Source organism: Pelobates fuscus, chromosome 4, assembly GCF_036172605.1.
Source record: "Pelobates fuscus isolate aPelFus1 chromosome 4, aPelFus1.pri, whole genome shotgun sequence".
NCBI lineage: Eukaryota > Metazoa > Chordata > Amphibia > Anura > Pelobatidae > Pelobates > Pelobates fuscus.
The window spans coordinates 79,577,131-79,721,309 of record NC_086320.1 but is presented as its reverse complement, the minus strand read 5'-3'; the positions used below and the strand labels follow the sequence as shown (position 1 = coordinate 79,721,309).

At 40.3% G+C, this 144,179-nt stretch overlaps 1 protein-coding gene across 4 annotated transcripts; it reads right to left on the bottom strand.

The window, feature by feature from the left end:
- Nucleotides 1-34,111: 34,111 nt before the first annotated feature.
- TRPA1 (transient receptor potential cation channel subfamily A member 1) lies at nt 34,112-128,397 on the bottom strand. Of its 4 annotated transcripts, none has more exons than XM_063451330.1 (28): nt 128,311-128,397; nt 117,821-117,990; nt 108,487-108,649; nt 106,892-107,067; nt 99,864-99,971; nt 97,630-97,738; nt 97,375-97,523; nt 95,183-95,319; nt 92,922-92,970; nt 87,811-87,910; nt 85,472-85,572; nt 83,840-84,009; nt 75,832-75,996; nt 75,014-75,128; nt 73,916-74,082; nt 71,824-71,914; nt 66,225-66,284; nt 64,365-64,463; nt 62,576-62,646; nt 61,342-61,486; nt 57,939-58,028; nt 55,563-55,738; nt 51,253-51,382; nt 50,346-50,528; nt 44,377-44,445; nt 39,937-40,056; nt 36,301-36,398; nt 34,112-34,651 (listed from the first exon to the last, which is right to left on the bottom strand). In XM_063451330.1, exons 2-28 carry the CDS (start codon nt 117,944-117,946, stop codon nt 34,450-34,452), a joined length of 3,369 nt encoding a protein of 1,122 aa, XP_063307400.1. In that variant the 5' UTR covers nt 117,947-117,990; nt 128,311-128,397; the 3' UTR covers nt 34,112-34,449. The 4 variants fall into 4 exon arrangements, with proteins under 4 accessions (XP_063307400.1, XP_063307401.1, XP_063307399.1 ...); XM_063451331.1 differs by lacking the exon at nt 128,311-128,397 and adding an exon at nt 118,203-118,232; XM_063451329.1 differs by lacking the exon at nt 128,311-128,397 and having other exon boundaries at nt 117,821-118,049.
- Between the last annotated feature and the right edge of the window lie 15,782 nt (nt 128,398-144,179).

Below are 144,179 nucleotides of genomic sequence, written 5' to 3'. Positions count from 1 at the left end.
CACTCTCAATCATATGGTTCCTTTAAAACAATTAGTCTATTTACAATCAAGGGGACTCCAAGGCATCTCTGGCATGATAACCATTGCAGCATGCTGTAGTGGTTATGGTGCTTCAATTGTTCCATTTAATTGTACCTATGGTCAATACTCATTCTGCATCAATACTAATAATTGTAGATTATACTAGCTTTAGTGGAACTATAATCTTAATTATATTAATGACAGGAGGCAAATTTTTGCTTAAGTCTCTCTTTACTAGAACTCCACAGCAGCACATTAACAGAGAGATAAACACCAAAGACAAAAACATAAGGTATCTATATAAGGCTCCTCCTAAGTCACCATTTCCTCTTTCACGCTGCGACAACGTAAGGTACACAACAATGACAAAAACTAAATAAAGAAAAATTTACAACATAACAACGAATGTCATCTGGAAAAACTTCGGATAATGGATGAACTTGATCTTCATCCTGCCAAACAGCCGATTCTATGAACTGAAGTCGAACCATTAAACTGAAACGAAATAAACAGAATCGAAAACACTGATTAGTGAACGAAATGTACTGATCAAACATAAATCCCACGATCCAGTACTGATAGAATAAAGACATGAAATCCATCACCAATGACCGTCAATACAATATAACATGCACTTCCCACAACATCACCCCAGACTACCAAACCTAGCCCAGATAATCAGACAAATCAACAGAAATACAATCAATGCAATCCATCCAAAACAAAGGGGGGAGAAACCAAACTGGGTAGGAAATATTCGCCTCCTGTCATTAATAAAATTAAGATTATAGTTACACTAAAGCTAGTATAATCTACAATTTTCTAGCATGACAGGAGGCTTCATATTTGCTGTTTTAACGCTCCGACAGCAAAGCAAAAGAAACATAGTCCTACGGTCCAAAATAAACTGGCGCAAGCTCCTCACGGGACCGGACCGCCACATACAAAAAACGTCCCGAGGAGAAACGCCCATCAAGGAAAAACTCGGAAGCAGTAGCGCCGCTAACCAAATGTACTCCAAGAGTCGCATTCACCCCTGCCAGTGTCAATAACCATTCCATCCATCGAGATTGGACAGGGGCGAAGGATCGGACATCAGAAACACGTCTGAACAAAACCCGACACAACAAGAGGGCAAACACAGTAGAAAGCTGGCGAAGGGAAAAAAACAAGAAACTCCGGCCGAATCCCGAAGAAAAATGCTAAAACCCTACTTACCTCCCAGAGGGAAGGGTATTTAGGCGCCGGAGGACGTGCCAGCCTCATCCCACGTAGAAATCTGCAGACCAGCGGGTCCTGACCGATGGGAAAAACCTCCAAACGGAACACGCGCCACCTAAATAAATGACTAATCACAAGAACCAGATGGCACAACCGTCCCAAAACATCGAGGAGGGACAAGACACTCAGCAACTAGGTCACGGGCTGGAAAAAGGGTTCAGCATCCTGTCCTAAGCACCAATGACACTATGAAATCCATGCTGAGAGGTAAACATCTCCTCATCCCGGGAGCTCAGGAATCCCAGAGAAGGTCCCTGGCCGATAGTGACGACGCCTCGACCTACCAGGCACTCCCAAAAGAGTCCAAGAGGAGTCTTCGAGAGGACGTAAGAGAAGAGGATCCCGACAGGAAAAAAACAGAAGCTCCGTGAACCCGACCGATCTCGCCATAGCGGAGTCAACAACACTAAGGACACACATCGACCACAAACTAGAAGTAACACCCGGGGAATAGAGGCGAACGGAAGAAACACCTATGCTTCCTGAGAAAACAAGCGCACCTGTCGAAGCGCGACCACCACCGCGCACGCTGGATCAGAGAGCCAACCGAAGCACGTCCGAATCCGATGGTCGTCCCGGAGGCGAATAGACCCACCATGAACAAAAACCTAGCGATGTACGAGTACGATGAAGATGGGTCGAGAGAGCATCCAGTCGCTGGCATCCTTCCAATGTCTGGAGAACCAATCCGTCGTCAGGTTTGACTCCCACGGCAGATAAAAGAAAATGTGATTGACTGGGAAAGAGTGTGATGTGGGAGTCTAAGAGGCTTGCAGTCGATTCCAGCATGAAATCCGGGGTTGGCCCGAATAACGCCTTGCCGTTCCATGCGGCCATGTGCAGAAGCCACCAACGCAGTCCGGCCGTCACGTCCGGGAACGGAGAAAACCATCCGGTCTGAGGAAGGTCACATGCGTAGAACAGGGGTCTTCAGCCGTTGCATGGTCCTGTAATGTAGTGGGCCTGGGTATATTGCCTGTATCGAGGCTGAGAGGAGGCCCACCACGCGAGCAAACAGTTGAAGGGGAAACCGAACTTGCCTCAATATCCTTCTCATCACCTCCTGGGCGGATGCCACCGGTGCCAAAGGCAGACAGAGAACGCATGCTGTCGCATTGACCACGACACCAAAGAACTCCACCGTCTGGGAAGGTCCCAAAGCTGATTTCTTCAGACGAGCTACGAATCCCAGGAGCTCCAAGAAGGAGATCGCCGAACGTGTGTGACCTCTGAGCCTGGAGGGATCTTCGCAGAGGACCAGCAAATCATGCAGAAACAACAGGAAATGGACGCCCACCGACCAGAAACGGGCGATCACAGGCGTCAGCAGCTCGGCGAAACATCAAGGGGTCGAGCTGAGACCGAACGGTAGGCATGTGAATTGGCGAGGGGTGCCATTCCAGGGGAAGCGAAGCAACCCGCGACCACTCTTGTCCCCCAGGACGGAGAGGTAAGCATCCTTCAGGTCCAGTCACACGAACAAGTCCCCCGGCTGGGGAAGGTCCCGAAGGAGATGAATGCCCTCCAACTTGAAGTGGTCGCAGACAACGAAGGTGTTCAATTCCCGAAAATCGATCACCGGGCGGAGCTCCCCGACTTCATCTTCACTAGAAAAAACGAGCTGAGGAAACCCCCCAAATCCGGGGCTCGCTGGGTAGCGCCAAAGGCGAGCAGAGTCCGAACCTCCGAAGCTATCAAGGAACGTTGAACTCTCGCGATGAAGGAGACACTCGGAGGTCCAACCTGCGTCGGTGGGGAGGCGAAGTCCATGACATAACCTCGTACCGACTGATGGACCCATGCATTCGAAGACACTTCCTGCCACCTGTCTCTGCAGTGAAACAATCTATCTGTATGTAATAGAGGGGGATTGAAAGTGGCAGGAGATGTACACCCCGTAGGAAGTCTCGCTCGTCCTCCGGCACTGTCTCCACGACCTCTACCCGTCCTTCGGGTGCAGGGAGGTCTGGACTGGTATGGTGGAAAAGAGGATGGGCCACGAGATCAGTGGGGACCGAAGACCAGCCGGGATAACAGTGAGCGAAACACCTTCTGTGTAGAGGACTGTGCTTTATCCCGGGAAGCAAAAAAATGGATGCGTTTCTGTAGTTCCTTAAAGAAAGGTTCCCGGAACAGTAGGACTTATTGCCAGGGGGCCCAATTCTTTGGATCCTAGTTCCGATAGCTTGGTGTCCATACGGAACAGAGCCGTGTACCTGCGGTTGGTGCAGATGCCATGAAGGCAACTGGGGCGTAGTGTCCAATCCCGCATGATGGCCGGGTCCAGGCTCGTACTATCTGTGCAGGTCACGTCCGTCAGGGCCAACATCCTGCACAAAGGACCCAGCCTATCTGGCTGTTCATCTTGCGCCGGGCGGAGGTGACGCTCAACCCCGTACGTGGGGTCCCGAGCCGTACGATTCAAGCACAAGGTCACCAGGGGGTCAAAATCCGGGTCCCCCGCCACCTTGTCTGGCAGGACGGCCAGGGGCATTCTGCCCGAAGTTATTCGCGGGCATCCCTTTCCAGGGGTCTACGGACCCAGTAGCGAACGAATTGTGCTAAGTGGTCGGCCGCGACCATAATGAGGACCTGGGGTGCCAGATAGAGCGAGGGTCAGACAGAGGTTCACCTTTAGCATCTAGAAAGGTGTTGTCTCCCGGCACCACCGTGGGGGCCCCTGTTTCCGGCGCATCTTCATCCTCCTAGCGCCAACCTGGGCCAAACCTACGGTCCTAGTCCCAATCATCAGCTACCATTGAAGGGAGTTGGTCTGCCCGTCACTCGTCCAGTACAGCCTATGATAGGGGGGAGACAGGAGGCCTCCACCCCTGCGCCCGATAGACGGCGGCGCGAGGCCGGCGAGGTTAAGAACTTCGAACCATGACGCTTCGCCGGAGCCTTGCCCTACCGGGAGCGTGGTTTAGGGACTTCGCCCTTCCAATAGCGCATTTGCGCACTTGCCTGCTCTCTCCCATGAGAGTTTGACTCAGCCGAGTCGTCTGCCAAGCGGGGGGTTCCACTCGCGCCTCTGTCCGGTTGTGATAGAGGGAGGGCCCTAGCCAGGGCTGTCTCCACAGAGGCGGACCCCGTCGCATCAAACAATGCCTGCAAACTCTGCTCCTGTGCAGAGGCCTCCATAATGTCCGAGATGATGGTATGTGACACCTAAGGAGATAGAGAACAGGTATCACTAGCAGGCAGCAGGGAGCAACTGCGTAGAGCAACGGCGTAGAGAGCAACTGCAATCAGCAGAGATCTAAGCAAACACGCATTGCACTGCCACATGCAGTGAGACAGGGAAAACACATGCACCCAGCAAAGCTCAAACACACTTGACAGATATATAGTTAACATGTGGAAGTTGTTATCAATGAAACCTTCCGATTGTGAGAGCTGAAAAGGGTGAGATAACCCTGCAGGGAACTGAACCTGCAACTCTGAGGATTGAGAAGAATTTACAGATCATACGTTAATGAACTGAGCTATCCTCTGACTAGCTTTAGTAAGAAGTGTATCACAGACTGTAATCTCAAGAAGATATTAACACAGAAAAGAAAGTAAATTCAAATAAAGTATGTCAGGATCGGGACAGGGATCCAACACGCAGAGTACAAACAGTAGCCAGATACGTATACCGGACCTTAGAATGGCCGGACTAACGTAAGTAGTACCGTATAGAATGGTCAAAGACAAGCCGAGGTCGAGGGTAACAGAAGACAGGTAAGCGAGAGACAAGCCGAATCAAGGGTAACAGAGATAAGCAGAGTAAGGTAAACAAGCCGGGTCAAAACCAAAAGGGATAATAGAATACACAAGCACTGAGTGACTAGAACAAGCTAGAACCACGACAGGGCAATGAGCTAATGAAGGAAGTTCTGTTAAATACCCTGTTCAGAGCAGTAACCACACCTTCGAGACGTCCTGATTGGTCCTGCAGCAATTGACTGACAGGTCGATCCGGGGGAGTGTCCTGATGATGACTTCCTGCCTAGATGGTGTAAAAGGCAGTCACTCCCTCGCGGCCGGCCTTGCATGACCGGATATACCGCGGGGAAGGGAGTCATCAGACCGTCTGAATGGTGGAACAGCTAAGTCTCTACCTCTTTTGGAGGTAGAGACCACAGGTACCCTGACAAAGTACATACGAGTATAATGGGTTTTACATGTAAACAGCTTTCCTCAAAGACAAGTATGATAATAAAGGTTTACAAAATATGTGCATAGTCGATACACTACTTAACACAGAAAGAAAAGGTGGTGCCCTGCGCCCTTAAAAGAAGGGCGCACACGTGGCCGGCATGGCAGAAAACCCGGCCACGCGGTCATGGGGAAGAGGGTGCACTTAAGCCGCAACCCGCGGCAACAGAGAGGCTCCCTGTACCCTCCCCACGCCGCTTGTGTATAGCCGATGCGAGCGAGGCGAGGGAGGGACAGGGAAGCAGGTAGGGGTTTCCCGCTCTGCGGACGAAACCGGCGGGCGGGAATCAATACCACGGCGCACGAGGGACCGCCGGAGTCTTTCTCCGCGGTCCCGACGGTTGTCAGGGAGGCGGTCAGAAGACCGCTTCCCGGCGACCGTAAAGCAAACCAAGCAGGAAAACAAAAGGGGAAAAAACCCAGAGTAGAAAAGAAATGCAGAAAGTATGAAAAACAAGGGACTAAGAAAAGAAACAAGGTTCAAATACCTCACAGAAAAACGGAGGAGCAGATTAGACATAGGAATAAAATACACATATGAATAAATTGCATTTCAAAATGACACATATGAAAAACCCACAGCCACCCAGAAAATGGTGGCTTAGGAGGAGCCTTATATAGATACCTTATGTTTTTGTCTTTGGTGTTTATCTCTCTGTTAATGTGCTGCTGTGGAGTTCTAGTAAAGAGAGACTTAAGCAAATATGAAGCCTCCTGTCATGCTATAAAATTCCTTGCATGTAAATTATTTTAAATCATAGGGCATACCATGAATTATATAAGTACATTTTGAGTTTCAAGAATTACAAGTCACAAGTGGGTCTCTGCCATCCAGCTGTTGTTGGATTAAAACTCCCATTTCCCACCGCCTGTGGTGACCTCATTGAAGCTGCACTGAGAAAGCTTTCTAATAATGCTAGGATTATCAATAAGTCAGTGCATGACACTCCAGACATATTTTACAAATATACATGTAACAAAACTCATGGAAAACGTTTTCCCAGGCAGCATTTAGACATTGTTAGTGAATGGTTCAGTGTATTCTTTAAAATATGCTGGTGCCTTTCTAATGTGTTTATTTGCAAACGATACAATTTAAAAAAATATATACGAAGTTGAAATCATTTAATTACATCTAGGGCAGGCATAGACAACCTTCGGCACTGCAGATGTTTTGGACTACACCTCCCATGATGCATTGCCAGCATTATGGGTGTAAGAGCATTATGGGGGATGTAGTCCACAACATCTGGAGTGCCAAAGGTTGCCTACCCCTGATCTAGTGGTAAGTTTAGTATTAGCAATCTTCTAAAGAAAAACAAAACAGGTAATCACACATTATCCAGGGGATTGCTCCTTAATGACCATAAGGAGTTTGAGTCTTACAAAATATCTGCAATGCATTATTTTACCTAAATTATCTAAAAGAGAGTTTCTTACCATCTGGGTCCTGAAACAAAACATGATTCCCAAGAAATTGTTGTGTGTCCCCATTAGTTAAAAAGTTTATTGATATTTATTATTTAACATGACCAAAGAAGGCAGTGAAAAAAATGTCTTAATTATTAACTTTTTTATCTTTTGTTCCAAAAATGCACAAACAATTTGCTCTCATGGATATTAAACAATTGCAAACACCACACAGGAAAAAAAAAAAAAATTGTTAAATATGTGTGGCACAACAATTGGTGCCCCTGAGAATTCATATGAGAAAAATATATTTGAAGTATATTCCCATAGATATTTAATATTTTTAGTACACCTGGGTGACTAGGAATATTAAATCGTTCAACAATGACTTCCTGTTTCACATGGGTATAAATATGAGGTAACACATAGCCCAAATTCCTTTAGTCTTTCATTACAATGGGTAGGACCAAGGAATATAGCTGTGATGTGCAGCAAAAGTGCAAATAAAAAAAAAAGTAAAAGCATTGAAAATGCCCATTTCCACCATCATGTCAGTAATTAAGATATTCCAGTCAACTGGGAATGTTATGAAGATGATGTGTGTCTATTCTGTTTCAATGCACTGTGAAGAGGATGATTCGAGTGGGCAAAAATATTCAAGGGTCCCAGCTGGAGTATTGCAAATGTTAGTTGCGCCATGGGGTCCGAAAATCTCCAAAATTACAATCTGGCGTCACCTACATCACTCTGAGTTGTTTGGAAGGGTTTCACGAATAAAGCCTCTGTCATCCAAAAACAAGCATATTCACTTTGCTTGAAAGTACTGGAACTTTACTAGAATCAAGTTTCATGGTCAGATGAAATGAAAAGCTTTTTGTATATAAACATCAGAGATAGGTTTGGCGCACACAGAGAAGTAGCCATATGGAAAAGTACATAATTCCCATGTTATATATTGTAGTAGCTCTTTAATATTTTGGGGATGTTTTTCTGCCAGAGGACAGGGCCTTTTGTTAGGATACATGGCATCACGGACAGATATTAAAAAAAATCACCTGACTGCCTCTGCCAGAAAGCTTAAAATGGGCCGTGTTTGGATCTTCCAGCAGAACAAGGATCCAAAACATACAGCAAAATCAGCACAAAAATGGTTTACAGACCACAAAATCAAGGTCCTACAAATACCATCTCAGTCCCCTGACTTGAATCCCATGGAAATCGTGTGGTAGATTTCAGTAGCATCGACCTCGAAATTTGAAGGATCTGGAGAGATTCTGCACGGAGAAATGGTCTCAGATCCCTTGCTGCGTATTCTCCAACCTCAACAGGCATTAAAGGAAAAGACTCAGAGCTGTTTTCTTGGCAAAGGAAGGTAGCATGAAGTATTGACTGAAAGGGTGACAATAATTGTGTCACACATATATTTAAAAAATGTTTTTTTTTATAAACCTATGTTGTGTTTGCAATTGTTTGATATCCATAAGGGCAGAGTATTTTTGTATATTTTTAGAAAAAAAAAAATAGATTAAACAATAAAGCCATATTCTCACACCGTGACCTCCAGACTGCAAGACAGGGTCGCCCCTTTATTGCCCGAAGAGGGATTTGAACCTATGTACTCTGCAATTCTGGACCTGCTCTCTTACCTCTGAGCCACCTTATAAGCTCAAGAGATAGCCAGATCTTGCCTTATTCCCAGCACTGGGGGCTGGACATTATTCTGTGGCTGCTTCAACGATCCTAGCACACCTGCGGCTGATCACCAATTAGCCAGGTATAAGACACTGCCTCTCCCTAAGGGCAGTGTCAGTTCATTGACTCTGGTTAGAGTATTGCTATTCCATGTTCCAGTATTCTCCTGACCTTGGATTGCTATTCGTTTGTAACCTGACCTAAGGCATCCCCTGACCTCGGCTCGCTACTCGTATCTCCTGATTTCTGGCATCCTCTGACCACTGGCTTACCCACGACTATTCTCCTGGATATTCCTTTTCTGTACTGCGACTTCGAGCATTTACCTACACAGCCCCCGTGCACAGACTCACAGGCCAGGTGAGTTCTTCCTTGACCACCTTGGCCTGTGTTTAATTGCAAGGGTGAGCATATCTCTGCATATTGGACTCCCAACAAGGTAAGCCCTGACACTCCTTTGTTCACATTTACCAAGTGTGCCAATACTAGTGAAGTACACTCTATTTATTGTAGAATTTATTGCAATATATTAAAGAATATAAAGCTAATTTTATGATTGAAGAATAAGTCTAATGCTATCTACATTAATTTGGCACCCGAGGTTTTAAATCTCGCAGCATGGGATCATCAACTTGATGATTGTTAACGATCATTTGTCATTAATTTCCAAATACTGTTCTACTAGTGATTAAAATTATAATGTTTGCAAGAAGATTGAAAGGTGACTTTGTGCACTGTGCAAATACTATTGCTGCTTCTATCTCTCTTACAATCCTACCTCCTCCTGCAGACTCTTTCTTCAGTACTGGAGGCAGGGAGTGGCACCCAGCGGAAGCCAAGTAACAAGTCAACCCATTCTAAAATGGTGTGACTACTAATAGTGTTCTGTATTGGCTGTGGTACTTTTAATGTTCCTTTAATATCAATACATGTTATCAGTTGAACAAGAGTTTCTATTTTACCAATCAAAACATACTATCTGACCTCTTTTGTATTTTCACACAATCTAACATAGTAGGAAAAAAGAGGAGCAAGGTGCATGTAGTAATATGTGTACTAACATGTATCTCTGAACCTGAGAGCAGCTCTCACCAACTCTGTGGAAACCAAGTCTGGTTGGAGGACTGCACAGGGGACATTTGCGTTATGGGTAGCAGAGTTCATTCACTGCTTTTCATTTTCCTCTCTCCTTATGCCTTTAGGTGTTGGAAAACGGATTATTTTTCCTCTTCCACTTCACTTGTTCCTCCTTCATCAGATCTTTTATGTACTTCCCTTAAATTGTATCATTTTATAACCAAGGTTTTATTCTTCTATAAAAGTATTAACTACATTGGAACTACATGGAATGTAATATAACTTTCTCATTTATTAATACCCTATTTTTTATTAAGTAAATCATGATAAAGCATTGGCAATTTACTGATTACAGTATCAGTATATAACCACAAATACTTCCCTACTTTAATTAAAACACCATTCCAACAATTCAAGGTGGTTGGTCTCATATCAGAAGCCATCCCGATCCCTCCAGATCAAACCAATTTATTAACCAATTATTAATGGCTAAAAATCACAATGAGACATAAATATAATGGTACATTTATTAATATAATTTGATTTAACAGTAGTAGTACAATTTTTCCAGTAAATTGAGGACTTAGGGGCCAATATATATATATATATAGGAATCTTGGATATATATACAAATATATCCAGATAAAAAGCCAAAATGTTGGAAACTAGACATTTGCAATTCACAGGCTGCTCAATGCGGTACAGCGAGTAGGGGCAAAATTTACTAATACTAAGTAATTTTTACTTAGTATTAGTAAATTTGGCTGAAAGACCAATTTAGGTCTTTCAGCCTTTTGATAGATAACTCCCTAATACCGTGGGAATTAGGGAGTTATCTACCAAGCGGCTGCAAGAGAGGTGCCGAAGTCCCGAGGTGCCGAAGTCCCGAGGTGCCGAAGTGCCGAAGTCCCGAGGTGCCGAAGTCCCGTTGAAGTCCCGAATTTCCGAAGTCTAGAATTTTGAAAATCACGAATTTCGGAATGCCGAACCGAACCGAAAATTTTCCCCATGCACATGCCTATTGGAAACCTCTAAACTCACAAAGAGCCATCCTTCAGCACTGAGAAAAGGAAAAACCTCCTGTGGAGGAAACCTTTGGGGATCCATGGCTTAAAGGACTGCCCTTCCCTCTGTGCATTAGGAGGCATATAGAAAGAATTTCATAGATGCATGGCTTACTATGTTACAATCTATTTAACTTGGCAGAGAGACAGACAGACTGACATAGACAGATGCTGACATACATATAGAGACAGAAAGATAGATATATAGATAGATTACTAAAACAGAATACACATTGATTGATAGATGACACTGATACCTTGAGCAAAGCGACCTGTACATCTGGGAATTCCGTTCCTTCCCTATTTGCAATTTACCCAAACACAGTGTGCACAATGAGGCAAAAAACAAAGTACCGTATATACACTAAAGTAATACACGTATACTGTGATAGCTCCAGGTGAACTTCACAACCACCTGTGGAAATATATAGCAAACAGACAAAAGTGGAAACCACCCAGAATACGTATAATAGGTAAAATACAAAAGGACAACCTGATATAGGTCAAATTTCCTTAATTGGAATCTGTGAAAATGGAAATAACTTCCATAGCGTAAAAAAGTAAATATGAGTAGTGATTAAAGTGAGATTAGAAATGCACTCTCAAACAAACGATAATTCAGGCCTTTCACCCTCTCAGGGGTAGTATGATGAGTAAAGATATCCTCCAACACGATATATGTAAATGTAAAAAAAGGCAATATAGTGAAGTATGTTTAGAAATATACAAATTCACATTTATTCATTGCACTTACAAAATAGCAGCATAAAAAGGCATCTCTCCATAAACATATGGAACTCCTGGTGATGACAATCGAGTATCCACAGTCCAGAATCAGGAAGAAGATACAGCATTCAAATAAATAAAAATAAATAAAAACAATATAAGTACATAGAAAGTTCGATTATATCCAACGCGTTTCGTCCTATTGGGTATCGGACTTCTTCAGGGATAACCATGGGTCCATTTCTGGAAGTTTTTATACCATTGTACATCATCTTCATAATCCGGTACACATGTAATCAAACATGCGTTTCACTTGTGAACCGCAGAAATCCGGCGCGAAATACATGGAGCTCCTCAAACAGTTCCGGGTAATAGTGCGCATGCGCGTAATGAACGCGCATGCGTCAGCTGGGGAGACCGCTGCCTGCAGGGAACAGAAAGCACAGAAAGGCGAAAAATACGCCTGAGAAGATACCGTACACATTCTACCGATAAAAATCCTATATAGTGGCAAAATTGCCTATGCTATTTACTCATCATACTACCCCTGAGAGGGTGAAAGGCCTGAATTATCGTTTGTTTGTGAGTGCATTTCTAATCTCACTTTAATCACTACTCATATTTACTTTTTTACGCTATGGAAGTTATTTCCATTTTCACAGATTCCAATTAAGGAAATTTGACCTATATCAGGTTGTCCTTTTGTATTTTACCTATTATACGTATTCTGGGTGGTTTCCACTTTTGTCTGTTTGCTACAGTGTGCACAATGCCTAAAATCCCCATTGAAGAAGCACCAATCTTTGATAATGGGTATATGAGTAGCAATGTGACATATAACGTCTACAGTTAGAACCTCCATTGTTGACATCATATTGAGTGTAGTCAAGCTCCAAGTCTTCAGACACGTCCAAGTTTGGCATAGATCTCCATGCTATTGAAATGGTGTGAGAACCACAAATATAGGTGACTCTCTATCAGAGCCTCTGTTATAACTGAGAGTAAATAAACTGTTCAAACAGTTACAGCAGCAATCGTGTTTGTGACATCACAGCATGACATCACCCATTATGAATTAACTGCTAATGATCACACTTACTTATCTTTATTAACATAAAAGGGGACTGTGTTAAACATGTAAAAGCCGTCTCTACAACCCATATAATATTCAAATAAATATAAAAGTAGAGTTGTAACCTGCTAGTCTCACCAACTCTGTAGAAGCCAGGCCTGGTTGGAGGAGCTGCACAGGGGACATTTGCGTTATGGGCAGCACAGTTCATTCATTGCTTTTCATTTTCCTCTCTCCTTAGGCCTATAGGTGCTGAAAAACGGGTTTAGGTCACTTTCTGTTGTAGCATGTTTCTGTGAGCACTAGACACTTTTTTATTTATCTAAACACTGGTAAAGACCTTAATCTTCCAGGAAAACTTAATCTATTTCTTTTAGAATTTTTTTTTTTTCTTTTCCACTTCACTTGTTCCTCCTTCATCGGATCTATTATGTACTTCCCTTAAGCTGTATCCTTTTTAAACCAATGTTTTATTCTTCTATAAAAAAGTATTAACTAAATTGGAACTACATGAAATGTAATATAATTTTCTCATTTATTAATAATGTGACGGATCACTGGCACTCCGAACGAGTACCTCCGCCAATCGATGCTCCTAGTGCTTGCCAAGGACTCCGAGCACTCCACCAGACACCATAATCACTGCAGACCCAGTTCCAGCGATGCAGCTGTGCCGCCATCTTTCACCCACCCTGGACCCAAGACCAGGGTCCAGCTTCCAGTGGGCAGACCTCTTCTAATCCAGAGAGCATATCAGGAACAAGTTCTTACAGGAGCTTATACTCAGGGAAGTATTTTATTATAGCAATCCCCAAGAGTGTAGTTATCCCATCCCCCAAGCATGAGCCGAGGCTTAATGCTGAGTAGAGATCTGTTTACTGCAGAGACGTATTAGCCGCGAGGCAAACAAGGCATTTGCCTTGGTTGGCAATTTCCAGGGGGCGGCAAAAAATGCCCAAATGCCTGGGCAAATGCCTTGTTAGCCTGGCGGCTAACAGTCCAGGCAGGCGGTTGTCTGGCTAGAAATCCGGTATACTGCATGAATACTGTATCTTTGTGTGTATATGAGTGTGTGTGTCAATGAGTGTATGCATCTGTCAGTGAGTGTGCGTCTGTCAGTGAGTGAGTGTCTGTCAAAGTGCGGCCTTGACAGGAAGGAGTGGGGGAAATGTAAATTGTGGGGGTGCCCGAGCACCGTCCTGCCTAGGGAAGCCCAAATCCTAAATACACCACTGGTTTAATGGCACACAAAGATACAGTATTCATGCAGTAAAACCACTCCTCCTCTGAGGAAAACAGAAAATGACAGTTATAAGGTCAGACAGTGTTTGAAAATATGACAGTTATTAGGTCAGACGGTGTTTGAATGTAACAAGGTATTAAGGGTTTAACTGGTGTTCTATGAGGGGGGTTAATAAAACAGTCGAACCAAGTCCATAAAACAGGGGTTTTCTTCATACACCCCAAGGGCCATAGTCACAGGGCAAGAGGCCTCTCCAAAACCCAGTGGCGATGTTATTTTCGCAACAAATGCCCTATTTTATATAAGTAAATCATGATAAAGCATTGACAATTTACTGATTACAGTATCAGTATATAACCACAAATACTTCCCTACTTTAATTAAAACACCATTCCAATAATTTGAGGTGGTTGGTCTCATTTCAGAAGCCATCCCAATCCCTCCAGATCAAACCAATTTATTTACCAATTATTAATGGCTAAAAATCACCATGAGACATAAATATAAATTAATAGTACATTTATTAATTTAATTTGATTTAACAGTAGTAGTACAATTTTGCCATCTCTAACAACAAATTGAGGACTTAGGGGCCAATATATATCTAGAAACCTTGGATATATACACAAATATATCCAGAAAAAAAGCCAAGATGTGGGGTACCTCTGAACTCACAAAGAGTCATCCTTCAGCAATGAGGAAAGGAAAAACCCCATGTGGAGGAAACCTCTGGGGAACCATGGCTTGAAGAACTGCCCTACCCTCTGGGCATTCAGAGGCAATTAGAAAGAATTGCATAGATGCATGGCTTACTATGTTACAATCTATTTAACTTGGCAGAGAGACAGACAGACTGACATAGACAGAGACCGACATACACATAGAGACAGAAAGATATATATATATATATATATATATATATATATAAACAGAATACACATTGATTGATAGATGACACTGATACCTTGAGCAAAGCGACCTGTACATCTGGGAATTCCGTTCTTCCCTATTTGCAATTTACCCAAATACAGTGCGCACATTGCCTAAAATCCCCATTGAAGATGCACCAATCTTTGATAATGTGTATATGAGTAGCAATGTGACATATAACGCCTACTGTTAGAACCTCCAATGTTGACATCATTTTGAGGGTAGTCTTCAGACACGTCCAAGTGAGGCATAGATCTCTATGCTATTGAAATGGGGTGAGAACCACAAATCTAAGTGAATCGCTATCAGAGCCTCAGTTATAACTGAGAGTGAATAAACTGTTCAAACAGTTACAGCAGCAATCGTGTTTGTGACATCACAGCATGACATCACCCATTAAGATTTAACTGCTAATGATCACACTTATTTATCTTTATTAACATAAAAGGGGACTGTGTTAAACATGTAAAAGCAGTCTGTACAATACATATAACATTCAAATAAATATAAAAGTAGCGTTGTAATCTCCTTTCCTTTCTCACCTGTTGGCCCTCTTAGAGATACCATTTTTTCTTATTACTTACTTTCATCTCTCTATTTCCAACAAGCATTGGCTCTATTCAAATGTCATTCCACACCCAAGCAGTCATTCTCAATTGCCTTACGATTCCCCCTGTTACTATTCCTAACTGTACATTTAGACATTTGTAGTGATAAAGGAACACTACAGTGTTAGGAATACAAATACAAACTCTGTGAAACAGCAGGAAGCACCTCTAGTGGATGTCTGTTAGACTGCCATTAGGGGCTCTCTTATCACTGCAATGTACATTGCAGCGCTGAGTGCGATAGCGGCACTGCACCAAGACCACTTTAATGAGATTAAGTGATCAGCGTGCCTATAGTGTCCCTTTAATTAATTAGCAAAAGTTAAAGAGAGCTATTTTGAGAGTACAGTTGTTAGATAAAAGGGCACTATATTCACCAGAACATCTACACTTTAATGCAGTTATTTTGATGTCTGTCCCTGCAGGCTTTTGAATGTAAACACTGCCTTTTGACATTAGTACCTAGCAACACCTCAAGTGACCGTTACTGAGATGGCCACTAGATGTGCTTCCTGGGTCATTTCTGCACAGTGTGCAGCACTGACATTCAGCACGACCCTGAACTTTCCCCATAGAGATGCTGACTGGTGCAGTACGTTATTTTGCCACACATGTGCTAAAACCTCCCTGTGCATTCTTGTGGTCAAATTTGATGATCTCAGCCACGGATACAGGAGTGACGCTAGAAAAAAGGTAAGTTACTCACTTTTGTTGCCAACCTTTTAGACATTAACGGATGTGTGAGTTATTTTGAGGGGACAGTATATTTACACTGTTATACAGGCTGTACACTTACTGCTTTACATTGTAGCAGAGTGTCATTTCTTGAGTGCTGTCACATAAAAAGATCTAATAAAATATTTACAAAAATGTGAGGGGTGTACTCACTTTTGTGAGATACTGTACACCTTCACCAGGGTTAAAAAAATTTAAATGGTTAAATTCCCAGGTAAAAATGATCATTAGTGCCTCCTCTGGACTCTCTTTACCAATCATAAGTTCGGTAGTAATACCTCAATGTTTCGACAATCCTCCCATTAAGGTGAAGAATTCTGTCTTCTGTGTACTCCTCCTAAAATAATCCTTGAAATGCAGTCAGTTAAAGTCAACTTGTTGTAGGTTATTTTCACAAATAATTCATTTTATTTTTATGCCCATATTGTGCTGTGGGATACATATAGCAGTATTAATCTGAATATATTTAAAAGCCGTTATTTAAATATACACAATTTCTCCAAATGGTCCAAAAAGAATATATTTAAGGGTAAAGTCATTTTGGTTTAGAAACATGTTCATCTGTGGTGCTTACTGGTATTTCTAATGGAATGCATTCTGTTTATCGCTTCATTTGCAAATATGCAGCAATGATTGATTATCAACACTTTTGAGTCCTTATTTCTCAGTATAAGTAAAGTTACTTGAGAAACATGTGTCCTTTATTTTAGGCAATCTCCATGAACAAAGCACATCGATTCTTCATTTTTCACAGACAATGGAATTTGCTGGGTTTTATTTACAAATCACAGATGTGCAGTTTATAGGGAAGCAACCCTGCAGTTACTCATTTAAAAAGCTAATTTTAACAAAACATTACATATCATGTCCTTGCTTCACACTCCCAAAAGGAATACATTGTAATTCTCTAAAATGCCATCTCATTCATCCATGTTCCATAATTTCATCTGTAATATTAATAACATTTAAATTCAATAACTATCATACTGTTGATTATTTCCCCCGAGAAACCTAGTAGATGCACAAGAATGCTGCTTCCGTCTTAGCCTTTGTAATATAAATGATTAGTAGTTGTACTCGTGATATATCTAGGGATATGAATGAATTAGTATAGAACATGATGACTTTATATAATTAGTAGAGTTTACATTCAGTTTCAGATTTCCAATTCCATGGATTTGTCTTAATTGTGATTATTACTAATTTAGAGAACTGAACAGTCATTACATGTAATGTAATATTTAATATTAATCCAATGATTGCTGCTTGACCCTTTTTACAGTAATTAATTCTCAACCTTATATTCTAATTTTTTTTTTTTAAATTAAAGTTCCTCTTAAAGATTTTTTAACAAAAAACTTTTTTAAACTGTTTATATTTTCATTGTAGTATTTAATGACGAACTGGTTAAGTGAACTTTCGATGCAAATTTATCTGCAGTTTTATTTCTGTCAGCCAATCCATTTATTGAGTACAGCACTTGAATTTCAGCTAACATTAAATAAATCCCAAATTTGATAAAGATAGAATAGATAGAATTAAACGGAGGTAGTATTGTTAAAGGTACAATGTAGGCACTGCATCTGCTTTATTTAACTGAACTGGTTATAGTGTCTGGAGTCCCCTGGAGTCGCCATTTCATTCAGAGCTTAAACAGTTTTTAAAGTTTTGATGTTTTAATGCTAAATGAGACTGCCTATTCCCTCTGTGCTGCTTGGGCTAATGAAGAAATATTATCCTGAGCAGCAATGGGCAGCTGTGATTGGCTGAGGGTGTCAGCTGACAGCTTTTAGCTTATCAGAACTCCAACAGATGGTATGAATGGGTATGACTACAGGGAAGTGTGTAATCTCTGCCCTAGCTGTAACCCCAGTATGACCAGGCTTTGGGTGGCCAAAGACCCTTATTTAGTATTAAACTGCTCACACATGTTTAACACTGACTGGAGGGACAGTGCCAGGGGACTCAACGAAATATAACCAATTCAAAGAGATGAAAAGGTTATAGTGCCTACAGTGTCCATTTAACAATCTACATATCATTGCGCTGCTCCATTGTAATCAGCCATAAACAGTGCTAAGTGTAAAATTCAATCATCAAAGAGATCTATACGATTCACACTGCTTTATAGAATTAATGTTTTCACCTGTACATTTAACAAAACTTTAAAATGTTATACTCTGTTATTTAATAATACATCACTCGCAGTCCAAATATAAATGTGTTATTAGGTAACAGAGCATAACATTTTATAAAAACATATAATATTATTAAGTAAAGTAGAATTTTCAAATGTAAAGGTGACATGTCAAGCACTAATGCTATTATGGAGGTAAGGAGGCTGTGGATGCAGTCAAACCACTACCCACCCCCCTTCCCATCTCTTTCTCCTCCTTGAAATTAACTTAATTCGCTTATTCAAACCCACATCTGCAAAACATTGCAGTTATTCATCGTCCCCCAGGTTCTCCTCGTCTCTTCCTTGACCATTTTGCTGCGTGGATTCCTTACTTCCTTTCAAGCAATATCCCATCCCTAATTCTCATGGATTTCAACATTCCCATTAACCCACCCTTGTCCTAGGTAGCCTCAAAACTTATTTCAATCACCTCTGGTCTATTGCAATGGGCTAATTCTCCCACACATGTAGCTGGCAATACCCTAGATCTTATTTTTGCAAATGCATGCTCAGTCTCCAATCTCTGTAATACTCCATTTCCTCCACCAGACCACCACCTCCTATCATTTGTTCTTGAGTGCCCCCACAACCAATATCCTCAACCTAATCCACCCCTGAGCAGCGGGTGGGGGCCCTAAAAAAAAGTCCCCCATTCCCAGGTGACTAGGGGTCCCCAAACACCTAGTCACCCCCCCAAAAAAAGAATTATCGCCCTACCTAACCCCCTCACCCTAAAAATAATGAGGGGGACCAGGCTGCTCACTGTTTAATAGACATGCCCCTACTCGCGTTATAGCGAGTAGGGGCATAATTTACTAATACTAAGTAATCTTTACTTAGTATTAGTAAATTTAGCTGAAAGACCAATTCAGTTCTTTCAGCCTTTTAGTAGATAGTAGATAGCTCTCTAATACCATGGGCATTAGAGAGTTATCTACTTATTCATCCCTGTCATTACACTGACTGGCCAAGTAACTTACATTTTATATGAATGTATGTTACTTGATTGTTGTAAGTGTTGCAAATGCTTACAGGTGAATCCTGGCTATGTTTGTATACTTTTTATTTAAAATTGTATACAATGTAACATTCTTCTTCTTTCACTGGGCAAGTATATTAGTACTTAGGCAATACTGTGCTTCGGAATTGCGGCACTTCGACACTTTGGAAATTCGGTAATTTCGGAACTTCGGGACCTCGGCAATTCAGCACTTCGGCAAATCGGCACTTTGGCAATTCGGACATTCGGAAGTACCCGAATTTCCGAATTGCCTGAAATTCGTCCGAATTCATATTCGGACCGAAACAAATTGCACATGTCTAATGTCTGTATTTGTTTGTGTATCAGTGTTTGTATCTGTATGTTTGTTTATATCTATGTATCTATGTGTGAGTGTGTGCTTGTGTATTTGCATGTGTACCTGTGTGTCTGTTTGTATGTGTACATATGTTTGTACTTGTGTATTTGTGTCAGTGTGTGTAGCTGTGTATCTGTCTGTCAGTGTGCATCTGTATGTCTATATATCTGCAAATTCATGCCTGCAAGACTTCTCACAGGCTGCTCCTTTCCTTTGGAACAGCCTGCCTACCCTTGTCAGATTCTCCCCTAGTCTTCAATCCTTTAAGAAGTCACTCAAAACCCATCTTTTCAGGATTGCTTATGGCCTCCAAGAGTAACTTCTATCTCTCAAACCTTCCTCCTGCTCTCTCCTAAAGGGCCACACTCCACTCTCACCTCCAGTTCTGCTACTATCCCACCATGTCTATGTGCTGTCTCCCTCAATACCCTTCCTATTGTTTTTTATACCCCAGATCCTCTAGACTGTAAGCTCGTTTGAACAGGGTCCTCAACTACCTATTGTTCCTGTTACATTTTGTTATTATCTCAATTGGTAAATTCCCCTCTTATTGTAAAGCGCTGCACAATACGTTGGCGCTATATAAATACCAATAATAATAATAATAATAATAATAATAACAATTTGGGTTTCATAGGTACCCAACGCTCATCCACATGTTTGGGATCACATAATGAGAAACTTTTATTTCCTCATTAATTGTCCAAAATATTTATAGGAGGTATCCAAGATTTTGTAAAGACTTTTCTGCACATTACACAGTGTAAAAAGATACCCTCCACATCTCCCCCGTATCACTCTCTGACCTCATCCTGTATATCTACCCCACGTGACGCTTAGGAACTTGCAGCTCTGCTGTCAGACCCCAGTTCAGAAGTGGAAACCATTCAAAAATAGTTTGTCTATTTACAACAGGAAGGGGGCTACAGTGGTTATGGTGCTTGAAATATTTCTGTAATGGCAATATCTTCCTGATTGCAACATCAGAAAATGTCCTCATGATGTACAATTATATTAAAAGCTGGGGTTACTTTGAGGTCACCCAACAATTATGCTGCATATAAAGCAAATAAACATATATACTCAGCTGTGCTGTGCCTTGAGAAAGAAGACATATAAGATAAAGTAATCCCCAAATTTTGATTTTGCTTAAAACCAAAAAAATTATTTACATTTTCAACATATAAGAATCAAGTATGTGAAATGAATTTACTTAAACAAAGTTAATAACATACAGCAAAATACGAAATGTAGCATAAATATGATACTATTAATATTAGACCCTTTTCTCTAAAACACTAACTAAATCTAGATAAGAAAAACAATAATCGCTTTTGAGAATTTACATAATATCTACAGTGCTATTCTGTCAGTTGTTTTTAATAGCTGAAATACTATAACAGTTGAGTTAAAGTGCAGGTGCAAAATTGATATTCTACACTCCCTGGAGAGCTAAATTGTGCCTACTGTGAAATATCAATTAAGGTTTATAGTTGCCTGTGCTCGGTCAATGACTTTTCCATGGGAATTTCTCATTCCCCTATTTAACACTGGATTTTGCTTTAGAATGTATTGTGCAGACATTGTAAGTTCCTCGGGTAGACCGTACATGTATTTTACAAGCACGCTGAAAGAATTCTTTGCTGTTTTTATGAGGTCATCGACATGACTTTAAATGGGGCACTAGGCCAAAATCTGGTTCACACATCAGTTCATTAATTCACACAGCTGTCCCGAAATTCAGAATAATAACATGTGCTTCAAGTAATGGAGATGGGGGGGGTGGGGTGAAACTTTTAAGACAATATTTCAATCAGTGGCTCTGGTGCTGACATCAGAAACTTAGGGCAGAAAACTTTAAAGTTCATGAGAACAGCAGCAAAATGTAGGCCTGAAATACAGCTTAGTACATTCAATAAAATCGTGCAAGGCTCCTATAAGCTATTATATATATAATAAAAAAGATAATGTCTATTTACTGTAGCCTATTTGTGCCCCGGCCAAGCCATAATTCCACCCATCATATCTGGCAAGTAGGAATGCTCAATAAACTGTCAGTATATTCACATTCACAATTCAAATGACATCCATCTCCCAATGCAGATTAAGGCTTTGAATTAATGATGGCACATTGGTTGGCTCTGAAATCGTGATAAGTGCTAGGGGGGAAGAATCAGTCACCAAAGTTCATTAAGTATTCCAGTTATGACATCAGGTATCCATCTCACAGTGACATAATATCAAATGAATCAGGAAAAGGCAGATTTAACACTGAAAAGTTGGACCCCCATAGCATCACAATACTGATTCAAACAGGTTCAAGACACAGGTGCACATATCTGCTTTTTGAGCCACAATAGCCAGGAAGCAGCCTTCAGCATACTGATAGACACGGCAGGGTTTAGAATACAGGAGTTTATTGCTTTACAACACCAGTCTCAAAATTCAGGGCAAGTCACATGGAGTATAAAATCAAGAGGACAAACAAAAGCAAAACAAAAATGAATATCAGAAGTTACAGAAATAACGCAAAATGCCCTACTAGATTTATTGTTTAAATTTAAAAGGCCATCAGGTATTGTGTGGGAACATTACATGACTCACTTAAAGGGACACTCTGATCACCATAACCACTTAATCTAATTGACTCCCAGTCAGCTGCAACGTGGCAGCTTTCTGTTTGGGCTGATACAAATTAGTCTGAGCAGCAATGGGCTTTAGTGATAGGCTGAGAATATTAGCCAAGCACTCATTGGCACCCATTGCTGGCATCGATTGGTATGTCTAATGTGGAGTTATACTATGCTTTAGCCATATCCTCAGTTGGGGCAGAGCCATGGGTATCCAAGATCCCTCATTCAAAAACAGTTTAAAACTGAGTCATGGGATGGTGCCAGTGGACTCCAGGCACCATAACCCCTTCAATAAAATTGAGTGGTTATGGTTCCTGGAGTGTCCCATTAAGCAGAGAGGTTATAATGCACAGAAATAGTTATTTTACAAATTCATACACACAGATGATATTTTCTTAAGTTTTACCATCTATATGCGGCATAATAGTGCTGACCGTATACAACATTTTCCCAAGTAAATAATACATCTAAATGTGCCCACTTACTTAAAACTAGATTTCAGCGCGCATAGCATAGTCTTATGAAGGAGACACAACCATCCCAGTGTACGTAGGGCTTCACAGTGAGGAAAACTAAAAGAAATAGAGGAAATGTTTGTACACACTATAAAACATTGCCACGCTGTGAGTCTTGTATACTTTGTGTGTTAGTATGTGCATGTTAATATCCAGTAAAGTACTCTATGTATTGTCCAAACAGGGCCTTTCCCTCTGCTTGTTTCTCAACTTACACTGGTGATAATGCATTTTGCATGAAAGACACAAGCTACTTGAATGTACCACAGTTTCCTCCTGCTAACTCCCGTGCTGCTATCCTTGTGGAAACCATTTCAGTACAGTTAACACTATTATGCTGTATAAGTAATTCTCGTTTTACATGTTGACACCTGTGGATGCTGGCTAGTGAAAGAACAATACATCTGGGCATACAAAGATATCCTGTACACGGAATTCGTATTAGAAGTATTTCTAGAGCGATCTACTTTGTTTGCAATTGGCTTATTTTGTAACTATCACAGACGTGTGGAAAAATGAAAACATATGGAAAAAAAACATGGAAGAGTTTTTAGGTAACCTGTGAAACCTCAATAATGGAAACATACAGAAACAGTTTCATGCTGACATAAAAACTAAATATAACAAATTATAAACAAATATGTGAATACTGAATGAACGTTTTCGGTGCTCTGCTCTAGTGTGGAGCTTGTGTATGAGTGAGAAATAATACATCCAATTACATCATTTGGACAGGTCACTTTATTACACCATATTTATACAGCACAGATGGGATATTGCTGTGGGGGCAGAAGGAGAGAGTTGAGTGGTTGGTAGGAGGGAGCACGGTGCGCTTCATCCTGCCGGTCACTCCAATTTAGCTCCCCCTGGGCCGGTGCGCCCTAAGGCGGCTGCCTGTGACAGTAGGCCATAAATAAAACATTATAGAACACTCCTTAGTGGACGCATTTGGTATATATCTATATTCCACATGTTTCAAATGTAGTAAGTTTAGGAATCCAATAGTTCAGGTTTTAAAGGATGCTGTAAATCCCTTACATAGGCTTACCAGTCATCATGTAACAGTACTTCTTTTCTGTAGTGACTAAAAGGACTACATTACTGATGCTGTTGAGATTGGGTATCTCTTGAGAAAAACTGCACACTAAGCTCTATGAAAAAATAGTAATACTAATAGCGGTGCGCTCCCTAAGTCTAAACTATCAGTAAGACCATAATCCTGCTGAATTGGTCCAGAACTAGTGTAGGGACATACATTGTTATACTGGAAAATGGCCCTACAAATGAGAACCCAAGATGTCCACTTCTTTAATGGGATACTTTAAATTTGTGAGCCGCTAAAAAGCCCCAAAATGTTACATAAACCTCACACACGATGAAGATATGCATTGGGAGAGTGCTTTGTTTAGGAGATTGTATTTGAGCACAATTTCTTTTTAACATATTAGCATACATCAAGTTTATAAAACAAACAGGAAAAATGCAATGTGTGTGTAAAACATATCAGAATATATACGGGACTATTTATGAGGAAATGTACATGGTTGTACGCAGCACATTACATCAGGGTTGTATACAGTCTTTCCAACTGTCCTGAATTTGGTGAGGCAGTACTGATTTCAGAATCCTGTGTTGTCATGCCAACTGTCCCCAGAATGGTAGAGTGAGAGCATTAGGCTTATGTACTCTACTCTACATGCTAGATCCATTAACAGAATATTATAACAGTGCTTTGTCCATGTTCTGTCCTTAAAGGACAACTGTCACTTGCAAAAATGCAGGAATACCACCGAGACTATATGTTGATTTTCAAACACTGTCTGACCCAAGGTGACCCAAGGCCAAAGGATCTTGTTATATTAAAGGTAGGGATGAGTTTTTTTTCATTTTTAACATGCACTTCAATTTAAAAAAAATCTCTTTCCTTTTAAAATTTCATGAAAGTATTATTATATTATATAAAAGTAGTTTTAGGGGACAGTTGTCATTTAATGTGGCTAGCTAGTGTGATTGGCAGTTAGCCTGGCGTGCATTGATGCCAAGCAGACATGTCTGTTTTTCTGGTGGAGCCTGCAATGTTAATAGATGTGTATACCTGCAGACAATTGGCATCTAAACTTTACTTTAAAAAAATATTGTGACGGACCGCCTGGCACCCCGACCGGGTGCCTCTGTCAGTTGATGCTCCTAGTGCTCACCAAGGACTCCAAGCACTCCACCAGACATCATCAGCACTGTAGACTCCCACAAACCGCCGCAGCTTGGTTGCTCATCGTCCTCCAGCCACCCTGGACCAAAATCCAGCTTCCAGTGGGTGAGCCTCTCCTACTCCAGAGAGTATAGCAGGAAAAGCTCTTATACGAGCTAGTGATTATCCCTAGGGGAGTATTGTGATATGGCAATCCCCAAGGTGAATATAGCAGTCCCATCCACACATGAGACGAGGCTCTATGTTGAGGGTGAAGAGGAACTGATTTTTTAATGGTGCAACACTTAGCCTTTTATGACAATCCCCATGCAAGGGGCACTCCCACATGGACCTTGTTGGGAACTCTGTTACAAAGTCACAGACCAATAATAACAGTGTCACAGCCAAGATGGCTGGTCGCACGTTCTAAAAGCTTCTGCAAGAACGAGCAAAAGAACGCTAGCACCGAGCAAACCACAAGCGTCAGCAGCAAACGGAGTACAGGAACGAACACAAGAAGGCAAGAGCAATAAAATTATACCAGCCCGACACCAAAGCGCCGTGGAAAAGCCTGCACCGTCCATGCGGCCTAAAATAGAGCGAAGCCTGGGGCCCGGGGGAGGCGGACGATCTCCCGGCATGGGACGAGTCCACAAACGAGGACACATTACAGCCCTACAACCCCCCCCCCCCATGGACCGGTGGGGGACGTCCCGGTCCTCGCTGGGGACGAATACCCCTGCATTAATGCCTGCTCAAGCACCAAAAACATCAACCAAACGGGACTGCCAGGGCCCAGCCAAAATGGGCCCAGGACTAAGTATAGCCTCACTCAGCCACCCAAACACACGCTAGAGTCTACCTCTGGAAGAAGCTTAATCCCCGGTCCTACAAACTGACTGTGAGAAGAGTGGCGGCATGGATCCGCGCGGCTACCCGACGCAGCCTACAGGAGATTCCCCCTCGTGGCCTCAGAGCCGCCTTCCAGCGTACAGAGGCGTACACACAACCCATGGGGCCCCGGTGCGAAAACTGATCCATGGGCCTCCTCCCCCGCACGCTTACTCTGCACGGGCTGGGGCCACAACACATGGCGGCGGGAACCTGGTCGCAGGGCTGCGACCCCTGCGACTGTGGTAGGTACGCCAGTGCATGCAGATACACATACACTTAAAGGACCACTACAGAAACCCAGATCACATCAGCTCAATGAAGTGGTCTGGGTGCCAGGTCCCTCTAGTTTTAACCCTGCAGCTGAAAACATAGCAGTTTCAGAGAAACTGCTATGGTTCACTGAGGGTTAATCCAGCCTCTAGTGGCTGTCTCATTGACAGCCGCTGGGGGAGCTTCTGCGATTCTCACTGTGAAAATCTCAGTGAGAAGACGCTGAAAATCCATAGGAATATTATTAAATGCTGGGTCACAAATATATGACAAACCTAGGAGAGATGCCTATATACCTCCACAACTACTACAAAGCGTAGCCACACTAGCCTGACTTCTTACCTAGCATTGAATACCTGCACTACACAAGTTGATACTAGACCACCACACGCACACCCAAGCTTGCGTACAAAGCAACTTACACTAAAGTTGAGGTTCTAACGTTAACAATTTTGAGTTATATTATAACAATACCTAAGCAACGTAAATCCACGCTGTTTATAGCCTCCCAAAAACATGCTTGTTTTCCCATGTACCTCTATGCATATTTGTTTTAATACGCTGGAGGACTGCCTTTGGGGTACCTCACATGCGAATGTTATAATCTTACGAAAAACAAAAATAAATAATTAAAAAAAAAAATTAGCCAAGCTAGTGCAAACATGTCCATAGAGAGCTAAATAGGGGACACTGATGACAAATTGGTCCTAAATAGAGTTTACCTGGGCATAACCTTTGCATGACTTTTGCAACCCTACAGAAATACATGAGAATTTCAAAACTGCTCTGCTCCTTAAATATCACATTTGCCATAGGCTTGGCCATTAAGGTGTTAACAAATCTGCACCCTAACTGTTTATTGTAATGAATGCTAAGCATCAGCTTTGATAGCATGACTGTTTATTTGATTGTCAATAGGCATTGTTGTATATAATAAAATGATTTGCAATATAAGAACGGCAAAGGTTGTTGTGAGTACTGTACTACCGAGATTTATCTTGCACTGAAATATAGAAAGCCTTCAACAATGAAAGGGGAAAAAGAAGTCAAGCAATCTCCAATGCATTACTTGATGTCAAACTCAGCAAAGCTAAAGGGATTCTGCTACACACTGTAATCCGACAGCTGTTAGTACAAATCAATTAGTCAACTGAGTGTTTTCAAAGAAGAGAATGTAGAGGAACATAGGAAGTTAGGGTAGATAAAACTTAAGCATATTCTGTGCTGAAAGACGGTCATTATTATGTGGCTCGGTAATGAAGTTGCTAGACAGCATGTTGTTTTTGTTCAGATTATTATTTTTATTTGGCCTAGTAGCCACGTTATTTGGCAACCTGTTAGTTTTATTTGAATTATTATTATTTTATTTCACTATTATTCTGACATGTCTTCCAAATACCTATAAAGTCCAAATTGTTTGTTAAAACTTTTGAAATGTGGTGTGATGATAGAGACTTACCTTGCTCTTTGGTAAGCATGGATATTAAAAAAAAATAAAAATTTTCTCCCTAATTGCTTATGCTACAGATGTGCTACTTAGTCTGTGATGCTATTATTGGACTTATATTCAGCTTTTTTTTTTTTACAAGAGAAGTCAATCAGTTTGAAACCAGTTATCTCATATATGTGAAACTAGAGCTTATATCCATGTTTGTCACCATCATCCATGGACATGTTTGTAGTCACTATATTGGCGGTCGCTAATGTTAGCATTTAAAAAAATGGTTTTATCTCACTGGGCACATAATGAAGATATAAAAAAGTATAAACCATTTGCTCACTGCATAAGGACATATCGGAACTTGACTCCATAATAAGGACACCAGAATCCACACTATAAGTAGATTGATAGTGCAAAGAGACAAATTGGTAGATTTAATGAAGAAATTAAAATTAAAAGGTCCTTCCTATTAGCAGTTACTTGTGCCATGAACACAGTAATAAGTGTGACAGGCTTTTAGCTACAATGATCCAGCAATGCAAGCAACAATTTATTGTCAGATAAAACAGTAACCATGCTCTACCATCTGGTGAAATAGAAGACATTCTGTGAATACTATACTACTCTTCATAGCCTTCAAGGTGTAGAAGCAGGCTTTAACCTAAGACTTGAGTGGATTCTGAGATACCTAGACCAGTCCATTTTTGATACATTTCCAGAGAGAGTGTGGATATCGTTAGGATACTTACATGGGTTCTGAAGGCATCACCAATTTGGAAGTCCTCTGATGCACACAACCTCTACCTCAATTATGGCACGACTTTCTCACATACTGTAAAGCCTAAATTAGTCAGAGCTCTTAACGCCCAGATTGATGGGCATTTATTTTCTGCCCAATTTATTCAGGGATATTACCTAGCATTCTAATTACAGACCATATTGGGTGTAGATCTGAAACTGGGTACAAAAATTCTAGCTCAATTTCTCTTGAAATGTATCCACTCTGTTCAGGGAGGATTTATCCTGGATTAAGAGGTCTGGAATTACAAGATTCAAACTCTAAATATTATTCATTGGTTTGCAATGCCAGGGTTTCCCTACTCCTGCTGTTAATTGATACAGAAAATGCATTTGGAAGGACGGATTGGAACTTCTGTTAATGAGTTAAAATGCATCCATGGTGGGTCTGAATTAGGGATTTCTATGGAAGCCTGCTGGTGAGGTACAATATATATATGATGCATTATCAAAACCATTTCATAATAAAAATGGCAAATGAATGAAACAGATGTCCATTGTACCCATTGTTTTTCACTGTCACTCTAGATACATTTTTAAACAGTGAGTTATTTGTGATATTATATGGCTTGAACACATCACAAAGTAATTGCATATGCAAATGGTCTTCTTGTTGTATTTTTCCATCCTCTATCATCTGTTCCACATATTCTCCATGAAATCAAGATTTATGGCTAACTGTGTCCAATTTGATGATCGATTTTCATACATTGAAAATTTTGATTATTTCCATTTCAAATTGCAAAATTTCCCCAGTTTTGAAATACATTAGTCTTCAAGTGGAGTGCATGCCAGCTCAAATACCTTGGTATTTATAATATCAGTTTTGAACCTCTAACTACCAAGCTCCTGGAAGATATAAGTGGTAGGGCTAATCTCACTTGTCTTTGATAGCATTAATGCAATAAACAGGCCTTCTTGCCCCAAGTACTTATCTATCCCAGACTTACCCTATTATGGTACTCAAATGTTTATTTACCATCATACAAATTGGCATCCATTAGTTCATCTGTCCCAGAGAATACCATATGTACTTTTCACATTGCCATTTTTTTTTCACGTGACACACCTTATGGGGATAATACATTGCAGTATATTACAGACATCAACATTTGGAGTCAGTCTTGATGGGGGCATTCTAGTGGTATTGACTTAGCAGGACCCTAAATTACAAACTTATGTAGCTGCTTTGTTTTAACTAAATTCCTCTTTACCACTGACATGTGCCACTTCTTTACTTTGTGAAAATCCATGATAATCAGCTACATTCATTGTATCTGGTGGGGTGGGGGGTGGTAAAAATACTGCAAACACTCCGTCCAGTGGCAACATCCAATGCCTTTATTTTACATCCTTTAATAGATTACACTGTTTAACGAGGTATCTTACAGTTTAACAGGGTTATTTACTAAAGTGGGAATTCAAAGTGATTTTTTTCAAGTTTAAAGCCAGACTAGCTGAATGGAAAGCATGGCTGACTTAGGTAATTTTTACATTTTGGCCTTAAATCTGAAATTCTCTTTGAATTCTCACTTCAGCCTTTGGGTCATGGTGATGCACCACCAGAAAGAGGAATATTGCTACTATGCTGCATGTTACTTCAGAATCAATATTCCATACTAACTCCCTTTATGTCAAAGTGGAAGGAAATCTCCTTTTACAAGAAGAATAGAACAATATGATAAAACAGACTCTTAAATGCTAATTATGTATAAAAAGAGGTCATACAAGCTATTAAAAACAATGATATTACTCATCACAGTCCCTCTATGCTATATTCATTACAATACCAGGTTTCCCAATATGTTATTAGCAACTGCCCAACCACTAGGCTTTTATGACAGAGTTAACATGCCGTACATTGGCCATGGCAGGTGGGGGCATGAGGGAGGTTTTAAACTTTCCTTATACCCGGGGTGCCCAACAGTAGATCTCCAGATGTATAAAAAACTTCCATTATGTTTTGTCATTGGCCAATGACTTCCATTATGTTTTGTGATTATAAAGGCATGGAAAGCATAATACGAGGTGTAGTTCTACAAAATCTGGGGATTTACCTTTTGGGCACCCCTGCCTTCTACTAATGTAGGCTATAGGCTTTTTAAAACGATTTGCCTGCTGGCTAGTAATGCTGCCAAAGGCCAAATAATAAAAAAAGGATTTATCAACAGCTTTTAACGGTCAAATCTGATAGGCCAATTAAACGGGTGATGTGTGCCCATTAAATGTAAATTGAATTGCCAAAGTCTGTATTTTCAATGTAAAAGATAAACTCCAGGTTTGATGTGGGAACCAATATTCTTCTGCCTCCAAAAAAAACCATTTAATTGCTGGAATTAAATCGATCCAAACCATTAAATGACTTTGAAAAACTACAGATACCTGTGATTGGCTGCATTGTATTAGGCCCAATTCATTTAGGCATGACAGGTGCAATGTTAGAGGACTTCTATAAGACTTGTATATCACACTGCCATCTAGTGTTCTATTTAGAGATTACAATATTGATTCATCAATTTTATTTTTTTATTTAGTTGATGTAATTAAAACAAACTAAACAAAATGAAACATGTATTTTCGGCAAAAATGTTTCATTTACTTTTTCAAAATGTCTAGGGTAAAGTAGGAAAATAGGGGATATATGAACACAATAGTGGGGCTATACAGTGTCCATAAAAAATCTTATCTGGTAAAGCTCATTTTATGGTTATAGCTTTATGAGTCACACCATTACACTGGTTTTCATTTTTAAACAGACTGACTATATGTCTCTACACTCTGCAACTGCATAGATACATAAATTACACTTTTGCATTATCTGTATGAATTCATCCAACACTGGATGTCATTATGGTCTGCGAGCGCTGGACTAATAATGGATGATACACAATGACTCACAGCACAATTACCAAGGCCAGATTTCCTAATAGGCAGAGAAGGTAACTGCCTACAGTTGCATGTCCACTAGGAGACACCTGTTTCCAACACTTATAATGTGCCTTTTTTTTAACTTAAGTGAGCTGGTGGGATGATAAGTAGAATGGGCCTTGGCCAGTGTCCTCTGTAGTCCAGATAGCAGAGCTCTGGGAACAGATTTAGAGGTGTAAAACTTAGTTCTGTCCCAGCTCTCCAGTGTCTGTGTATGAGGCTGGACAGGAAGCGGAGGGCATTTGAACCCTAGCAGCCTGTCACAGAGGAAGTGCCTTGCAGGAGCAGCAGGGACATCAGTGAGTGGTGCACACTGTATAACAGCTACTGCTGCTCTGCTATTAATCATAGAAGAGTGATTGCGAAATCATGTTGTTTTTTTTTTTTAATGTTATACATAAGCAAACCTAGGCACAGTTAAACAGTGATATGCTTTAAGCACTCAAAGCCAAAACCTAAAAAAAACTCTTTACTGTAATCCTAGGTTTAACACTTCTTAAAAACTAAACACCCCCTGTACCCCAATATTAAATGTACCCTACTCTATCCCTAAATGCAATAATCCTAAACATAATTTATACCACAACTGTAACAACGCCTAAAACACAGTCTCTCCTCACAAGCACTACGCGTTTCGACCCCAGTTGGGTCTTCCTCAGGTGCAGCTGAGAAAGACCCAACTGGGGTTGAAACGTGTAGTGTTTGTGTGGACAGACTGTGTGGCACTCCAGTAACTTTCCATGATCAAGATCAACCCTACCTGGATTGAAATCCATCCATTACACTCCTAAGCTGATATGCTTGAGCCAGTTATTCCAACAGGCTCAATAAAATGTGAGTGTAAATTCATGAGGATACTCATTGGATATAAATTATATGAATCATTGTGTTGCCCTATGAGTTTCTTTTTTCTTCCTTTTATGTATAAGAACATAATTGCAAGAATCCCTCTGTGATATAGTTATTTATTATTCTCTACCACTTAACTAGGATATATCACTAGTGTGGGTGTAATAGATTTTATACACACATATCTTATTACTTTGTGCTGATCACTTTATCTTGTGTTTCGTTGTATCTATATCTGGTGGAATTGTCGTGATTGGCTCCACAAGTGATTACTAGCTGCATGCTTTGAGAACCACTATATATTGCACTTGTATTTTTAAACCTCCCTTTACCCTAACCACTTCTAACATTATCTTTGACCCTGCAAGATTGACTGACTGACCGACCCACCCACCCACTCACTCACTCACCCACTCACTCACTCACTCACTCACTCACTCTATGCACCACAATTGCCAGAAATGAATGTATTTGTATTTGACTCTGGTTTTCATCACAATTATTTTATTCCTTGAGTAAGTTTGTTCTGTACAAGATAAATAATAACAGGGTTACCCCATTTAGTTATATTAGTGATATATAAACAAAATGCTTTGCAGTTATTTCACATTTCACTATAAATATTAGTATGCAAGATGTTTCTAAACAGATTGATAGCATTGATTTGAACTACATAAATCAGAGTTCCTATGATACTGCACTAGAGTAAGAAAAAATGAATGTGACAATAACATAAACCAAATACACATTTATTTACGGAAAAAATAATAAGGGCATCTTAAGAAAAATGTTAACCCACAAAGTAATTCGTAACTGATATTAGAGCAACATAAATGAAAGTAGATTATTATCGTTTCTCATTATTATTAAAAATAAAAGATTACATGTAATATAGTATGATTTATTATTTTGTAGAGATCTATGCCAACCACAGCAATTATTATTATCGCTTTTCAGTGCACTCTTTGGCTTACCTTTGCTCCATGCAGATGACTGTCTATGCACTATGGACCAATTGAAGAAATTAAACTGTCTTAGAGTGCATTTTTGAGGTGCATGGCCCTTGCGCACAATGTCAGTATTTGTGAGCACTCACCGGCTGCTAATTAACTGTATAGTTTTTGGTCATATAGAATAGACCAATGAGGATATAAAGATGGCCACCATAGAGAACATGGGTACACCAGAGACGCACTGAAAATAAGTATTCATTACATTTAAACTTTTATATTTAAAACATAATTAAAAATTACAATCATTGTTTGTCAAGGAGGTAAGGCTTTACAAAGTGTTACAAAGAGACAGTATGGAATATTCTGGGAGTGAATGTAGAGATGTCAGATAATGAGAAGACAGACTAACTGGAAACTTTATGCTTTGGAATAAAGATCAACCAGTTTAGTCAAACACGCAGATGACAGAGTGAATACAGAAATTATTCAAGAAAGCAAAGCTGCTTCTTAAATACTTTGATCTTCACCCACAGGCTAGCCAACACATAACATAAGAGAGGTTACATTCCAAGTGGGACATATATGGGTAACCAACTTTAAAGAGTCCATTACAAATTTTAAAGGGACACTGTAGGCACCAAGGCCACTTCAGCTCATTGAAGTGGTCTGGGTGTAATATCCCTGTCCCCTTAACCCAATAGCGGAAAACATTGCAGTTTTAGAGAAACTCCAATGTTTACATTACAGGGTTAAGACTGCCTCTAGTGGCTTTGCATGAGGATGTCCAGGATCTTGCAAACCCCATAAGAAAGCATTAATTCAATGGTTTCCTATGAGGAAGGCACAACATGCGTGAGGAGCTTGCCGTGTATGCACATTTGGTTCCCCAACGCGCTGACGTCGGAGGGACCTCAGTGCTGGAATCAGGTAAGTGTTTATAGGATTTAACCCTTTGATTGTCGCACAGGAGGGGGGGGGGGGGCTTTAATCATTCATTGCAGTTTCTTTTTCAAAAGGCTGTAGTGAAAAATCACATTTAAAAATACTTTATTTTATGCAGCAGCCTTGTGGAAGGACTCATGATGTGAGATCTAGCACCAGAACTACATGGCTTCCACAGCATCCTGAGAATCCTTCTTGTGACTGCAGTATATTCTGGCAAGGTAGGGTAATTTTCAAATATATATTTGTTTTCACAACATTTATGTTCACAGTAGCAGAGCAACTGGCATATTCATCATTTTTCCCTTTACGAAAGCTGTGTATTCTCTGCAGAATATTGTAGTAATGCAAGAAAATCAGGAAAATAGATGAGATGCAATTAGTTACCCAGCATATTAATATTTTACAAGGCTCACACACACTGCCAAGTAGCTTCTGTAAATCAAACACCTTTATATTTTACAGCTTTTACCACACAATCCCATTTGCTTTCTTTGCGGTCGAGTTTCTGTTTCTTTGTGCTTTTGCTTTGAAAGAGATCATGATTATCTTCATCTTCAGCCTCTGATACAATTTCCATTTTCTGTATTATTAGCTTAATGAGTTCATGCTGTTTCTGCATGATGGTGGACACATCCTTCAGCCTACAAACATATTATTACAGTCAGGTAAAAACACTGCAAAGTACACATTTCACAAGTATAAAAACATGCTACATGGAGTGCTATAATGAAAACATTCAATTAACTTGGATGTATGCTTAACCCCTTAAGGACACATGACATGTGTGACATGTCATGATTCCCTTTTATTCCATACTCGTTTTCCTGGCACTAGAGTGCCCTGAGGGTGCCCCCACCCTCAGGGACCCCCTCCCGCCCGGCTCTGGAAAGGGGAAAAGGGTTAAAACTTACCTTTTTCCAGCGCTGGGCGGGGAGCTCTCCTCCTCCTCTCCGCCTTTGTTCCGCCCTATCGGCTGAATGCGCACTCGCGGCAAGAGCAGCGCGCGCATTCAGCCGGTCGCATAGGAAAGCATTTATAATGCTTTCCTATGGACGCTTGCGTGCTCTCACTGTGATTTTCACAGTGAGAATCACGCAAGCGCCTCTAGCGGCTGTCAGTGAGACAGCCACTAGAGGATTAGGGGGACGGCTTAACCCATTAATAAACATAGCAGTTTCTCTGAAACTGCTATGTTTATAAAAAAATGGGTTAACCCTAGCTGGACCTGGCACCCAGACCACTTCATTAAGCTGAAGTGGTCTGGGTGCCTAGAGTGGTCCTTTAAGGAGTTAAAGGAACACTCCAAGCACTATATTCACTACAACTTGATGCAGTGGGTTTAATACCAGGAGTACCATTGCACAATCCCACGTCAAGATATCAAGTCATTGACAAATCAACCATGTTAGCCAGTGCAGGACTTTGCAAAGAAGAAGGGCCATACTCATTGGCTGAGAGCACTCACTTGATGCTGGTCTCAGCCAATGAGCACATCTTGCATGGCCCTTCTATGCACTATACAGCAAAGTGAATTTTATGGCTGGGGAAGATGAAATTCAGGGGGTGATGTCATATGTATGACCCAGGTAGGCTGTCAAATGTGCTAAAATGGTTTGACATCTCACCGTGGGACAACAGAGCAGACTGTAGAGGTTATGTTGCATGAAGTGTCCCTTTAATTTATCCTATATAAATGTACTACCCTCCATCACACTGACTATTTTCAGCTTTTACATAATTGAATACATAGGTTGTACTTGATCTACAGCAGCACTACCAACATCTTGTTGAAGAGCAAAACAACATTATATTGGGTTTATTCCCCAACGATGAGTTATTACATAATCTTGGCTTCAATCTGAGGTGTTCAGAAAAAGTAGTGAAATAAAATCCAAATATTGGACCAAACTGAAAATCAGATGAGTGGAATTAAATTACTCTACTTCTCCAAAAATGCACAAAAATAAATAAATAAAGACATAAAATGGCCAGATTAAGGTAAAATGGGTAATAGCTGAGTTGTAGATATAGCGCATCTTTGAAGTTGCTGAATGGGTTCAACTGCTTCAAATTATTTTAATATTAACTTACAGGGTAATTTACTAAAATGAGAATTCAAAGTGAATTTCAAATGTAAAGCCAAAGTAGCCCGACTGGAAGCATAGCTGACTTAGAAATGTTTTCAATTTCAGCTAATTCCACCCTAAATGGTGTTGGTAAATAACACTGCTAGTAAGAAAAAAAATAAACCAGATAAAAATAAAAAGAGAGAGAGCGACCAAATACACACCTGTTTTTTTGCTTCCAAAGTTCCAATTCCATTGTTTGGTCAACCCCTGGCATTTCGGGTTTAAAGCCATCACATCGCAAAATATAACCAAGTATGGGCTGGAAGAAAACAAATACAAATATCAATGTTTATTCGATATTCAAAACACACAATGTTCCTCAAATGATTTCTTTATTTTCTACATGTAGTCTACTGTATTCTACAATAAGAAGACATATGTATAATGTTTAGACAAACAAAGATGAATGCATACGGGCCTCACTCACCAGACTAAAGCTTCCCAGCTTCCAATGTTCAGGATACAGAACATTGGATGATATAACTGTAGCGGTACTTACCCTTTCCAGGGGCCGGCCGGGGTCCTCTGTTCGAGCCGCACGCGGCTCATCCGAAGGCAGGAACAGGAAGGCGGGCAGTGAAGGCAGGCGCGAGAAATGGTCACGTGTCCCGCCTGACTCTAAGAGCGCGCCGCGGGTCTCGGGCGCGCTCTTAAAGGGACAGTGGGAGCCTAAATTGGAAAAGGCCTCCCATTGGTCCCTGTCATGCCACACTCCCCATACACTTACCTTTTGGGGGCGTGGAGATGACAGGTACCAATCAAAATAGTTGTTTAGCTATTTAAACTCACCTTTTTCCCTTGGTTCTTTGCCCTATCGTGGTTTCTGTTTCAGTTCCCTTTAGCGCTTATTGTATTCAGTTGTGTTACTTCGTACTTGACCTTGGCTTTGTTTTCTGACTACGTTATCTCTTTATCCTTATCTGTTCTGTTTGCCGGCTTGCTGTTTACTGTGTACCAGACCCCGGCTAGTCCTAGTTTACGTTGTCTCTTTGTGCCCTTGACCTCGGATCGTTCCTGACTCTGTACTTCTCCTATATACGTCGAGTCCGGCCACTCTAAGGTCCGGTAGACGTATCTTCCCTCTGTGTTGTCTTCTGTTTAGCTGTATCCTGCGTGTTGGGGTATATTTTCGCTACAATAACTGCCATCAACAGAGACCTGTGCCAATAGATTGGTTTATGTTTTTACACTCCTCAGTTCTATGTGCCCTCCATACTACCTTCTTTACAGTACGAATATATGACTTTATATATTTGTATAATTACTTATGAAGGTCCCACTACTTAATTCAGCTTACACTCAGCTATGCTTCCTTGATTCAAAATCTAGCTTTGGTTTTGAAAGTTACACAATAAATGTGTCAGAAAACATACTGTTATGGATAAAATACTAAAATGTCTTTTTTACTATTATACATTTGTGTCTTATTTGTCACACATGACCTAATATCCTTGTAAGAGGGTCATAATGTCTTACACATGTGTGCTCAGTAACTATTTCCTCTGTAAAAATCCTCCATCAGGCTTCCCTTCCCCCCATCCCATCTGAGCAAGCCTCGTGTAAATTCCACTTCCTTTGTGCCAGTTAACAGCTATATGCCACGTGTAACAAAATGGAGAATCACTGTTAAAGTAATTGAAAGAAACTACTTACTCCCCCTCCCATCGTGTATCCAAGAAGGAGCTGGAATATGGGTGGGAGAATTCTGTAATGATGACATTACATCCTGTAGGTGGGTTTAGACAAGACCCCTTAGACTGTTAACCAATTGTTGAATGTATACTGTATGTTTAACGGTGACTCTGTATAATGACGTATTTTTGCTTTAAAAAGGAGCTGCCCACTCCAGGGAATAAAGCATTCCTCAGGTTTTTCACTGATCAGAAACATTGTCTCCGGTGTGAATTACTTCTAGGGAAAGCGTGCACGCATTAATCAATCAATTTGGAAGGAGTAGATAGACAAATAATCAAAGTTTTCTTTGATCTAAATCAATTTTAGCATAAAACAAACTGTGGCATTTTTATTTACATCTATCTCATTGACTGATGACATTCTCAGCCTACCTCTGCTTTCCAACATTTGACTTAACTGAGTTATATTTTATATTAGTAATATGGCAAGTGAGGGGCCTGGCCATGGTGGCCTGGGGAATCCTCTTTTTGCCAAACTTCATGAAAAGGATTTTATGCTGAACCATAAGAATAAATAATAGGTTCAAGACAGGTACTTTATTAAGAACCACAGCAGCAACGTTTCGACCCCAAAAGGTCTTTGTCAAGGGGTTGAAACGTTGCTGCTGTGGTTCTTAATAAAGTACCTGTCTTGAATCAAGGAGTGCCTGGACCACTATTATTTTATTAATTTTTGGAAATCTGGTGTTTGATTCCGGTTCAGTAAGCACCCTGGCTCAGATTTATGGGAGTGAGTTCAGTTCCACACACACTACTAAAGAACCATAAGAATGACTCCAGTGGACTACTACCATTAAAAAAAATGATGGGCTGTAATGGTTATTGTGCTTAAAGTGCTCCTTTAAATGCCTTATTTTTTGCATCCATATTAGATAAAATAAGCAAGGCACATTACATTTTACATACCGTATTTTTCGCTCCATAAGACGCACTTTTTTTCCCCTCAAAAGTGAGGGGAAATGTCTGTGCGTCTTATGGAGCGAATATGAAGTTTTACTTACCTGTCTTGTAGCGTTTCTCGGCAGCACAGGGCGCACCGCGGTACTGGAACTTGAATTTCATGTTCCGGTTTCCGGCGGGACTGAAAGGAAGTGCGCACTCAGCTCAGTGTGCGCACTTCCTTTCAGTCCCGCCGGAAACCGGAACATGAAATTCAAGTTCCAGTACCGCGGTGCGCCCTGTGCTGCCGAGAAACGCTACAAGACAGGTAAGTAATTATGGGACAAGGGGAGGGGGACAGTATGGGAGAGAAGACTATGGGGAGGGGAGGGGAGGGGAGGGGGGATGAAGACTATGGGGAGGGGAGGGGAGGGGGGATGAAGACTATGGGGAGGGGAAGGGTGGGGGGTTATGAAGACTATGGAGAGGGGGGATGAAGACTATGGGGAGGGGAGGGGGGGATGAAGACTATGGGGAGGGGAGGGGGGATGAAGACTATGGGGAGGGGAGGGGGGATGAAGACTATGGGGAGGGGAGGGGGGATGAAGACTGAGGGGAGGGGAGGGGGAATGAAGACTATGGGGAGGGGAGGAGAGGGGGGATGAAGACTATGGGGAGGGGAGGGGGGATGAAGACTATGGGGAGGGGAGGGGGATGAAGACTATGGGGAGGGGAGGGGAGGGGAGGGGGGATGAAGACTATGGGGAGGCGGGATGAAGACTATGGGGAGGGGAGGGGGGATGAAGACTATGGGGAGGGGAGGGGGGGATGAAGACTATGGGGAGGGGAGGGGGATGAAGACTATGGGGAGGGGAAAGGGGATGAAGACTATGGGGAGGGGGTGGGAGCAGACTATGGGGAGGGGGTGGGAGAAGACTATGGGAGGGGGGACACTATGGGACAGGGGAGAAAAAAAATATTCTGAACAAACTGTCCCATAGTAAGAAACACTATGGGACAGTTTGTTCAGAATATATTGTTTTCTGGGTTTCTTCCTCTAAAAACTAGGTGCGTCTTATGGTGAGGTGCGTCTTATGGAGCGAAAAATACGGTAGATATTTGACCATCTCTCCTTGTTTGATTTTAAAGATACAACTTTTTGCTTAGTGTTACCGAACAGTAAACAAATGAAGACAATATGGATATACAGATGATCGTACTTACTGAATTGATAACAACTCCCCAGATTCTTGGTCTGTTGGGGTACACAGTCATTGTAATCTGATCCACTCGCTTCACGAACCAGTATGGAAGCTTCTTCTCTAAATTTGTATGTAGGCTCACCTAATATAGAGGCAAATACTAGATTATATGCATTAGATAGCTTAGTTTGTTAAATCATGTTTAAATTAAAAACAAATGGGCCCCAGTGATGCATGTTTTAGCAGGGTCTTTTATCACCTATTGTTTATTTCTACTTTATTTTATCTGTATATTGTTTGCTGCCCATGCTACAGAATTTGTTGGTGTTTTATAAATAATAATATATGCAAAAATTTGTCTTAACCCCTTCAGGACCGGACTGTTTTTGCAATGTTTGTACGTTAAGGACCAGAGCTATTTTAACACTTTTGTGGTGTTTGTGTTTAGCTGTAATTTTCCTCTCATTTACTGTTCCCATACAAATTATATATTGTTTTTTTCAGGACAAAAAGGGCTTTCTTTACATACTATTATTTTTATCATGTCATATAATTTAATTAAAAAATAATAATAAAATATGGTGAAAAATTAAAAAAAAACTAATATTTTTGACTTTTACTTAAAAAATCTTTTACTCATCTACAAAATCGAATGAAACAAACTGCTAAATAGATTCAAAATGTTGTCCTGAGTTTAAAAACACCCAATGTTTATGTGTTTTTTTTGCTTTTATTTGCAAGTTATAGGGCTATAAGTACAAATAGGAAATTGCTGTTTCACACGCCGCAATTGGCTGTTACTATCTGCCTGGGATGTCTGGCAGATAGTTACAGCGTTATACTGGCGGGAGCGATCTTTGATCGCTTCCCGCAGCCTGTTTTTCGCTATGACGGTTCAGGACCGTCAGCGGTCCAAACGCATGTTTTACCGCTGACGGTCCTGAACCGTCAGCGGTCCTGAATGGGTTAAGTAATTCAACAGAATAAAATGCCTGGTGATCTTGAAACTTATTGATTTTGAAACTCAGCTAGTTTATTATTGTGCGAATGAAAATCCTTTCATTCCATACCCAATAAAGGATTTTGTTTGGGGGGGATTTGGTTTATTTATAACTAACCAGTTTGGAATCGATTTGTATGATAATCACCAGACATTTTTACATAGTTACGAAGCTGAAAAGAAACATGCATCCATCAAGTTCAGCCTTTCTTACATTTGTTTTTGTTGTTGATCCAAAAGAAGGCAATAAGCACGGTCTCAAGTGCTTACAATCTTGCAACAAAAAAGGGGAAAAGATATTTCTTGACACCAGAATGTAGGTCAGATATTTCCTTGGATCAAGAAGCTATTACCCCACTAATTTAAAATTATACCCCAGTATATTGTGTTTTTGCAAGTATTAGTAGCACACCTCTTCACTTTTTCTAGTGCAAAATAACCTTCTTTAGAACAGGTGCCCAAAATTGCACTGCATATTCAAGATGTGCACTTACCAGTGATTTATAAAGAGCCAATCATTCACCTGTACAGGGCAGGCACGTCAATAAGGCGGCACAGACGGCCCCCTTAGGGCGCACCGGCTCTAGGGGAGCCGGAATATGACGTCATATTCTGGCTCCCGGCATCAGTAGACGGCTCACGAGGGAGCAGAGCAGAGAGGTTGGAGCTCCCTCGCCGCATCTGATTAGAACACAGCCGCACGCTGCAGTGAAGCCCCACTCGACCCCAGGGACAGATCCACGCCAGCTCTCCAGGTAGGGAGGCTGGGTAGACATTTAATATTCATAATTTGTGTGTCTGTAAGTGTATGTGTGTGTGAGTGTGTCTGTGAGTGTGTGTCTGTAAGTGTATGTGTGAGTGTGTATGTGTTTGTATGTGAGTGTGTGTCTGTAAGTGTATGTGTGAGTGTGTGTGTGTGTGTGTGTGTGTATGTGTTTGTCTTTTAGTGTGTGTTTGTAAGTGTATGTGAGGGTGTGTGTATGTGTTTGTCTGTGAGTCTGTGAGTCTGTGTGTCTGTAAGTGTATGTGTGAGTGTGTGTGTATTTGTCTGTGAGTGTGTGTCTGTGAGTGTGTGTCTGTAAGTGTATGTGTGAGTGATTGTATGAATGTGTGTGCGTGTGAGTGTATGAGTGTGTCTGTCAGTGTATGAGTGTTTGTCAGTGTATGAGTGTGTCTGTCAGTGTGAGTGTGTGTCTGTCAGTGTGAGTGTGTGTCTGTCAGTGTGAGTGTGTGTCTGTCAGTGTGAGTGTGTGTCTGTCAGTGTGAGTGTGTGTCTGTCAGTGTGCTTGTGAGTGTGTCAAATCAGTGAGAGTATGTTTGTCATTGAGTCTGTGTGTGACTATCAGTGTGTCTGTCAATCAGTGTGTATGTCAGTGTGTGTGTGTGTGTGTGTCAATAAATGAGTGTGTCAGATCAGTGAGTCTGTGTCTGTCAGTGACGTCTGAGTGACTGTTAGTGTGTATACACCACTGACTGTAGCGTGGCGAAGCGCGGTACAGGACCATCTGTTTCCTGTACCCGGCCAGAGTGATAGGAGGTGCTCACTGAGAGAGCACTTCCTGTCAGTCCAGCCAGGTACAGAAAACTGAAGCTCCCGTAGAGGATCTGCTCCGCTCGGCAAACCTACAAGAGAGGTAAGAGGCACGCCAGGAAGGGGAGTGTGACCACTAAGGGGGTGAGGGGTGCACCACGGGACAGGGAAGGGAGAGAAACACCAAGGGACAGGGAAAAGAGGGAGGAACACTAAGGGACAGGGAAGGGAGGGGTCCACTAATGGACGAGGAGGGGAGAGGGGCTGGTTAAGAAGCTCATAGGTGAAGATGTTATTTTTAGAGGAGGGGAGGGAGAGGGCGTAAAAATGCATCTTCGCCTATGTACCCAAAAATACTTGTACCGGCCCTGCCCCTGTTTATACATGACAATAGCTTACTGGCCTTAGCAACTGCCAATTGACATTGCATATTGTTGCCTATAACAATTTCCAAATCCTTCTTGTGTGTTCTTATCCCTAATTTTTTAACATGTCTACTTACTACACCTATACGTAGTTCTCATTTCCTCATTCACATTATTTAATTTACTAAATGTGTTGCAGGAGAGCAGTTTTTCTCCTACTCAATTATTTAACCTCAAACTACTGCCTATGTTTAACACCAGAGAACTATTCTTTGTGCAACATTTGGACTATTTCTCTTCTACGTTTTTAGCCCTTAGCCCTGAACTAGATGAGTACATTGACCCATATATTGCATTGATTAAATATCTGGATAGCAATACTGGGAGCAATTCAAGTCTTTTCATTGAAATGTGCAGATCTGCAGTCTATTTACAACTTACAGTTCAATATTATTCATCCCTCATTTAAAATCTGATTTATTGTCAAAATTACAGAATTTCAGCTGTTTGCAATGAACAAATCAAACAAAAGCCATTGAAATAGCTGAAACACAACAAATGCTTCAAGTGGTTTCCCCAAATTCAACTGAAAATGCAACTTATAATAAGTTCTCCAGTCTCAAAATGTTTCAACCCCCTGAATAGAATCACTCACAGCAGCACAAATATGCAAAACAGGTGTTGCTTGAAAAGAACATTCTGCCTACAGTTAAGCATGGTGGTGGCTCGGTGATTCTCTGGGGCTGCCTTGCATCCTCTGGCACTGGAAACCTGCAGCGTGTGGAAGGCAAGATGGATCCATTGAAGTATCAGGAAATACTAGTAGACAATGTCATGCCGTCTGTCAGGAAGCTGAAGCATGGGCATTATTGGATCTTCCCACAAGACAATAATCCCAAACATACCTCAAATTCTACCAAGGCTTGGCTGCAGAAGAAGTCCTGGAAAATTCTACAGTGGCCAGAGTCACCTGACTTGAACCGCATATAAAATCTCTGGTGGGATTTGAAGAAGGCCGTTGCAGCACGCAAACCCAAGAATATTACTGAAATGGAGGCCATTGCTCATGAGCAATGGGCTAAGATTCCTCAAGAAAACTGCCAGAAGCTGGTGTCTGGCTATGGATCTCGTTTGCAGCAGGTCATAATGGCAAAAGGGTGCTCTACTAAGAACTAAAGATGCTTGCCATGAAGGGGTTGAATGATTTTGAGACTGAAAAAGTCATTATAAGTTGCATTTTCAGTTACATTTTTAGAAAGCACTTGAAGCTATTTGAATTGCTTTTGTCTGATTTATTCATTGCAAACAGCTGAAAGTCTGTAAATGTTAACAATAAACCTGATTTTCAATGGGGGTTTAATCATCTTAATAACAACTGTAGTTATGTTGAGTGCATTCTTGAGTAAAGAGGACAAATAGTTTTCCTTTTACTTCATAATCTGAGATCTCGATGGATTCTTGTTCAGTGTCCTTTAAAACTGTACCATACTGATGTTATTAACTAACCTTTTTCAGTGATGCGACCCCAAACAGACAGAAATCATTATATACATTACATTAAATCACCTGCATTGCAATCCTTTTCAGCGCTGCATTGCGTTGTACTTCTGCAATATCACCAACAGCCAGACCAATCTACAATTTCACACAACAAAAGCGGGTTACTTTCAGATTTGTTTTTGCAGCTCAGTTAAAGGAACACTATAGAGTCAGGAACACAAACTTTAAAAATACAGTTTAGTTGTCTGGTTTTGGTCACTATAGTGTCCCTTTAAACATGATTTCAGTTCACAAGCTGCACATCTACGGTAGGTATAATATGTGACAAACTATAAGAAGGGACTGATCTTTTTTAGAAGAGTGGAACAAAGATATTTAAAGCAATAGTCAAAAGTCTGGAAGCTGTATTAAATGCAATATACTGGCAACTTCTGATGAAAGAGTACTTTTTTGCATGACAGTGTAAGTAAAGCAGCACTATTGCTTTGCAGGTTTTGTTTTTAATTTAATACTTTTTGGTCCCTCTTTCTCCCCTTGCTTTTTTTGTTTTATTTTTTACATAATATAAAGTAGGGACTACATTTTCCTGTGGTGGTGTAATCTTTACCAATGTGCAGAGGTTAAAGAGTGGTTATAGTGTCTGGAGTCTCCTGGCATCATCACTCAATTCAATATTAAAATGTGTTTAATCATTTAATCCTAAATGAGAGTCCCCAGCAGCCTATCAACTCTGTGCTGCATTAGCCTGGGCAGCAATGTACTGAGAGTATTAGCCGATCACTTTCCGAATTTCGAAGCTACACATTGCTGGCATGAACTGGTGTTACTAAGGAAACACGTAATCTCTGCCTTGGCTATACATCTAGTGGTGAGGCGTGGTCAGAGTCACTCAGGTTAATCTTTTTTATTCTTCTTTTAATTTGCCAAACTAATTTACCCACAACCCATCATTAACAAAATTCCCACAGAAGTGCAAACTGCAGATATTGTTGTCATAGGAAAACAAAATGGAGTCCCCCAGGTATTGTGATGTAGTGCACGGAAGATAACAAACATAAATCAAGGCAAGGTGCAAATGGAGGAGTATAATCATTGACATACAATGGAGGAGAGGAAAGATCTAGTTTCTATATTACTATGAACTAGAGCAGAGCAGGGCTAACGATAGATCCCCAGGTCTTGTAAAATTATAGCTGCCATAATAGTGTGTTAATAAAAAACATTACTGTAACGGATCACCTGGCACCCCGACTTGGTACCTCCGTTAATGGATGCTCCTAGTGCTTCCTGAGGACTCCAAGCACTCTGGCAGACACCACAATCACCGAATCCGAGAAACCTTTTAAATTCTCCCAAGCATATGAATGCTGTAGACCATTGAATAGGAACCATACGAATAGGCTTGTACTCCTAGCAGTCAACTGGAACAGCATGCAATAAATCCTTCCCCCCAATAATGAGACGACACATCACTTTGAGGGTAAAACAGGAACTCTGGACTGGCTCATCCAGCCTGGCTTTTATTTCCACTCACACATACAGGCCACACCCAGGGGGAGGCATAAAAGAACCAATGACATAGATGTTACCTCCCACACATCCCCTCCCCTTAGTGTGACACATAATCCCATTATGCATACAGTGTAAAATATACTTTTACACAACTTTCATAACTTTAAAACCATACATCACATTCACATAAAAATACATATCCACAATCAATCCATTCAGGGGAACAACATATTAAAAAATGGCATGAATCCGACCAGGGGTTCAAAAGTTACTAAAAGTATCTTTTGTTCCTTTCTGGCTGGCAGAAAAACATCCCCACAATGCACCCTGGTTTCCTCCCTTCTGCCCTGGAGTTAATTGGAGAAGTAATCCAATTACCCAGGACTAAAGGTAGACTCCATTAACCACATGGTTGCAAAACAACATAAAACACTTTAAAATACATAAAGTCACATTTACACATAACACACAGACATTTCACCTATCCCCAGATAGCTGGGATCTGCACGCACAAAACTACCGAATAGCGCGCAGATCCTACTCACACAGTACAATTGCCATGGAGCTAAAGTCTTTCCCATAGTCTTTCATTATATGAATAGGCTCCATGGTATGGCTATCTGGGGTATCACATTCCCATAAAGTCTGGTCCATAGTCCAAAGGCAAGAGGCGGGCAATCAGCCCCCTCCAAGGACACGTGGCGAGGTCGGTTTCGCCACACTTCTCCCCTTTACCCCCCAGACTAACAGGGTACTTAACCTCCTGCCGGTCAGTGCCCTTGTTAGTCCAGCAGCCCACCCACAAGACAGAAACAGCAGAGCAGCCCACCCACAATAAACAGTTACTACACCTGGGTGAGGGAGAATCTTGTCCAGGTTCAGGTGCCTCACCACGGCTGTGTGGGGGACTGGTAGGCTGCCTTGGTAGGTTGCTGAGGGGGCAGAGACCAGCGGTACTCTGTCCTGTTGCCAGCACTACCACGGGAGTAGTCTGGTTGGAGCCTGGTTGCTGGAGACCGACTGTCTCCCCTTTAAATACACCGCTCTGCTGCTGGAGACCGACTGTCTCCCCTTGAGTTACACCGCTCTGCTGCTGGAGACCGACTGTCTCCCCTTGAGTTACACAGCTCGGCTGCTGGAGACCGACTGCCTCCCCTTTAGTTACACAGCTCTGCTGCTGGAGACAGACTGTCTCCCCTTTAAATACACCGCTCTGCTGCTGGAGACCGACTGTCTCCCCTTTAGTTACACAGCTCTGCTGCTGGAGACAGACTGTCTCCCCTTTAAATACACCGCTCTGCTGCTGGAGACCGACTGTCTCCCCTTGAGTTACACCGCTCTGCTGCTGGAGACCGACTGTCTCCCCTTTAGTTACACAGCTCTGCTGCTGGAGACAGACTGTCTCCCCTTTGGCTAAACAGCCCTGTTGTGGGGGGGCAGGACCGACCGTCCCTACCCCCTGTGCTGGAAGTGCAGAGACCACGGTCCCATCTGCACAGGTGTGGGGCTTACAGTCTCCCCCTGGTACATTAAGCTGCCACTGGGGAGAGGTGGTAACCAGCTCCTCTCCCATTAGAACACTCTGCCGCTGGGGAATGGAGACTGGGCTCTCTATTCCCTGTACATTAATGATCCGCCGCTGGAGAGAGGTGGTAACAATCTCCTCTCCCATGCATACTTCCCGTCTCTGCGGAGGGAGACCGACTGTCTCTCCTCCCAGCAAAGAGTCCTGCTGTGGGGGAAAGGGGGATGGGCTCTCTATTCCCTGCTGGATACTCTGCCGCTGGGGAATGGAGACCGGGCTCCCAATTCCCAACAAATCACACTGCCGCTGGGGAGGGAGGACGGCTCCTTCAGCTCCCTGTAACTTGGGCGCAGAGACCACGGTCCCATCTGCGCTGGTGTGGGGCTTACGGTCTCCCCTTGGTGGGTTAGGCTGCCGCTGGAGAGAGGGTGTAACAAGCTCCTCTCTCTGAACTGTAACCTGCCGCTGGGGATCTGGGCCGACTGCCCAGCATCCCTGTAGGGCCAGTAGAGAGACCTCGATCCCATCTCCACCTGCCATCTGTGGGTCTCTCCAGGACCAGTCTATGAGGTCTGGTTCTGCTTGTCGGGTAGGTTGGAGCTGCACGAAGCTGAGCAGGTGTTGGTAGTCCTGCTCCAGCTCCCACTCCCTTGTTACCAGGTGGGTCATGTCTTTGCTCACCTCGCATTCGTCAGCCCAGACATACATGCCCATCCGGTAGTCGTAGATGTCCCAAAACCTAGACCCCTCCGTGCTGCCAAGATCAATGTCGTCCTCCAAGGCATCCCATAATAAACCCGGGCCATCATAATCATCCCCCTCCGGTAAGTCGTGCTCGGCCGTCCAGGGGGTAAGTCGAATGGTATGCCACCAGAGGGCCTGGTATGCGTTGTCTAGCCAGATCTCTCGCCATACCAGGGTCTCTAGTCTTGTCACCCACTCATCCAGGGGCTGCTCTCCCAATAGATACATGCGCATTGCCACACGCTTCTGTAGCCGCTGCTCATCACTGGGGAGACTCTCACCTCGCCGCCACTGGGCGTCTTCCAGGGCATCATACCAGACTTCCTTTCTGTCTGCATCCCTGTAGTCCGCGGCCGCCTCCTCCTCCTCATCATGGAACGCTGTCCAAAAACTAGCTGATTCCATCCTGCTGTAGCCAGGGGCGCTGTACGGATACTAGCGTTGCCCTCAATTTGTAATTCCAAACGTTACCAGTGTCTCTGAGCTGCTTCTCCTCGCACTAGGACGCCATCCCACCGCTTGCCACCAATGTAACGGATCACCTGGCACCCCGACTTGGTACCTCCGTTAATGGATGCTCCTAGTGCTTCCTGAGGACTCCAAGCACTCTGGCAGACACCACAATCACCGAATCCGAGAAACCTTTTAAATTCTCCCAAGCATATGAATGCTGTAGACCATTGAATAGGAACCATACGAATAGGCTTGTACTCCTAGCAGTCAACTGGAACAGCATGCAATAAATCCTTCCCCCCAATAATGAGACGACACATCACTTTGAGGGTAAAACAGGAACTCTGGACTGGCTCATCCAGCCTGGCTTTTATTTCCACTCACACATACAGGCCACACCCAGGGGGAGGCATAAAAGAACCAATGACATAGATGTTACCTCCCACACATCCCCTCCCCTTAGTGTGACACATAATCCCATTATGCATACAGTGTAAAATATACTTTTACACAACTTTCATAACTTTAAAACCATACATCACATTCACATAAAAATACATATCCACAATCAATCCATTCAGGGGAACAACATATTAAAAAATGGCATGAATCCGACCAGGGGTTCAAAAGTTACTAAAAGTATCTTTTGTTCCTTTCTGGCTGGCAGAAAAACATCCCCACAATGCACCCTGGTTTCCTCCCTTCTGCCCTGGAGTTAATTGGAGAAGTAATCCAATTACCCAGGACTAAAGGTAGACTCCATTAACCACATGGTTGCAAAACAACATAAAACACTTTAAAATACATAAAGTCACATTTACACATAACACACAGACATTTCACCTATCCCCAGATAGCTGGGATCTGCACGCACAAAACTACAGAATAGCGCGCAGATCCTACTCACACAGTACAATTGCCATGGAGCTAAAGTCTTTCCCATAGTCTTTCATTATATGAATAGGCTCCATGGTATGGCTATCTGGGGTATCACATTCCCATAAAGTCTGGTCCATAGTCCAAAGGCAAGAGGCGGGCAATCAGCCCCCTCCAAGGACACGTGGCGAGGTCGGTTTCGCCACAATTACTATGTAATTTTACGAGAAATCTGACAATGGGCTAACTTGGAGATTAATTTTGTGTGATTTGGTAAATCAGGTGATTGGCCAAATTCCCGAACTCCGAGCCGAAATGTACCCAAGTCACAGGCCATTCACACAGCACAATGCAGAACCTGTTCGGTTTGGGGATCGTAATTCTTAATTCAAAATGTGGCACCAAAAAATAGATGATTAATTGGGGAAAAAAAAGATGACTGACAACTAGTCACTAAATGTTAATGTTATTCATAGATCAAGTGAGAAGTGAGCAACAGAGGAAAAAAACAAAAAAACAAGAGCATTTAAAAAACTACATTTATATATTATATATTTAATAAATATATAATATTATAATTTTATTTATTGCTCCTCCTGCTTATCCCTCTATTGGTTACTTTTTCTCACTTGATCTGTGACCCAACTGACGGAATTATACTTCTATTTGTGTACTGCAAAAACATATCATTTTATATACTATGTAAATATTTTGCAGCACACTGATTGGCGCATTTTCGTGCCCATTTGTTCTTATGATTTCATTTCGAGCTAAAATGGCATTCTGTTGAAATTCTGGTTTCCCAAAAAAAAAAATATTTTCTGAAAAAATAAAACCTGATTTGTGTGATTTGTCTGTTCATACCAGACAGTGGCAATGCTTTATGAACATAGTCTTGTGGCTGAGCAAGCTCAATGTAACTTACAAGCAAATTCATCAGTAGGATTGGAATCAGTAGAGTGAATATGATGAGATGTACAAAGGTAAAGATCGGATATGCAATTTGCTCTGAAAGCATAGGCTGAAGAAAAGCATCTTGATAGTTGATATCTCCCAGCATCATGGTAAACGCCTGCATCAGTGAAAGGTAAGGGGTGCTGAAGGTTGTCTAAAAAACAAAACAAAAATAAAACATAAAAACCAAATAACAAAACATTTTATTTTGGACATAATACATCATAGTATTCATAGTATAGTAGTGTCTATTCCTCCAGTCATATTTTTGACTAATATATGGTTCCCCCCTTACATGATTGGACACCATGGGAATATAATATAAACTGATTTTTCTAATATCCTTCATACTGAATAGATTGTGTATTTTAATTAAAATCTCACATGTTTTACCATAATAAGTTAATATAATTAAATAATGGTTGTATTTTCATTAAAAGCCATTCATCTCATTAAAATCACATTATGCAAAGTTTCAATACAGCTAATAAATGCCTCAAGTTAATATTCTTGAATGAGCTTTTGAAATGATTTAATATTTTTGGATAAACTTTTAAAACAATGTAATATTATGAAAATATAAAAAATCCGTAACATTTTTATATTTTTGACGTATTGCTATTTTTTATATATAAATATATATAATATTTTTTTATATTTTGTTGAAAACAGTAATTTTAAACGATTATCCAAAAATTATTAACACATTGTAAAAGCTTATCCAACAATAGTAAAATTGAGGACAAAATTCCTCAACTCTTACTTTACTGACTATCAACTGAAATATAGGTATATTTTAACACCCACAAATTGAAAATAAGACAACTGATATACATATACAGTAAATACAGTACATACAGTACATACAGTAAACTGACCTGAGGATAGAGGAGGACATAAAAACTAAGTCCAAATGCCAAAAGTAGAAAAAAGAACAAAACAACAATTCGCAACAGTGTTCTCAATATCTCCCAGAACATTACAATGTAAATTCCATAGCTCTCAAACCTGTAGATAAAAAGAGAATATAATTCCTATTATTCACTACAATGAATGAATACATTTAGAGCAAACCAGAATACAGACATGATTCAAAATGAACAGTGACCATAATATTAAATGAACAGTGATCATAATATTACTATAGTGTATTTACCAAATTCATATTTTTCACACAAACATGTAGTACTAAGGGGTCGATTGACTAATAGAATGTTTAGACTAATAGTCAGTTTAAAGTTGACTTTGAACATAAAGGAACACTACATGGGTCAGGATCACAAATATGTATTCCTGGTCCTAGTGTTAAAAGTACCATCTAGCCCCCCTGATTCCCCCCTCTTACTTGCCCTCCTAAATATAGTAAAATCTTACTATAACAGAAGTGTTGATCAGAGCCAATCTGATCAAAGCATTGAATTGGCTGAGACCGTGAAGGAGGTCAGTGGCAGAGCCAGCACAAACCAAACACAGCCCTGGCCAATCAGAATCTTGTCATAGAGATGCATTAAATGAATGCATCTCTATGAGGAAAGTTCAGTGTCTCAATGTAGAGGGTGGAGATACTGAATGTCAGTCACACTGTGCAGCACTGCCCTAGGACAGAACTAGTAGCAATCTCAGGAGTGTCCACTGGAGGTATCCCTAGGCTGTAATGTAAACACTGCCTTTTCAGGAAGTCGTGCTGATCGGATGCATCTGTGAGAGCTCCGCAACACGGGACATGGAATATATGCTTTCTGACGGCTCAACCTAATTGCAAGACTCACTGCTCCATGATGTCTCAGAGCAAGTCCAAACGCCAGCAAGACCGAGCAGACAAACCGGAAAATCGGCATAAAATCCAAGATGGCGCCGATGAGCCTGCGGCCACAAGCCCAACACAGGATCCTGAACCCGCCACAGAGATAGACCCCCTGACACGCGGTATGTTTCAATCTTCCCTGGATGCCCTATCTGCCAAACTCATCACCACTTAGCAAACAGGCATGGACAGCCTGCGTAAAGATATTCAGGTCTTGGGCACTAGAACCTCACATATAGAGGGAAAAATTAGTGAATATGCGGAAGCCCATAACTCAATGGCAGACTCAAATGGAAGCAAAGATGGAGGCCTATGACGCACAGCTAGCAGCAATGGAAGATAGATCCCGCCGGAATAACCACTGCTTGCGTGGCTTTCCGGAAGCCATTAAACCGCAAGATTTCCATAAATTTGCAGTGGGCCTGTTCAACAACGTAGATCCAGATTTGCTGAAAGACCTCATACTACTGGACAGAATACACAGGCTCCCTCGCCCGCGTCATTTCCCTGACACCGTACCGAGAGATGTCATTATGAAAGCTCATTACTTCCACAACAAGGAGCTCATCCTAAAAAACAGCCGAACCAAAAAGGATTTGCCAATGGAATATTCCTCCGTCAAGATCTTTTTGGATCTGTCTACTGCCACGCTCTGGGCCAGGAAGACCTACCAGTCGGTGACAGAGGTCCTACGCGAGAACAACATTGTGTACCGCTTTGGTTTTCCTACCAAGCTCCTGATCAACAGGAATGGGACTTACACCACCGCAAAGTTCCCTGAGGATGGCCTCCAGATCCTCCAACAATGGAACCTATCGACCAGTTCTGTTTCACCGACAAGGTCCCACCCTGGAAAGCTGAGACCGGACTAGCAGAGGGCACCGGAGAAACGCAAAGCTTAAGCTTAACCATGAGCAGTACCAGAGACTTGCATTATCTTTCTTAAACATAATTAGCCTAGTACAACTATCAATGCCTATCTGCATATGAATGCCGTTCCTAGCACACACTACTATCCCACCGCTGCCCAACGAGCACACAGGTCACCTTTACGGTATGCGGCCTATGACCCCAAAGATAAGCCCCGCACACCTGCCCTGCTATAGCCCCTACAACACACAAAAATCATACAAAAATATTTTTAAAAAAACAGCTAAGGGACAACAACACACAAGATCCCTTATAAGTTTACTGTTCTAAGCCTAGGAAATTCACAAGGTGTGTACACGCATGTTATTGGCATCATACTATTGTTACCATTAATAGCCTTAAATGTGGTCGACAGGCTGTGTTTTTGTTGTACAGTTAAGCCGTAGATGTAATTCACCTGCCCAATTCAGAGGCACTAACCAGGTACCCCGATATGCCACCTACCCAACTGCACCACTGTACCAATGTCCCAAGCGGCTTTTCCCATCTCAACTCCAGCTGAGAGACCTCACAGGTCACTGTCCCTCCACCCCGTGGAGAAAGGTATCACACCCACTCCGACACCCGAGGCTACTTAAGGTTCAGTTTCTGTGCAATTCTCTGCCTCTGCGGAACGCCCTGTTGCTAGCCAGGGCTGTCGACACAGGTATTACCCATCAACCCCACCCACAACCACAAAGAATTCTTGTCCCACAAAATCTTTCCCACTTACTCTGACACTTGCTGGAGATGCAAGGCTGAGTGGGGCTCCATGTTGCACATTTGGTGGCGCTGCCTTGGCTTAACTCATTACTGGGCACAAACTCTCTCATTAATAGAAACATGTACCGGAAATAAACAGCCGAACTCCCCAGAGTGCTGCCTCCTATTAATACTACCAGATATAAAAGTCAGACACACTTCATATCTGATCTTCCACATACTGGTAACCGCATTCACGCTACTAGCATGCAAGTGGCTATCTACCTCTACTCTGGCGCTGTCGGAAGAGATAGAACATGTCACGCAAACAGGCAAGTTCGAAAGGGCGATAAGGAGAACACAAATGGGTAACATGTTTTGGCAAAAAGCCAGGGATATGTGGGACTCAGCCACCACGGTGGCCACTTAACACTCCCTGTACACTGTGAATCTCGATACCCCAACCTCAACGAAGCATGGTTGGGCACACTAAACCTCAACCTCAACGGAGCATGCCCATGGCACACTAAACCCAAAGGCAGATACCTCCGCTCCCCTTATTTTGTTTCTCCCCCTTCCACTCCCTATCTTTAGGGTACCATTATTATTACCATTACCATTAAACGCAAAGTGCAGAGTTCACCACATACACTTCTTACTGCTATTGCCCAGAGGGTAAATATGCAAACCACCATGATTGTATGTGATGTCATGTCTCACTCCTGCAACAAAGGCGACTCTCACCAATATGCATTTGGACTCACGATCCTGCGCGACGTGATATATGCTAAATATATACTTGACATGCATGAATACTCAAAAAATAAATATACAAAAAAAAAAACTGCCTTTTCTCTCAAAAAAATAAACAGTGTTAACTGCAAAAAGCCTAGAGAGACTGATTATACTCACCAGAACAAACACAATATTACAAATATAGCGTATTTGTAGTTGTTCCGGTGAGTTAGTTTAAGATGATGAGAAGGCCTGAGTTACAATGTAGCACAATGTAGATACACATACTTGGTAAATGATACTTTATCATGTTTCAATATCTCCATTGCCATGCTGTGTCCACTGCCAGCTGAGCCTCAATAATTACTCCAAACAGGGAGAGCTGCAACATGGCTATAGTAGTCTGCAGAGATTCAAGACTTCACACGAAGTGTAAAGCGCCAGTCCCGAGAGGGTGCTCTTAAAGCAACCAATAGAAGTGCAGACCATAAAGTTGCTTTGAGGTGCTGAAGTGGAGGCTAGTTGAGCATGGAGACTTTTTATTCTCCCTGACAGCTTTTGGAGGCCCCCCCACAGACAGAGTCAGAGCTCCTGTTTGAACCAGGACCCTAGGTGGTCACCTTTGCTGCTAATTGGATAATCGGGTTCTGCATGAGAGGAATTAAAACTCTCCTTAAGGAAATTTTCAATTTTCTAACAAACATATGGCTGGTCACATTTGAGCTAACAAATATCTACCACACTAGTAATAAGTAATGAAAGTTTATATTATTTTTCCAAATCAGTTATTCCAGCCAATAATTAGCAGTTCTGTTTTCCATACACTTCAATTCTCTTTTTAGGTAATTAATGCTTTTTATGTGTGACCCCTTCTTCTATGGCATTGCAATGCTTTATATTACAGGGTACATGTTTTCATGGGTTGCTCAAAAGCATGAAGAGGCATATATATTCAGGAAAAACATCTGGGAACCATTTAAATAACCCTCCCGTCTATGTTTTATACATTAGATATCCGGTTCAAAATTAACACCTTACCTTTGAAGATAAATCAAAAAATTAACCCATGATGCAAATACTGCAATTGCACCAAATTGCCAATGGAAAAAATCCAAGGAAAGATGTGGCTTACACAAAGAAGATACAAAAATAATACTTGAAACGTGAATTGCCCAGTCTATGATATTACTGCTGTCCATTAGGTACTTAGCTTTCTGGAATTACAGGAGAAAAAGTACAATATTAGTGTTGGTATTGCATAGCATATAATGGAAGCATTACAGACAGTCATGTTATGTATTAAAAAATCAGAAGTCACTGGTTGAATAAGATCACAGTGGTCTTTGTACAATCCCAATGAAATTCTAACAGGTGTTCCACTATGGTGGACACAGTGCTGGATCATATTCACATCTATAGTCTTGAAGACTGTTGGGAAGGCAAGAGTTCCATGAGAAAGAAGGGAATGGACCATAGTACCATGAAAAAAAAATGTTTTCATCAAAATAATTTAACCTTGATTGTCTCTTTATATTCCTGCTCTGTATGTATCAAATCGTGCAAACTATTTATTAATTGCATTACTCTCAATGTGTCTGTTCCAATAGAGAACATTGTATTGATTTCCATGGTAACCTTTAGAACTTTGCCCCAGAATATAGCTTTGTAAATAACTCTTTACATGGAAACACAGAGTTAACTCTTTTGAACTTTTCATATATTTACCTTCTTACTTACTACCTCCTTCCTGGTATCTCCAACATCCTTAGGTGGGGATTATACCACCTAGGCTTTACATACATAAGTACAATATGTTTGCATCTATCTGACTGTAATAGTACTTACTACACTATTGGAGGTTTCTATGTTTCTGTTTTTTATATATCGTATATAGACTTTCGGTTTGTTATCTGACACTGGACGTCCTCACACTCTGCATGAGGACCTCCAGCGTCAGATTTTCCCCATGGGAAAGCATTGATAAGGTAAGTAAATAAAGGGTTTTAACTCTTTATTTACAGGGGAAGGGGGGCTCGAGGGAGGGGGAGCCAGAGGGATTGGCAGTGCCAGAAATACAGTATAGCGGAGAGCTGATATTCCACAGGTTATCTCCACTCAAGATCCCAGTGAGGCTCAGGAAAAAGTATTACAAATCCATAAGGCAATAATTCCAGCAGGCAAGACAATCCAATAATATCCCAACATCAATCCCAATGACTGGACGACACAGCATCAGGAGGAGAACTGAACTTTTAATCACACAACCTTCTTTTAAAGCTTTCTCCCATGTAAGGGAGGGATTTACAGTAATTACGCAATACACCAATCATACACGAGTTGCCACCCACACATCCCCTCCCCTTAGTATGACACATAATCCCATTATGCAGGACACAGTTCCCCTTGTTTTCTGGATGTACCCCTAAACATAGGGGTACCCCTTTAAATATTACATCCCCTAGTAGCCCTGATCTGGGTGAGACACATATCCAAAAATCACCCAGATCAGACCAGGGGTTCGGGAAATTCCTGGAGGTACTAAAAAGACCGACCGCGCTGGAGTTAACAGCCGAAAAGAGTTCCAAACATTTTGGCCCTGCGGTCGGTCACAGAAAAGGGAATGAAACACACAAATGGATTGGGTTATGAGAACTAGGGAGGATTCGGGTAAATCCCCTTGTTCGTGGGGTTCTTTCTACTGAACGGGGAGCCGTTCGGTAGTTCTTACATGAATTGGCGGCAATGTGGAGGTCTCAGCGGTGTTTGCCTAACCGAGTGTCCGATTTGGGTTCCAGACACTCGACGGCAAAACACCGCTGTTCAGGAGTTTAAGATTGCCGCCGTCATGTGTTAGTCTCCCGAATGGCGGCCACCCAGAGGACAAAGTACACACTGCACGAATTGACAATTACCCATTTGCAAGATTGTTTTGCGAACGGTAATTGGAGGCACACTTATTCCTGGGGTGGTCTGATTGTTCGGTAGTTTCACTCGCATAATAACTAGAGTGATTATACCGAACAATCAGACGAATGCTGCAAATACTTGACATACATATGGCAAAATTAAACCGAAAACATACGAATATACATCATTCTGAGGACAGCCCAATGCCATCTGCTACATACAGCTTTGTATTCCTGGCAGTACAGTATCCCTTTAATCAACAGCTGATGATTTTATTTTGTACTGGTGACTACAGAGGTTTACATGGACAAGTAGAACAATTAGTGAGCACTCTGATTACATGAGGTTAAGAGATGAAATGTGACTGGGCTCAAACATGCACAAAATGGAAGGTTCATATATTGTATTAGGAGAAATTATATGTATATTACTTTAAAAATAGGGGGGGCTCTGTTACCAGTGATTATGAAGTCAGTAGGTCTTATAACGAAATCAAGGTCATCTTACCTGTTGAACAATCTGTACTAGTTCTTTTATGATTCCAAATATACTCATGATAAAGACGATGCCCATGCAAACTTTTGTGAAATAAGTATCCTATAAAAAAGAATCTAGATATTACTTATATATCTACATGTAAAGGGCTATTTAATTTGTCAATAACCCATAGATAAGTCATGGATGTAGGATTAAAGAGAAGGATATTCTATATACATTACCTTTAATTCAAAATCTCTGAACCATTAAGGATTGACTGACTTTAAATGTGACATCAACTCAACCCCTTAAATGAGCTCTCCAAGCATCATAACCACTGGTTATGGGAAGTTTCCATGGCATTGTTATAGTGCTTGGAATGTTCCTTTAAGGGCCAAGGGCTAATATGTAACAAGAGAATATCCTGGCACAATAACAAATTACACAACATAAAGGGTCTACTATAATGGTATATATGATACAATGCACGGCACGCCATAGAGGATGCCACATTGGAAAACATTACTGTAGCTACAACTAAGGATGAACATCAGATGTAGCTTTAGCAAGGTTTTAATGCGACATTTATTAAAAAACAGCAAAGAAAATTATTACTTTACCCCAACTGGACACAATTTTACAAAGTCTGATTACACTATGCAAAGCTTAAAGGCGAACTGTCACATCAACACTAGTATATGTGACAAAAATGAGGAAAAAAAATCTCAATCCTACTTTTAGAATGCAACATGATCTTTTAGCCATACACCTTGGGTCAGACAGTGTTTGAATTGGACAGTTAGTCAGTCTGATGATTTAATTACACTGTGCATGGAGGGAAGCAGGGAAGACGATAGGGCTGAAATGTCGGTTTGCAAACAATGTCGGTTTGCAAACACTGTGTGACCCAAGGTGCATGTATATGGCTGAAGGATACGGTCATATACTAAAGGCAGGGGTGAGTTTTTCCTCTTTTTTTTTTTTTTTTACATATTTGTTTTTTACTTCATTTAACACACAATCTACAGGGAGTGCAGAATTATTAGGCAAGTTGTATTTTTGAGGATTAATTTTATTATTGAACAACAACCATGTTCTCAATGAACCCAAAAAACTCATTAATATCAAAGCTGAATATTTTTGGAAGTAGTTTTTAGTTATAGCTATTTTAGGGGGATATCTGTGTGTGCAGGTGACTATTACTGTGCATAATTATTAGGCAACTTAACAAAAAAACAAATATATACCCATTTCAATTATTTATTTTTACCAGTGAAACCAATATAACATCTCAACATTCACAAATATACATTTCTGACATTCAAAAACATAACAAAAACAAATCAGTGACCAATATAGCCACCTTTCTTTGCAAGGACACTCAAAAGCCTGCCATCCATGGATTCTGTCAGTGTTTTGATCTGTTCACCATCAACATTGCGTGCAGCAGCAACCACAGCCTCCCAGACACTGTTCAGAGAGGTGTACTGTTTTCCCTCCTTGTAAATCTCACATTTGATGATGGACCACAGGTTCTCAATGGGGTTCAGATCAGGTGAACAAGGAGGCCATGTCATTAGATTTTCTTCTTTTATACCCTTTCTTGCCAGCCACGCTGTGGAGTACTTGGACGCGTGTGATGGAGCATTGTCCTGCATGAAAATCATGTTTTTCTTGAAGGATGCAGACTTCTTCCTGTACCACTGCTTGAAGAAGGTGTCTTCCAGAAACTGGCAGTAGGACTGGGAGTTGAGCTTGACTCCATCCTCAACCCGAAAAGGCCCCACAAGCTCATCTTTGATGATACCAGCCCAAACCAGTACTCCACCTCCACCTTGCTGGCGTCTGAGTCGGACTGGAGCTCTCTGCCCTTTACCAATCCAGCCACGGGCCCATCCATCTGGCCCATCAAGACTCACTCTCATTTCATCAGTCCATAAAACCTTAGAAAAATCAGTCTTGAGATATTTCTTGGCCCAGTCTTGACGTTTCAGCTTGTGTGTCTTGTTCAGTGGTGGTCGTCTTTCAGCCTTTCTTACCTTGGCCATGTCTCTGAGTATTGCACACCTTGTGCTTTTGGGCACTCCAGTGATGTTGCAGCTCTGAAATATGGCCAAACTGGTGGCAAGTGGCATCTTGGCAACTGCACGCGTGACTTTTCTCAGTTCATGGGCAGTTATTTTGCGCCTTGGTTTCTCCACACGCTTCTTGCGACCCTGTTGACTATTTTGAATGAAACGCTTGATTGTTCGATGATCACGCTTCAGAAGCTTTGCAATTTTAAGAGTGCTGCATCCCTCTGCAAGATATCTCACTATTTTTGACTTTTCTGAGCCTGTCAAGTCCTTCTTTTGACCCATTTTGCCAAAGGAAAGGAAGTTGCCTAATAATTATGCACACCTGATATAGGGTGTTGATGTCATTAGACCACACCCCTTCTCATTACAGAGATGCACATCACCTAATATGCTTAATTGGTAGTAGGCTTTCGAGCCTATACAGCTTGGAGTAAGACAACATGCATAAAGAGGATGATGTGGTCAAAATACTCATTTGCCTAATAATTCTGCACTCCCTGTATTTAATTTCAAAACTTGACGAAAATATTATTATATTAAAAAAAAGTGCTGGGGTGACAGTTGTCCTTTAAAAATCAAACTACTTTAATAGAACTTTTGAAATGAAAATAGTAATGTATTTTGAAACTGTAAACACAGAACTGCATGGAGATTCAGTTTTTTATCACATTTCCAAAATTTCAGATAGCTTTCACTAATATCCACCAGCTATAATCTACATGTATACAGGTCTGCTGACATCTTTGTGCATTTTAAAACTTTAACTGGGCTTATTATATGATGTTTAATTATACATGGATCTCTGATTATATTCTGTGTACGTAACCGCTCTACCCTGACTGTCTTATCTTGACAATTGCCTACCCACAATCATCATCACTCTCAGAATCATCATCTGCTATTTACAAAATCGAATTCACCTTTCCATATCACTTGTGTCTTGAGTTACAAATGTTAAATTCCATTATATTGATCAGTATTGCTTTTGCAAATCCTAACTTCAGCCTCAATTTAATTCTTTTTTTAAATGGTTTAATATTTTTGGATCCATTTTTATGATTTTATAATATTATGAAAAATATTTTACTTTTTATATTGATATTTTTTTAAGAAGTGACATTTTTATATATGATTCAATTTTTTTAAATTTTAGTGTTTAAAAAAAAAAATAAACATTTTAAAAATGTATCCAAATTGTAAAAGAATTTAAATAGCTTATCTAAAAATAATAAATTATGGCCTTATTAAGACGGATTGTATTTTTGCATCTCCAATAAGTCTACATGAGCTTTCTTTTGGATTTTAATTAACATAAAGTTAAAATGCAAATAAATTGTGTTTATGCATTATATTACCTTTATTTCCAAGGGTTTTAGTACAGTGTCGGTACCATTGAGAGGTTGTGGTCGCTGGGTGTTTAGTATCAAAAGAGTTAAAGGGATTAATCCCAATGAATAAATTGATAGGTTTAAGAGGTGTGCCATGAATCCATATGCCATCCTAAAATAAAACAAGCACTACTTAGATATAAACTGACAGTAAATCATTTATTTGAAAGAAATTACATAGTTTTTATTATCTAAGATGCACATATGAAATTGACAGAATTTCATGACAGAATGTCAAAAAATCCTACCATTCTCTTGAGACAAGAAGCTTCTCACTGCATAGTCCTTGTTTGTGTACTTATACTAACATTTACATGTAGATTGTATTTTTGTCTTACAGAAATAAATCCCAGTGTATTCCAAACACAGTGTTCCCAGTAGTTTAAAACATTATCCATTTGATTTTCTCAATCAATGAAATATAATTAATGGCTGCAATACAATAGGACAGCGGGGTCTTGTTTGATAATCTTAGCTAGCCAGTTTGCTGGTTAGAGGTTCTGTTATTTCATATTGAAAATATAGAAACAAGAGAATGGAGAGTGGAGCTAGGATATGTCTTCTATTGTATAAATCTAATATGCATGTATTTTTCATGATGATCCTTTAAAGGACCACTATAGGCACCCAGACCACTTCAGCTCAATGAAGTGGTCTGGGTGCCAGGTCCCTCTAGGTTTAACCCTGCAGCTGTAAACATAGCAGTTTCAGAGAAACTGCTATGTTTACACTGAGGGTTAATCCAGCCGCTAGTGGCTGTCTCACTTACAGCCACTAGAGGTTGCTTCCGCGATTCTCACTGTGAAAATCAAAGTGAGAAGACGCTGACGTCCATAGGAAAGCATTGAGTAATGCTTTCCTATGGGTGGTTTGTATGCGCGAGCGGTTCTTGCCGCACATGCGCATTTGGTGCTGACGTCAACAAGAGGAGGAGAGTTGCCCAGCGCCAAAGGAGCCCTGCACTGGAGAAAGGTAAGTGGCTGAAGGGGTAAGTGGCTGAAGTGGGGGACACCTAAGGACTACATAGTGCCAGGATAACGAGTTTCTTTTCCTGGCACTATAGTGGTCCTTTAAACATTTCCATGTCTCCGCTGCTTCATATATAGTCTAAGCGCTACTTGCTACAGCTAACTGCGGTGTGTATTTCCAGCTGTGACACTCCTTTGGCCGAGAGATATGACGGTTGCTGAAGATTACATACCATTTCATGAGCAAATACTCTTTACAAACTGGATGAGAAAGGAGCTCCACTCTGTTGTGCTCCACCATGAGCTGTACAAATAGAAAGGAAGCAATTAACATAAGGGAAATTGAACAGCAAGCAATGCAATAGTTTGAAATACAATATTTACACAACACAGTAATTCAACAGGTTGTCCCGCCTGAGTCCTCCAGCTAATGTTGGACTACATTTCCTATTATCCATCTGGAGGAGAATTACGGAAAATGCAGCCCAACAATAACAGTTGGACAGAGTTATTAACCCTGTTATGGAAATATGTAACTTAGCAAATCCCTGTACCCATGCACTCATGCTTTTAGAACACAGCAACATGCTAAATCTAGAATTTTAGAATTTTTTGGCAAAAAAATTATAAAAAATGAAAAATAAACATTTTTATAAACAGTAGATAAATGTTCTTCCCAGCCAGTACCTTTTTAATGTTTGAGAAATGTATAACATTAGTGAGCACGGACTTAGAAAGGTTACAGTATATTTAAACATAGCAATTGAAAAGGGACAAACCTCCCCAAGATATTTCAATCTAGCCCACGACCTTACACCAAATCAGAATACAAATTGTATTAAGAGTGGATTTAGAGTTGATGACAGCAAGGGGCATTATATTATTTATATATTATAATTAATCTATTATTGACTTACAACAGTTTACATTAAGATGTGGATGTATTATTAATATAAATAACATTAAAGGGTTACTCCAACCGAAAATCAGTGAGGTGATCATGGTGCTTGGAGTATCCCTTTTAGAATAAAATTAGTGGTAAAAACGTACAATGCATCTACTGATATTCATTTTTGTTTATTATTTTAATATAAACTTTATATTATAATATACTATTTCTATAACTTTTTTTAATTTATGTACATTGAAAATCTTGAAGAAATTATTTGTCTACCATTCACACTCCCCTTCACTGACAACCATCTTTTTGCACTTTGGGCCACGTTGTCAGTTACCTGATCCATTGGTTTTTTGGTTGGTTTTTTTTATCATCATGAGCTCTTTCTGCTTGTTGCATTTTCTGTCAGGAAATTTGACAAAACACAGAGTTTGATCCTAATAACTGACAATATGACAGAAGGTGCGTAAAGATGGCTGTCAGAAAGGGGGTGCGGGAAAAGTAGACAAGTAATTCCTTCAAATATGACAATATGCATACATTAAAAAAATAGGAGACGATATAAGATAAAGATAATATTATGATAGTAAAACAATTATCCTTTAATTCGTTTAAAAATACTAAAATGCTAAATTGTTTTGAGATGAAGAGATAATGTGTTTCTAACAACCTTTTTCAAAAAATTTACATTGTGGCCATTATTGGCTTAGAACTCTCATTTTGAAACAAACTGGAGCCAATTCATTTAACCTAATTATGTCTTACATAATTACGTTAATATATATATGTATATGTATATATATATATATGTATATATATATATATATATATATATATATATATATATATATAAAATTATATATAATGTCTATATAAACATTATTTAGATTTTTTAAAGAGAACCAACAAATGTAGAAATTATTAATACTATGAAAATAGAATTAGAGACAAAAACAATCTAATAACAACATTTTTAGAATCCTGCCCTCAAGCTTTCAATTACTTGTTTTCTTTGAAATGCAAGCGAGTTATTTAGTTAAAAAGTTTTTATGATCTAAAATGCATAAACAAAAGTCCTTAAAATGATACTGCATACAAGACGCCACAAATCAAACGTAGCTTACATTTAATGTCATTAAAGGCTCGTATTGTACTTTCTTATCCGTCTTTTGTGCTTTTCTAAAGCTGAGCGGACACTGCAGGTATTTGAAATTATATTCAACCTAAAATAATGGAAAAACAAATAATATAGCATTATTATTTGTGCAACTGTAACACGATATTCCCAATATGTTCTATTCCCTTGAATAGAACATTTCATCCATGTGAGATAATGTACAAATACTACAAAATGATATGTTCCATCTTATTTGTGGGTTAACATAAAATACACTAGTTGTATTGAGATGTTTCTGTTTAGCTCTCAAATAGGGCTTTAAAATATTTTCATTAGGTAGATAGTTTAGCCATATATGTAATTTGGCTCATATATGAGGTTATTAGACCTCTACTGTAATCATACAATCAATGTTCTCCAGAGAAATCTGTTGCACACATATCTGATTCATGTCTTTTGCCCTCTAGTGGATTACTGATTCATAATAGAATTAAATACACAATCAAAATGGACATTCTTCCTGAAGTAGCAGTCATGTGTATTCAGGGAAAAGTGCTTGCCAAGTTTGAAAAACTTGCAGTAAGAATAACATTTTTTGTTAGTAATATTTCAATATTTCACTGAATTAGGAAAAGTTATAATTTTTTAAAAGTTCCTACTAAAATATGTAATAAAACTGTGTTGAAATTGTGTGCATCACATATGATACAACAGTAATTTCCAATACCACAATACCTCAGTTTTTATAACCTGTAAATAAAATGTAAATTTTATCTTTGCCTGAACAAGGACAGACATACCACCATGCAAAATAAATAATAGGTAAGTTGAGCAAAGGTTCCTTTTCTAACAAAAGTTACAAATATATGTTTAAACAACAAATTATTTGTGGTGAAGAGAAACTCATAAACTCCTGGTGTATGAAATATAATACAAAAATATCATATTTGTAAATTATTTAAAAAAATAAATAAATAACTTTAAATTATGTCTATACGTGCAATAAAGAGATGCAAACACATTGGCCAGGCTTTACCGAGTTAAAGGTTTTCTCCAGCCCTTTTTAATTTATGATGGAATAATGCCCTATTTGACATTGTTCTATCAATACCCCCTGAGTAAAATGCTAAAAAATTATTTTAAAATAATGTTCACTTATCTTAATCCAGCGCCAGGGGGGCTTTAAAGGAAGGGGGGAGGGGGGGAGGGGGGCAAGAGCTTCTTCTCTAACGACAGATGTATCTTATGCACAGAATTGACATTATACAGCCCGGAAAAAAAGTGTTTTAGGCTGGTAATGTCACATGTGCTTGTGGAGCAAATAGCCCTCAGCACACAAATGCAAATAATTCCTGGATGTGCAGTGTTTTGAAGAAAAACACTGCACGTCCCGGCTCCTACCACCATGACCACTTCAAAAAGCATACCGTAAGTGGTCATGCCTTTAAGTGAAGCTGTCTATGAGTGTTGAACCTAAACTCCAGCCCAAAGTATTTTTATGCATTTTGCTTTTGAAATTCTATGAAGATGCCTGTCAAAGAAAAACATCCACAGCACGCTAAACATTTTGGGTACGAAGAATGATTTCACGTGTCCTATATATTTATTCTGGTAGTTCCAGCTAAACTATTACAGGATTCTTAGATGACAATCATTTATTTGTATTGTTGTTTTAAAATTTATAAAAAAAAAAAACAGTTGGATGATTACACAACTCTAAGAATTACATTACAGTCTGTGTGCATGTTTGCATGTGACTGTGCATATGTGTGTCTTCAGCTGCCTTTGGAAGCATTATGGACAAATGCAATGTTTGGGTAGGGTTTTTTAATTGGAATGCATTCATTTTATTTTTTAGGCAACTCACACAAAAATTGTAGCTTTTCTTGTCGGTATTCGCCTCAAACATGCATCTGTCCAGAAGATTCTTGAAAACAAAAGTAAAAATAATAATAGTAATTAATAAATAATAATGATTACACTTTTAATGATAAAAGCCTTCAAAACAGTAAAAATCTGCTAAAAAAGAATAATAATTCAAACATTTATTTAATTATAGAGGAGTGTTTTACAATACTTAAAACAAGACTGTCATGTTTCATTGTCTTCCAAGTTACATTTACAGATAACCTTTCTATCTGAATGATTATACCCCTTGAGTAATGGTATTATTATAATGATTTATGTCATAAAATAAAGCACCACTAGATGCAGTGTGTAGGAATCCTTAAGCCATGTGCTTCTGGTAGTGACATTACAGGCCTGTCTACTTAGGAATACACTGAATAAAACCAGATGTAGGAGGGATTCAGTCTCTTTTTTGCTCTCCCCTTGACTGAATAAGACTGTAGTAGCTGACTGTTTAGCCCCATGTGATTCCATTGTAACATTTAGCAACTGTTGCCTTTTGTAAGTAATAGGTTGTAGTTTTGTATTGTTATAATTATTTTAGTAAATTGACATTTTCATAGCATCTTTTACTTATTATCATTATATTACATGTACATTTAATATTACAATGTTTTGTGTATTTTCTAACCACATATTCGAACATAATACCACGAACTATAACAAATATTAGTGTTGTTACTTATTGCTTAATTATTATATATTAATTAAAATATTATTATTATTCATATTTTTTTTTTTTTTTTTTTAATGCTTTATTTTATTTGTGCAAGGTGATAACACATCAGGCTTACAATGCCACAACAGCTGGAGTAAGCAGTTATGCAGACATAGTGTTACAGTAGTTAGGCATTAGAAGATTCTGCACAGTTTTATATTTAAATGTCATTGTCGTGTGTCTGGTGGTTTCACTAGTTCCGCTTATCAGTAAAGGTGCGTTTTAAGGTTAAGTCGAACAATACAGTATGAAGTTACATTTGATTAACTTTAGGGATTGCGACGTTGCTAATCTGGCTTACAGTGCTAACACAGCCTGGATTAGCATTCATTTTAACATTATATTAGCAAGACAGTAAATGCTGCTGCAAGTTGTTATTACTATTGTGCACCTTTTAGATTAAATGGTTATGTTAAAGCTTATGCGGAAAATGCTTTATAAAGTATGTGTAACATAGCTTAGTCAAATAGCTTTACGTAAGAGTATCAATCATGCTTAAACAGTATACGAACAGGGTTAAATTCCCACTGGAGCTGCAATCACAGTCTTTGAGACCTGTATGGCTTATGACGGACGACTCCTCCATGGGTAAGCACAAAGTCCTGCATGCTGGATCTTCAGTATCAAGCGTCCCTGTTTTCCCACTGACTGCAAGGTGCTGTCCGACGGTCAGAGGAACGGGCAGGAAGCGAGTATGTTCGTGGTGGTGGGTATTGCTTATGACTGGCAGCGGTGTATCAGTCCTGAACTTGGGTAGAGGGTGTTCACCCTACCCCAGTAATCGGGAACAGGTGCGTGTATACCTGAGGGGGGGCTGGGTCGGCGTGCTTCGGGGCGGCCCTCCCGCCCCAGGCCATGTGAGGGGCCCGCTTGAAATGGCCACAGACTCTGGGGCTCTTGTTTGAATCCAGGTCTTTCCCGTGTAGGGTGCGCCAGAGGCCCCCGGTGTGCTTACGCCTCTTGACGGGGAGTTTTCTGTGGTGGCCAGAGCGAGGGGTGTTTCCCCTTGTTGGCCCTCAGCCCGGGTGGGCCCTGTCTGCTGGTGGTCTTGGGTTGTGGGTTTTGAGTGCCCGGAGGGCGTACCTGTGGCAGCTGCCCCTTACCCCCTTGTTGGCTCCCCCGGCTTTGCGTACGTGTGTGTTCAGTTCGGTCTTCAAGCTTTGCCCAGAAGCGGAGGAAGAGCTCGTCGAGCCTTTGTTCTAGGCTGACATGTGGGGTTGAGATGTTTGGTGGTTCAGGCAAGTGCAGTCCTGCGTGTCTGTCCGCCATTTTGTGGGAGCGCATGGCGGTCCCGGCCCGCGCCGTCATCGCCACTCGCTGGAGTTGAGGATAGGTGAGGCAGCCAGTGGGGACCGGGATAACCCCCGCCGGTCCAAGGGGGGGGGGGGGTGGGGGATGTCTGTGCCCGCAGCAGCCCGTGGCAGTGGGGCAGGGCAGCGGCCGTCCGCCCCGTCCTCCGCTCAGCTAGGCCGCGATCCGCGGGAGGTCGCTGGATCGACCCGAGCTTCACCTTGTCAGTCGTGGGGTCAGGCAGCCCTTTCTCCAGAGTGCCTTTCCCCTGTCTGCAGTTTGCTTGCCGCTTGAATAGCGTTTATTTTCTCCGTTTTAGGCTTCAGGAGTCAGGAGCTCAGGGAACCTGCGACTGATCAGTTCAGCGGCTTGACCCCGCCCCCCATTATTATTCATATTTAAGTCATGGTCACAACACCTTGCCTTCATTTATATTTATTATCTGGTTTCCTTGCACTACCATTACTGATGTCTGATGTAGAATTATTAAAAAATCTTTATTTGAACCTGTATTGAATTATTGTACTAACTCCATCTTAATCTCACATAACCTCACATTATGACAGACCCTCCATTTTGTCCACATTACATGACAGAATTTCTTAACAGCATTTAGTATAATGAATAGAGATTGTATTTTCTATAAAGATATGACTAACCCCGGAATTGCTGAATCTCCTGTAATTTGCAACATAGTATAATATGAAGGCCATGAGAACGCTGGCCTAATGAAATGTTCTATTCATAAAAGAACCTTGCACCTGACCACGAGACTGACATCACTAACTACGCAAATGACGCCCAAGCCCCCCTTTCCACCGAGTAAGCCTCGTGCTCCGTCCACACCCGTGTCCAGAACAATACCACCTCTCGGTGGGAGGACACCTAGCTAACCACTTAGTTTTGAGCCAATTAATCATATTGATGGGTTGACATTGACACAGCCACTTAACAATTAATCCAATTAATGATGTTTATTTGTTATTATCTGATATTCAATGATGATGTCATTTTGCTTTTAAAAGGGTTTGCATATCCGTTTTCGGCCCAGATGCCAATAAATTTCCTCGAAGTTATTTTAACCTGCACTCCGTGTGTCAGTCTGAATTTACTTCTGCGTATACGCAATTTATTCATCTCAGATTTGGACAGGAACAGATAGACATTTAAACATATTTGTTTGTTTCTAAATTAATCTACATCAATTCCATGATATCTGCAGTTTGACATTCTGTGGATTGTGGGAAAATTAACACAGCAACTGAAAGGGAATTTCAACTATAGGAGCAAAAAATTAATTCATTTAACCCCTTAACGCCGTTACGGCGTGCTATGCCGTCACGGGTTAAGTGGGCTTTAAAGCCGTTATGACGGCATAGCACGCCGTAACGGCTTGCAGCCCCAGGAGGTAAGATGTACTTACCTCCGCCGCGATCCGCTTCGGGAGGACTGCCTCACAGCCCAGGCAGCCCTCCCACGGCAAATCAGGCCCCCGGGGGCCATGTGATCGCTCTCAAAGAGCGATCACATGGCCCCCTATAGCTGGCTGTGGATCTGCCAGCAGGGGGACTGTTTGAAATATCAGACAGTCCCCCTGCTGGTGGGAAGTATAAAAAATAAATAAAATACAAGTGTAAAAATAAATTAAATATATTTTTACATATATATAATATGTATATATATTATATATATATAATATATATACATATTATATATATGTAACGTCATACAAAGTGTATTTTAATATTAATATAAGTATATATATTAATATTAAAATACACTTAGAATGACGTTACATATATATAATATGTATATATATTATATATATAATAGATGTACATATATATATTATATATAAATACGTATAATTAAAATAATAAATAAATAAAATAATAAAATAAATAAATAAAATATTGAAACAAAATTTAATATAAATTATATATGCATATGTAATTTCATTCTAACTGTATTTTGTTATTAATATATATATATCGGTAACAAAATACACTTAGAATGACATTCTATATATATCTATATATATATAAAATACAAATAACCGCAAATATATATATAGATAAATACATATAATTACATAAAAGATTACATTAGTATACACGTAGAATTTCAATACCTATAAATGCATATATATTAAAATTCTACATGTATATTTAAATAATCTTTTAACGTAATTATGTGATTTGATTAATTAAAATTTGATTGACATGCCTGGCAACACAGGGAGAAAGTGCAGCGAATTTAATTCGCAAGCACTATATTTGACCCTGTAACTCTCCAAGACACCATAAAACCTGTACATAGGGGGTACTGTTTTACTCGGGAGACTTCACTGAACTCAAATATTCGTGTTTCAAACTGGTAAATTGTATTACAACGATGATATTTTAAGTAAAAGTGACGTTTTTTGCATTTTTTACAAGCGAACGGCACTTTTATGGTCTATATTATTGTTGTAATATGTTTTACTGTTTTAAAACACTAATATTTGTGTTTAGTGAAGTCTCCAGAGAATAACAGTACCCCCATGTACAGGTTTTATGGTGTTTTGGAAAGTTAGAGAGTCACATATAAGGCTTGCATTTCATTTTTTTCACATTGAAATTTGCCAGATTGGTTATGTTGCCTTTGAGAGTGTATGGTAGCCCAGGAATGAGAATTACCCCCATGATGGCATACCATTTGCAAAAGTAGACAACCCGAGGTATTGCAAGTGGGGTATGTCCAGTCTTTCTTAGTAGCCACTTAGTCACAAACACTGGCCAAATATTTTTTGCTTTTTTCACACAAAAACAAATATGAACGCTAACTTTGGCCAGTGTTTGTGACTAAGTGGCTACTAAAAAAGACTAAACATACCCCACTTTCAATACCTTGGCTTGTCTACTTTTTCAAATGGTATGCCATTATGGGGGTAATTCTCATTCCTGGGCTACCACACCGTCTCAAAGGTAACATTACCAATCTGGCAAATTTCAATTTGAAAATGGAACGTTCTATATTTGACCCTGTAACTTTCCAAAACAACATAAAACCTGTTAATGGGTGGTACTGTTGTACTCGTGAGACATCGCTGATTACAAATATGTGCATTTTTTTTGCAGTAAAACCTAACAGTATTATGACATTCACAGTTAAAATGTCAGACGGAAATGCAAATTTAAAAAAAAATCTTATTTTCTCACATTTTTTTTAAATTTTATTCATAATGAATTATGTTCCATATATGAATAGTTAATGATAGATTAAAGCCCTGTTTCTCCTGAACAAAATGATATATAATAAGTGTGGGTGCATATAATATGAAAGAGGGGAACTACGGGTGAACAGACATATAGCGCAAATTCCAGTTTTTGTTTACGTTTTGTTTTGATCAGAACGTGCACTATTGACTCCGTCCTGAAGGGGTTAAAACAAAATGTTGTCACGTTGCTTGTAATTTGCACAATGGTGTGTTTGCTATACATTAAAGTAACTAACCTGTTTAGGTTAAGATAATCACATTTTAATTAAAACAGGATAAAAGGTTACTAACTTTAAAGCTTTCTGGAAGATAGGTCACCATTTCAAGAATAGGACATTCATAGCCAGACTCATTCGAAAATGTGCCCAGAATTTCTTCCCACCTGCATACAGAATAAGCATTCGTTATTTGGTAAATATTGCTACATTTGTTTTGTCACACTGTAAAAAAAACAACAACAAAAAAAAAACTGCCTCAGTATTATTTTGTACCAATATTATATACCACAAAATTACCTTAAATATAATTAAAGGCATTACACTCAAGAAATTGCCTTTAAAGTGGTTTAGGGTGAACCATTATGTCCACACATATTTATATGTGAAGGGTGGAGAGGGGAAGATTTATTTTGCACTCTATCTGTACCAAAGGAACTGGACGTCAGACAAATTAGATTAGTAAGAATTAGTTCTAATTAGTGTCGGTGATTGGGCATCTATTGCTTTAAGCAGCACTATGTTACTGTACTTCAAGGAGTGGGGAGCACACTAAGGCAAGTGTACTGAAGAACCTGCAAGTCCATTCGTCTGCTAAGCTACATATTTGTAAGCAACATTTCTCACAGACATTTATACAATTTAGAATTCATTAGCAAAGTAGGTGCTAAAGTAACCCATATCTGGCTTACCGTGATACAGTAATTATATGCCAAAGGACACCCACTTGGATTTTTATCTCCTACCTTCCAACTTCTGTAAGGAATTAAAGAGCATGGATCCTGGCGATCCTTCCTCCTTCTTGCTTCATTTACAAAAACCTAACTTACAAACTTAATTTAAATTGGAGAAACAAACCTAGAAATGCATAGCGTTGCCCCTCTACCTGTTGTTAGAATGCATTCCATCAAAAGCTGGTGTGTGTTTTGCGATACAGGACACAACAATTTAAAATAGTTCCATTCTGTATTTTGTTGTAAGTGAGTCAGATCAATTACATTACTTCCAATTGCATTGCTCTAAATGAATAACATCAAAGATAATGTATGCATTTATTTATATATTTGTTAGCGTGTCCATATTTCTATTTACAAAAGTCAACTATATTGCTGAAAATATCGTAGTTATCTCTATTTTTATAATGCTAGAATACCTTTGCAACAGATTTACTGTTCTTAAAGTTACCGAAACAACTTCAGTTTAATGAAGCAGTTTTTGTGTATAGATCATACCCCTGAAGTCTCAGTGCTCAATTCTCTGCCATTTAGGAATTAAATAATTTTGTTTCTGTTTAACCCCTTAAGGACACATGACATGTGTGACATGTCATGATTCCCTTTTATTCCAGAAGTTTGGTCCTTAAGGGGTTAAGCTGTCCTACCAACACCTCAGCTATCTGTGACTCACACAGCCTGCATGGAAAAATGAAAAATTATTTTCAATCAGATATTAACTTACTTTAGATATTTATATCTCTTGCTCTGTAAATTGAACTTTAATTACAGCAAGGTCTAGCAAGCTATGAACAGTACAGGAGATAACAAGGTTTTAAATGAAACTAAATTTATTCATTGTTGTACCTGTCACACTGCTGCAAAGTCCCTGAGGAAGTCCCTGGAGTGGGAAGAAACGCGTTGGACAGATTGTGGACAGTTTCAATTTATTTTTATGCTGATTGATCCTTACCTATGTGTAAGTAATACATGCTTTTTATACTTTGCGCACATCTTTCTACTTTTCATTCTGGATGCATTTTATTTTACTTTTCCATGTAATTGAGATCTGGAAGACCATACATTGGAATTAGAAAACTGCCTGAGAGCTACATGGATTTTTGATACGCCCTGTTTTAACAGTCAAAGTGTGAGTTATCCATTTGGCACATATCACTATTATAAAGATATCATACGGAGTTGCACTATGTTATTTTTTTATTTCCCTATAGTTGGATTGACCCATATTTGTATTCATGTATTTGTGGGAGATTTGAGGAGATCTTCGGGTTTAAATCTACAACTTAGAGGGAAGTTTCCTAACTTATATTTTTTATTCACTGAAGACACTTGGTGTTATATACAATATTGGTGAAATTATAATATCACAGAGTGATATAGTGAAAGAGTCTGTACTTTTCTCTATACAAGTTACAGCATAATCATATCTCTTACCTCTCACTCTGGATTGAAACAAAAACAACATCCTTTCTTCCATGGCGTATTGCATCATGAATGAACGAAGCACCATTCATGTTCAATGTGACAGATGCTCCACGTTCCAGGAGAAGTCCTACAGCTTTAGCATGACCCTCCCGTGCAGCTAGATGGAGAGCTGTGTTCTATAAGAAAAAAAAAATTGAATGCACGGCAAAGTAAAGTACATTTGTTTATTCACTATCCTCTACAACATTCCAAGAAAGTTATCCACCACATTCCAAAGACATGGTGTCAAGACTAACATCTTTTAAAGGAATACTGAAGCCTTCAAAACAACTTTAGCTTAATGAAGCAGTTTGGGTGTATAGATCATGTGCCCCTGCAGTCTTACTGCCCAGTTATCTGCCATTGAGGCATTAAATTACGTTTGTTCAGTTTATGTAGGCTGTCAGTCACAACTAGGGCAGGTGTGGTTAGCCACGCCTGCCGTAGCTGTGACTGACACAACATACATGAAAAATAAAGTTTCATTTTCAATCTGTTAACTTGTTTTAGAAGTTTTTATCTCCTACTCTGTAAATGTAACTATAATCACACACAGGAGGCTCGTGCAGGGTCAAGAAAGCTATTCACAGAGAAGGAGATACGACATTATAGATTAAACAGACTGTGCAGTAAAGGAATCTAAAATCTAATTTCCTTTTAAGGAAGTGTTTAGAAAGGGCTGTATAACAAAGTGTTTTAACTCCTAAATGGCATATAATTGAGCAATGGGACTGCGGGGGCATGACCTATGCAACAAAGTTGCTTCATTAAGCTGTTTTGGTTACTATGGTGTCTCTTCAATTGTTTGCTGACTTATTTATTAATAAAAATATTGATTTACTGAAACAGGTTTTTCTGGGAAAGTAACTTTTTTTTATAAATAGTTTCTCATCTGAGTGACAATATGCAATATTTTTGTTAAAAAGCAGGTGCACGGATCTGAAGTGGAGATTTAGTTTTTCTAGCTGCTTGGTCATTAACATAGCAAGTCATAAACATATCAAGTTTATAGCCAAAGCTCACACTAATCTCAAATATCAATCTAAAGGGCATTACGTAAGAGTATACCTTTTCCTTGTCTGCTTTATCGATAAGTCCAATGGAGGTTTCCAAAATAGTTTTCATAGTTCTGGTATAACCACCAGCTGCTGCATAATGTAGGGCTGTCCATCCACGGTAGTCACTTAATAATTCAAACAAAGTAGCATTATCATCAACTAACATTGATTATTCACCATTTTACAAAACATGACCCTGCTCTCAGCCTCCAGTCCTATATAGAACAGTAATTGCTGCATTCTGACACACTAGCAGTTGAGGCCTGCTGTTCATATAGTCAGTTAGAATAAAGTATCCTATTTTCCTTCCTAATACCAAATTGTATGACATTACAGACAATGCAGTTAAAATGGTTATTATTTCAGAAATTGTCTGTAATTGTCCATAACATAGCATTTTAAAAACTTGTTTATACCATGAGTTGATCATTTTTTAAATCTGTTCAGTTTGTTTTTAAATAAAAAATTATCACATGGGTTCATTAGACACACAATCTTTTTCCTAAACAATAGAAAGTTGGGGTATAGTTATCAAAATACAAAATGTAGGTTGACTCTTTGCAGCTTTTCTTGTATTCGTTATGTGTCACTGAATTTGCAAAAACTGAATTAATTCCAGACTAACGAACGTGAGGACTGACCTACACTACTCCCCTGCTTAGTAGGACTCGGTTGGAATAGTTTAAGCTCATTTATAGAGAGAATATGTTAGTAACAGTGTTGTTTTAATGTGCACTATAAAATCAATTTTTGATATAATATGAATTGCACAAACACAAATATATTTCGTGCTAAATTTGTTACCAGCATTCAAGTTTTTTCATTTACCTTAAAAGCAGGGCACCTCTTTTCAGAAGCATGAAAACTATCTTTTCATGTCCGCTTTCTGCTGCCAAATGAAGTGGCGTCATGCCCTTTTCTTCAGCGTCGTTGAGAAGCCTTGCGTCTGACACAAACCTCAGAAGTCGTTGGCAGGTGTTAATACGGCCATAACTTTATTTACAATAACGTGAAGGACAAATTTAAAAGAATTCTTAATCAAGGTAATAAAAATATCAATCCAACAGTGTTCAAAATATTTTATAGAGTTGCATAAATTCTTGAATCCTAAATAACAGATAAACATCATGTTCCCATATCTTGGAGATTTAGTCAGTTTCAGCATTTGGTACCAGGGTATGATTATTCTGCATATGATTGCCATAAGTAAATTTTAATACCAGGAATAATCTTCCAGTGGAAATAGTAAACTCAGTATTGACAATTTTACCACATGACAGGAAGCTTCATATTTTGCATAACTTTCTTTACGGTAAACTCCAGCAGCAAAGGTCAATCAATGTTCAAATAAATCAGAAAAAAAGAACAAAGCATTATATAAAGCCTTGTAGCCTCGATTCCTCTTTCTTTGCTGCTCCGGCTACAACAGGCCAGAATATTTGCTCTCTCTGAGTACCCTATTGATTATATTTATTTCATTGTGTTCTTGTGTTTTAAATTTCCTTTTTGTACTATGTGTCCTGGCTTCTATCCTACCCTCTAATTACCTGGCCTCTCTTTCTGCTTTACACTTTTTTATATTGACTTAGTCTGTCTCCTTATGTATCCCTGTCCTGCATTGTACTTATCTGGGGATCTGAACTGTGTCCTGTTTTTTTACCTGCTAATTTTCCCTCCATGTTTTAGGCCGGGTCTGGGGTAGTTGGGTTGCTGGGGCACTAGACGCACACTTGGGTCCACAGAAGTTGTTCCTGACGGGTCCTCGCATGCGGTGGCCATCTTGGATCTTGCTCCTTGCGAGATAACCGGCGGCCCTTTTGTTTGTGTGTGGCAGAACACGGCCTGCACACGGTCAGTTCCCTTTTGTTTGTGTGTGGCAGAACACGGCCTGCACACGGTCAGTTCCCTACCACAGGATCTCAGCCCTGTTACATACGAACCAGGCTGCCTGCCTCTCAGGACCACTACTGACACAGTGGGACTTGTTACATCCTTTCATCTGCCATACAAACAAGGATTGCAAAGTGCTTTCATATTACATTATGTGGATCACACACTACTGCTATTTGCCTAAGTTATAAAAGTGAGGATTATTATATGGCATGTCAAATATTTACACTATATGCATATTGCCTGATGGTGCAGACTGCCTGTTTCAGCTGCACACAGGGGTGTACCCATACAATACTATTGGGGTGAGCCCCACATCTACTCTTTGGCTGATCTACAACCTACAATTGCTAGGGTGCAATACAGTGCATGACACATAGTGGGCCATGATCACAGTGGTCGGTGTCACAGTGGTTGGTGATATTGTTACATACCTGGGTGATCCTTGAGTGTACTGGATAAGGGGACTCCCCTCCATGCCAGGATACAACCAACGGGCCACTTAACATGTCCTCTCTTCCACAGGACAATCACCCAGACATGAGTGATTCACCAATGCAACCACATGACATCCAGTCCATGATAAAAGCTGCAGCTTCTATGGAGAAAGCACTCTCCAAGATCCTTACTCAACCTCCTCCTGAGGTATTGACTCAAACCATAGGCCTGACACCTCCAGGTGATGATGACACCATGGGCTTGGGAGTGTCCACCAAAGACTTCCCGGACCTCCCTAAATGCCACAGTAAAGGCCTCATGCCAGCACCTGACAAGTCGGAAGGAAAAGCGCCTGCTAGGCGCCCCACATGCCTGGTGGTGTCAGAACCACCTCCACTAATTCTACCCTTTGAAAGGGAAGGTGGCTACCCTACTGTTGCCTTGGATGTCTGGGTGATTAGTGAGTGGATGAATCAGCATCAGGGGTGATGATGACTGGCTATATTTGCCAGGTCCGGTATCTCAATATGTCAAAGAATCAGTTAATGATGATCCCTTTACGCAAGAGGTTGAAGGCCACCCAGGACAAATTGCTTTACCTCCTGGGCCCTTTGGCAAAGATTTTCTACTTTTCAGATTTGACTATCTTGCAAAGATCCCAACTGTTTACGCTCACTCTGCAGGAATGGGCTCAGCACAGTATCTGACTACTTGGCAATACTAACGACGCACAGTGCTGCACTTCTACGGATCAGCGCCAAATTAATGAATATGGCCAACAAGGAACTTGAACCATTTGCCAATGGCCTCCTATTTGGTGATTTGTTTATTCATGATTTAAAGAAACACATTTCACTCATCACTAGCTTGAGTAAAGCCCAAACTTCCAAGGGACAGGTATCCCGCACTACACCATCCATAGGTGTTTTTAGGAGGACTGGTTAACAGAGAGACCGAGCCACCAAACTATTCTGGGCCTCTAGCCCCAGGCCTTATCCACCATCCACCTTCTTCCCAACTTACGGGTACTTGAATACATCCTTCTACCGGGGAGCGGACAAGCCAAGAGGTTCCCGTGGCAGAGGCCATTGATGCTTTCTTTTAGGTGGGTTACTATCCAAGTTACCATTATAATATGTCCACTGAAGGCAGACTGTGACTTTTTTTGCAGAAGTGGGAAGAGATTTCCTCGGATGCCTGCATTTTACAAAGGGTGCAGAGTTATGTCATCGAGTTCACTTCAACTCCACGCTATCAACACCCACCACCACGAGTGTCCAAGGACTACAAGGCCCTTACCGGTGAGGAAATTCAGATGCTGTTCTACAAAGGCACTGTCCAATATGCTCCGGACAATGGAGGCTTTTATTCAACAACATCTTTCTGGATCAGAAGAAGACAGGAGACTTCCACCTGGTCAGAAACTTGCAACCACTCCATGCGTTGGTGGTGTATGGTCATTTCAAGTGGGAAGGTATTCATCTGTCATGCGATCTACTCCTTCACGACGATTGGTTCACACACTCGACTTGAAGGATTCAGAGCTGTCTGGGTCGGTTTCCCCCCATGCCAGAAATTCCTACGCTTCCACTGGAAGGGACCCCTGTGCCAATTCGCTTCCTTCTCTTTGGACTCAGATCGGCCCTGTGTGTTTCATGACACTCCTGAAGCCGATTATGGCTTGTCTACAATATCTGGACATACAGTGACTAGATGATTTACTTCTCTTTTGCAACTCAGCTTCCTCAGACAAACTTTGTAATATAATTTCTCAAATCCCTGGGATTTAAAGTGAAACAAGAGAAGTCAGCCCTAACTACCTCACAGGTCTTTGAATTTCTGGCATTCGTGTAGGACTCAATCTCCTGAATCCTATGCCTGCCTCTCACAAAGATTGCAGCCATTCGGAAGGAGATTCGGATGGACCACATCCCACTCCGACTACTCGCCAGAGTAGTAGACCTGCCATCCTCTTCAATACTAGTTATTTACCCTGGTCCTATACACTACAGAGCCACACATTGACTCAAAGCACAATATCTTTAGGCAGGCTTCTCATTCAACCAACTGGCACTTCTCGATCCCAAAGTGTGAATGGAGCTCCGATGGTGGTTCCTGCACATGCAAACCTGGAATGGGAAGGCCATATCTGTTCCGTCACTGGATTTCGTGATGGAGTCGGATGCCAGCATGTGGGCAGAATACCTACCAGGCACATCCAACCTAATGGCGGATAGGTACTTCCGTCACTGGCGGGATAGCAGCGACTGGAAGTTTCATAACAATGTCTTCAAGACACTATTCAAATTGCGTATCGATCTTTTAACGTCACGGACCAACCATCAACTTCCGAGGTTCTCCAGCTGGCTTCAAACCTGCAATGTGAAGCGGTGGACGCTTTTCTTCCAGTATGGCCACCCCTTTCCCTCCTTTCTCTATGATAACAAGGGTATTACATCTAGTGCGTGTTCAGGGGATTTCTCTGCTACTGATTGCCCCATTGTGGCCGAGCCAAGCAAGGTTCCCAGATCTGTTGGATTTGTCCTACAACCACCCTCTCCTTCATTCAAAGTTTCCCCTCCTCTCTCTGAGCCCAGAGTGGAACCACACCCCCTAGTAGTACAGGACCGACTGAAACTTGTGGCCTAGACGGTTTATGGGATATTGGTTTGTTGACGGCTTACCACAAGTCATTAAAAATCTATTATAGGACTTATGAGCTCCCTACACTAGAAGGAGTTACCTTGCTGCCTGGAACAAGTCGACTAGCTGGTGTGTGGAGAAGGACTCTGTTCCCTTTAATGCACCTCTTCCAATCATATTACACCTCCTATCTCTACTAAACATTTCGAGCCGTTCAGATCAGTCCACTAACGTTACACGTTCAGCTATTCCAGCTGAGCAGGTTCTGATTCTAGGCTTACCAGTGGGTGAGGACTCACTTATCGAATAGCTATTCCATATTGAAGAAGCCCTGTTGGCAAAATGCGTTTGTGGATATTTTATACTGTGTATTTTATTCATTAAATATTTTTTGGTCACCTTTTATTATAGCTATTCCATATTGAAGAAGCCCTGTTGGCAAAACGCGTTTATGGATATTTTATCCTGTGTATTTTATCCACAGTATAAAATATACTGATATTGAATAAGCCCTGTTGGCGAAATGCATTTGTGGATATTATATACTGTGTATTTTATTCATTAAAACATTTTTGGTCACCTTTTATTGTGTCAATCATCTTTTAATACACTTTATATATATTTTCTATAATTTTTTTACCTGGCATTTTACTATTCTGGACTCCAAGTAATCCGAGGTGGGGATCATACCACCAACGCTGTCATCAAGGAGCAGTTTGCCTGCTCCATTCTTGTGAGTACCTTTTTATTTATTTTATTTACTACTGTTTTATCCAGTGAGCACTATTGGTCATCTCTTTTTTATGCTATTTGAGTGTCGAACATACCTCTGAAAAAAGAAGCCTGCACCATATCCCATAAGCAGGGATCATACCGCTGAACGCTTTCCATACTAGAGCTAGCTTTAGCTCTGATACACGTGAGTGAATTACCATCTTCTTTTATTATTTGTTGTACCATATTGGACATACCACACTATTTGGTTTTCTATCTGTTTTATCTTTTCATAATACTGGATCCCCCTGGGGAAGGACAGCGAGGACATTGTTCCTGATCAAGCACTTTGTAGACTGTCTGATCTAAAGAAGATCTGTTCAGGTAAGACTTTTATATTTAAATTTTATTATACATTTTATTGTATTTTATTGGTGTATTTTGGTGCAACCTTTATCTTTGTTTCTATTCCTGTTGTATTTGAACGGTTTTTGAGGGATTCCCTTTAAGGGTTGCAGCCTTATTGTTATTTAGCGCTTACTCTCTCTCTCTCTCTCTCTCTCTCTCATAGTTACATAGTTAGATAGCTGAAAAGAGACTTGCGTCCATCAAGTTCAGCCTTCCTCACACCTGTTTTTTGCTGTTGATCCAAAAGGCAAAAAAAAAAAAAAAAAAAAACCCAGTTTGAAGCACAATTTTGCAACAAGCTAGGACAAAAAATTCCTTCTTGACCCCAGAATGGCAGTCAGATTTATCCTTGAATCAAGCAGTTATTACCCTACATTGAAAGATTATATCCTTAAATATTCTGTCTTTGCAAGTATGCATCTAGTAGCTGTTTGAACATCTGTATGGACTCTGATAAAACCACTTCTTCAGGCAGAGAATTCCACATCCTGATTGTTCTTACAGTAAAAAAAACCTTTCCTTTGCCTTAGACGAAATCTTCTTTCTTCCAGTCTAAACGCATGGCCTCGTGTCCTATGTAAAGTCCGGTTTGTGAATAGATTTCCACACAATGGTTTGTATTGGCCCCGAATATATTTGTATAATGTTATCATATCCCCTCTCAGGCGACGTTTTTCTAAACTAAATAGGTTTAAATTTGTTAATTAATTTGTTAACTCTCGATTCTATTCTGTTGCCAGATAAATGTTTAAGATTTTGTTGACATTACTCTTGCCTTTCACTTATTTCTGTTCTTTTCAGTGTAAAAACCTTTGGCATCTGGTTCAACTTGGCTGTTCCTCCTGCCTCAGCTTCGCTCTATTGGAAGGGTCATCTGACTTGGTTCTATTTTTCGGATTTATGAGTTTTTGTTCCTAGTTGTTAAACTGTTATCTCTCACATCCAAAAAAGAGGAGGAATCAAGGTTACAAGGCTTTATATAATGCAATGTTCTTTTTTTCCTGATTGATTTGAACTTTGATTGGCCTTTGCTGCTGGAGTTTACAGTAAAGAAAGTTATTCAAAATATTTGCATCCTGTCATTATTAAAATTAGGATTATAGGTACACTACGTTAGCATAATCTACAATCACTTCTGATCTCACAATCAATTATAGCCACGATCATTCGATATGCATCGATAACAATACCAACTCATTACAATTGGATGATTAGGGTTACGTACTAATTTTACTTTATCTCTATGTTCTGGATCTAAAAAGCTACTTGGTAGTTAAATTAATATTTTGAAAAACTCCAAGCCCTATTAACTTGCCAAATGTGCAATTGTTTGTTAGTGACCTGCAACATTTCACAAACATTTTTGTTTATGTATTCTGAAGATATGTTTATGGATGCTAATGAAGAATACATACCAAACCATTTATTCCCATTTTCTCAAGATATAATATTTAAACATAATAATGGAGCAAGCATTTATATACTCATCTCATAGCAATGATGTGAGTTCATCTCATGGCAATGATGTATATTAAAGCAGCCCAGAACGTATTACAAGGTTTTATGATAAAGAACCAAACTATAACAGCTCTAAGTATTGGAAAATATTTCATTATCTACATGATTTAAAGACAAGAAAAAACATGTTAGCTTTAAACTTGAGCTTGAACACTTGCCAAATTACACATCAGTACAGAGATGTCACTAGTTATCCAGAGTTGAATCCCTGCTAGTTTTTAAATTATCTACTCAATACCGTGCTAACATTTAGGTTGAATACCTACTGAATACCATGCAAGCTTTTAGGTTGAATACCTACTGAATACCATGCAAGCTTTTAGATTGAATACCTACTGAATACCATGCAAGCTTTTAGGTTGAATACCTAAATATAGACAGATTTTAAAGCGGCACTGTCATCGTGTGGGGACTTTGCTGAATTCGTAAAGACTCCCAACGGTGACATACTAAAAATATACATAGTCATCTCTAGTAAAGCATAATTACAAAGTGATTGCTTTTGTATCCTTTTCTTAAACTACAGATTATTTTGCTCTAGTAATTATCTTTAGTAAAGCATAATTACAAAGTGGAGCAACACACATTGAAACAAATGTGTTTGCTGCTTTGTGTCAAATCTAGCACTTTGCCAAGGAACTCATTATTGATCAGTAGCATCTTGATGGCAACTTTGGACAGTTATTGTATCATTTTCTTAAACTACAGATTAATCAAATACATATTAAATCATATACATATATACACGCACGGCAGTCAAATAGTAAAAAAAACTTTAAACACTCCCCTCTTTCTAGGGCCAAGGTCCCTCGACGCTGGCTCTCTCTACATCTCCTCCAGCATCAGCACTTAGGGGGAACCTATTGCCGAGTGCCACGCATTAATTTAGCCTTCAAACAATGCTTTCCCACAGGGATTTGGACGTCTTCATGCAAAGCATCAAGACGTCCAGTGTCATTTCACAGAGTTAAAATCCATTAAACAGCAGGAAGTGTCTCTAGTTTTACGTTGCATTTAATGCAATGTAAAACAGGAGACATAAATTACATTAATGCAATGTAATATTTTACATTTCAAGGTTAAGGGGGCTGGGACACGGCATCTAGACCACTTCAATAACATGAAGTGGTCTGGTTGCTTATAATGTCCCTTTAAGTAAATCTTTATTGTTCCATATGTGTTCAAAATGTATTTGTTTTATTTTTAATTCAATGTAGACACCTACCTTGCAGCAAAATGCAAAGCTGATTGTTTATTTTTGCTTTTAGAGTAAAGAGATACGTTAAGTCCTAGTAGATTGTTGACAGAGTTTGGCACTCCTTGTCGGCATGCATAATGAAGTGGAGTACAGCCCTCCGAGTCTTCATCACTTACTAGTGCCTTTATATGCTCCATCTGAGGGAAAATGAAAAGTAAAACTCTTAATTAATTTAAATAAGAAGAGATACTCAATCTATAACAAGACTATAGTTTTCAGGGGTGGGCAAAGATAGATGGACAAGGTGCATAGCACCAGGGAACCTAACTTTTTATGGATGAATTACTGCTACAGTCATTGATACTTCATAGTGGTTATGGTGCCAGGAGTGCCCTGGGCCTGCTAATGTAAACAGTCATCCTGCAAAATGGATGCTCTCTGCACTGAGCTAAGCTGGCTGTGTTGGTCAGCTGATGCTCTCAGCCAATAAGCTGGTCTTCCAGAGCAGGTCTTAGCTTAGAAGAGCTCATGGAAACACCATGCAGGAGATGTCTGGATTCCACCAGGGCACAGTGTCAAACCATTAGCCAAACTGTTTTACTGCTTACCTTGGAAAGACACCAGAGCACTCCAGGAACAATCACTACTAGAGGGTGTTGTCATGGTTATGATGCTTGGAGTGTTTCTATAACTGATGGTTAACATCAGGATTTGCGACTGTTCATGAACTACAATTCACATAATGCTAAGCCAACCTTTATGGGGTGGTAAGACATCATGTGAAATGTGGTATCCAAACACCTGGAAAGCTATAGCATTGTACTAAATACCTCTTTTACTTAAGTGTACATAAGGACTCGGAAAATACGAGCAGGTTTTTATTTTGTTTTTTTTTGTTACATAGTTACAAAGCTGAAAAGAGACTTGCGTCCATCAAGTTCAGCCTTCCTCACATATGCTTTTGCGGTTGATCCAAAAGAAGGCAAAAAAACCCAGTCTGAAGCGCTTCCAATTTTGCAACAAACTAGGAAAAAATTCCTTCTTGACCCCAAAATAGCAATCAGATGTCTCCTTGGATCAAGCAGCTATTACCCCACTAATTAGAAATTATATCCCTGTATGTTATGTTTTTGCAAGTATTTATCCAATTGCAGTTTAAACATCTGTAGTGACTCTGACAAAACCACCTCTTCAGGCAAAGAATTCCATATCCTTATTGCTCTTACTGTAAAAAAACCTTTTCTTTGCCTTAGATGAAATCTCCTTTCTTCCAGCCTAAATTTGTGACCTTGTGTCCTATGTATAGCCCTGTTTATGAATAGATTTCCAGATAATGGTTTGTACTGGCCCCAAATATTTGTATAATGTTATCATATCCCCTGTCAGGCGCCGTTTTTCCAAACTAAAGAGATTTAAATGTTTTTAACCTTTCTTCATAACTAAAATGCTCCATTCCTTGTATCAATTTTGTAGCTCATCTCTGCACTTTTTCCATGATATCTTTCTTTGTTCTATATATTTGGGTTGATGAATACTATGGCCATTGTTGCCACCCAAGAGTAGTGGAAGTGTGAGTACAGAGCACTGCAGATGTTTGTGTACTAGATATCTCAAATCATATAATCCCCGTAATAATTTGAAAAGTATTAAACAGCATACCTGGAGAAAGTCGCTATTAATATTTTTCAGGCCTCCCGACTGTAGAACTGTTAAATGCAGAAAATTCCTGCCATAATTATCAGTTAGCTTTACATCTGCACCTAAAATGTAATAAAATACAGAATGTTGAGATAATATATGCAATAATGAAAAATTATATATTGCCAATGTAATACAAATACTTATAATTATAATTGAGCCTTGATTGCCTACAGAACAGGCGGGGAGGGTCTATATCTAATAAGAGCATCAACGTGCAGGTATTCTGGGATTACTCATGCCCCGGATTTCTAATCATTTCTTCTACAAAAAAATCTAACAATCCTAATTTCACTATGCTTAAGTACCATTTTAAAGCTAAAAGCAAATGTCGACCATTTTTAAAAATGTGTTTTGTGTATGGACATAGCTAGTACAATCTTATGATGTTACATTATTGCTCAACTATTTATCAGATATTTTCATGGGTACTTTAACAAACGTTCATATTTACACTTAAAGTGAGCCTGTCATACAAAAAAACATTATATAGTCACCAGTAGAAGATGAAAAAATGTATTAGTAAATATATGGGGGTTTTTTACTATACATTTTTCATGAAGATACCAAATCATTTCAATATTATTTGCTTTAGGAGGCCAGTGAGGTTAAAACGACAAGAAACGACTGGAAAATTGATAACGTTCATTTTTTAAAAGGCATTTCATTGTTCTAAGAAGAATTGTATTTGTTCTAGGAAGTCAATGAGACTGGAATATATTGAAATCTTCAGGATGTTTATCCACCTCTCAGCAATGATAAAAAGTATGACCTTCGATAGCTACTGAAGTAATAGTCTTTTGATTAATTGGAGATACATGTATACAATGGCAGTCAGGTTGTGGAGACCGAGTTAGATTATTTAATAAAACTCTTGGAAATCATTTTATAACAATAAAGTCAACATACATACTGAACCTTTGGAACCAATTTACTTAAATTTTAATTGTCTTTAATGGTATTATCTAAGCACAATAAACTAATTTCACATGTGGCTTTTTATGAAAATAAAACTGAAGTATTTTCCAATACAAAACTGTAGGTATAGCCTGCAGTACAGTGCTCAACAATAGCTATTACATAATGAACTAAAATGTAATCAAGATAATTATAAGCAGATTAAAACAAGTATTCTATTGCAGGCTCTTCCTCACATATTTATCAAAGTGAATTTGTTGCATATAATTTATGTGTGATTTCCATTGTTGTAATAAACAATAGCTAACCATGGCTCCCTATGTCATAAAATATATCTATATAAGCTTGCATTTAAGGACCACTATAATGAATCTGTAGTTTTAGTCCTGCATAGTATAATACTGCCATTTACTATATACAACAATGGTTTAATTGCAGGGCTAAACACACCTATAGTATCTGTCTTCCTGACAGCCACTAGAGGTACTTCCACTGCAAGAACTGAGTCTGACTCAGTTCTCTAACACCACCTCCTCTGATGCTTCTTCTAGAGAGCATTTGATTGGAATAATTTTTACTTCTTGTCCCCAATGCTTTTCCATACAAAAAAATTGATTGGACAAGAATAGGAAGAGGGGTTAGTGTGAGTTTGCAGGAGGCGGACAGATTGCTGCATAATAATAATAATAAAAAAGGATGGTGAAAACAGTAGTATTATTTTTGGGACTATAGAGTTTCTTTAACCCCTTAAGGACACATGACATGTGTGACATGTCATGATTCCCTTTTATTCCAGAAGTTTGGTCCTTAAGGGGTTAAACAAACTTTTGCTGGAATCTAAAATAAATCAAATGCTTTCACATGTATTAATGTTTTCACAACAATTCTAAAAAATGCCGTATTATTCACCAAAATTATAGCAAATCAAAATTGAATAGCAAAACTGAGGGCAAAATAACTATTTGCCATTGAAATACAAATTGAAATAATTGCGTAAAAAAAAATATTAGTTTCCTTTTGGACAGAAGACAACAAAGAAAATCCATTTCATATAAATATAATTTGGTGTTAAAACACCGGTATTACAGAGTAAAAAAATGTTAATGTTAGTAAAATGTTATGAGATTCAGTTGTAAAATGATGCTTCCATGAGAAGTATAAAAAGTCCCATCGGTAGTTAATACTGAGAAGTGCATTTAGGATATCAGAGGGGATCACATGAATTATTTAAATATGTGTCCGAATTGATAATAAGAACTTCTCATTTTGAGACATTTTGCAAAAGGAAAACTCCAGAAATACGATGTTGCGCTTTACTAAAGGTATATTTGAGTTAGATGTTTTTTTGAATCTGGAATATAATGATGGATGTTAGACTGTACCTTTTGCAAGAAGAAAATTTACAGTATTCCAGGCAGAACAAGATGTGGCTAACACAAGAGGTGTTCGCATCTCGTTATCCAAACTGTCAATATTTGCTCCCTGTAAATAAAAAAGAGTTGAGCACACAACATAAGGACAAAGAAACAAGGCACGTGCTTCCAACAATCAGTCCTCAGCATGTAAATGGAGAGATCTACGATTACTAATGGACTATTCATTTTGCAATGTACTCTTAGATACTGTATACTTTGTGAGTTACACATGGACACAGTGGCAATGTGAATCATGATGCATGAACGCAAGATGAAAATACAATAGCCATGTACACACAACTCAAAAAGACAGACACAATGAAATAGGCTGTCTATTCATTTTACTGTACGAGACGATTTGGCAGGACAGACCATTATTCCACCTGTTTACCTGTTACGTGAATGTTTCAAGTGTACATATTCACAGAGAAAGGGGAATTAGCAGGTGCATAGAAATAGCAAATACATACAGCACGACCAGTAGACTCACCTACTCAAGATTTATTAAAAATCACAAGTGCACCTCCAGGGTCCAACACTGTAGCAATAAACCACTTAAATCATTTTATACCAAGAACCATGACCACTTCACTGATTTCACACAGTGCCTGAAATCTGAATGTGGAGCTTGCCACTATGAAACACAGCATGTAAAATGAAAATGCTTTTAGCTGCCAGAGGTGTAACTCCATCTACCACAGGGGCATTAGAGCATGACTAGCTAGCCTGGAAGAGTTCTAAGTTAGCTAATGTTAGTTCTGTGCTTAGTTGGCATCTGTCACCAGCACACATAACATGCTGGCAGCAGACATCCAATAGCGGCACAGCCCACACATTCATCCTGCTCAAGTCTTTCCCTAACCGGTCCCTCCTGACACTTTCCCCTCCAGCGCTGGAGAATTACATTACTAGCGGAGGGCTGCTGAAACGGCAGTAATGGGTTTATGTGACACATTTAAGGCCAAAGTGAAAACATAGCTGATTTGGAGGGATTTTCCAGTTCGGCATTTTGACCTTAAATATCAAATTCACTTTTTAATTCCCAACAATTCTCACTTTAGTGAATAATCACTAAAAGTGTAACCATCCATAGTTTCTCTGCATCTTTTTATTTTTATTCTATATTAATAAATAACGTGATGTAAAATATTACACTTTTTATAGCAGAAATAGGATTTCATTTTAAGAATTACGTTTTTATAAGTTCACAGAAAATACAATAATGTTATACTGTTTCACATGTACACAGAATGACATATTTTTAGCCATCGGTACCAAGTTCTAAGCTTTTTGTTGAATAAACAGACAGTTTTGGTTAATGATAAAACTACACACTATAAAACTAGCTGAAACAGGAAGGACACGCTGTAATTTAGATTGTTTTGTTTAACCTATTTAATTAGACCTCAATAAAATGGTTTGTAGTAACCATGGCATGTGTAAGATATTGCCTAATGAGTTCTTTGTGTACCTTTACAGGTATCATTTTCAGAAACACTATTAACATTTAATGATCAAATTGTGACATGTGTAATACTGCGTATTTGCTATTGGTGTTACCAGTGATGAATCTGTATGAAAGCTATGCACATATTCATCTAATAGTTAATTAGCTAGATTTTCACAACTTTGCAGAGACGATCTCTTCCCTTCCCTTGGAGAAAAAGCAATTATATGATTAACATATGAGCAATTGTTTTTGCTTACTCTTCAAGAAATATTTGGCTTGTAATATGTTACATTGATCCACCTAATAAATATCCTGGGGGTTATTCCCTAACCTCTCAGTTTTAGCTAAGTAAACACTGGCAGTGGGTTTAATATGGTGAGGTACCAGACTTCTTCCCTAGAATGTTATCCTCCCTACTTATACTACATAGATACTCCCTACTTACCCTACATTATTTCTGTCATGTGTCCCTAAAGGGTTATCTTATTAATCCTACATAGATACCCAAACAATACAGAGAGCTAAGCGTAATATAAAGATGACCATACAATAAACCAAGCTGGGCACAATATGAAGATATCTATAAAATACATAGAGCTGACTACAATACAGAGATAGCCATACCACAAACAGAGCTAAGATAAAACAGAGATATACTACACAGAGCAGGCACAATACAAATATACCTATACAATACACAGAGCAGGGTAGATTACAGAGATACCCTTACAACAGGTAGAGCTGAGTAAAATATAAAGAAATGGCACACAGAACTGGGCACAATAAAGTACCGATAACTATGCCAAATGACGATGATCATTGTGATGGATTACACAGAGCGGAGTACAATAAGGAGATACCTTTAAAGGACCACTATAGTGCCAGGAAAACACACTTGTTTTCCTGGCACTATAGTGCCCTGAGGGTGCCCCCACCCTCAGGGCCCCCCTCCCGCCGGGCTCTAGGGGGTGGAATGGGTTAAATTTACCTCTTTCTCCAGCGCCAGGCGGGGGACTCTCCTCCTCCTCTCCTCCTCATCGGTTGAATGCACATGCGCGGCAAGAGCCGCGCGCTCATTCAGCCAGTCCATAGGAAAGCATTATCAGTGCTTTCCTATGGACGCTGGCGTCTTCTCACTGTGAAAATTACACTGAGAAGTGCGGAAGCGCCTCTAGCGGCTGTCAATGAGACAGCCACTAGAGGCTGGATTAAGCCTATTATAAACATAGCAGTTTCTCTGAAACTGCTATGTTTATAGAAAAAAGGGTTAAACCTAGCTGGACCTGGCACCCAGACCACTTCATTAAGCTGAAGTGGTCTGGGTGCCTATAGTGGTCCTTTAACTATTCTACACAGCTAGGATCACTGTAATTGATTACATAGAGTTGCACTACAGAGATCCCCACACAGTACATCTCTGTAAAATAATTTAGCTATATTTCTATCTTCCTAACCTTCTCTTAGCTCTACCTTACATGAGCTCGTCCTCAGTAGTGCTCCTGCTATGATAACTTTAACATTCTATTAAATATTGCTGCTGATATGAAACGTCAGCTACTCCACTATCTCTCAGCACACCGTGTGCACATGGTTAAAGCATCACGTTACTGATATCCTTTGCAGCTGGCAATATAATTTTCACCAAGCTTTGCCACTGCCACAGCCTGCAGTGCCAGGTAGGCTGCACTCTTCTGGGATTATTATGTCATATTTTACGTTCCTGTTGTTACAATTGAATCTGCACTATGTTTGAATATGTTATTATTTAGGGTGATCACTGAAAGCTTGATTAAATCACAGGCGACTTTTAAAATGTTTGGTAGTATTTAAAAAGTTTTCGTAATAGAGTAAGCATTAGCCCTTTACTGTATATTTGGAAAATGGAAGTGCACACTTTTTGCACACTAATTATTGCATTTTTTATGTTTTATGTCACAAATGATATTTTTGGTTGCTACACATGGTAGAAAATAGCACTCATTTTTGTGTTATTAGCACTTTATATAATATTTAAATTGATTGCTAAATATTACATCACCCTTTACATTTTATATTTTGCACTAGACCTTTTTCAGTATCTATCAGTGTTGATGACATCACTATCTCCCCATCACACCAAGTGAGCTGCAAGATATATTTTAAATGTTATTAAAACCACCATGACCACTTCTGCTTTTTGAAACACAGCTTGAAACACTGTATATTCAATGTAATTAGCGCTGGATCTCAGGTAGTTAAAACATACTTGAGGTTTACTTATGAAGCGTTCGAGAAGGGGAGACATAAAGAATAATGCCCAATTTAAAAAAAAATATATTCATAAGGGTTGGAGTAACCCTTAAATAACTTACATTTTACATATTCCAAGATTTTCTTCTCAAAATCTCATTTAGTGGCATATCCCACGCTTTTATTTTATAAAATCAAATTACCGGTAAGTGTAAACTTGGATTACACATGTACAGAAAACAAGCAAGTGGATTATAAAATATTTCCATTATGAGCCACTGCCTCTATAACTACACACAGTTCCCTGATTTCCAGACTGATTTCCAGACTGCAGATAGTTCAGTAATGAGATTGCAAAATATAAAAACTTTGGGTATGCTGGTTTAGTCTGATGAAATCTAATTTCCTCTTGGCTTCTATGCCAGGCGCATAACTTTCTAATTGGATAAAATGTATACAAATGTTTTTTCATTTCCCTTTTTTTTTTTTTTTTTTTTAATTGCCCAATTCAAGTTTATGTTTGTTTTGACTGTTCGGACTGTAATTTTATTTTTATTTAAATGGACACTATAAACAGAATATCATAGCCTTCCTAAAAAAAAAAGTGTTTATCTCCTGCTCTGCTAACTGAACTTATAATCACACACGACTGCTGTAGGTTCTAGCAGGCACTTAACAGAGCAGTAGATAAGACATTCAAAATTAAACACACTGTGCAATAAAGGAAGCTAACAAAATGTGGTTTCTTTTTCAGGAAGTGTGTAGGCAGGGTAGGTGTTGGCTTTGGCTACATAAGCAAAGTGGTCTGACTGCTGAATGGCAGAGAACCGAGCAGTGAGACTGCAGGGGCAGAAGCTATAAACTAAATTCCCTTAATTTTTTTGGTATGTTCCAACCCCCACGCCCCCTTAGTTGTCCTTTTTTTTCCCGATATTAAGCTTTTTTTGGTAAATTATAGCCTGTATAACCTGAAGGTTGACAAAAGGTGGAGCTTTAGTCAAGCTTCATGGCCTCTTTCAATATTGCGTATCTTCAGTGAGCGGGACGACAATGGAACTCTGTGTTCAGTCAACACCAGTCCATTGGACAATTTGTGTGTGCGGTCATTTGACATGCATGCCATGAGAAGGGCAGAACATGGAATTCTCTGCTCTGCCATCTTAGGAGCACAAAGGAAGCGGCAATCTGAGGGAAGACCCAGCGGGACCGGCACAACATTAGAAAAGATCAGTTGCACTGGTCATGGGGACTAAAAGTTTTTTTTGGTCAATTAAAACGATAATAGTTATGCACACATAACATTTATATTAGCATACCAAAATATGTACTAAAAATATACTATTAAAATATGATTCTGCATGTACTATATATCTGATAAAATAATTGAAATTATATTTACCATTGATAATAGATACTCTGCCAGTTCAACATGATCAAACAATGCAGACCTGCCAAGTAACAGAAAATGTATAAACGTTTACTTTGTTTACAAGATACATCAAGCTATTGGCAACCTATAAACAAATGTTTATATTATCTGAATGTTATATTAAATGGCGCAATATTACAGTTCACTTCTATGCTGTGTGGTCTTTCATTCAAAGCATTACTACATTAATAATTGGCACATGTAGCAGGTTTGTGCACTTAAAATATTTGTGTTTATTTTGCAAAATACAGACTAAAATACCAGTATTCTATAAATTACAGGCTAATTTTGTCTAAAATTTGCAAATAAGGGTTCAGTTCCCTACAATTCAGTGTTTAATAAGTAAAACCCATTGAGTAAATTGAAGCAATATACTGTAGAACAGCTTAATGTGTCTACATCTTTCAAGTGAAACCACCTGACAACATTGGGTTACACCTGAAAAGCAAATATGAAGCAGAAAGATAACATAGTAAGGGGATAATCTCACAAATGCACACCCTGACACACAGATGCACATACACAGATGCACATACTGATACACAGATGTACGCGTACACACATATACACACCCTGACAAACAGATGCACACTCAAACAGACACACACACACATATGCATACGCTGACAAATAGATGCACATGCTGACAAACAGATACATACACACACACACAGATATACACACACGTACACACCTTGACACAGATGCACAAACTGATACATACACACACACCCTGACACAGATACACACTAAATGCAGTGTTTAACACTGAAGCACTCAGTGCAAAAGGGACACTGCACCCAGACCAGTACAAAGAGCTGAAGTGGTCTAGGTGCCTATAGTGTCCCTTTAAGCTATCAGCATGGCATATTATGTCATACTGTTTAATAAAAAAAAATCTTTTCAGTCTTCATAATTAGGGTGGCAGTATGAAATCATCACTGGGTTCTTTTGTATAAAATTGCTTTTAATCAGACATTGTTAACCCCACATTTTTTTAGAATAATAATACAATGTTATATGTTCTATATGTTGTTGTTTTTTTGGTCAGCCTTGTTAACCGCTGACACTAGTGAGGTGGGGGGTGGAGGGGAGTGCATGTGGTACAGGTATTGATGCGTAAGGAAGGATTGGAGAATGGAAACACGATCTGCAAATGCTAACAGGGCTATTAACTAAAGTAAGAACTGTCGAGTATTCAAAGTGGATTTCAAATTTAAGGTCAAAGTAATTAATCTAGAAGCATAGCTATTTTGTCCTCAGACTTAAAATTCACTTTGAATTCCAGACAAGTTTCACATGAAATGCCCTGTCAGAGTTGTTGTGTTGACTAACAGTTAATACAAAATTAGTTAAAATATGTCTAATGAGAAACAAAATTAAAATCCATTACTATGGTACACATATGTTATATGAAGAAGTAGAACTGTTAGACATCAATCAACCACCCATGGCTCCATCTATTAGGCTAGAACCTGTTTTCCTGCACTATATGTAACATACTAGGATGAATGGGAGCACATATTTACAAATAAAGATAACTTCATACTCAGACAGAACACAATCTGAACAATGTAAATCTAATTTGTCCATTTCCTTTATAAATTAATATGTTGGCTTTTTGGTTGACGGACAATTCCTGAAAGATGAACTAGAATGGAGCAGAAGTATTAAATATACAAATATAGCATTCATTAATTTATTAACTACTCTATAAATCAAATAATAACCCTCTTCTAATTCACTTTTCCTGCTAGCACGGAGCAGTATACTAAATAATGACAAACATCTGTCTCTGCTTACATCATTTTGGGCTATTTTACAGGAAATTTAAATGACATTTATTTTGACAAAGCCTCGCACAATTGATAGTGTCCGGCTTTAAAACGGATATTTAGCCCTATTCGCTTAATGTGCTACGAAGAAAATTACATTCTTTATTTGTGATGTGATGATAAGAAATGTTGAATAATATTAAATATTACCATTTGTATTAATGGAGCATTGTAGAACTAATATATGTCCAACATTGAAAGGGAAATATGATTCTATTCTCAAATACATTCAAAATACGTTGTTTCTACTGTGTGTGGCGGCTGAGAGCTGCACTAAAACTGCTTCATTAACCTAAAGTTGTTTTGGTGCTTAGAGAATCCGTTTAAGTCAAGACAAATTACTTCTTTCCTTCAAAGACCTATAAGTTATATATGATCAAAAGCCCTTCTCCTTACTTGTGTAGTGGTGTCTCGTTATTGCCATCAGGTAGATCAATAACATTTTTATCACCTTTGTACGATGAAATCATAAACTTCACAATTTCTGTTGCTCCTTGTGTGGAAGCAAAATGAAGGGCTGTTGCATTATCGTTCTGAAAATGTAAACCAGAGTTATAATTCAAGACCTATAAGGATATAAACCTTTTGTTTTTACTTAAACTCTACTAAGTCTTACTGTGTCTGCTGGTCTCCCTAGATATATTCTGTCTATCTATCTGCCTGTCTGTTTGTCATAAGATGAGCACTCTCAGCCAATCAATGAATTTCTATCTTGTACAAAATTAACATTTTGCATCGAAAAGGCCAGAAGCAGCAAGGACAGCTAGCAGAACTTATGTAAATGTCAACATAGAAACATAGAATGTGACGGCAGATAAGAACCATTCAGCCCATCTAGTCTGCCCAATTTTCTAAATACTTTCATTAGTCCCTGGCCTTATCTTATAGTTAGGATATCCTTATGCCTATCCCACGCATGCTTAAACTCCCTCACTGTGTTAACCTCTACCACTTCAGCTGGAAGACTATTCCATGCGTCCACTACCCTCTCAGTAAAGTAATACTTCCTGATATTTTTAAACCTTTGTCCCTCTAATTTAAGACTATAGCCTCTTGTGGTAGTTTTTCTTCTTTTAAATATAGTCTCCTCCTTTACTGTGTTGATTCCCTTCTTGTGTATTTAAATGTTTCTATTATATCCCCCCTGTTTCGTCTTTCCTCCAAGTTATACATGTTAAGATCCTTTAGCCTTTCCTGGTAAGTTTTATCCTGCAATCCATAAACCAGTTTAGTAGCCCTTCTCTGAACTCTCTTTAAGGTATCAATATCCTTCTGAAGATATGGTCTCAAGTACTGTGTACAATACTCCAAGCAAAGTCTGGCCAGTGGTCTGTACAATGGCATGAGCACTTCCCTCTTTCTACTTCTAATACCTCTCCCTATACAACCAAATATTCTGCTAGCATTTCCTGCTGCTCTATTACATTGTCTGCCTACCTTTAAGTCATCAGAAATAGTCACCCCTAAATCCCTTTCCTCAGATGTTGAGGTTAGGACTCTATCAAATATTCTTGGATTTTTACGCCCAAGATGCATTATCTTGCACTTATCCACATTAAAATGTCAATTGCCACAGCTCTGACCATTTTTTTAGTTTACCTAAATAATTTGCCATTTGGCTTATCCCTCCTGGAACATCTGTTGCAGATTTTTGTATCATCAGCAAATCATCAGCAAAAAGACACATCTTACCATGAAGACCTTCTGCAATATCACTAATAAAAATATTAAAGAAAATGGGTCCAAGTACAGATTACTGAGGTACCCCACTGGTGACAAACCCATGCTTCGAATATACTCCATTGACTACAACCCTCTGTTGCCTGTCACTCAGCCACTGCCTTACCCATTCAACAATATTGGAATCCAAACTTAAAGATTGCAGTTTATTGATAAGCCTTCTATGTGCAACTGTGTCAAAAGCCTTACTGAAATCTAAGTAAGCAATGTCTACTGCACCACCCTGATCTATAATTTTAGTTACCCAATCAAAAAAATCAATAAGATTAGTTTGGCATGATCTCCCTGAAGTAAACCCATGTTGTCTTTGATCTTGAAATCCATGTGATTTTAGATGTTCAAAAATCCTATCCTTAACATGGTTTCCATTACTTTCCCCACTACTGAAGTAAGGTTTACTGGACTATAGATGCCCGACTCCTCCTTACTATCTTTCTTGTGAATGGGCACAACATTTTCTAATTTGCAATATTTTGTGACTACTCCTGTTAAGTAGTGCAACTTTTAATTAATCCCATTTCTCCTGGACTCCATTTACACTGCTCCAGTCTGATTATGACTCCTTTACACATATTCTAATTTTAGAAAAGTCTAACATTTTTGTTTTTGTGTGGTATGACTCAGTCACTGTTCTTATATTAAACCACACTGACTGGTGGTCGCCATATCCTAAACTTTCACCTACAGTCAAACTGTGCTAAAATGGTACAACATATTATGGTGAGTCAGGAACTCGGCACATAAAAACCACCAGCACTCTTTCTATCGTGTAGCATATTTAAAACATGAATATAACAATTTAATAGTATATAATAAAGTGTAAAAATTGTTGTGGGCATTATTACAACTACCTGTTTGAGATCAATTTTGGCACCATATCCGATGCAAGCTTTCACCATTTCCAAGCCTCCATTTTGAACAGCAATATGAAGAGGACTACTTTTCTCATTATCTGTGAAATTAATCATGCCTTCAATGGTGTATCCAACCTCTTGACCTGATCAAGAAATTTATGACAGAAGTCATTATAAAAACAGTTTTGGAGTTGGTAATTTTTAATTGTTTCCAATCAGGAATACTACATTAATTCTGGAAATAATTACCTTTCTTTAAAATGAGTTCTAGGCATTTTATAGACCCAGAACAAGCTGTCAAGTGTACAGGGTAATATCCCAGTTTGTTTTGTTTACAGATCTTTGCTCCACGTTTAATCTGGAAGAATATGAGAGAAAGAGAAAATAAAAAGAGTAAGATGTGGTTTCTGTACATGTTTTGTTTTCTTTAATCCGTGCGCCTGGTTGGTTGGTCATACACTTAATCTTTAGTATAATGTTCCTAAAGACTATTTAACAAGAAAGTGTCCTTTTAAGTTATATCTAAAACCAGCTTGCAAAAACTACAGATCTCTTACCTGCTGCCTTTGGAAGCCCTCCTTGTTTAACCCCACCCAGACTTTATGTGACTGACCAATCACAGACTTTTCAATGCAGCTAAATGAGAATTTTTGGAAATGTAGGTTCTCTGGGCAATTGCTGCCTCTAGAGTTAAGTGCAATTAAGCTACCGTATTTATTCGAGTATAACGCGCACACGTGTATAACGCGCACCCCTAATTTTCGATTAAAAATCGGTATAAAATTTTATACCGATTTTTAATCTAAAATTAGGGTGCTTGTTATACTCGAATAAATATTCGAGTGGGTGCTCGATAATACCGACCGCCGGGCTCATTACAAGCCCGGCGGTCCTGGGGGGGCGGGCAGCAAGCGTTTACTCACCTCCGTGCAGCTCCTCCAGCTTCCCAGTGTAAATCTCGCGAGACCCGCGGCCAGCTCTGACGACGTCAGAGCGTCAGAGCTGGCCGCGGGTCTCGCGAGATTTACACTGGGAAGCTGGAGGAGTTGCACGGAGGTGAGTAAACGCTTGCTGCCCGCCCCCCCAGGACCGCCGGGCTTGTAATGAGCCCGGCGGTCCTGGGAGGTATATTTATTAGAGTATAACGCACACCCCTAATTTTAAATTAAAAATCGGTAAAAAAAATTGCGCGTTATACTCGAATAAATACGGTAAGCAAACCAGAAAGTAACAGGATCTGTTGTCTGCTTGAAAAGCTAAAAGTGTCAATATTTATTCAAATCTGCACTTTTTGTAAAATAAAAAAAAATACGATACACTCTTCACACATAAAGCTTTTCAGGAAGCTAAAGTGCTTTATGGGTCTGGATTGTCCCTTTTAACATGCATTGTCAGGCTACAGTAGTCGTAGCATCACTTCCTTAGAACTGGGAAACCCAGGTTTGAATCCTTGCGTCAGATGACCTCATCAGTAAATGTTGACACCTAACAATATATATCTGGTTACCTTAAATCCTCATTTATTGCTAGCTTGAGCAGGGCCTTTTTTTATATTCCCTGTCTATTACAGTAAGGCACTGCTGAAAATGCTGATGCTATATAAATGATAATATAAATAATAAAAAGACATGTGGAGGCAATTTCTCTTCATTTATATATATGTGGCTGACAAGGTTCCTTTAGAGCACAGTTCATAAATATCTTAAAAGGATGTTATATCACCCAAACAACTACAGCTTAATGTAGTTGTTCAGGTGTGTATATTCAGTCCCTGAAGGCTCTTTAATGTAAACACTCTTTTCTGAGAAAAGGCAGCGTTAACATTACTGCCTAGGAACACCTCTAGTGACAGTCACTCAGAAGGCCACTAGAGGTGCTTCCTGGGTCAATGCTGCACTATCAGCTACTAGAGGTGCTTCCTTGTTCAGTGCTGCACTATGTGCAGCACTGACGTTCAGCATCTCCACACTCTGCATAGAGGCACTGAACATTCCTCATAAAGATGCATTGATTCAATGCATCTCTATGAAAAGATCCTGATTGGCGCAGTGTGGCATTTTGCAGCACATGCGCAACAACCTCCGATTGCTTTCCTATGGGAAAACATTGGATTTACTGAGATCATCAACCTCCGATTGCTTTCCTATGGGAAAGCATTGGATTTACTGAGATCATCAATTTTGATGATCACAGGAAAAGAAACCCGTGCAGCGCTGGAATAAAGGTAAGTTTAGACCTTTTTAACGGGGGCACGGGGGTTCCTACTATGTAAAATGTGTTTTTAACACTACCTTGTCAGGAATACACATATATACTCCTAGCACTATAGTGATCCTTTAAAAAGAGAAATGATATGAAGAATGTTCTTAATAAAGCTTGCAACATTTGTCAAGATTACAGTAGTTGGGTCTCCCTCCAACCTTTCCTCAATTCTATAGAATAACAAATAATATAAGTGGACTAATACATTTTTATTTACTCACCAGTAACGACAGAGCTTCGTGATTATCCTTATAACATGCCAACATCATGGGTGTATTCCCAAGATCACCTTCAATATCAATTTGTGTAGTAGCATGATTGGCCAATTCCTAGACAAGTACAACACAAGATTATTAGATATTTCAGCTTATTTAACCCCTTAAGGACACATGACGTGTGTGACACGTCATGATTCCCTTTTATTCCAGAAGTTTGGTCCTTAAGGGGTTAAAGGAACATTCCATGCAAAATAATAAACTTTACTCTTCACACGGGTTATGGTTCAAAACGTTGCCTCTCCATGCCATCTTTTTATTACAATTGAAAAAATTTGCAAAAAATGATGCAGATATAAACCAACCCCTTAAGATGTGATAAAATGGAGGGAATGTATACTTCCCCATGCCATTTACATTTCTATATGGTGTGTCCTAAATGACTTTGTTTTTTTAAATAAATCATTTTGAAAGTAGCAAATATGCACACCAAGTAGATTCAGTCATACAACAACATGAGAGGTCATAGAAACAGTAAGAGTTTATGCAACACTAAACAATGAGCTTTGCAGACTTGCAAGATTCTGGTGCTTACTTACAAGTCCCTACATAATGCTGCTCCAACCTACCTATCCTCCCAATTACACAGATATGTTCCGTCAAGGCCCCTGCGCTCTGCCGAAGACCTATGTCTATCCGCTGTCCGTACTCCTACCTCTGATGCTTGCCTTCAAGACATCTCCAGTGCTGAACCTTTTTTGTGGAACTCCCTTCCCTTCTCTGTTAGACTTTCACCCAGTCTCCACTCCTTCAAAAAATCTTTAAAAACTCACTTGTTCCCCTACCCCATAGGTGGCGCATCTGAAATGCCTGACTGCAACGATCCCGGTGTGAGGCCCCAAGCCTCAACACCTCCTTGACACCAAAATCTACCTCGAGAATAGCCCACACTTTTTTCATACCCCGTATACCACCCAGGCCCACCATGGCGATTGGGGCTGTGTGCCTGTCACTGGTGCCCCCGTGGTGATGGGGCGTAGTTGTAGTGGTTGGTGCCCGCTTCCCCCAATCCCCTCCTCCCATACATCCCTGGACTCACCTCCTCAATGGTTTAGGCTTCCTGACACCCCGACCAGCAGCACAGACTCTGTGATGAACAGGGTCCTATCCCACATGGATGGGAGAATTCTAACCTTTTGTCATCTCTGGACTCAAATTACATTTCCTAACTAGATGTTTGCTAATGGTGTATATACTGTGAAGAGGCATTCCCAGCACATATCCCTCCATATCTTAGTATACACAACTATGTTACCCTGCACGTTTCGGGTGGTTATGGGAATTCACACAAATCCATAATGTACCGGGGAAAGTAAATTATTATTTATGTTCTCTGTTCTTTACCTCTACAAAATGTGTCACTGTACAAGCGAGAGCTACCTTAGTGTGCCATAGGACAATGGATACTGCAGGAGTGTATTTTTCATCTTGAACTGTGCAGGTGTTTATGTGTAGCAATCATTGTGAAATGTAGGGAGCAACACAATTGACATAGCAGTATCTGACTGAACAGGGGACAACGGAAAACCAGATGCTTTGTAAATATGTTTGGTTCTCTTGAAAATGCCTGGAAAACGGAGGCACACATTAACCTGGTGGCTCGTGCAACCCACTGCAGCACGAGTTTCAAATGTATAATTTGATAGTATTTCAGATGCAGCAGAAAGGGGTGTATTTGGAGTATGTATGTGTATATCTGCACTTTTAACTGATCAAGGTGCTGCACTCAGGGGAAGGAGTGGGGGCAGATATTGTTGTCCCCCCTCCTATTCCCCCCAGCCCCTGACACCATGCATGATGGCCCCTAGCAGACAGGGTCTTAGTCCTCATTTTTTTGCTGCTGACTTTTAGCGTAATGTTTTCTTTTTGTTTAATGGTTATGCTGTTGCTTACTAATATCATTTGTTATACCTGCATTGAAGTTGGCTGTCCATGAACCTCAGTCACCTGACAGTTCTCACACTGGTGATGTCTGGGACTCATGCACTTCCCTCGATCTGGCAAGGAATAAGACCAGATATGCTGTGCAGGTACCTTTAGTACCTGCTTCACTTCACCTTCTTCACTTTCTTCCTACCTTCACCCTCTTTCTCCTTTACCCGTCCCTCCCTGCCTGGTCGGTCGCGAAACCAACTCACCCTCACCTAACACCCCTCTCAGGGCAACACATCTTGGAGTGGCGGGTGGGCGGGTCACTTGGAGGAGATACGATGGCCACCTCATCCTCAGACACCCGCTGCATATCCCACATGCCACACCACGCAGCCTGTTAATTCTGCCTCATGACACTAAAAATCTTCTCCCTTAACGTAAAGGGTCGTTACCCTCAACAAACGAGGCTTAATGCTGAGAGAAACTAAATGCCTGAACCCAGACAGATTTCCTTCAAGAGACTTACCTCCCAGTCACGGCAAAACTCTCCCGAACGGATTATATCTACAATGCCGCTTTCGAGGCCAGAACGTTTCGGAAACGCTGTGGAGTAGCCATACTGCTCCACAAACGATGCCCACTCCAGGTCTCTCGCAATATCCCAGATCCGGAGGGCCGATACCTGTAGTTCACGGGTTGTCTACACTCTCAAACCACCTGCTGAACATTTATGCACTGAACACCCCAACCCCTGACTGTTGGGTTAAACTAACGCATACAGTCAACTCCCTACCCCCTGGTATAATCATAGTCGGAAGTGACTTAAACGCCCTGGGATCCCTCTCTCACATGGACTAGGCAGACAGGACAAGCTGCTCGATAATTTTATCCGATAGACAGGACTCATTGACACATGGAAAGCACAACACCCCGACACACGCGATTACATGTTCTACTCCGCCCCACACAAAACTTATTTGAGAATTGACCTGTTCCTCAGGAATCACACCGGGGTTCCCAAACTAGCTAAAACAGAAATAGGCTTCATCACATAGTAAGACCATGCCGACTATCTAGCTGGACAAGATCAGCTCATCCATGCCACGGACATGGAGACTAAACACCTCCCTATTAAAAGACCCCAAAGTAGTTGACACAATCCGAACTGAAATCTCACAATACTTTCAAGACAACCTAATTCTCGACATCCGGATAACGACAGTGAGGATCCCTTATTAAAATTGCTATGCGGAAAAAGAATCTTAAAACAATTCCTGACATTCCTCCTGGACTCCGTAAAGCGGAGCAGAAACATAAATCCGACCTATCCCCAGACAAGCTGGCAGTACTACAAGCCACACAACGCTCAATTCAGGATGCCCTCCTGGATGACATATTCCGATCTCTTTAATGGTCTAAACGGACCTTTTATGACAAGGCCAATAAATTGGACATGTTACTGGCCCGCACACTACAACCCCGACCACAGCATTCTCACATAACGAATATTAAAGCCCCATAGCAAACGTCTTTACTGACTTTCTTAAAGCTCTATATAACCATAACACGTACACCGACCCAGTGGATACTCAAGATACACAACTATTTAGCATGCATGAACCTGCCGAAATTGCCTTCACAGGCTGTAGACGACATGAGCACCCCGATCACTGGGGATATAGTTAAAGCTATTTCATCACGAAAAAGTGGGAAGGCCCTTGAACCGGATATAAAACATTTTGCAACGAACTACTGCCCCACCTACAATCCCTATTTAGCGACCTAACAACGGGTGGAATGCACGACAGACTTGTCCCTTGGCAATATAGTCCTCATACCAAAACCAGAGAAAGACACATCGATGCAGGAAGCGTATCAACCCATCTCCCTAATCAATCACGGTACAAAAATCTAAGCTAGGATCCTGGCCAACAGGCTGAACCCCCACCTCCGTAAACAAATCCATGCCGACCAAGTCGGTTTCATTCCGGGCAGACAACTCTTTGAGAACACAAAACATAGACATACGCTGGAGACTAGCCTCCACCCGCCACCCTCCCTCATCCTGTCCCTCGGCGCCGAGAAGGTGTTCGATAGGGTGAGGTGGCCAAAAGTTTTTCGTATCTGGCTATGCGGATGACTCCTCACCCTGACACTACCTGTCGAATCCCTCCAGAACCTGCTCCCCCTCCTCACACAGTACGGGACCTATCAGTTTACAAAGTCAACATCAAACTGCCGGCAGATCCCTCTCAACGATACCGACTCAATTACACCCACTTACTAACCACCCTGATTGCAGATCTAGACAGGTGGACCAAGAAAACCCCTCTCCTAGATCGGTAGGATACATTCAGTAAAAATGAACGTTCCCCCCACGTATCCTCTTCCTCTTTCAGACCATCCCCCTCACCGTGTCCAAACAGGACCCGGCCCCCTTACAAAATGCCATCGACCTCTTTATTTGGCAAAATAAGCAACATAGAATCGCACAAAATATATTATACAGACCAAAGCCGGCGGGCGGATTGGGACTACCCCATCTCCACTTCTACTACCTGGCGGCCCAGTTAGCCCAGATAGCACTATGGCACTCCCTCCCCCCCTCATAGATGACAGGTGGTGGGTAGATCTAGAATCCCTCCTGATGGGAGCTGATATCCCACTATTATGCATATGGGTCCCCAAGGACCCTACCCCGCAGACTGCCCATCTGTGACCAACTCCATCCGGATCTGGAATACAATGGCTGGAAAATATCAGCTTATGTCCTTCCCGTCCCCACTCATGCCACTCCTTAGGAACATAGCATTCCTCCCAGGCATGAGACCTAGAGAGTTTAAAGGTCTGGAGCATGCAGGACTGCAGAGACTCCGCCATCTGTATGAACAGGGAGTGGTAATACCCTTTGCAGAACTCGTAAACAGTGCTAACCTAACAACCCTTGATTTCTTCCGATACAGGTAGATCAGAGACTTTTCTATCCAGCCCGAAATAAAGGCAGCTGCCCTAAACAAACCGACCTTTTTCGAAAAAATATGCAACGCGGAAACCCACCACAAGGACATGATTACCATGCTATATTCCCATCTATGCTCTACCACACTAGACTGGGGCAGACTCACCTATACAGGCCAATGGGAGGCCGACTTAGGGGAGGTCCTGGAGGGCACGGACTGGCAGAACATATGGGAAGTCAATAGCAAAAAATCGGAATGCGTGGTAATGCTGGCACAAGCCTACAAGACCATGCTCCAATGGTACACAACCCTGGTAAAACTATTTCACATGCAAAAAACACAATCAGACCTATGCTGGAGGATCTGTGGGAACAGAGGGACGTATATCCACATGTGGCGGAATTGCCCAAGGGTTACCAAATTCTGGACAGCAGTCCGTGACTTAGCGTCAGTGATTCTCTCCAAACAGATACAACTAGACCCCTGGGTGTTCCTCTCTAAACCGATTGACACCTGGACAAAAACGGAACGACTTCTAGATAAACGTAACTTAGCTGCCAGGCACTCCTGAGCCCAAACCTGGCTCCAACAGGATATGCCACCGCTAACCATGGTGATTGCCAAAATGAAAGATAATTACATCATGGGCAAACTAACAGCCTTAACAAGAGGAACCACTAAAAACTTTGCCAGGGTGTGGGAGCCCTGGGAGACATTCTCTGGAGTGTGACCAGGAACCCCAAGCCTCTGCAAACCAAAAACATCCCCGTCCACCACGCCACTTGATTTCGCAAGTACAAAATGGTATCACGCCAACCACCCCCCAACCATGCTCCTCATCCTTCCCCCTCATCCCCCCTCTGTCTCTATATCTGTCCCCCCCCCCCCCCCCCCTTCAAGAACTCTGCCTCACAGAGTTGCAACCATACTGATTGTCACTGCATCACTTAACACACGCCTTTTCCTTTCTGTAACAAAGCAAGTATATGTGAAACCTGTTTTGGCTTTTGCAAAAGCCGATGTATTGATGATATATTGATGCCAATGTCATTGCAAAAAATAAAGAATAATCATTTTCTTTTTTTTTTTTTTTTTTTTTAAACTCACTTCTTCAGGAAGCCTGTTAGCAAATTTTCATACCCCCCCATGACTCCTCTCCCGCAACTGTCAAAAATAACCTACTAAGCCCTGAGTGAATACTTTTCTAGCAACCTACTTCGTTACCCCTACTTATACCCTTTGTGTCACTCTACCCCACTCCCTCCAGCATTTAAGCTCATTGAGCAGGGCCCTTAACCCCTCTGTTCCTGTGCACCCACTTGTCTGATTACAATTACGTGTCTGTTAACAATCATGTATTAATAGAGGGAACAACAGCAGTGGGGGATCAGCAGATCAATAGAACATTTTCACCACAGTGACACAAGTCTGGGTTACAAAATACTGATTCAATCACTGTTCACTTAATTACATTAAATAAAATCTTGCATTCACAGGCACAAATACCGCCAAAATATTCCTATTCCCAACATATACTCCCCAAATCTTGTACATTCCAATGTGTTAGCAATTTATTACATTTTTAACAGTTCCATAACATGTACCCTGGTCACTATATAATGTAATTTTGAGCTTGCTACCACACTTACCAGCTATCTAATGCTTTCCTAACATGACCATCTTTAACATACCTATTAAATGTAGGTGTTAGTGTACCAGTGAGCTTATCAGCCTGTTTTTGTCAAAATATTTTTATATGAATTTTTCACAAATATATATATATATATATATATATATATATTTATTTATACCATGATGATTATTACCAAACAACAAGTCGATGTTTGTGTGATGGAATGTGCACTTTTACTAATGTTTATAAAAACTCAGCGGACAAAGAATTCATACAGACAGGAAAGGAAATGCACCAATAAAATAGAATCTTTTAAGTAATGGGGGCTGGATATAACATTTGTGTATATGAGGCACATGTTCAATTCCTCAGACGTGAAGTAGAACGCATTTTGTGACATAGTTCCACAACTGCGAACCAACGCACCATGAAACTATTCTTACACATTATTGATCTCTCTAGAGAATCTGCAGGATCATTTTTACATGTGGATAATGTTTGTCTTTTACCTCAACAATGGAGTTATGATGTAACTGAATCGCCAAGTGCAGTGGTGATTGTTTGTAGAAGTTCTGAAGATTTGGGTCAGCTCCCCTTGACAGGAGTACTTTCACACTGTCTAATTTGTTTTTATTCACAGCCCAGTGAAGAGGTGAGTTTCCTTTGCAATCCACTACATCGAGCACTACCAGGCAGAAAAAGACGGTGAAATAACGGTGAAATTGCAACAAAACACGAATTAAATCTTTTTCAATTGTCGATGAAGACTGTATACGCACTCCAACTACAAAAAGCACTTTTGTTTACTGGAGTGAAAGAACAACGTGGACCTCTGAGGTCGCAATTGCGACCATGCCCTTTCTGTTCTGCCTGTCTTTGGGAGCCCTAATGGGACCACCTAAGGACCCCTCAAGGTGGGCAGATAGTCACTTCAGCAGAGTAGGCACCTGATTACCCGAACGGCAGGTGCATACTCTGCTGATATTTATTGTGTCTTGGGAGGGTTTACACACATACATAGACATTGATATACATAGACACAGATTAATACGCAAACACACACATGGAAATATACTCACACACAGACTCATACACAAACACATCCACATACAGACTAAGACTCCAATATACACACCCCAACCGATTCACCTCTCTGCCTACAGCCCCCCCTTTCCTCCTTAAAGCTCCAAATCTCTCCCCCAGCTTGCTTTCCTCCACACCCAGATTCCAACACAATTTCCTCTCTGTTCCAACACAATAAATTGGTAGGCCACTTACTCAGACAGTCCAGTGCCACTGACAACCAGGAACTCATTTGGCCTGCGTCCCATTCATTTGGTTTGGCTGAGAAGGTCTAGTAACTAGTGATGATCTCCAGGAAGAGGAGCAGAGCTGCACAGACCATCTCACCTCTAGATTGAAGGCATACTCTAGGCACCAGAACTACCTTAGCTTGATGAAGCAGTTTAATAAAGCATGCCCCGTGCAGTCTCATTGCTCACCTTTCTGCCATTTGTGAATTAAATTGCTTTGTTTATACAGACTTAGTCACACCTCCCTGTATGTGATTTATACAGACTAACTAAACACTTCCTTTAAAGAGTTATCTAATGTTTACACTTTTTTATTGCAAATTATGTTTAATTTAGAATTTCTTATCTCTGGCCCTGTTCATAGCTTGCTAGACCTTGCAGGAGTGAAAAAAGTTCAAATTACAGAGCAGGAGATAAAAACGTTTAAAGTAAGTTACATCTCATTGAAAATTAAACAATTTTTTTCACACTGGCTATATGAGTCACAGCAAGGGGAGGTGTGGCTAGGGCTGCATAAACAGAAACAAAAGTGATTTAACTCCTAAATGACAGAGAATTGTGCAATGAGCATCTATACACTAAAACGGCTTCATTACGCTAAAGTTGTTTTGGTGCCTATAGTATGCTTTTCTAGTAAGTAACAGCATATACATTGGGGGCCCAGTTATTTCAAAAACCTACAGAACATGGCAGTGTTATAAATACCTATATTTTGTTATAGCACTGGAGTGTTCCTTTATTGAATTTGATCCTTATGTGTTTAATACTTGATTAGTTTATTAATGTATTACCTTCTTCTGTCCCTTCATTGATAATCATCAATATCAGCTCCAATAAAGCATGTTTTGCAGCGTAATGGAGAGGAGTAGCATCAGAGTCATCCTTGACAGTCAAACATGTATGATTCTTCAATATAAAGCTTCGAATGCGGCAAACATTCCCTTCTGCAATAAGCTGGATGTATAGAAAGACCTTATTAGTTTTCATTAGAGCTTGGACATAATGAAGCATGTGATTAGCAACCTTTACCTCTGCACAATGAGCGATCCTTGGTCAAAGTTGTAATGGACCAAATTACCAAAATGAGCAGTGTCATTCAGTTATTTCCACAGTAACTGCAACACATTTAGAACTCTGGACTAATGTCACACTTTATTAATAGTACAAGCTGCACAGTTGCTCTCAATTGTTCTTAAAAATCTCAAGCCAAACTGTTGGAAAATGGAAGCCAGAGAAGGGTGTTTGAGTAAATGAGGATCAGGATAAGGCAGAAGCTTTTTTTTTGTCAGTATAAAGCAAAGATAAGAAAAGAAAAAGTTACCTGCGCTCTCTCCTTAATCCCTACGTATATTTAGACAAATGGAGGTCATTTAGTTGCTCCAATAGCCATTGGAGGGAATGGCCGCCTGCCAACGTCAAGGCAAACCCCCCTAAAGCGGGTCCTAACACTGACCCTTCAGCCTGCTTCCTTGAGCTTCTGGCAAAGATATCTCTAATGAGACAGAGGGGTATTTTCTATATACACCCCTATATAGTTATTAACCCTTAATAGGGAACACATAGGATGGGCATCAGCATTGTAACAAGGCTGTGTGATACAAAGTAAATACAAATACAAAAAGATAAGTCCTGTGCTCACTCCCATCACTACTGGGCCGGCAGCAATGACTACAGTACACATCAGCCCCAATATATAGTAAAAAGCAAAGAAAAGAAAAAGTTACCTGCGGAGGTAACTTTTTCTTTTCTTTGGTTTTTACTATATATTGGGGCTGATGTGTACTGTAGTGAGCGCAGGACTTATGTTTTTGTTTAAAGCACAGATAACCTATAGTGGTAGACATTCATAGTAGCAATTCACCGATATAAAATTGAATAAGCAAACAAGCGATTGGATGGAATATGACAAATTGCTTTTCCGATTAAATCATTCATCTAAACCAGTGGTAGTCAACCTTTTTCTAACTACCGCCCACTAATGCATCTTTTTGGTTGAAAAAATTTCCTTACCGCCCACCAGTTTTCGCGCAAGTGCGGAATATTTTTTTCGAAAGGAGGGTGTTTTAAAAAAAATAAATGTACGTACATTTATCTTTTTATTTGCAATTAATGCATGTTTATAATGTTTTTAACTTTATAAAAAGTTTAATGAGAAAACAATAAAGTAAATTGAAATTACCTTTACTAGTGATTAATGAGATCCTTGAGGTTGTAAGGAACAAACGAAGGTCTCCTCTTTCGGTGATATTCAGACGACTTCTCTGTTTGCGCATAATATGATTTCTCATCTGTGCGTCAGCTCCCCTCTTCTCCCTCCTCAATTCCCCTCCCCACCTTTTTTCCCCCTTTTTTTAACCTTCCTTATAGCAATGCCCAGTAGGAAGGCTGAGCTAGGTATCCCACTATAACAGACTGGCACACATACATACAGACATACAGACACACATACAGACATACAGACATACAGACAGACAGGCACACACACACACACAAATACATACATACAAAGACACATACACATACAGATAGACACAAGAAACAGACACACATACACACATATATACAGACAGACACACACACGACACATACATACACACATATATACAGACAGACACACACACACGACACATACAAAGACACACACACACGACACATACAAAGACATACATACAAAGACACACACACACAAAGACATACATACAAAGACACACACACACACACACAAGACATACATACAAAGACACACACACACAAGACATACATACAAAGACACACACACAAGACATACATACAAAGACACACACACACACACAAAACATACATACAAACACACACACACAAGACATGCATACAAAGACACACACACAACATACATTCAAAGACAAGACACACATATATACAGACATACACACAGACACAAACAAGACATACATACAAAGACAAGACACATGTATACAGACATACACACACACAAGACACATACATAAGACACACACAGGACATACATACAAAGACAAGACACACATATATACAGACATACACACACACACACACACACACAAGACACATACATAAGACACACATACAGACACAAGACACATGTATACAGACATACACACAAGACACATACATAAGACACACATACACACACACAAGACATACATACAAACACAAGACACATGTATACAGACATACACACAAGACACATACAAGACATACATACAAACACAAGACATGTATACAGACATACACACAAGACACATACATAAGACACACACAAGACATACATACAAAGACAAGACACATGTATACAGACATACACACACAAGACACTTACATAAGACACACACAAGACATACATACAGACACACACAAGACATACATACAAAGACACATACACAAACAAACACACATTATATTTAAGTCACCCTCCTGTTTCCTACCTTTAAGGTGCAGGAGGGTGACTTTCCCTGGGGTCCAGTGGTGGCTCAGGTGCATGGGAGTCAGAGTTCCCACTCTGACTCCCTCCTCCTCCTTCCTCCCGCGCGGCTCTCTGTATGCTGGGAGGAGTGACCGGGGAATCACTTCCTCCCAGCAGATTTGATGTCATCACAGGGGGCCCGGTCGCGCTGTTAAAGCGCCCAGCGCTGACCGGGCCCCCTCACAATCCACATCCATCGGGTGGCCCTGACAGCATGGGCCACCCGATGGACCCCTCCATATGCGGCCCCGGCGGTTTGCCGCCGGGGCCGCAAGTGGTGATGGCGGTACCCAGTCACAGTGGTACCGCCGGCTCGCGCGCGCCCGCCCGCCTGCCCAATTTATAAAAAAAAAAATTGAAAATCCCTACCGCCCACCTGGAATCCTGAAACGCCCACTAGTGGGCGGTAGGGACCAGGTTGACGACCCATGATCTATTCTAAACAAAGCTCCAGGGCCAGATGGTATGTACCCAGATGGCACAACACAGCTCTTGAAATTACAACTTTGAGTAAAACATGGAAAATCAACTATTACCGTATATACTCGAGTATAAGCCGAGTTTTTTAGCACATTTTTTGTGCTAAAAAAACCCAACTCGGCTTATACTCGAGTCATAGTCTGTATTATGGCAATTTACATTGCCATAATACAGACTGGGGGGAGAGGGGGGCTGGCAGAGCTGTACTTACCTTTCCTGCAGCTCCTGTCAGCTCTCTCCTCCTCCGCGCCGTCCGTTCAGCACCTCGGTCAGCTCCCAGTGTAAGTCTCGCGAGAGCCACGGCTCTCGCGAGACTTACACTGTGAGCTGACAGAGGGAGCTGCACGGACCGCGCGGCGGAGGAGAGAGCTGACAGGAGCTGCAGGAAAGGTAAGTACAGCTCTGCCAGCCCCCCTCTCCCCCCACTGAACTGCCAATCCCACTGGACCACCAGGGAAGGAGCCCCCCTCCCTGCCATGCATCAAGCAGGGAGGGGGGACGAAAAAAAAAATAATTAGTAATAATAAAAAATAAAAAAAGTAAATAATAAATAATATTACAAAAATAATAATAATTAAATTAAAAAAATAAAAATAATAATAAATAATAATAAAAAAAAATTAAAATAATAAAAAAAAAATTCCCATCCCCCACCAAGGCTCTGCAACACACACACACACACACACCACTCATACACACACACACACCACTCATACACACACACAAACACACTGCATTCATACACACACACTGCATTCATACACACACACTGCACTCATACACACACACTGCATTCATACACTCACACTGCATTCATACACTCACACTGCATTCATACACTCACACTGCATTCATACACTCACACTGCACTCATACACACACTGCATTCATACACACGCTGCACTCATACACACACACTGCATTCATACACTCACACTGCATTCATACACACACACTGCATTCATACACACACACTGCACTCATACACACACACTGCATTCATACACTCACTGCATTCATACACTCACTGCATTCATACACTCACACTGCACTCATACACTCACACTGCACTCATACACTCACACTGCATTCATACACTCACACTGCACTCATACACGCACTCATACACACACACTGCATTCATACACTCACACTGCATTCATACACTCACACTGCATTCATACACTCACACTGCACTCATACACACACTGCACTCATACACACACACTGCATTCATACACACGCTGCACTCATACCCACACGCTGCACTCATACCCACGCTGCATTCATACACTCACTGCATTCATACACTCACACTGCATTCATACACACACTGCACTCATACACACACTGCACTCATACACACACACTGCATTCATACACACACACTGCACTCATACACACACACTGCACTCATACACACACACTGCATTCATACACACGCTGCACTCATATCCACACGCTGCATTCATACACTCACGCTGCATTCATACACTCACTGCATTCATACACTCACACTGCATTCATACACACACACTGCATTCATTATACACACACTGTAAATAAATATTCAATTATTTTTTTTTTTTTTTTTAGGATCTAATTTTATTTAGAAATTTACCAGTAGCTGCTGCATTTCTCACCCTAGTCTTATACTCGAGTCAATAAGTTTTCCCAGTTTTTTTGGGTAAAATTAGGGGCCTCGGCTTATATTCGGGTCGGCTTATACTCGAGTATATACGGTATGTTTCTTTTAAAGGGAAACTCCAGACCCCTAAAGCTTTTGCTTGATGAAAAGCTTTATGTGTGAAACGTGTGTACTATTTAATTGGTATTTTCATATTTCTAGTGCAGAATTCAGTATCAATTTAAACTTTTATAAATTATCCTTGTTACGCCCCTCTGGCTTTCAATCAGACAACAGGTCCCATTACTTCAACCAGACAGCCACCACTTCCGGGTGGTTAAGTGACTTTTGGTCGCCTAAATCACGCTGGACGTCCACACGCTATGCATTAAATAATGCTTTCCTATGGGGTAATCCTAAAGTGAGCATGGCCATTGATGTTGTCGGCATGCGAAGAGTGAAGGCGGACCTGAGCCAGGGACCTCAGCACTGGACCCAGGTAAGCTACAGAAGGAGTTTTTAACCCCTTCTGCACGACAACTTGACGGAGGGTGAAGCTATAGTGCCTGGTAAACAAGTTTGTTTTCCTGGCACTAAAGTTTCCCTTTAAACTTTAGGACTGACAGGTCTCAGATACTCTGACCTCTCTTATCTCATCAGGGACCTTGTGGGTGCAATACCTATCTCTAGTTATTTCAGCAGCCTAGCTCACAACTCATTTTTGGTTTTAAGCTCCCTTTAACTATGATAGAGCTGGTACACACTTCTTCACGTATTCAACATTAACCAAACAAAGCTACACTGAGTAATTAAGCTCATTTTATTATACTTTTTATTTTCTGATACCAATCTCTATGTCTAAATTGTCTCCTGTGTCTACCTGCTAGGTTTAAGCCAATGTTTTAGACATATGTGCCTAGCCTAAATCTATTAAACCATAAAATTAGTGCTGTTATTTCGAAATGCCACACATCTATCTGTATTTTAAAATGCCTGCTATTGCTGTTGGGGCATCTTTATGCTCTACAAAAATAAAGAATTTAATGAATTTTTATTTTTTTTTTATTTATTATTTTCTGATTAGGACAGTGATGGAAATACTAACTAAGGAACTGACCAGAAAAAAACTGATGGCTCTTGACACCACAAACCTTAAAATCCACATGAGTACTATTATTAATAAAACTCACAGGTAGGTAAAGGAATGTTGTCTTTTTTAAAGGGACACTATAGGCACTGCAGGTATTCATCTGCAGTAAGGGGCATCAAATCAACTTTCGCTTAAAGGCTTACTCACAGGTAGGTGAAGGAATGTTGTCTTTTATAAAGGGACACTACAGGGCCTGCAGGTATTCATCAGCAGTAAGGGGCATCAAATCAACTTTAGCTTAAAGGCTTACTCCAACTACTGTGACCACCTCTGCTTAATGAAGTGGTCATGGTGGTAGAAGTTTGAAAGTGCAGTGTTTCAGATTGGAGTTTGGATGTTCAGAGTTTCAACAGAGATCATTTAAATGTTGTGCCGGGGCAAGTTGCACAACCAGCACACATGACTTAAGAAGCCAAAACTCTTTTAGGTAGCCCAGAACACTGTTTGGAGCTGCCTAATGTAAAAAAAATATGCCAACTCTTTTACCACACTACTTATTTATCAATACATTCAATGCTAATATAGTTCTATTCCACTTGCAGAAGCTATTATCCCCTTTCTCTCTTCCCAATCCCATCTAATATTTTCTTAATCCCCTGCCCTCCCCTTGTTAAATCCTCGAATCAAAGGCTTTTTTATGAGAAGCTTTTGATTGGACCTCGGTGGGGCTCCTGTGATGTCACATGGGGGTGCACCAAGCAGCGCCGGGAGCTTCAACTGAAGTTGGATTGCGGTAATTAAATCTTCTTTGAACAATTATTATGGGGAGACATATAGAATATGACAGTAGGGCATTTTTCTATTTCATACAAAAAAATGTTTGGAGAAACCCTTTAATGAAGCAGTTTTTGTGCATAGATCATGTCCCTGCAGTCTCACTGCTCAATTTAAATCACGTTTGTGTCTGTTTACGCAGCCAATGCCACACCTCCCCTGGCTGTGGCGCACACAGCCTGCATGAAAAAATTGATTACGTTTCAATCAAGCTTGCTTTATAAGTTTTTTTTATTCCTGCTCTGTAAATTGAACTTGAATCACACACAGAAAGTTCCTGCAGGGTCTAGAAGGCTATTAACAGAGCAATAATGACGTTATAGACGTTATAGCTTTCTTTAGAAAAATTTTTGGGATGGCTGTGTAAGTAACATATAGGGAAGTATGGCTGGGGCTATATTAACAAAGTGTTTAAACTCCTAAATGGCAGAAAATGACAATTGAGACTATACGGACATGATTTATACACCAAAACTGCTTCATTAAAAGGACACTCCAGGCACCAAAACACCAAAACAACTTCTTCTAAATTAAGTTGTAATGGTGTGAGGAGGTCCACAGAGGCACTCTTATCTCAAACCTTTCTCGAACGGTTTAACCCCGAAATTGCCTCCAATCAGTGACTCCCCATTCACTAAACTGGCTTGTACCTTTTCTAAGCCAGTTTAGTGAATGGGGCTGATTGGCTGTGAGTGTCAGCTGACTGTTCTCGAATTCAGGAGCCTTGTCCCGGGGGCTTCCTGGCACCATAACAACCTTATTTAGATGAAGTTGTTTTGGTGCCTGGAGTGTCCATTTAAGTGAATGTTGATTTGGTGCATATAGAGTCCCTATGATTGTTTCTATTTTCAACCAATCCTATTTCTGAAATATCCCTTTAACCCCTTAAGGACACATGACATGTCTGACACGTCATGACTCCCTTTTGTTGCAGAAGTTTGGTCCTTAAGGGGTTAAAAACAGAAACCACCTTCTAATTTGCCTTTGTCTATGATTAAACCTATGACTATGGCTCTGGCTATTATGAAATTTGTTATACTACGGATCTAAGTGAAAAAATAAGTTACAAATGTCTTAACCCAACGGTAGTTCTTTCCCATTATTATTCATTGGGTGTTAAAGGGTTATCTCTGTACATTCCTGATTATTGCTTTATGTTTGGCGGATTTAACCCCTTAAGGACCAAACTTCTGGAATAAAAGGGAATCATAACATGTCACACATGTCATGTGTCCTTAACCCCTTAAGGACCAAGCTTCTGGAATAAAAGGGAATCATGACATGTCACACATGTCATGTGTCCTTAAGGGGTTAAGGGGTTAAGGGGTTAAACACCGCCACCCCGTGAATATACCCATCCTCTATCATTTAACCCTTGGTGCACTGGTAGACACCCTAAACAATCGTGTCTCGAGTTTTTTCCTTATGTTTGTTTTAATACTTACTATACTTTCTCTTAAATGGACACTGACGTAAATAAAAAAATAAGAACCTTGTTTAGTTTGTATGTTCCTGTCACACTGAATTTCGTGTTTAGTTTATAATAAACAAACACTACAGCTGTTTGTTATTGCTGTTCAGAAATAATATTTGCATATTTGCTGCTAAAAAACAAAACAAAAAAAAAACCACAAACTTGTCTTGAATTTGGTGCCTGTTTCAAAGGTTTACAATGTCACAAACAGACTGAAATTAATACAAAATATTGCTAAACAGTATATTAAAGAAGACTACATCGAGTATTCAAGGACAGTAAACTTTGCAGAAAAAGACAGCTTTTATTTTTGCAGTATTATTATGGCATAATTAACTAAAGTGAGTACTCAAAGGGAGCATAGATTACTTTTTTTCCATTTGGACTATTTAGACCTTCAATTTTAAATTTACGTTGAATTCTCACTGTAGTGAATTACCAGGACCACTATAGGCACCCAGACCACTTCAGCTCAATGAAGTGGTCTGGGTGCCAGGTCCCTCTAGTTTCAACTCTGCAGCTGTAAACATATATCTTTACATTGGCTATCTTTACATTGAGGGTTAATCCAGACTCTAGTGGCTGTCTCCCTGACAGCCACTAGAGGCGCTTCTGCGATCCTCAATTTGAAAATCGCATTGAGGACACGCTGGATGTCCATAGGAAAAGCTTTGAGTAATGCTTTCCTATGGGCGCATTCGGAGCTGACGTTGGCAGAGGCAGGAGAGGCCGGAGAGGCCATTAGCGCCAAGGGAGCCCGGCGCTGGATGAAGGAATTTTAACCCCTTCTGCCCAGGGGGAAGGGGGCCCTGAGGGAAGATGGGACCAAACAACCCTATAGTGCCAGGAAAACGAGTTTGTTTTCCTGGCTCTATGGCGCTCCTTTAATTTTTTACAGGGTTGTTCACTAAAGGGAGAATCCCAAGTAAATTTTAAATTAAAATCCAGAGCAGCCAAAATGAAAGCATAGCAGACATATAATATTTCCAGTTTGGTATTATGACCTCAAATTTGAATTCCCACTTTATTGAATAGCCTTGCCAGTTTATCAACTCAACACAACTTACAATTTAGTGAGAACACCCCCACTCAGGAAAGATCTGACAAGTGTGCATAGATAGCCACCCCAGGTCACTTACCTTGAATATTAGCTGGGGGTCTTCCTCCTGCAGGAGGCTGCTGTCAGATCGAAGGGTCATTCCTTGGTATGTGGCATTATCTTTATCCCCAGAGGTGCTGAACAGGCTCCTAAAAGATTTCTTCATGTTGGCTACCTGGAGTTGAATCTAGTCCCGCTCTGTTCTGTGAGCTGCAAAACACCCAGATCACATCATGGAGTTAGTCTTATATCTGACTGTGTGACCCTGGAACCAGGAGGAATATTGCAACACAATGTAACTGCAGGTTCTAACAATTTGTTTGTAGGTGACTTTTAATCCCCCTAAAACATAGCCATGAGGCTCTGATTTCATTCTATCCCACAATTTCCACATGGTTTTCATTAGGAATGTACACACTCACGTTTCAGACTGTTGCAAGTTTCCTTTTGCTGGCAATGTAGGGGTGGGGTTACAGTGACCCAAAAACAGACACCCTTCTTATATCCACGCCTATAAGGCAAGGAGTGAGAGGAAAAATCGCTTTAATCTCTGAACTGTTTTAGAAGCGAGTACAGACAGGCTCTGTGTGTGTGTGTGTGTGTGTGTGTGTGTGTGTGGTTCTGTAGACCATGCTGTATGTTTGGTTATGAACAACAGTGCTGTTTGTATGTAATTCTACTGGTTATAAAATATTTTGCCATGTTCAGCCAGTACAATGGTTCAGATTTTGATTCCCCAGATTTGCTGTAGCATTGTGTTTTGGAGGTGAGCTGACTTTTTGTTTTGAAACCTCTGTAAATAGCAGAATTAAGCAATACCAAGTCTAAACGTTTTGCTGTTGTGTTTGTATAATGTTTAATGATGGTGGGAATATTTTTTGGTGTAGCACATCATAGGTGCAGTAAATATTATATAATACTAGTGATGGTGTGTGTATGGCTGATGCTATACTGGTACATTAATTGCCTGTGAAATATTGTCTTGTATTGCAAAATACAGTTAGCTGAACTTGGAGGTTTTACTTAGGTTAAAAGTGCAAACCTCAAGCTATTTTCTAATGTGTACATTCATTTGTATGTACAAATATTCTGGCACAAAATTGCTGCCTTTGAGATAAACAAAAGATTCTTCTGTTTGAAAGATGTTATTTAGTATGCAGCTGTTGGTTGAAGAATGATGTGCCCTTTGGGCATTTATTTGGAGGATAATTGAATAAGAGAGTCAAGAGTTACCCAGTGTGTCCTGACATTCTCTAAATAGAGTTAAGAGATGGCTCAGACCTCAAATGACTATCTGACCTGAAAGTTTTAAAGGAACCTGGAGATGGTCAATCTTCTGGCCACGCAGAAAGGGTCAGAGGCTGCTCAGTCCAAATTCACTGATGGCCAGGAGCCTGGATATTTAATGGCCCTCTTACATTATATTATTAGCCTCATCCTGAAAGGAAAAAAGTTTGGGGCCCATTTTTAGCACCTACCGGTTTCAAAGAAATCTAATTTTTTTAAATTTAAATATTTGTAATAGATCTTGGTGTGAGTGAGCTGATCTCTCTAATTACAGCATTCAAGAAACACTCCAAGCACCATAATGGCTACAGTGGGCTGTAGTAGTTATGGTACCACCCAACTAGTGTAAGTAGTCAAACATATTTAGTAAGTGTATGACTTCTTATCTATGGCCTGGAGACTGCATCTCCAGAAGGACATTGATACTTTTTAAAGAGTTCAGTGAAGGGCTACTAAACTGCTTAATGGGTTGGAGGGTAAAACTTACCAGGAAAGGTGAAAGCATCTTAAAGGAACACTATAGTCACCTAAATTACTTTAGCTAAATAAAGCAGTTTTAGTGTATAGATCATTCCCCTGCAATTTCACTGCTCAATTCACTGTCATTTAGGAGTTAAATCACGTTGTTTCTGTTTATGCAGCCCTAGCCACACCTCCCCTGGCTATGATTGACAGAGCCTGCATGTAAAAAAAAATGGTTTCACTTTCAAACAGATGTAATTTACCTTAAATAATTGTATCTCAATCTCTAAATTGAACTTTTATCACATACAGGAGGCTCTTGCAGAGGATAAGAAAATCTTAATTAAACAGAACTTACAATAAAGAAAGCCTAAATACAGGAAGTGTTTATGGAAGGCTGTGCAAGTCACATGCAGGGAGGTGTGACTATGGTTCATAAACAAAGGGATTTAACTCCTAAATGGCAGAGGATTGAGCAGTGAGGCTGCAGGGGCATGTTATATACACCAAAACTGCTTCATTAAGCTAAAGTTGTTCAGGTGACTATAGTGTCCCTTTAACATGTTTAGCTTGGAGGAAAGACGAGACAGGGGGGATATGATAGAAACATGTAAATACATAAAGGGAATCAACACAGGAAAGGAGGAGACTATATTTAAAAGAAGAAAAACTACCACAACAAGAGGACATTGTCTTGAGTTAGAGGAGCAAGTATTACTTTACAGAGATGCATGGAATAGCCTTCCAGCTGAAGTAGTCGAGATTTAAGGAACACTGTAGGCACCCAGACCACTTCAGCGCATTGTCCCTTTTGCACTTAGTTCTGCAATGTAAAACATTGACATTCCAGAGAACCGAATGGTTCTTATCTGCCGTTACATTCTATGTTTCTGGTGGGCAGCGCTTCTCACTACCTCTCTGCTGAAATGTGAGTCGAACGCTCCTGCTTAGGAGCCTCAATTGGTTCTCCTTTGGTAAGCCTTCTAGGCCAGGCTTAGCTCAATGAAGACAGCCTCTGTGAGAGAGGAGATGTGGAGTGCTCCGTGGTGGTCCTTTACTCTGCTTAGTAAATTGAGCTGAATAAAACTACTGTAAGGAAAGTTTGTAATCTGGGGAATGGCAGCTCTAAGAACCCAACGTATTGTTAACCAAGATACTTTTTGTCAACCGAGATAAGTAGGGAGACAGTCAAACAGATAAATAGATTAATAGTACTATTATTGAAACAAGCTTTTTTAGTAGATTGTTAGAGGACCACTATAGTGCCAGGAAAACATACTTGTTTTCCTGGCACTATAGTGCCCTAAGGGTGCCCCCACCCTCAGGGTCCCACTCCCGCCAGGATGGATGTAGAGGAAGGGGTTAAAATCTTACCTTTCTCCACCGCTGAGCTCCCTTGGCACTGGGGACTCTCCTCCTCCTTTCCCCGTCATTTGCTGAATGCGCATGCGCGGCACGAGCCGCGTGCGCATTCAGGCAGGCTCATAGGAAAGCATTCTCAATGCTTTCCTATGGACGCTGGTGTCTTCTCACTGTGAAAATCACAGTGAGAAGCGCGGAAGCGCCTCTAGCGCCTGTCAATGAGACAGCCACTAGAGGCTGGATTAACCCATATGTAAACCCATATGTTTACAGCAGAAAGGGTTAATCCTAGATGGACCTGGCACCCAGACCACTTCATTAAGCTGAAGTGGTCTGGGTGCCTATAGTGGTTAAGCTTTCCTTTTCTCATTTCAGTGTCATTATCTTGTAAAGTGTAATATGATATTATGTTTGACTTTCACTTTCTGTGTATATTAGGTAATAGTAATAGATAATGTCCTACCTTGTTTTCTTTTTAAGAGCTCATGTTAGTTGAATTACGTAGGAGTATTTGCTGTAATAGTATTTCATTACACATATCATTTTACAGTGCATTATTATTACATGTTTGTTTAACACCCACTTCTTTTCCAGAAACGTACTACTCAGGTAAGCTCCAAAGTTTACATAAAAACTAACAGAATGAATCGGATCCTTTTTGATTAAAAATAACCTTCTCAACACATTTTTGTGCAGCCGTTGCTCCTAAGCTTGGGGACTCAAACTATCCTGCATGTATTATGCAAACCATCCTCTAGCTAAAACAAGTAGGGTAGCAATATTATTTTCTAAATATACCGTACTCTGTTTGGTTACACTACTTCAATAGTGGATTAAGGCGACAGATTCCTTTTTGTTCATGGCATCCTGGTCTTACATGCATATACTTTCACCTGTATATACTCCCCCAATTCAGGCACGGACAGGTTCCTTGGAACTGTTTTCTCAAAATTGGATAGCTTACGAGAGGAGATGTTTTTTGTTGGGGGGCCTTAATACGTGAAGCCAAGCTTTATATCTCCAGAGGGCTACGTAGCTACCTGACACATCGTCTGCGCAAGATTCACCGCTCTTTGTGGGGTGCTTGGCTGGCTGATTGCTAGAGGATGTCATACCTGGAGGGCAGGGATTACACACATTACTCCTTTTTGTACAATTTGTTTTGATGGCCCAGGAGGCATTGACAAAGTTAATATCTGCCAAAATAGGGACTGCAATGTGGTCTGACAACTCATAGGTATCTGCCAGCCTTACATATCCCTTGCCTTGTCTTTTCAAGAGACATTGGAGGCTAAATGACTAAATGTTTTGTATGATCCAGAAGTCGCTTGTAGTGTTAGGGAAGCCATCTCCCAATATTTTTCAAAAAACAATGTAAGAGAAATATCATTGTTAACTCTGTGGAAGGCCCATAAGTGTACCATTGGAGGTCACTGTATTAAGACATGCACCTTTTTGGAAAAAAAAGGAGACGTAACAAGTAGTGGAGTTATAAGCTCAGATATCCTCTTTGGAGAAGATACATAAGGCCTCCTCATTAGAGGAGGATCTTGGAGCCCTCCTGAACATGAGCAGGCTTTTGAACACACATTTGATGTAGAAACACTTGCTGGTTTTATGAAAGTCTAGTTGTTTATTTTACGTTTATAATAACAAATATGGTGCCTCCTTGCGAGAATGATCAGGAAGAAACAACAACTGTGTCGTGTACACAAAGTCTACAGGAAAACCAGGGGTGAGACACTACACCCAGATGGGGAAGTACTTTACCCACGTATGCTCCTGAGCTTTAACTCTATCCTCCAGGGGTAGGTTTTCATAGAGACTCCCTCATGACTACTATAGCCATAATCCCCAAGGAAGGGAAGGATCCTGAGCAGTGCCAAAGTTTTTGACTCTTTACTCAACGTGGATCTCAAGTTTTTTGCCAATGTACTAGCTTGGATCAAACATGCTTTATCCTGGGTAGAGAGGCAAAGGACAACAAAACCAGGGTGTTTAATGTGCTTCACATATGCCAACAATTAATTTATTTTGCCTTTGACCAACCTCAGATATCACTACCTAATATGTAAGAGGCATTCTCTGAGTTTTGTGCAATCTCAATTTCCAGTTAAACCTGGACAAATCAGAAGTTTTAATTGTGCGTGTCTCTATCCAAGGGTCTACTTCTCTGCATTGTTTCTGGGAGACAATGTTCATTCTGGCTCATAAGTCATCTTCAAACTCTAAAATCCAGAAAACAAACTTTAAGCCTGTCTCCAGATGGTATCAAAACCCTGAACAGAGGGGGGCGGAGCTTGACCGCCATGCGGACAAGTCGCAGCTACCCGGAGCTCCTATTAAGAGGCCGACAAATGCACCCAAATTGCGGCAATCCAGCCAAGTTAACCGGGTACTTCCACTACCCACCCCACAGAGCACCCAGTGGGAACAGGGCGAAGTTACTATGCACTCTCCGGGCGCACTTACCGAGGCAGGTCCGACTTGGGGCCTAGCAGTTGATGCGGGGCGGGAGATGCGGCCGGTCTCCCAGCCCTGAAGTCCTGCAGGACACCACTGATCCTTCCCCCCCCCTCTGGACCGGCGGGGGTCATCCCGGTCCACCACGGCATCCACACAGCCCAGCGTCTGCACACACGGGCCCTACCAGACGGGCAATGCCGGGAGGCTGCAGAGACAATCTGCTCACCTAAGATGGCGGCGGCTACACGCACAGCGGATCCCATATACCACGGAGAGAAGCTGATAACATGCCTGGATCGGCTCTATACAGCACCTGAACGGCAGGAGCTGGAGAGCACCACTACCACAGCAGACCCCAGGGGAGCGAAAGCGGAATTCCACACACCAACCCCAATTCAGTCACAACCTAGGACGGAAAGATTCAGCCTCAAGAGAAGGAGTGGGGTGGAAAACTGGTACAGACCCTGGGACTAAAACTAAAAGTATTATGATGAGTGGTTTTTTTTTTTGTGCAGTCTCTCAGCCCCCCCCCCCCCCCCTTATTTTAGCTCAGGGCTCCCTGTAGTGCAGTAGATAAGAACAAAAATTTTGTGGTTTGCCATGAATCTTGTATCCTAACTGTGTAGATGTCTCAAGAAGCCTGTTCCTTAATCTTGTATCCAAGCTAATGCATAAAAAGCAGAATCAAACCTGCTACTTGTTTTAACACTAACATGTTCCACAATATATCTTACACCTATACTCACCATGTCTGATACAGCATAACTCAATATTTCCCTCTCACTATAAAGCCTAGGCATGATAGAATTCAACTGGACTCCAAACTATGTTATAAAAAAAAAATGTGCCTGACTTATTTGTGCCACAACCTGTGATGCAACTGTTTACCGTTTTACCCTGATGCCGCTGTCGTGGCGCATTAAGGCTACTTGTTATTTCTGCGCACAACTAAAATAAAGAATTAAAAAAATAAAAAAAAAAACCCTGAACAGATTCACAAGTGCGCTCCAATGCCTTTCTCAAGATCAGGCTGAAATGTTGGGGTTGGGGTTTTGGTCTCCACTCTCTTTTTCAGTGAACTTGAGATAACATTTGTGTTTATGGCATATACATATTTGATCTTGTTTGCATATGTATTTGTGGCGGCCACCCGGATAGGAACATGGGTTTCGCTGCCAAATATGTCTTTTTCCCTCCTTCCAGAACTCTGCTGCAGCAATTCCAATAATAGTAGCAATAAAAAGTAGAATTCCCCAAGTAGTAATAATCCAAAGCAGGTATAGCTTTCCCTTACAGACATTAGTCGAGACTGAATGCTGGGAGTCAACTGTTTTATTCAGGGCCACACACAACCTTTTATGCAAAAGCCCCTACATGGGGTTTCCAATACAACACTACAGGGTAATCCTTCCCATGGTCCTCTGTACCTTAGAGATAATTACCTCGGGGAAAAAACTATAATTAAATTATCTCTCAGGTACAGAAAAATCTAAAATTTTTATGACCCCCCAAAACATACATAAAACAACCATGTACCTCCTCAAGTCTTATATCCCCGGATTGCATGGATCGGAGGGCACAACATAACCGAAAAGCGCTCAGATCCAGCGAATACAGCCGAAACGCCACCAAGGCTCCTGCCCAAAATAGTTCCCTAGAATCAGCGGTACCGGTCGGTCTCTTCCGGGAGTACAAAAACAAATAAACTACTGAACGTATGCTTGAGCCGGTATGCAGATGGTGTTCACCTCATTCGTGGGGATGATTCCACCGAACAGTGTTCCAGGAGAAACAAACGCAGGCGAGAATGGAAGTTCAGCGGTGTTCGCAAGGATGCGTTTCCGATTTTAGATCCATGCACTTGATGACCAAACACCGCTGCCTGCGTTCGCATAAACAAGATGGTCGCCACCACGTGTTCGTCCATATACGAACGGCGGCCACCCAACTGTTTTTAAGAGTGGGGTGTGAATCATTATTGAAGTGTTAACAAGGGCAAATTAGGTTAATAAGCATACTGGTGGTCTGGGTATTTCTTGGTTTTGTTCAGTTACCGAACAAAACAGGGAAAGAGTATTTTTAACCAAACAAAACAGGGAATAAAAGAGAACAAAGTATTCCAGTGACAGGGTGGTCTGTCACAGTATTCATATTGTATAAACTTGGATATGTTATTATACACAGTGGCGATATTATACTCATACAATGCGCTTTATTAGTGTTGATTTGTCTTAACTGTTTTACAATGAATATTGTGTGCTATGGTTTACTTATTATCTTAATTAGGTGGTAGGATTATGCCATTTAGCACCCAGTATAAATTATTTGTGCTTAGCATTAAACCCTCACAGTTGAGCGCTTACAACACTAACCATTTCTATAAGAATAAACAAAACAAGAAACAAGACATATAAAATACACGCAAAGGACATATAACAAAATGTACTCACTGTATATAATAAAAAAATTTTAATATACAATTTTTTTAAGTAATGTATTATAACATTCCTTATGGATGTAAAGTGCTGTAGAATAAATACATATTTGTAAAGTCATATTAAAAAATTGACAATTCGCCAGTATGAATACTTAATGTGTTGGCATATGAGAATGTCATTTTAAAAACTTTCATTTTAGTGTTAACAATATATTTTTTTATAGTGGCAGCATGTGTACGTTTTAGATTCAGCTGGAATGAACTGGTGTTTGAACTGGCTGACTCTAAACAAATGATTGTCTGACCTGTATGCAAACAATATATTTGCAGGCGCCAAATGATGACTTTTTTTATTCGTTTTTACAGTAAAACATGTGCACAATGCAAGGACATATTTTAGGGGAGATAGTGCTAAAAGTCACAAAGTTTGCAATACCAGGAGCACAACCACTTCTTATTTTAGTCTATGTGAAATGTCATGTGCACAGTGCTATATACAAGACAAATATAACAGAGCACCATATGGTAGTGATGCACATTTTCAGTGTTCAATCCAAACAGCTTGAAAATGTACAGGCACAAAAAATATATACTTAGTGCTCCTTAGCACAGGGAGGGATAGTAGGTCATAGGGCTAGCGAGGAGGGATGCGATTAATGCAGCAACTATCACTAGTGATGTGCGGCAGCAAGACAGGAGACAAGTTATCTTGAGGAACATGAATTCATACTTTGTTGACATGCAGTTTTGTGAGCCTGCCAGGGCTACTCATGCAAAGTACTCTACCAAAGGGCTCTTATATAAGGGAAGAAATACCGCAGAACAGCCTGAGCCAACCATAAGTGTAACTAATGTTGAGCCTGTGCTGTATTTTCTGGGGACTTTTCTATGGTTTCACAAAAAGTAAAAAAATAAAGAAAAAACCTGGACAGAGTTCCAGAAATTGGGACTGGTCCAGCAGATCTGGGACAGTTGGCAGTCATCCGGCAAAGATAACTTTTAGAAATTCATGTAAATAGCTGATTTCCATCCCCAAGTCAAACAAAAAACAAACAAAACTAAGCAGGTGGTGTATTATCACCTGTTATGTTAATAGGAACATATAACATATGTAAAAAGTTCTTAATACCAGCACACACACGGGACACAGATCATCCGTTTGACCCGCTTGTCAGTGTTCTTTTTGGTTAGTTCTTCTTTTAGGGCTCATTTACAGTCATTATTTTCCTAGCATATTATACAATAATTGGGGTTAATTGTTAGCTTATCAAGACTGTCACAGTAAAAGAGAAGTAGTACTAAACATGAAAGCATAAACAGGTAGATTGCTTTGTGCAAAGAGAAATGTGTATTTTTAGGAACACATGACAACTATTAGTTTTCAACAGCATTAGACGAGTTGTTTAAAGGTTTAACTACATAGACTTGAGTCTTTCTTTAGCATAGCTTACTATCTAATTATGTACCACTTAAACTAACAAGGTTATTGTTAGTTATTGAGTGTAAATTGTCAGAAATCCCAAGTAAAGTAAATTTAAAATTGTATGCTAGAATAGCCACATTGGAAGAATTCTTCAGATATGTTTTTAATTATGCTATAAGAGCCGAAAACAATTTTAATCATTTACATTTTAGTGAAAAGTCATTTTTAGATTAATACAATGGTGGTATACTTGTGTCTTTTATTAAATGTCATTTTAACAGGGTCATTGTAAACATATTAAATAGGGAAATGTTAGCAATGTTGAGCAAACAGTTGTTAATCACATTGATATCTGAATACACGGAATTGAATGAGTCAGGCATGTGAATTGTGAACTTTGAAATACTCATGTAGCATGGGAAATGTATTAACACCTTAATAAAAATGTGCTTATCAATATGGGTAATATAATATACATTAATACAGAACGTAAACCAGGTATATTTACCAATACTCAAACAGTAGCACTTTGAGTGCTTTCTAATGAGATAATATAGGTCCGGGCACTTAAAGGGTTAAATAACATTTATATAGTATATGGTTTTAAATAAAAAATCACAAATCAATTTTACATAGGTTCCTCAATTCTCTATAGAGAGAGCATTGTAATAGAGAAGCCTTTTTGTTGTGAACTACTACAAAAACACTTCTTACTCCACTCTACAGAACTGAAAATTTAAATAATACTAACAAACTTTTATATTAACAGCTATCAGTTAACAATACTTACAGGTAGTGCCACTTTTTCCTGTTTTTTACTAATAATACATATGTATATAGATAAGAAATAGCCTAAGGAAAACGTCAAATATTGAATACTAACCTCTGTGTGTCATATGAACCGGTTCAAATATTTTTTAATATTTATTTTTCAAAGTCTAGCCACAATTAAATTTTAAATAAAATGTATATATTTTTTAAATGCATCTAAAAGGCAATGTATTTATAACAGCAAAAAAATAAATAAAAACAATAATAAACATTATCATTAGAAGAGCTTTAATTGGTTAAAGGGTTTTAAAAGAATACTTACTATTAGTAGTGTTTGTTCTGCCGTCAGATGCACAGCGGGATTGACAATATAAACTCCAGAGACACAATGATTCTCTCCATATACATTGTCTTCTTTTATAGGTTCAGAATCTAGCTGTGTCATTAACTGTGTCATTGCTTGAATCATAATCTGTCAATATTCCTCCAGTAGCCAGATGCTGGCTTTACAAACAAGAAGGGGAGGAGTAAATTAGAAGAAGGAAAAAAAAAAAAAAAAAAAAAGCACTTGAATTATGCAGGGAGAAAATGATCTTTTCTATAATGACTGTTAGATGTTCGTTTTAAAGTATGAGACCTGCTGTATAATCCTGTAATGTGGGGGTTTAAGTGTTGGCTATTTATGTTTAACACTCAAGAGGGTTTTTTTTTTTTAGATAATTGGCTTTAACAACGACATTCAAAGTATTTTTGGAACCAATCTATCCAGCTATGACCGTAATAAAACTAATGTTATTCCGATTACTGTTCTCCGTTTTTTTGTTTTTGAAACATAAAATGTATTCGTAGAGATGTCGCGAACATAAAATTTTCCGTTCGCGAATGGCGAACGCGAACTTCTGCAAACGTTCGCGAACCGGCGAACCGGGCGAACCGCCATAGACTTCAATGGGCAGGCGATTTTTAAAACCCACAGGGACTCTTTCTGGCCACAATAGTGATGGAAACGTTGTTTCAAGGGGACTAACACCTGGACTGTGGCATGCCGGAGCGGGATCCATGGCAAAACTCCCATGGAAAATTACATAGTTGATGCAGAGTCTGGTTTTAATCCATAAAGGGCATAAATCACCTAACATTCCTAAATTGTTTGGAATAACGTGCTTTAAAACATCAGGTATGATGTTGTATCGATCAGGTAGTGTAAGGGTTACGCCCGTTTCACAGTGACAGACCAAACTCCCCGTTTAGCGCACCGCAAAGAACCGCAAACAGTCCATTTGCACAACCGCAAACTCCCCGTTTGCACAAGGTTGGATACCAAGCTAGCCATGTCCCGTTCCTTGTCCTCACTGATGTCATTGAAGGTCTCTTCCTCCACCCAGCCACGTACAACACCAAGGGTCCCCGAAAGGCGACAACAAGCCCCCTGTGTTTTTTTAAATGTACACTACTGTTACACCAGATATGAGTTGCACTGGTGTGACACTGTGCCCTGGCAGGCCCTAAAACGCACACGTGTGAAGAAAACTGACTGCTATTATTTCACGGTCAAATTTCTAGGTTTTGTTTTTTTTATGTACACTACTGTTACACCAGATATGAGTTGCACTGGTGTGACACTGTGCCCTGGCAGGCCCTGAAACGCACACGTGTGAAGGAAACTGACTGCTATTATATTACAGTCAAAAAAGTTTAGTTTTTTTTTTAAATGCAAGCTATTGTGACACCAGATATGAGTGGTGGCACTGGGCAAGTGGGCACAGTATACGCTGTGAGCCTGACACACACGCTGGCAGGCAGGCAAATGTAATTAGATTACACTGAAAAAAAAAAAAGCAGACTGATGTTCTAGCCCTAAAAAGGGCTTTTTGGGGTGCTGTCCTTACAGCAGAGATCAGATGAGTCCTTCAGGACTGTAGTGGACACTGAATACACTAGCCTAGCTATCAATTTCCCTATTAAATCAGCAGCAGCTACACTGTCCCTCCTCTCACTAAGAATGCAGCTTCCGGGGGGCGGGGCCTAGCTGTCATGGAGGAAAGACGCACTTCGTGTGAGCTCCCTCAATATCTCACTTTAAGCAGCTATCAACAAGCGAATTTCACCCCAGAAGGGGATGAACCAGCAATGTTGCTCCTACCTGACCGACCCGACATGCTTAATAGCGGTCAGCAACTCGACAGAGTCTTACTTACCTCCGCGTGGCAAGTGTGGCCTGGTGCTCACAGGGCGGGAGAGGCGGCCGATCTCCCGATCCTGGGATGCCCAGGAGCAGCTACTTCCCGGCAGGAGCTCCGTTACCCCCCCTCGGACCGGTGGGGGTTATCCCGGTCCACCCCTGAGAGGCTGTCTGGAGCTAATGGACGCACAGAGCACAGCCGCCCAGGCTGACATACTCATCTGCGACTCTCCCAATATGGCGGCAGTCGCGTGTCCTCCTGGTACCAGCAAAGCATGGCAGGATATTGAGTCTAAGCTGGACAGACACTTTAATCAATTTTGGAAGCAAATAACAAGCAGGGAGCCCCAACAAGCTCCACCACAGCCCCAACAAGCTCCACCACAGCTAAGCGAAGCAGTCCCCATTAAAATTCACCAACGCAAAAGGCGTTGAAGACGGGACCGGAGGCACAAACAGAAATGCAGAGCCTGCCCCACGTCAAGCACTCGCCTCCACCTTAAGCCACCACAATCCCGCACCGGACGTGAAGCACCACCGGGACAGATCCGACCACCCGACAAAACAAGCTTCCACAACCTCAAGCCGCGAACCCGGCACTCAGCCAGAGACTTGCCTTTGTTGTTCCAGGTATCAGGGACTCCCGGGGTCTGCACCTGGCGCCGAGAAGGGATCGAATGAGCACAAGCAGTAAACAGCAGCCTGCCAAGCATGTCCCACTATAGCCGATCCTCCACACCATTCCTTTGATCACATGAATTGAATAGTTCTCCATGAATGTATTATGTTATTCACTAGTCTCATCTCATGGGGCGACTCACACTTGATTTATAACTAGTGGTGGAGCTGCTGATATAAATACACAGTTGATAACGTGCAAGCTACACACTAAACATGACAGCCATCTTTCACAATGTACTGCTATATACTCATACCCTCAGTGCAACTAGCCATGATATACGCACGTTCAGCCTAGCATGCTCAAATATAACACACTTCTGTCTAAAAAAAAAAAATGGAGAATGAATCTAAAATGGATGCTGTCCAGGAGGTGGGAGGGTCTGGGAGGGAGGGTCTGCTGCTGATTGGCTGGCATGTTTCTGCTGACTGTGAGGTACAGGGTCAAAATTTACTCAATGATGCAGAATAGGGGGCGGACCGAACATCACATATGTTCGCCCGCCGCGTTCGCCACGAACAAGCTATGTTCGCCGGCGTATGGTTCCCGGCGAACTGTTCGGGACATCACTACTTAAGATGAGATAGTTTATATTGTATTTTTCATTCTAGAAATATTTTGTTTCTGCATAGTATGAAGTTATTTTGACATTAGACCTAATACATTAAAAAATATAATTATACTTTTTTACTATTTTACCCATTTCTTTTTCATAATTCAAAACTCTCTCCTCCTATATGTAGAGAATTAAATGAATGTCAGTGCTCAAGATCTGATGCCCCCTGATGGCAAGCTATAAGTTCCCATTGGGGATAGAATACTTTGTAAATTCTTAAGGAGCTGTGACCAGAGGACCTAAGAACAAAAATCATGAGGCTTTCCTGGACCCTATAGTAAGTAGGGGAGGCCTAGCAAAATGGTCCTCGAAAAAAACAAATTGATTTTCCAATATGTATAGATGACATAACTATAGGCACCTGTCTACTAGCAGCACCTACCCTGACAATAGTATTGTGCATTGCGCCTTCTAGATACAGTATATGTTTATATGATATTTAAGCAAAAACAAGAAGAAGAGGTCCACTCGAAGGATTTGTTATCAGAAACTCTTCGCTGATTTATTTAATTCATAAGCAGGATATCAGATACATATGCTTCGATGTTTCAGTTAAAGAGGAGACTTTCGGCAGGACGCCATTAAGTTAAAAAGTGCACCACACCTAAATACCCAATCCGGCAACACCATAAGAGTGAGGCTCGGTGTATCAAAATAAAACACATACATTTTTCAAAAGACAGTAAGCTTTAACCACCATAAATAAAGAAAGAAGCAAAGAACAGATATGAAGTAAATAAAAATAGACAAAAAGCAAGCATAGTGCCTGATGAAAAGTTCAAATTGTAGATTAGTGATGTGACCTGCACATGAAAAGTGACACAACCGGACTCCGAAAAGATAGTATGATAAAACATTAACACAACACTCTCTACACCCGAGATCACTTGTGGATAAAATGAAGCACAAAAGACATGGAAATATCAGAGTCGGTTGCTAAGAGTCCGTAAACCAGAAAGAACCTGCAACGGTAGACATAGATAAGCACCACTACGTGGCGCAGAGAGGTGGCCACATACAAATGCATTAGCTACATATTGGATGCAAGATATTGTGAGGGATATCTAATATAGATATTTTAATTGATATTATGTATATAGCCAAATCCAGGTAATTACTGCACACGATAGAAAATTAACACAAAATCAAAAAAATCTATTTTTTTTTTTTAAATATGAGAAATAAACCACAGGCAAAGCAAAGCATGCAACTAATCATTCATTTAGCTATCTCACTTAAGAGCAACACTTATAAGCTAAGGCATATAAGCACATTGTGATATGTTTTTAAACCTATTAAAACCAACGATGGGATATGAAATATATTTGTGGAGGGAGGAAGTGATATATATATATATATATATATATACACACACACACACCTGAAATGTAAATCCAGCCCTGCCCCCACAAGTAGAAGCTATGTTGAAGGGATTAACCCCTTAAGACCACATGGCGTTCTATGCCGTCCCTATTTTGATGGCTCTAAACGCCGCAGGGCGGCATAGAACGCCCTGCGATCTTATGTACTTACACTGTCACCGGCAATCGCGATATGGGGACTTACCTGGGAGCCCAGGGAGTCCCCCTCCGTCCTCTTCGGCCCCCCTGGTCCATGTGATAGCCGTCCAAGGCATTGCCAGCAGGGGGAGTGCCTGTAATGACAGGTACTCCCCCTGCTGTCTGAAAATAAAATAAAACATGTTAAATCAGTGAAAAAATTAATAATATATACTTAGATCATATATATATATTATATATATGATCTAAGTATATATATGTACACATACACATAAATACACATACACTGTCTAAGTGTATTTTAATATTAATATATATGTAATTATATATATATTAATATCAAAATACATGTACAATGATATTGATTAAATATATGTATAATTTTCATTATATATATTTCTATATAATAAAAAATAAATAAATATGTAAATACGTTCTAACTGTATTTTAAAATGAATATATATATATTGATATTAAAATACATGTAGAACGAAATAATATATATATATATATATATCTATATACATAAGTATAGTATATATCACTACATATATACATATATAAATAAAAATGATTTAAAAAAAATTATATACACATATATATATATATATATATATATATACATATAATAATTCTACGTATATATTTATGTAATAATTTTACATAATTAGGTCATTTTATTAATTACAATTTGCAGGACCTGCCTGACAACCCAGGCCGAAAGTTAAGGGAATTTAATTTGCTAGCACTATATTTAACCCTGTAACTTTCCAAGACACCATAAAACCTGTACATGGAGGGTGCTGTTTTACTCGGAAGACTTTGCTGAACACAAATATTAGTGTTTCAAAACAGTAAAATGTTTTACAACGACGATATCATCAGTGACAGTGACTTTTTTTTGCATTTTTCACACACAAATAGCACTTACACTGACAATATAATTGTTGTGATACGTTTTACACGATCGTCTGGGGTTGCTGTATCTCTCGTGCAGAGTGAACTTGCTGGCATTTCAGATCTGGACTGCCCGTATGAGTGGGACCAGTCTGATATGTTTCAGATATGTTCCCTCTGTAATGGCACAAGATGAGCTAAAGCCAGCTTGAGAACTGAGCGGGGACCCACCGAAGGGCAGGCTATTTCAGCTGCTGCCCCTTCTCAGTATTCTCTTGCGACCTGTTTTTTGCTCCTGATACGTTTTACTGTTTTTGTGTTCAGCGAAGTCTCCCGAGTATAACAGTACCCCTCCTGTACAGGTTTTATGGTGTTTTCAAAAGTTACAGAGTCAAATATAAGGCTTGCGTTTCAGTTTTTTCACATTAAAATTCGCCAGGTTGGTTATGTTGCCTTTGAGAGCGTATGGTAACTCAGGAATGAAAATTAACCCCATGATGGCATACCATTTTCAGTAGTAGACAACCCAGGGTATTGCAAATGGGGTATGTTTAGTCTTTTTTAGTAGCCACTTAGTCACAAACACATATGGTCTCAAAGGCAACGTAACCAATCTGGCGAATTTCAATGTGAAAAAACTAAAAAATGTAACATGCTATATTTGACCCTGTAACTTCCCAAAACACCATAAAACATGTACATAGGGGATACTGTTTTACACGTGAGACATCACTGAATACAAATATGTGTATTTTATTGCAGTAAAAGCAAACAGTATTTTGACATTCACAGTTAAAATGTCACGTAGAACTAAGAAAAGAAAAAAATCTTATTTTCTCCCATTTTTTATATTTTATTCATATTAAATTATGTCCCATACCTAAATATTTGATGTTAAATGAAAGCCCTGTTTCCCCTGAATAAAATAATATATAATAACGGTGGGTGCATTTAATATGAAAGAGGTGAATTACGGTTGGACAGACATATAGCGCAAATGCCAGGTTTTGTTTATGTTTTGTTTTGATCACAACTTGTACATTTGGCTGCGGTCTTAAGGGGTTAAGACCAGAGTGTACTAGTGTTTATTATTTAAAACAATCTGTTACACAGAAACAACTGGTTTTAGGTTTAAACTCCACCACCACTATAGCTCATTGTTTTTATGCTAAAGATTATGTAGTCATTGTGAAAAAAAACCAATGATGCAGAATTAATACAGCTCAGCAATAGTGTGTACACTGTTTTTATTTACCATGTAGTGCTACATATTGTCATGTTTTATTAATTTCTCACACAATACAAAAGAAAGACAAAAGAAAAAAATATGCATAGAACTATTTAGATCATGAGAGCAATACCTAAAGGAAGGTGGTCCTTTTATTTTTTTCTGTGGTTAAGATAGGCCTAATTTAATATAGATTGCACACTATAACAACTTCAATCGTTAAGTACAACAAGACTTCAATCAGTAGAAAAATCACAATACCAGACAGAAAACAATAATAGACAAAGTAACAGAAATAGAGGCAAACAGTAATACAAAAGTTCTATACCAAAAATCTTTCAAGCCCCAAGGCAGAATCACAAGTCACCAACTCCCCCAACGTTTCGGCACCAACTGGTTGTCTTTATGTTGGGGAAGTTGGTGACTTGTGTTTCTGCCTTGGCACGGGCGTAGGGACGGGGGGGGATGGGGGGACGCATCCCCCCCAGGAAATCATCCGGGGGGGACAGATAATACAAAAATCCCCCCCAGGTCCGCCGGCCCCCCTCATGATGCAGCCGCCCGAGTGCTCTACAGAGAGCCTCAGGCGGCTGCAGGTTTGCCTGGGCTGGTGCGTCCATGAGGGCGCACCGCCCGGGCGCAGCATGAGGAGAGGGGCTGACAGGAGGGAAGCGCTCAGCGCTCCCTCCTGTCACTCCCTCACTTTAGCGTGGCCGAGCCCTGTATGGTCCGCGGGTACAGGGAGCTGAGTGTGCACTTCCTTTTAGTCCGGCCAGGTACAGGAAACAAAAGCTCCCTGTACCCGCGGACCATACAGAGCTCGGCCACGCTACAACCCAGGTAGGGGAGGGGGGAGGAAGAAATTAGTAGGGGTGGGGGAGAAGGAAATTGGCAGGGGAGAGGGGAGAAGGAAATTGGCAGGGGAGGGGGGAGGAAGAAATTAGTAGGGGAGGGGGAGAAGGAAATTGGCAGGAGAGGGGGAGGAAGAAATTAGTAGGGGAGGGGGAAGAAGGAAATTGGCAGGGGAGAGGGGAGAAGGAAATTGGCAGGGGAGGTGGAGGAAGAAATTAGTAGGGGAGGGGGAGAAGGAAATTGGCAGGCGAGGGGGGAGGAAGAAATTAGTAGGGGAGGGGGGAGAAAGAAATTGGCAGGGGAGGGAGGAGAAGGAAATTGGCAGGGGAGAGGGAGAAGGAAATTGGCAGGGGAGGGGGAGGAAGAAATTAGTAGGGTAGGGGGGAGAAGGAAATTGGCAGGGGAGGGGGGAGAAGGAAATTGGCAGGGGAGGGGGGAGAAGGAAATTGGCAGGGGAGGGGGGAGGAAGAAATTAGTAGGGGAGGGGGGAGAAGGAAATTGGCATAGGAGGGGGGAGAAGGAAATTGACAGGGGAGGGGGGAGGAAGAAATTGGTAGGGGAGGGGGAGAAGGAAATTGGCAGGGGAGGGGGGAGAAGGAAATTGGCAGGGGAGGGGGGAGGAAGAAATTGGTAGGGGAGGGGGAGAAGGAAATTGGCAGGGGAGGGAGGAGAAGGAAATTGGCAGGGGAGGGGGAGGAAGAAATTAGTAGGGGAGGGGGGAGAAGGAAATTGGCATAGGAGGGGGGAGAAGGAAATTGACAGGGGAGGGGGGAGGAAGAAATTGGTAGGGGACGGGGAGAAGGAAATTGGCAGGGGAGGGGGGAGAAGGAAATTGGCAGGGGAGGGGGAGGAAGAAATTGGTAGGGGAGGGGGAGAAGGAAATTGGTAGGGGAGGGGGGAGAAGGAAATTGGCAGGGGAGGGGGGAGAAGGAAATTGGTAGGGAAGGGGGTAGAAGGAAATTGGTAGGGGAGGAAGAAATTAGTAGGGGAGGGGGAGACGGAAATTAACAGGGGAGGGGGGAGAAGAAAATTGGCAGTGGAGGGGGGAGAAGGAAATTGGTAGGGGAGGGGGGAGAAAGAAATTGGTAGGGGAGGAGGGAGAAGAAATTGACGGGGGGGAGAAAGAAATTGACAGGGGGAGGAAGAAATTGACAGGGGGGGAGGGAGAAATAAATTGACAGGGAGGGTGGGGGAGGGATAGTGACATCGATCACACACAATGCACCCCTTATACACAGAAAAACACACAATGCATTACACACACAGACACGCACACACTTTACTTTTGCCTAGGGTGGCAAAAATCCTTGCACCGGCACTGGCCCCGGTCTCCTACAACTGCAGAGCAGCGCCTTACGCTTTCAGCCCTGAACCCTGAGCCTAGAGCACTGCTGGTGTCTTCAGTACTGTAAGTACAAGAAGATATATTACTTGTTTATGGGGGTTAGGAGGCTAGGTGGTTGGAGGGGAGACGTTTAGGGACGGCTGGATAGAGGGGTTAACCAGGGATATCATACTGATCAAATGGAATGCTCACATCTAGCCAGGGATACCATACTGAGCACATGGAATGCTCACATCCGGTCAGGGATGCCATACTGAGCACAGGGAATGCTCACATCCGGCCAGGGATATCATACTGAGCACATGGAATGCTCACATCTAGCCAGGGATGCCATACTGAGCACATGGAATGCTCATATCTAACACTATAGTCACCAGAACCACATGGAATGCTCACATCTAGCCAGGGATACCATACTGAGCACATGGAATGCTCACATCCGGCCAGGGATATCATACTGAGCACATGGAATGCTCACATCTAGCCAGGGATGCCATACTGAGGACATGGAATGCTCACATCTAGCCAGGGATACCATACTGAGCACATGGAATGCTCACATCTAGCCAGGGATGCCATACTGAGGACATGGAATGCTCACATCTAGACAGGGATACCATACTGAGCACATGGAATGCTCACATCCGACCAGGGATGCCATACTGAGCACATGGAATGCTCACATCTAACACTATAGTCACCAGAACCACATGGAATGCTCACATCTAGCCAGGGATACCATACTGAGCACATGGAATGCTCACATCCGGCCAGGGATATCATACTGAGCACATGGAATGCTCACATCTAGCCAGGGATGCCATACTGAGGACATGGAATGCTCACATCTAGCCAGGGATGACATACTGAGCACATGGAATGCTCACATCTGGATAGGGATGCCATACTGAGCACATGGAATGCTCACATCTAACACTATAGTCACCAGAACCACAACGGCTAAACGTAGTAGTTTTGGTGTTTATAGCATGTCTCTGCAGGCTTTTTAATGTAAGCGCACTGCCTTTTCAGAAAAAGGCAGTATTTACATTACTGCCGAGGAATACCTTATCAGGCGGCCACTAGAGGTGCTTCCTAGTCCAGTGTTGCACAACGTGCAGCACTAGCATTCACGCTGAACACTCCTCATAGAAATGCATTGATTCAACGCACCTCTGTGAGGAGATGCTGATTGGTGCAGCAAAGTGTTTTGCCACGCTTTGGGTTGGCTGATATATATTCAAACACTGTACTTTCCTGTGCATTGTATTGATGAGGTGATCTGTAATATGCTCACAAACTGCACGTTCCCGTGAGTTATTTTGCTGTAGAGCTTGTGATACACTCACACACTGCACTTTCCCATGCATTTTATTGCTGAGGTGTTCTGTGATGTGCTTGCACCTCACACATTACTGTCAGTTGTATAGCTGTGGCACTATGCGATATGCTTCACATTATATTATTTCACACACACACACACTTAAAATTTAACATTATTATTATTATTATTTTATTATTTACATAGCGCCATCAAATTCCGTAGCGCTGTACAATGGGATAAACAACTCCCAGTTTACAGAATAAGAATATACCCGGCGAGTAAGAATGCTATCCCCCCCAAATTTGTGGGGGTTCCTACGCCCATGTGTCTTGGGGCTTGAAAGATCTTTAGTTGTTATAGTTGTTATAGTGTGCATTCTATATTATATATGGATTTTGATATTTAAACACTTGAGGGAGTGTTTATATGGTTTGCACCAGGCTTATGTAAATATAATATTGTCTCTCAATGGGATTTTGGTTTATGTAAGATATGCCAAATAACACTTTTATTTAAAGGAGCACTAAAGAATTAGGAATATAAATGTGTACTCCTAATGATTTAGTGTTCATGTCCCTCTTTAAACAGGTTCCACTAGTTTGCCATACAAATAATTAAAAAAATAAACTTTTCTCAGTGTAGTGGCTCCTTCTGAGCTTGCATACCTCACTTCCTCCAGCGACGCCACAGACGAGGCCTGTTGGGGATCTGATACGCATGTGCGGAGAGTGCAGCGTGCACATCAAATTTCCCCATACGAAAGCCTTAAATCAGTGCAGTGTTAAACCCACAGGACCACAGCACCAAGGACAAGTCATGTTGAAGAAATGACCTAGGTGACTATAGTGGTCCTTTAAGGATTGGTTGTAATGGCATAACCATATCGCTACTAGCAAATGCACAATTAATTAATTGGTTATGGCATTTTGGTCAATTTAGAGTCTTCATTAAAAAAGTTTTAAAAAAGGGAGTCACATGGTTTTAACCATTATACAGTTGGGAACAATTAGCTAATTTAGTGATATATATGTTTAGTTGAAAGACAACCACTAAAGGCTCGAAAACAAAAATGAAGCAGTAGAACGTTTTTGATCCAAATGCTCTTATCTACAATGTCTTTTCCAGTATTATAGATTTCCGGATGCTCATAGCACACTTTTCTGAAAGATAATGGAAGCTTGGACTATTGGGAATAACCTTGCATCTATACACTAATTCCTCATTATGCAGGAAAAGCTTACTTTCAGGAGATTAACTCTCATTGATAGCTGGTGGAAGTAATTAACAGTTAGTTCATTAACTGATTCAGGGTCAGACTAGTGGCATATTATTTGTTTATTCTTCACAAAATATGGCGGTGGAATTATTCCAGCTATGAATGCAGATAATAAGAGAGGTTCATTAGTGTAATGTTTCCATGTATTTGTTCTTTTCTCGCTCGCGGAGGACCCAAAGGTTGACTAGAAATGTCGAATTAACCCACTGTATGCAAGGGCATACTTCTAAATCAAGCTATAGAGTTTGCAAAGCTCTGCATAACTCTCATTTTAAAAAAAAAGGACTTAGGTCAAAGCAAGTTATTATGTTACTTTTGTCTTTAAGACATGTATGTACGTAGTGGGCATTGGATAGCATTCCCTTCATCCCCCATAAAACCATAACTTACCCCTTCAAATAACAACAGACAACTTCTTGGAGAAAGCAGGCCACAGCATTTATTAACACAACCAAATACTGTATAACTCCTTTTAACATATAACGAAATAATAATTATCATAAATTATCATAAATTAACCTAAACAATTTGCATATAGTCATACAGTAACCAAAGAAACCGTCCTTGCCAATCTAACTTCCCCAAGGCTCTCACCTCCCCCCTCGGCATAATAAAAACATCTTCCTTTTCAGGGCTCCCCACCTACTCGGTGGGGCCCAACCATAATGCTCCCCACTGGTCGACTTACAACCCAGTGGGGACACGTCCAACCTGGTACCTCCTCCAGGTTCACCATAAGAGACAGGGGGAGGATGAGACCCGGCCATTATCCCCCTTTTTCATCTAATCTACCAAACCATCCCTTATTTGGCAAGGTCACACCTCCGCCTCGCTGTGACAACCCCCCGGGCCCAAAACAGCAAAGGGAGGGTGGGCGGGAAACTTGTTGCTGGCCCGGCTCCTAAGTGGCACTGAGGTCAGTCTAATCTGTCACCACCCACTTCCTCACATCTCACACTCCCACATGTAGCATATAGCCAATCATGCTTTATCCATCCCACACTCATACATGTGCCCCTGTCCGCTAAGCTGCGCACTCTCCCTGGGGCCTTAACACTTACATTACTTATTGGGAGATCAACATTCTACACCAGGGCCCACACGCACAGGGGGCTCACCAGGTGGCCCATGTACTTAGGGCAACTCAATGGCAAAAATGTTTTCAGGGGCTTGGTCAGCTTATTTTATTTTGGCAGCCATCACTGGGAGGAAGTGACAGCAGGTCACTACTCCTCAGATGTAACAGGGCTGCATGGGAGGAGAAGAGAGGAGGGGGAACAGAGCGGGAGTATCTCTGACTCCTAACCGCCTCAGCCGACCGGCCCCGTGGAGCCATGCTTTTGCAGGTAGGAAACATGAGAGTAGCTTATAATGTGTATAATGCCAGTTCTATCTTTACTACTGAGACAGTCAGGAGGCTCTGTGCTTAACACCAGTCACTAGAAACTGAGCTGTTTATGTACTCTTCTTTTTCATTCAATCACATGTATCCTGAAAGCTCATTTATTGCAAATATTGGTTACTCAAATGCAGGAAAAATGATAATGAAATGGGTAATTGTTTTAATAGCATATTACAGCGAGAAATGCCAAGATATTTGTTAGTAAAAAATCTTCTATAAAGTTTATTTCAGTCACTTTGTATGATTTGGGGATGTTTTGATTATTTAAAACAAATAAGGATAAATGTAAACAATACTTCCTTAATTTTTTATGGAACAAGCAGCATTAAACCTTGAAATTGAAGCACTTGTGTATTAACAGTTCATAAAACCCGTTCCATTAATCCCAAATTCGGTCTTACTTCAGTATTTAAAAGAAAAAATTGGAATTGTTAGAAAAATTATTATTTTTAAAGTGTTTTTGTCTACATGACTTGCAAAATTGTTACATTAAATAATTCCTGTTCTTTAAAAAAATGTGTACACTTTGCATGCATGTCTGTATATATGTCTGTATCTACACAATACACAAAAACTCAAAATCAAGCATACTCACCTATCCACAAACAGCAACTTCAATGTTGAAAAACTAATAAAATCTGACAACGTTGAAGTTGCTGTGTAGTGGATAGGTGAGTGCGCTGGATCTTGAGTTTTTGTGTATTGTATAAATTGGTCCCCAGCAGCACCCCATTTATGCATGTTCAGGCAGACTGCCCCCTGGTTTTATATTTTTATATATATATATGTCATTTGATCCTGAGGAAGGTCCCTGAGAGGACCGAAACGTCGATTTTGCATCAATTTATGGAATAAATTTATAACTTTTTATCCAAGTCCGTGAGTGCAACCCAATTATTCCTGGTTTGATTCTATCTACAACCCCATGGGAAGTGGCACCCGGCAAGTAACATTTATACTATTTATCTTTTGAGCAAGAGTGCATGGACTATTCCATTTTTTGTATATATATATATATATATATATATACACACACACACTATATTGTTGAAGTGCACTCACAGGACTCAGAAATATTTCTAATTGTGCTTTTTATTGTAGCATCAAGTTTTCAGTACAAAAAAGTGTCAACGTTTCAGTCCTACCGGACTTTTTTCAAGTCCGGTGGGACTGAAACGTCGACACTTTTTTGTACTGAAAACTTGATGCTACAATAAAAACCACGATTAGAAATATTTCTGAGTCCTTTGAGTGCACTTCAACAAGATATTGTATATGCCAAGGTCGGAGATTGCACCCAGGCAACAACAAGACCGGGAGCAGTGACTGCGGGACACGTGGACATGTATATATATATATTTGGGAGTCTAGCCAACTCCTTGGTTTTGCACCCCTCCCTGTCACAGGTGCCTCATACTTAGCCTTGTACTGCAGAGAGCCCCAAATTTATTTTTTCCCCCAAGTAAGTATCTCATGAAGCAGACATTAGGCTGTTAGAGTAGAGTGGCAGGCTTATGCAATGTGATAATATAATGTAACTAAACCCCCATTATTTTCTGCCTAGATTAGGTGTTTTTTAAAAATAAAAAAAACGAATAAAATCTGTCAACATTGAAGTTGCTGTTTAGTGGATAGGTAAGTGCGCTGGATTTTGAGTTTTTGTGTATTGTATAAATTGGCCCTTAGCAGCACCCCATTTATGCATGTTCAGGTGAGTGCAGCCTTCCCCCTGGTTTCTCATCCATCTATCTGTGTGTCTGCATGCGTGTCTGTGTTTCAATGTGTAATCCTGTGTATATGTGTGTCTTTATCTGTGTGTCAGCATTTGTATGAGTGTCTTTGTGTGTGTCTGTGTATCTGCACATATATTAGTGTGCGCATGTGTTAATGTGTGTGTCTATTTGTGCCAGTGTGTCTGTGTGTGTATCTGTTTGTCTGTTTATCCGTGTGTGTGTCACTGTTTATTTGCATATATCTCAGTATTCGAACTCCAACACTAGACACAAATACACTCCTGTATTCAAACATCAACACTACATACAAACATGCCTCTACAGTCAAAGGCAAACACTACACACAACTAAACAACTGCTTTCAAATGGCAACATGATATAAAAACACACAACACTACACACAAATACACCCCTACATTCAAACACACATATTACATGCAAAGACATGTTTACATTTAAACAGGGCTGCCACCAGAAATTTTGGGGCCCCTAACTCAGCTCAGGGTCTGGGCCCCCTGGGGCCCGCCTCCAATCCCGCCCACAGGGTCCGCCTCCAAGTCCTGCCCACAGGAATACACACAGACACAAAAACACACACTGATACAAAAGAACACAGACACACACACACACACAAAAATACATACTAACAGACACACATACTGAAACAGAAATACACGCATATAGGCATACGTACTGACACACACATACTGAGACATACACACATATACAGACACACATGCATACATAGTGACAGACACATACTAACATACATACAGACACACATGCATGAGGACTTACACACACATACACCGACATTACATACATACACGCAGACATACATTAATTCATACTGGCATACATACATATAGACATACTGACATACTGACATACACACACAGACAGTCACAGACATTCTGACATACACACAGACATACTGACATACAGACAGACATACTAACATACACACAGACATACTGACATACGTACAGACATTCTGACATACGTACAGACATACTGACATACGTACAGACATACTGACATACGTACAAACATACTGACATACACAGACATTCTTACAGACATACTGACATACGTACAGACATACTGACATACGTACAGACATTCTGACATACACAC

What these genes read in the sequence shown, in the direction of transcription:
- TRPA1 (XM_063451330.1), bottom strand. Translation starts at nt 117,946, where the DNA reads ATGAAGAAATCTTTTAGGAGCCTGTTCAGCACCTCTGGGGATAAAGAT. An exon ending in ATGTCCTCCTCTATCCTCAG is followed by an intron (nt 50,529 to 51,252) that starts GTCAGTTTACTG and finishes TTTGTTTTTTAG; the next exon opens with ACAACCTTCAGCACCCCTTA. An exon ending in CTTTGGAAGCAAAAAAACAG is followed by an intron (nt 34,652 to 36,300) that starts GTGTGTATTTGG and finishes ATATGTTTGTAG; the next exon opens with GCTGAAGGATGTGTCCACCA.